Raw genomic sequence first — 138,415 nt, 5'->3', positions numbered from 1 at the left:
GAGGAAGTGAAATGACGGCGTTGACGGAAACCAAAACACAACCCGTGCCATTAGGTAGGATATGTTTCTTTGGAGGTGAGTCTGTTGGAAAATTACTGCCCGCGTGCAGTGACTGTGGGCCTGAGGCGGTGCGGGTGCAGTATAAAAGCGGGGCCTTCTCCTCACTCTCTCACCCGCTCCTCTCGCCTCCATCTCCTTGGGAACAAGGTGAGTCTGAAGCCCTTTCTTGTCTTACACCTCCTTCTCCTTCTTCTCGTCCTCCTGCACCTCCTCCGTGACTTCTCAGTGCATACCTGCCTCTCTGTCCCATCCTGGGCCTTGAGGCTGCTTGCCATGGGAGAGGGAAGGGAGCCGAAGGTGTGGCATGGAGAGAGGTTGGGGCTTGGCTGAGGCGTCTGTCTCCTGAGCTATGGGCTAGGTGGGGACCTCCCTGGCCTTGGTCGCTCTTCGTGGTGCTCATTTGGGCTGGGGGAAAGGGTCTCCTTCGTTGCAGGGTAACAGGCTGCTCTTCAACCACCCCTCGTGCTTTGTTGTCCCCTGCCCTCTCCCACAGGTGCACCTCCAGCCACAAGACATGTCCTGCTACAACCCGTGCCTGCCATGCCCTCCATGCGGGCCCTGCGGCCCGACCCCGCTGGCCAACAGCTGCAATGAGCCCTGTGTCCGGCAGTGCCAGGACTCCACCGTCGTCATCGAGCCCCCTCCCGTGGTGGTGACCCTGCCCGGCCCCATCCTCAGCTCCTTCCCGCAGAGCACCGCCGTCGGATCCTCCACCTCCGCTGCCGTTGGCAGCATCCTCAGCTCTGCGGGAGTGCCCATCAACTCCGGGGGCTCCGGCCTCTCCGGCTTTGGCCTCTCCGGCATTGGCAGCTGCTACCGCGGCAGACCATGCCTCCCCTGCTAAAGCTGCTGGCGATGGCCCTGGGGAAGGCCCCCAGGGACCCACAAGATGGTACCGGACTGGGGACGGAGCATCGCCTTGTTGCTTTCCGAGGGGCTCAGCAAGCCCAGCACCCCCTGCAATAGGGTGGGGCCAGCCTGCGCCCTAGGAAAGCACGGCCCATGCCTGCCTTTTCCCTCCTCCTCCCTCTCCTTTCCCTCCATTTTTCCTTGTTCTCTTGTGCTGCCCCGGGCTGCGAGCCCCACAAAGCCAGCACAGGGAGGACCTGCTGGCCCTGCTCCCTCTCTGGGGCAGGCAGATGGACACCAGGCGTGATCTCTGCCACAGCCGTGGGGCTCCTTTCTGCCCCTGGTGCTCCCTGTACTGGGACCTCCACTCAGAGCGACCTTGTTGTACTCTTTTGACTCATTAAAGTTCTGCTGCATCCCAGCCCATGCGTCTGTGTCATCCTTTCCCCTGCAGATGCTCTCCCAAGATGCCCAGGGAGATGGATGTTGCTCAGGGCTGGGTCTGGGAGGGGGAGTTTGGGGATTGTTTTGCAGTGACTCTTAACACAGCCTTGCATTGAGTACACTCTTCTCTGCCTAGCTGGCTCGGGGTGGAATTCCCCAATCTAGTTCAATGACTGCTATTCCTTTTGTTGTTGCGGTGGGTTTTCTTTGGCTGGCCACCAGGTGCCCACCGAGCTGCTCTCTCTCTCTCTCTCCTTCTCACAGGACACCGGGAGAAAATATGACAGAGAAACTCATGGACTGAGACAAGGCCACGGTGATCACTTCTCAATTTTGGTCACAGCCAAAACACACTCAGCTTGGGGGAATTAATTTCATTTACGACTAATTAGTTGTAAGGAGAGGGAGAAATAAGAACAAACCGAAGAAACACCTTCCCACCACCCCTCCCTTCTTCCTAGACTCAATTTCACTCCTGACTCTCCTACCCCCTCTCTGCAAGCAGTGCAGCAGGGATGGCGAATGGGCTTGCTCTCAGGCCATAATACTTTGTTTCTGCCGCTCTTTCCTCCTCACACTCTTCCCCTACTCCAGCGCTGAGTCCCTCCCACGGTATACGGTCCTTCACAAACGGCCTCAGCACAAATCTTTCCCACAGACTGCAGTTCTTCAAGGGCTGCTTCAGCACGGGTCCCCCATGGGCCACAGGTCCTGCCAGAAAACCTGCTCCTGCATAGGCTTTCCAAGGGCTGGGGCTTCTTTCAGGGCATACCCACCTGCTCCAGCGTGGGTCCTCCACAGGCTGGAGCGTGGCTATCTGCTCCACCATGGCTCTCCACGGTCTGCAGGGGGACAACCTGCCTCATCATGGTCTTCGCCACGGGCTGCAGGGGAACCTGGTCTCCAGCACCTGGAGCGCCTACTTCCCCTCCTTCTCCGACCTGCACTTCTGCAGAGTTGTTTTGCTCACATTTTCGCATTCCTCTCTCACAGCTGCTGCACGGCTTTTTTACCGTTCCTTCCGTACGCTTTCACAGAGATGCTACCGATTTCACTGACTGACTCAGCCTTGGCCAGCGGCACATCCGTCTTGGAGCCGGCTCAAACTACCGATGTCTAACACAGGGGCAGCTTCGGTGTCTTCTCACAGAAGCCACCTCCGCAGCACCACCCCGCTACCAAAACCTTGCTACATAAACCCAATACGGTCATGCACCCCTCTTCTCTTTGCACAACAAGCTCAGCACTGTGAAGCAAGCCGTCAGGAGGGAAGGGATGAATGTGCGACTGACAAGGCAGGTGCAGTGGCTTCCCAGAGAGCCCAGGAGAACCTGTCCTAACCACAGCATTGAGCTTTAGTGTTGTGGGGTGAGGAGAAGACCAGGTGGGAAATAAAAGCATGAAAACGGAAAGGGAAAACACCGCCACAGCATTTTTGGGAAAGCATTGTCCCAACAGCTGGGGTCCACAGGTCTTGTGGTCTTCTAGCTGGTGCAGAGGTGCTTTTTGCTATCTTTTGTTTCTTCCCACAGAGCATTCAGGAGAGCTCCTGCACACTGCCTGTCTCCTCGGCGGGGAAGCTGAGCCCCTCCTTCTCATTGCTGTCCCTATCCCCAGTGGGCAGAGGCACAAAAAGGTGGTCCTGGGACCGTAGGATCATGCATGGCATAACCAAGTTGCAAAGGACCTCCAGAAGTCATTGGGCCCAACCCCTTGCTCCAAGCTCAGTCAGCCATGAGCGTCCAAGGAGGGTGACTGGACAACACCCCCAGGCAACCTCTTTCACTGCTTGACTCTCCTCGCCATCCTGGCCACCCTCTGCCGAACGTGTTCCACTTGGTCGAGGTCTTTCTTGCGTTACAGCCCAAAACTCGCCACAGTGTTCTAGATGCCATCAGGTGAGTGCTGAGCAGAGCAGAAGCGTCGCTCCCATCAATCTCCTGGCTACACGCCTGCTCATATAGCCCAGGTTGTCGATGCCGGTCCTCGGTGTCCGGGAACAGTGCTGGGAGTCGCACCTGTTTTGATGGGGCTACCACAAAAGCACCTTTCCCTGGCCCTGCTTTTGGGCTGCTGCTTGTCAGGGGCTGAAGGGTGTGTGGGGAGACAGGGTTGGTTGCTACCAAGCCAGCTGCCAATCAGCACCAGCAGACCGATGCCCAGCCAGTCTCTGAACAAGGGCTACTTTGGAAAGACTGCCCACAGTTTTATTGCTGACCATGATGTTATATGGCATGGAGTAGCCTTTTGGTCAAATCGGGTCCCCTCCCTGGCTCTTACCCACACCTAGTTTGCTCTTCAAGGGGGCAGAGTGAGGAAGAGAGATGGCCTTGGTGCTGTGCAAGGACTGCCCAGCAATAGCTAAAGCTTTGCTGTGTAACCTACACATTTCAAACACAGCACCATACGGGCTGCTATGAAGAAAACGGCCTCCATCCCGGCCAGATCCAGTACAGCCTGGTGCCCCCATTCCCTCTCCTGCTGTCCTCTGGGGCCATTTTCTGCTTGAGCCTCCTGCCCCAGAACTGTGGCAGCCAGGGCAAGAGGAATTGCCGACTGCCCTCTCCTCAGCTTACGGGGCCTCCCGCAGCCCAGACTCCTCAGCCGAGTTCAGATGTGGCCGTTCGCTTCTTCCACGGGACACGCACCACAGCCAAGAGAGCACGTCTGGGCAGAGGCACAACAAAGCCGGGACTGATGGTCAGGGGCTCTGGAAGAGTCAAAAATGCCTTCCTCGCATGCAGGTGACAGTGACCAACGGGAGCAAGCTGCACTATGTCCTACCCTACCCTCCTTTGGGGAATTGTGAAGAGTCACCACGTCTACCATGCACCCCCTAACATCCCCACAGCAACTCCGTTCCTCCAGAGCGTGTATGTCAGGAATGTCCACAAAGAGAAGGGCTACGCAGAGGCAACAAACATTCTCTTAACAATCTCTGCACCAACATAGTCAGCCACCTCCTCATAGAACCACCACTGAGCAACATCCGTCTCCCCGGGCATCCTGGGAGAGCATCTGCAGGGGAAAGGACAACACAAAGGCACAGGCTGGGATGCAGCAGCACTTTAATGAGTCAAAGGAGGGAAATGAGGTCACTGTGAGTGGAGGCTCCAGCACAGGGAGAACCAGGGACAGATAAAAGCCTGTGCCCCGTGGCTGTGGCAGAGATCACGCCTGGTGTCCATCTGCCTGCCCCAGAGAGGGAGCAGGGCCAGCAGGTCCTCCCTGTGCTGGCTTTGTGGGGCTCACAGCCCGGGGCAGCACAAGAGAACAAGGGCACTGCAGGGAAAGGAGAGGGAGGAAGAGGGGAAAGGCAGGCATGGGCCATGCTCTCTGAGAGCCCAGGCCGGTCCCGTCTTTATGCAAGGGGTGCTGGGCGTGCTGAGCCCCTCGGAAAAGCAGCAAGCCGATGCTCCGTCCCCAGTCCGGTACCATCTTGTGGGTCCCTGGGGGCCTTCCCCAGGGCTATCGCCAGCAGCTTTAGCAGGGGAGGCATGGTCTGCCGCGGTAGCAGCTGCCAATGCCGGAGAGGCCAAAGCCGGAGAGGCCGGAGCCCCCGGAGTTGATGGGCACTCCCGCAGAGCTGAGGATGCTGCCAACGGCAGCGGAGGTGGAGGATCCGACGGCGGTGCTCTGCGGGAAGGAGCTGAGGATGGGGCCGGGCAGGGTCACCACCACGGGGGAGGGCTGGATGACGACGGTGGAGTCCTGGCACTGCCGGACACAGGGCTCATTGCAGCTGTTGGCCAGCGGGGTCGGGCCGCAGGGCCGGCAGGGCAGGCACGGGTTGTAGCAGGACATGTCTTGTGGCTGGAGGTGCGCCTGGGGGAGAGGGCAGGAGAAGCAAAGCATGAGCGGTGTGTGAGGAGCAGCCTGTCACTCCAGCACGAGGGAGAAAAAGCATGAGCTGGAGCCGAGAGCTGGAGGTGTTGTCGGGAGGCCCAGGGCTTGTCCTTTCCTTCAGCCCAAGAGAGCCCTGCCAATAGCAACCGAGCCCAGGAAGATCCCTTCCTAGCCCATAGCTCAGGACACACCTCAGCCAAGCCCCAGCTTCTCTCCATGCCACACCTTCCACCCCTTTCCTTCTCCCATGACAAGCAGCACCATGACCCAGCCTCAGACAAAACGACAGTTTTGTGTTGAGAAATCCTAGAGGAGGATGAGGCAAAGGAGGACGAGCAGGAAGAGCAGAAAGGGCTTCGGACTCACCTTGTTCCCAAGGAGATGGAGGCAAGAGGAGCGGATGAGAGAGTGAGGAGAAGGGCCCGCTTTTATACTGCTCCTGCACCGCCCCAGGCCCACAGTCACTGCACGCGGGCAGCAATTTTCCAGCACACTCACCTCCAAAGCAAACTATCCTACCTAATGGCACAGGTGGGGATTTGGGTTTCGTCAATGCTGCCATTACGTTTCCTCATTTTTTGACATGCCCTTTAGGCCTCAGACGCTCCTTTCAAGTATCGAGATGAAAGGCTCCAATGTATCCCAGGTAGGAACACATCGGTACAGGCAGATGTGCTCCGAGTGCTGGAGGGCTCTGTGCAGGCAGCGGTATGTTTCTGGGGAACTCTGTGAGGTTGTTTTCCACCCCCATTACAGGAAGGTGCACATAGCGTCCCACCAACATTGCCCTCATGAATGCCATGATTGCTCAACAAGCCCCATGGAGTTGGGTCCCTCCTCACTACCAGGGGAGTGTGTTGGGGCTCGGGACAGCACCTTGTTCCTCCCATTCTCCTCACACCACCACGCACGTTGCCCGCACGCTTTGGACCCTGACCAGCAGGAGACACTTTTGCAAAACACGCTGACCATCCTGTGAGCTCCTGAAGCTGTGGGAGTGCCAGCAAGAAGGTCATCCCAAGGGCAATGGCCGCTGGGGCTGCCTGGAGCTGTGTACAAGGGTACGGCCCAGTACTCAGACCAGTTTTCCAGGGTTATGGATGGAGCTGCCCTGGCCAGAGGGGAACTCAGCCATGCATGGGACATGGTCCTGCAGAGCGCACGCACTCCTGGCTTGGCCTCACGCCAAAAGGCTGACACACGGCCAATCCAAAATTAGACTGTGACTCGCCACGGCTAGGGAGAGTCTGTCCCAGGAAGCTTGCCTACTGAAGGCATTCCCTTGCCCTCCTGCGACGCGTCCCAGCTGCCTCCGTGTCTGCAGGGCAGGGAAGTGCATCACCTCCCTGATGTAGTCTGAGAGCTGTTCTTGTACCCAGGGCCCTTCTGAGCACAGCCCCTCCCTGAGCATCCGCAGGCACGTGGCACTGCACGGTCCTGACAGCCCTCGCTGGCTGGGGAGTCTGGGCAAGTTTCCTTGCCTCCGCAATGGTGCTGGGTCGTGCTCCTGGCCGAGGAGGCCTTTGGGGCATGGGAAAGAAGGCATGCTGAAGCGCTAATGCCAGGAGAAGATGCAGCGCCTGAGACCCAGAGATGAGGCCCACGCAGTGGGGAGGAGTTTTCTGCAACTCCCTTGGGTGCTTGGCATCTGGTCACATGTACTCAGGTCAGTCCAATCTGTTTCAATGTTCCTAGGGCTGATCCTCCTCTACTGTGGGAAAGTCTTCTCTCGACAGTAAATCCTACCAGGAAAGACCACGGCCAAGAACCCTCGGAGTACCTCCACCTTTCCTGTAACCCCTGCCCTCTTCTGTTCAGCGCTGCAGCTGTCTTTGACCAAGCCTCGTAGCTGACCGACCTGGAAGAAGACCTTCTTGTTGCCCTCCACATGCTTTGCATGATTCAACGCCAGGTGGCCTTTGGCTTTCCTAACCCCAACCCTGCATACCCAGACAGCCTGGCAGATGTTCTCCCCAGACCAAAGGACAGCGAGAGGAAGACAGCTGAAACCATTGGCACAACCTGGCTGCCTGGAGCTGCCACAGCTAGGGACCATCGGAGCGAGCTCAGAGAGAGGGAGGAGAGAGAAGCACGTGGCACGTCCTTAAAGAGAGGGGCCTTTGGGTGCTCCGCTGCCGTGGGCAGCGCCGGGCAGAGCTGGGCCTCTTCCTGCAAAGGGAGTTGCAAACAATCGCACTTCACTGCCCCAGGTCAACTGCCCCTGCCTGCACAAGACCCCTCCACCACTTGGGGCTTGGCTTCTGCCCATGCTGACACAATTCTGACTGGGATATCCTTGGGATCTCTTACTGGCACGCAAAAGGAGCCGGCATCGCACACCAGGCATGTTCAGAAATGAGGAAGTGAAATGACGGCGTTGACGGAAACCAAAACACAACCCGTGCCATTAGGTAGGATATGTTTCTTTGGAGGTGAGTCTGTTGGAAAATTACTGCCCGCGTGCAGTGACTGTGGGCCTGAGGCGGTGCGGGTGCAGTATAAAAGCGGGGCCTTCTCCTCACTCTCTCACCCGCTCCTCTCGCCTCCATCTCCTTGGGAACAAGGTGAGTCTGAAGCCCTTTCTTGTCTTACACCTCCTTCTCCTTCTTCTCGTCCTCCTGCACCTCCTCCGTGACTTCTCAGTGCATACCTGCCTCTCTGTCCCATCCTGGGCCTTGAGGCTGCTTGCCATGGGAGAGGGAAGGGAGCCGAAGGTGTGGCATGGAGAGAGGTTGGGGCTTGGCTGAGGCGTCTGTCTCCTGAGCTATGGGCTAGGTGGGGACCTCCCTGGCCTTGGTCGCTCTTCGTGGTGCTCATTTGGGCTGGGGGAAAGGGTCTCCTTCGTTGCGGGGTAACAGGCTGCTCTTCAACCACCCCTCGTGCTTTGTTGTCCCCTGCCCTCTCCCACAGGTGCACCTCCAGCCACAAGACATGTCCTGCTACAACCCGTGCCTGCCATGCCCTCCATGCGGGCCCTGCGGCCCGACCCCGCTGGCCAACAGCTGCAATGAGCCCTGTGTCCGGCAGTGCCAGGACTCCACCGTCGTCATCCAGCCCTCCCCCGTGGTGGTGACCCTGCCCGGCCCCATCCTCAGCTCCTTCCCGCAGAGCACCGCCGTCGGATCCTCCACCTCCGCTGCCGTTGGCAGCATCCTCAGCTCTGCGGGAGTGCCCATCAACTCCGGGGGCTCCGGCCTCTCCGGCTTTGGCCTCTCCGGCATTGGCAGCTGCTACCGCGGCAGACCATGCCTCCCCTGCTAAAGCTGCTGGCGATGGCCCTGGGGAAGGCCCCCAGGGACCCACAAGATGGTGCCGGACTGGGGACGGAGCATCGCCTTGTTGCTTTCCGAGGGGCTCAGCAAGCCCAGCACCCCCTGCAATAGGGTGGGGCCAGCCTGCGCCCTAGGAAAGCACGGCCCATGCCTGCCTTTCCCCTCTTCCTCCCTCTCCTTTCCCTCCATTTTTCCTTGTTCTCTTGTGCTGCCCCGGGCTGCGAGACCCACAAAGCCAGCACAGGGAGGACCTGCTGGCCCTGCTCCCTCTCTGGGGCAGGCAGATGGACACCAGGCGTCATCTCTGCCACAGCCGTGGGGCTCCTTTCTGCCCCTGGTGCTCCCTGTACTGGGACCTCCACTCAGAGCGACCTTGTTGTACTCTTTTGACTCATTAAAGTTCTGCTGCATCCCAGCCCATGCGTCTGTGTCATCCTTTCCCCTGCAGATGCTCTCCCAAGATGCCCAGGGAGATGGATGTTGCTCAGGGCTGGGTCTGGGAGGGGGAGTTTGGGGATTGTTTTGCAGTGACTCTTAACACAGCCTTGCATTGAGTACACTCTTCTCTGCCTAGCTGGCTCGGGGTGGAATTCCCCAATCTAGTTCAATGACTGCTATTCCTTTTGTTGTTGCGGTGGGTTTTCTTTGGCTGGCCACCAGGTGCCCACCGAGCTGCTCTCTCTCTCTCTCTCCTTCTCACAGGGCACCGGGAGAAAATATGACAGAGAAACTCATGGACTGAGACAAGGCCACGGTGATCACTTCTCAATTTTGGTCACAGCCAAAACACACTCAGCTTGGGGGAATTAATTTCATTTACGACTAATTAGTTGTAAGGAGAGGGAGAAATAAGAACAAACCGAAGAAACACCTTCCCACCACCCCTCCCTTCTTCCTAGACTCAATTTCACTCCTGACTCTCCTACCCCCTCTCTGCAAGCAGTGCAGCAGGGATGGCGAATGGGCTTGCTCTCAGGCCATAATACTTTGTTTCTGCCGCTCTTTCCTCCTCACACTCTTCCCCTACTCCAGCGCTGAGTCCCTCCCACGGTATACGGTCCTTTCACAAACGGCCTCAGCACGAATCTTTCCCACAGACTGCAGTTCTTCAAGGGCTGCTTCAGCACGGGTCCCCCATGGGCCACAGGTCCTGCCAGAAAACCTGCTCCTGCATAGGCTTTCCAAGGGCTGGGGCTTCTTTCAGGGCATACCCACCTGCTCCAGCGTGGGTCCTCCACAGGCTGGAGCGTGGCTATCTGCTCCACCATGGTTCTCCACGGTCTGCAGGGGGACAACCTGCCTCATCATGGTCTTCGCCACGGGCTGCAGGGGAACCTGGTCTCCAGCACCTGGAGCGCCTACTTCCCCTCCTTCTCCGACCTGCACTTCTGCAGAGTTGTTTTGCTCACATTTTCGCACTCCTCTCTCACAGCTGCTGCACGGCTTTTTTACCGTTCCTTCCGTACGCTTTCACAGAGATGCTACCGATTTCACTGACTGACTCAGCCTTGGCCAGCGGCACATCCGTCTTGGAGCCGGCTCAAACTACCGATGTCTAACACAGGGGCAGCTTCGGTGTCTTCTCACAGAAGCCACCTCCGCAGCACCACCCCGCTACCAAAACCTTGCTACATAAACCCAATACGGTCATGCACCCCTCTTCTCTTTGCACAACAAGCTCAGCACTGTGAAGCAAGCCGTCAGGAGGGAAGGGATGAATGTGCGACTGACAAGGCAGGTGCAGTGGCTTCCCAGAGAGCCCAGGAGAACCTGTCCTAACCACAGCATTGAGCTTTAGTGTTGTGGGGTGAGGAGAAGACCAGGTGGGAAATAAAAGCATGAAAACGGAAAGGGAAAACACCGCCACAGCATTTTTGGGAAAGCATTGTCCCAACAGCTGGGGTCCACAGGTCTTGTGGTCTTCTAGCTGGTGCAGAGGTGCTTTTTGCTATCTTTTGTTTCTTCCCACAGAGCATTCAGGAGAGCTCCTGCACACTGCCTGTCTCCTCGGCGGGGAAGCTGAGCCCCTCCTTCTCATTGCTGTCCCTATCCCCAGTGGGCAGAGGCACAAAAAGGTCGTCCTGGGACCGTAGGATCATGCATGGCATAACCAAGTTGCAAAGGACCTCCAGAAGTCATTGGGCCCAACCCCTTGCTCCAAGCTCAGTCAGCCATGAGCGTCCAAGGAGGGTGACTGGACAACACCCCCAGGCAACCTCTTTCACTGCTTGACTCTCCTCGCCATCCTGGCCACCCTCTGCCGAACGTGTTCCACTTGGTCGAGGTCTTTCTTGCGTTACAGCCCAAAACTCGCCACAGTGTTCTAGATGCCATCAGGTGAGTGCTGAGCAGAGCAGAAGCGTCGCTCCCATCAATCTCCTGGCTACACGCCTGCTCATATAGCCCAGGTTGTCGATGCCGGTCCTCGGTGTCCGGGAACAGTGCTGGGAGTCGCACCTGTTTTGATGGGGCTACCACAAAAGCACCTTTCCCTGGCCCTGCTTTTGGGCTGCTGCTTGTCAGGGGCTGAAGGGTGTGTGGGGAGACAGGGTTGGTTGCTACCAAGCCAGCTGCCAATCAGCACCAGCAGACCGATGCCCAGCCAGTCTCTGAACAAGGGCTACTTTGGAAAGACTGCCCACAGTTTTATTGCTGACCATGATGTTATATGGCATGGAGTAGCCTTTTGGTCAAATCGGGTCCCCTCCCTGGCTCTTACCCACACCTAGTTTGCTCTTCAAGGGGGCAGAGTGAGGAAGAGAGATGGCCTTGGTGCTGTGCAAGGACTGCCCAGCAATAGCTAAAGCTTTGCTGTGTAACCTACACATTTCAAACACAGCACCATACGGGCTGCTATGAAGAAAACGGCCTCCATCCCGGCCAGATCCAGTACAGCCTGGTGCCCCCATTCCCTCTCCTGCTGTCCTCTGGGGCCATTTTCTGCTTGAGCCTCCTGCCCCAGAACTGTGGCAGCCAGGGCAAGAGGAATTGCCGACTGCCCTCTCCTCAGCTTACGGGGCCTCCCGCAGCCCAGACTCCTCAGCCGAGTTCAGATGTGGCCGTTCGCTTCTTCCACGGGACACGCACCACAGCCAAGAGAGCACGTCTGGGCAGAGGCACAACAAAGCCGGGACTGATGGTCAGGGGCTCTGGAAGAGTCAAAAATGCCTTCCTCGCATGCAGGTGACAGTGACCAACGGGAGCAAGCTGCACTATGTCCTACCCTACCCTCCTTTGGGGAATTGTGAAGAGTCACCACGTCTACCATGCACCCCCTAACATCCCCACAGCAACTCCGTTCCTCCAGAGCGTGTATGTCAGGAATGTCCACAAAGAGAAGGGCTACGCAGAGGCAACAAACATTCTCTTAACAATCTCTGCACCAACATAGTCAGCCACCTCCTCATAGAACCACCACTGAGCAACATCCGTCTCCCCGGGCATCCTGGGAGAGCATCTGCAGGGGAAAGGACGACACAAAGGCACAGGCTGGGATGCAGCAGCACTTTAATGAGTCAAAGGAGGGAAATGAGGTCACTGTGAGTGGAGGCTCCAGCACAGGGAGAACCAGGGACAGATAAAAGCCTGCGCCCCGTGGCGGTGGCAGAGATCACGCCTGGTGTCCATCTGCCTGCCCCAGAGAGGGAGCAGGGCCAGCAGGTCCTCCCTGTGCTGGCTTTGTGGGTCTCGCAGCCCGGGGCAGCACAAGAGAACAAGGGCACTGCAGGGAAAGGAGAGGGAGGAAGAGGGGAAAGGCAGGCATGGGCCGTGCTTTCCTAGGGCGCAGGCTGGCCCCACCCTATTGCAAGGGGTGCTGGGCGTGCTGGACCCTCTGAAAAGCAACAAGGCGATGCTCCGTCCCCAGTCCGGTACCATCTTGTGGGTCCCTGGGGGCCTTCCCCAGGGCCATCGCCAGCAGCTTTAGCAGGGGAGGCATGGTCTGCCGCGGTAGCAGCTGCCAATGCCGGAGAGGCCAAAGCCGGAGAGGCCGGAGCCCCCGGAGTTGATGGGCACTCCCGCAGAGCTGAGGATGCTGCCAACGGCAGCGGAGGTGGAGGATCCGACGGCGGTGCTCTGCGGGAAGGAGCTGAGGATGGGGCCGGGCAGGGTCACCACCACGGGAGGGGGCTCGATGACGACGGTGGAGTCCTGGCACTGCCGGACACAGGGCTCATTGCAGCTGTTGGCCAGCGGGGTCGGGCCGCAGGGCCCGCATGGAGGGCATGGCAGGCACGGGTTGTAGCAGGACATGTCTTGTGGCTGGAGGTGCACCTGTGGGAGAGGGCAGGGGACAACAAAGCACGAGGGGTGGTTGAAGAGCAGCCTGTTACCCCGCAACGAAGGAGACCCTTTCCCCCAGCCCAAATGAGCACCACGAAGAGCGACCAAGGCCAGGGAGGTCCCCACCTAGCCCATAGCTCAGGAGACAGACGCCTCAGCCAAGCCCCAACCTCTCTCCATGCCACACCTTCTGCTCCCTTCCCTCTCCCATGGCAAGCAGCCTCAAGGCCCAGGATGGGACAGAGAGGCAGGTATGCACTGAGAAGTCACGGAGGAGGTGCAGGAGGACGAGAAGAAGGAGAAGGAGGTGTAAGACAAGAAAGGGCTTCAGACTCACCTTGTTCCCAAGGAGATGGAGGCGAGAGGAGCGGGTGAGAGAGTGAGGAGAAGGCCCCGCTTTTATACTGCACCCGCACTGCCTCAGGCCCACAGTCACTGCACGCGGGCAGTAATTTTCCAACAGACTCACCTCCAAAGCAAACTATCCTACCTAATGGCACAGGTGGGGTTTTGGTTTCCGTCAACGCCGTCATTTCACTTCCTCATTTCTGACATGGCCATTAGACCACAGAGGCTCTTTTGAAGTATTGGGATGAGAGGCCCAAAGATTTCCTTAGCAGGATCTTGTCAGTACAGGCAGAAGATATGCCCGCAAGTGCTGGAGGGGTCTGTGCAGCCAGAGGTCATGGGTCTGGGGAAATATGGTGAGGTTGTTTTCAAGCTCCTGTGTCGGAAGGTACACATGTCTTCCCACCAAAGCAGTCCTCTCCTGGGTGACCAAAGGCTTCTCCGAATGAGGACATGCCGCATCCTTCTCCCTCTCTGCCTGCCTCCCTGCTCGCTCCAGCAGTCACTGACCACTGCCTCTATAGGCAGGTGGGCTGCGCTACTGGTTTCAAATGCCTCCGCCCAAGGAAAGCTTCTCCTTCTGGGAAGACATTGGCTGGTTTCTTCTGCAAGTCATCCCCTTTTCTGGCAGTCTTGGGGGTCCCCAACCGGTGCAATCGGCAGGCTTGCGGAAGGAGAACATTGCCCTCCCAAAGCCCCTGACTACTCAACAACACTGTGGAGCCAGGTTCCTCCCCTCTCACTCCCATAGCGCTGTGTTGGGGCTCGGGAATGCGCCTTGTTCCTCCCACTGTCCTCACCCCACCATGCACTTTGGCTGCACGCTTTGGACCCTGACCTGCATGACACACAAAGGCCTGGCCACTTTTCCAATACACGGTGACCATCCTGCAACCACCCCCGAGCTGTGGGAGAGCTGGCAAGAAGGTCATCCCAAGGGCAATGGCCGCTGGGGCTGCCTGGAGCTGTGTGCCTGGGCACAGTTTTTCCGGGGCAGGGATGCAGCTGTCCTCACCGAAGGGGAACTCAGCCATGCATGGGACGTGGGCCTGCAGACCGCACGCACTCCTGGCTTGGCCTCACGCCAAAAGGCTGACACACGGCCAATCCAAAATTAGACTGTGACTCGCCACGGCTAGGGAGAGTCTGTCCCAGGAAGCTTGCCTACTGAAGGCATTCCCTTGCCCTCCTGCGACGCGTCCCAGCTGCCTCCGTGTCTGCAGGGCAGGGAAGTGCATCACCTCCCTGATGTAGTCTGAGAGCTGTTCTTGTACCCAGGGCCCTTCTGAGCACAGCCCCTCCCTGAGCATCCGCAGGCACATGGCACTGCACGGTCCTGACAGCCCTCGCTGGCTGGGGAGTCTGGGCAAGTTTCCTTGCCTCCGCAATGGTGCTGGGTCGTGCTCCTGGCCGAGGAGGCCTTTGGGGCATGGGAAAGAAGGCATGCTGAAGCGCTAATGCCAGGAGAAGATGCAGCGCCTGAGACCCAGAGATGAGGCCCACACAGTGGGGAGGAGTTTTCTGCAACTCCCTTGGGTGCTTGGCATCTGGTCACATGTACTCAGGTCAGTCCAATCTGTTTCAATGTTCCTAGGGCTGATCCTCCTCTACTGTGGGAAAGTCTTCTCTCGACAGTAAATCCTACCAGGAAAGACCACGGCCAAGAACCCTCGGAGTACCTCCACCTTTCCTGTAACCCCTGCCCTCTTCCGTTCAGCGCTGCAGCTGTCTTTGACCAAGCCTCGTAGCTGACCGACCTGGAAGAAGACCTTCTTGTTGCCCTCCGCATGCTTTGCGTGATTCAACGCCAGGTGGCCTTTGGCTTTCCTAACCCCAACCCTGCATACCCAGACAGCCTGGCAGATGTTCTCCCCAGACCAAAGGACAGCGAGAGGAAGACAGCTGAAACCATTGGCACAACCTGGCTGCCTGGAGCTGCCACAGCTAGGGACCATCGGAGCGAGCTCAGAGAGAGGGAGGAGAGAGAAGCACGTGGCACGTCCTTAAAGAGAGGGGCCTTTGGGTGCTCCGCTGCCGTGGGCAGCGCCGGGCAGAGCTGGGCCTCTTCCTGCAAAGGGAGTTGCAAACAATCGCACTTCACTGCCCCAGGTCAACTTCCCCTGCCTGCACAAGACCCCTCCACCACTTGGGGCTAGTCTTCTGCCCATGCTGACACAATTCTGACTGGGATATCCTTGGGATCTCTTACTGGCACGCAAAAGGAGCCGGCATCGCACACCAGGCATGTTCAGAAATGAGGAAGTGAAATGACGGCGTTGACGGAAACCAAAACACAACCCGTGCCATTAGGTAGGATATGTTTCTTTGGAGGTGAGTCTGTTGGAAAATTACTGCCCGCGTGCAGTGACTGTGGGCCTGAGGCGGTGCGGGTGCAGTATAAAAGCGGGGCCTTCTCCTCACTCTCTCACCCGCTCCTCTCGCCTCCATCTCCTTGGGAACAAGGTGAGTCTGAAGCCCTTTCTTGTCTTACACCTCCTTCTCCTTCTTCTCGTCCTCCTGCACCTCCTCCGTGACTTCTCAGTGCATACCTGCCTCTCTGTCCCATCCTGGGCCTTGAGGCTGCTTGCCATGGGAGAGGGAAGGGAGCCGAAGGTGTGGCATGGAGAGAGGTTGGGGCTTGGCTGAGGCGTCTGTCTCCTGAGCTATGGGCTAGGTGGGGACCTCCCTGGCCTTGGTCGCTCTTCGTGGTGCTCATTTGGGCTGGGGGAAAGGGTCTCCTTCGTTGCGGGGTAACAGGCTGCTCTTCAACCACCCCTCGTGCTTTGTTGTCCCCTGCCCTCTCCCACAGGTGCACCTCCAGCCACAAGACATGTCCTGCTACAACCCGTGCCTGCCATGCCCTCCATGCGGGCCCTGCGGCCCGACCCCGCTGGCCAACAGCTGCAATGAGCCCTGTGTCCGGCAGTGCCAGGACTCCACCGTCGTCATCGAGCCCCCTCCCGTGGTGGTGACCCTGCCCGGCCCCATCCTCAGCTCCTTCCCGCAGAGCACCGCCGTCGGATCCTCCACCTCCGCTGCCGTTGGCAGCATCCTCAGCTCTGCGGGAGTGCCCATCAACTCCGGGGGCTCCGGCCTCTCCGGCTTTGGCCTCTCCGGCATTGGCAGCTGCTACCGCGGCAGACCATGCCTCCCCTGCTAAAGCTGCTGGCGATGGCCCTGGGGAAGGCCCCCAGGGACCCACAAGATGGTGCCGGACTGGGGACGGAGCATCGCCTTGTTGCTTTCCGAGGGGCTCAGCAAGCCCAGCACCCCCTGCAATAGGGTGGGGCCAGCCTGCGCCCTAGGAAAGCACGGCCCATGCCTGCCTTTCCCCTCTTCCTCCCTCTCCTTTCCCTCCATTTTTCCTTGTTCTCTTGTGCTGCCCCGGGCTGCGAGCCCCACAAAGCCAGCACAGGGAGGACCTGCTGGCCCTGCTCCCTCTCTGGGGCAGGCAGATGGACACCAGGCGTGATCTCTGCCACAGCCGTGGGGCTCCTTTCTGCCCCTGGTGCTCCCTGTACTGGGACCTCCACTCAGAGCGACCTTGTTGTACTCTTTTGACTCATTAAAGTTCTGCTGCATCCCAGCCCATGCGTCTGTGTCATCCTTTCCCCTGCAGATGCTCTCCCAAGATGCCCAGGGAGATGGATGTTGCTCAGGGCTGGGTCTGGGAGGGGGAGTTTGGGGATTGTTTTGCAGTGACTCTTAACACAGCCTTGCATTGAGTACACTCTTCTCTGCCTAGCTGGCTCGGGGTGGAATTCCCCAATCTAGTTCAATGACTGCTATTCCTTTTGTTGTTGCGGTGGGTTTTCTTTGGCTGGCCACCAGGTGCCCACCGAGCTGCTCTCTCTCTCTCTCTCCTTCTCACAGGGCACCGGGAGAAAATATGACAGAGAAACTCATGGACTGAGACAAGGCCACGGTGATCACTTCTCAATTTTGGTCACAGCCAAAACACACTCAGCTTGGGGGAATTAATTTCATTTACGACTAATTAGTTGTAAGGAGAGGGAGAAATAAGAACAAACCGAAGAAACACCTTCCCACCACCCCTCCCTTCTTCCTAGACTCAATTTCACTCCTGACTCTCCTACCCCCTCTCTGCAAGCAGTGCAGCAGGGATGGCGAATGGGCTTGCTCTCAGGCCATAATACTTTGTTTCTGCCGCTCTTTCCTCCTCACACTCTTCCCCTACTCCAGCGCTGAGTCCCTCCCACGGTATACGGTCCTTTCACAAACGGCCTCAGCACGAATCTTTCCCACAGACTGCAGTTCTTCAAGGGCTGCTTCAGCACGGGTCCCCCATGGGCCACAGGTCCTGCCAGAAAACCTGCTCCTGCATAGGCTTTCCAAGGGCTGGGGCTTCTTTCAGGGCATACCCACCTGCTCCAGCGTGGGTCCTCCACAGGCTGGAGCGTGGCTATCTGCTCCACCATGGTTCTCCACGGTCTGCAGGGGGACAACCTGCCTCATCATGGTCTTCGCCACGGGCTGCAGGGGAACCTGGTCTCCAGCACCTGGAGCGCCTACTTCCCCTCCTTCTCCGACCTGCACTTCTGCAGAGTTGTTTTGCTCACATTTTCGCACTCCTCTCTCACAGCTGCTGCACGGCTTTTTTACCGTTCCTTCCGTACGCTTTCACAGAGATGCTACCGATTTCACTGACTGACTCAGCCTTGGCCAGCGGCACATCCGTCTTGGAGCCGGCTCAAACTACCGATGTCTAACACAGGGGCAGCTTCGGTGTCTTCTCACAGAAGCCACCTCCGCAGCACCACCCCGCTACCAAAACCTTGCTACATAAACCCAATACGGTCATGCACCCCTCTTCTCTTTGCACAACAAGCTCAGCACTGTGAAGCAAGCCGTCAGGAGGGAAGGGATGAATGTGCGACTGACAAGGCAGGTGCAGTGGCTTCCCAGAGAGCCCAGGAGAACCTGTCCTAACCACAGCATTGAGCTTTAGTGTTGTGGGGTGAGGAGAAGACCAGGTGGGAAATAAAAGCATGAAAACGGAAAGGGAAAACACCGCCACAGCATTTTTGGGAAAGCATTGTCCCAACAGCTGGGGTCCACAGGTCTTGTGGTCTTCTAGCTGGTGCAGAGGTGCTTTTTGCTATCTTTTGTTTCTTCCCACAGAGCATTCAGGAGAGCTCCTGCACACTGCCTGTCTCCTCGGCGGGGAAGCTGAGCCCCTCCTTCTCATTGCTGTCCCTATCCCCAGTGGGCAGAGGCACAAAAAGGTCGTCCTGGGACCGTAGGATCATGCATGGCATAACCAAGTTGCAAAGGACCTCCAGAAGTCATTGGGCCCAACCCCTTGCTCCAAGCTCAGTCAGCCATGAGCGTCCAAGGAGGGTGACTGGACAACACCCCCAGGCAACCTCTTTCACTGCTTGACTCTCCTCGCCATCCTGGCCACCCTCTGCCGAACGTGTTCCACTTGGTCGAGGTCTTTCTTGCGTTACAGCCCAAAACTCGCCACAGTGTTCTAGATGCCATCAGGTGAGTGCTGAGCAGAGCAGAAGCGTCGCTCCCATCAATCTCCTGGCTACACGCCTGCTCATATAGCCCAGGTTGTCGATGCCGGTCCTCGGTGTCCGGGAACAGTGCTGGGAGTCGCACCTGTTTTGATGGGGCTACCACAAAAGCACCTTTCCCTGGCCCTGCTTTTGGGCTGCTGCTTGTCAGGGGCTGAAGGGTGTGTGGGGAGACAGGGTTGGTTGCTACCAAGCCAGCTGCCAATCAGCACCAGCAGACCGATGCCCAGCCAGTCTCTGAACAAGGGCTACTTTGGAAAGACTGCCCACAGTTTTATTGCTGACCATGATGTTATATGGCATGGAGTAGCCTTTTGGTCAAATCGGGTCCCCTCCCTGGCTCTTACCCACACCTAGTTTGCTCTTCAAGGGGGCAGAGTGAGGAAGAGAGATGGCCTTGGTGCTGTGCAAGGACTGCCCAGCAATAGCTAAAGCTTTGCTGTGTAACCTACACATTTCAAACACAGCACCATATGGGCTGCTATGAAGAAAACGGCCTCCATCCCGGCCAGATCCAGTACAGCCTGGTGCCCCCATTCCCTCTCCTGCTGTCCTCTGGGGCCATTTTCTGCTTGAGCCTCCTGCCCCAGAACTGTGGCAGCCAGGGCAAGAGGAATTGCCGACTGCCCTCTCCTCAGCTTACGGGGCCTCCCGCAGCCCAGACTCCTCAGCCGAGTTCAGATGTGGCCGTTCGCTTCTTCCACGGGACACGCACCACAGCCAAGAGAGCACGTCTGGGCAGAGGCACAACAAAGCCGGGACTGATGGTCAGGGGCTCTGGAAGAGTCAAAAATGCCTTCCTCGCATGCAGGTGACAGTGACCAACGGGAGCAAGCTGCACTATGTCCTACCCTACCCTCCTTTGGGGAATTGTGAAGAGTCACCACGTCTACCATGCACCCCCTAACATCCCCACAGCAACTCCGTTCCTCCAGAGCGTGTATGTCAGGAATGTCCACAAAGAGAAGGGCTACGCAGAGGCAACAAACATTCTCTTAACAATCTCTGCACCAACATAGTCAGCCACCTCCTCATAGAACCACCACTGAGCAACATCCGTCTCCCCGGGCATCCTGGGAGAGCATCTGCAGGGGAAAGGACGACACAAAGGCACAGGCTGGGATGCAGCAGCACTTTAATGAGTCAAAGGAGGGAAATGAGGTCACTGTGAGTGGAGGCTCCAGCACAGGGAGAACCAGGGACAGATAAAAGCCTGCGCCCCGTGGCGGTGGCAGAGATCACGCCTGGTGTCCATCTGCCTGCCCCAGAGAGGGAGCAGGGCCAGCAGGTCCTCCCTGTGCTGGCTTTGTGGGTCTCGCAGCCCGGGGCAGCACAAGAGAACAAGGGCACTGCAGGGAAAGGAGAGGGAGGAAGAGGGGAAAGGCAGGCATGGGCCGTGCTTTCCTAGGGCGCAGGCTGGCCCCACCCTATTGCAAGGGGTGCTGGGCGTGCTGGACCCTCTGAAAAGCAACAAGGCGATGCTCCGTCCCCAGTCCGGTACCATCTTGTGGGTCCCTGGGGGCCTTCCCCAGGGCCATCGCCAGCAGCTTTAGCAGGGGAGGCATGGTCTGCCGCGGTAGCAGCTGCCAATGCCGGAGAGGCCAAAGCCGGAGAGGCCGGAGCCCCCGGAGTTGATGGGCACTCCCGCAGAGCTGAGGATGCTGCCAACGGCAGCGGAGGTGGAGGATCCGACGGCGGTGCTCTGCGGGAAGGAGCTGAGGATGGGGCCGGGCAGGGTCACCACCACGGGAGGGGGCTCGATGACGACGGTGGAGTCCTGGCACTGCCGGACACAGGGCTCATTGCAGCTGTTGGCCAGCGGGGTCGGGCCGCAGGGCCCGCATGGAGGGCATGGCAGGCACGGGTTGTAGCAGGACATGTCTTGTGGCTGGAGGTGCACCTGTGGGAGAGGGCAGGGGACAACAAAGCACGAGGGGTGGTTGAAGAGCAGCCTGTTACCCCGCAACGAAGGAAACCCTTTCCCCCAGCCCAAATGAGCACCACAAAGAGCGACCAAGGCCAGGGAGGTCCCCACCTAGCCCATAGCTCAGGAGACAGACGCCTCAGCCAAGCCCCAACCTCTCTCCATGCCACACCTTCAGCTCCCTTCCCTCTCCCATGGCAAGCAGCCTCAAGGCCCAGGATGGGACAGAGAGGCAGGTATGCACTGAGAAGTCACGGAGGAGGTGCAGGAGGACGAGAAGAAGGAGATGGAGGTGTAAGACAAGAAAGGGCTTCAGACTCACCTTGTTCCCAAGGAGATGGAGGCGAGAGGAGCGGGTGAGAGAGTGAGGAGAAGGCCCCGCTTTTATACTGCACCCGCACTGCCTCAGGCCCACAGTCACTGCACGCGGGCAGTAATTTTCCAACAGACTCACCTCCAAAGCAAACTATCCTACCTAATGGCACAGGTGGGGTTTTGGTTTCCGTCAACGCCGTCATTTCACTTCCTCATTTCTGACATGGCCATTAGACCACAGAGGCTCTTTTGAAGTATTGGGATGAGAGGCCCAAAGATTTCCTTAGCAGGATCTTGTCAGTACAGGCAGAAGATATGCCCGCAAGTGCTGGAGGGGTCTGTGCAGCCAGAGGTCATGGGTCTGGGGAAATATGGTGAGGTTGTTTTCAAGCTCCTGTGTCGGAAGGTACACATGTCTTCCCACCAAAGCAGTCCTCTCCTGGGTGACCAAAGGCTTCTCCGAATGAGGACATGCCGCATCCTTCTCCCTCTCTGCCTGCCTCCCTGCTCGCTCCAGCAGTCACTGACCACTGCCTCTATAGGCAGGTGGGCTGCGCTACTGGTTTCAAATGCCTCCGCCCAAGGAAAGCTTCTCCTTCTGGGAAGACATTGGCTGGTTTCTTCTGCAAGTCATCCCCTTTTCTGGCAGTCTTGGGGGTCCCCAACCGGTGCAATCGGCAGGCTTGCGGAAGGAGAACATTGCCCTCCCAAAGCCCCTGACTACTCAACAACACTGTGGAGCCAGGTTCCTCCCCTCTCACTCCCATAGCGCTGTGTTGGGGCTCGGGAATGCGCCTTGTTCCTCCCACTGTCCTCACCCCACCATGCACTTTGGCTGCACGCTTTGGACCCTGACCTGCATGACACACAAAGGCCTGGCCACTTTTCCAATACACGGTGACCATCCTGCAACCACCCCCGAGCTGTGGGAGAGCTGGCAAGAAGGTCATCCCAAGGGCAATGGCCGCTGGGGCTGCCTGGAGCTGTGTGCCTGGGCACAGTTTTTCCGGGGCAGGGATGCAGCTGTCCTCACCGAAGGGGAACTCAGCCATGCATGGGACGTGGGCCTGCAGACCGCACGCACTCCTGGCTTGGCCTCACGCCAAAAGGCTGACACACGGCCAATCCAAAATTAGACTGTGACTCGCCACGGCTAGGGAGAGTCTGTCCCAGGAAGCTTGCCTACTGAAGGCATTCCCTTGCCCTCCTGCGACGCGTCCCAGCTGCCTCCGTGTCTGCAGGGCAGGGAAGTGCATCACCTCCCTGATGTAGTCTGAGAGCTGTTCTTGTACCCAGGGCCCTTCTGAGCACAGCCCCTCCCTGAGCATCCGCAGGCACGTGGCACTGCACGGTCCTGACAGCCCTCGCTGGCTGGGGAGTCTGGGCAAGTTTCCTTGCCTCCGCAATGGTGCTGGGTCGTGCTCCTGGCCGAGGAGGCCTTTGGGGCATGGGAAAGAAGGCATGCTGAAGCGCTAATGCCAGGAGAAGATGCAGCGCCTGAGACCCAGAGATGAGGCCCACACAGTGGGGAGGAGTTTTCTGCAACTCCCTTGGGTGCTTGGCATCTGGTCACATGTACTCAGGTCAGTCCAATCTGTTTCAATGTTCCTAGGGCTGATCCTCCTCTACTGTGGGAAAGTCTTCTCTCGACAGTAAATCCTACCAGGAAAGACCACGGCCAAGAACCCTCGGAGTACCTCCACCTTTCCTGTAACCCCTGCCCTCTTCCGTTCAGCGCTGCAGCTGTCTTTGACCAAGCCTCGTAGCTGACCGACCTGGAAGAAGACCTTCTTGTTGCCCTCCACATGCTTTGCATGATTCAACGCCAGGTGGCCTTTGGCTTTCCTAACCCCAACCCTGCATACCCAGACAGCCTGGCAGATGTTCTCCCCAGACCAAAGGACAGCGAGAGGAAGACAGCTGAAACCATTGGCACAACCTGGCTGCCTGGAGCTGCCACAGCTAGGGACCATCGGAGCGAGCTCAGAGAGAGGGAGGAGAGAGAAGCACGTGGCACGTCCTTAAAGAGAGGGGCCTTTGGGTGCTCCGCTGCCGTGGGCAGCGCCGGGCAGAGCTGGGCCTCTTCCTGCAAAGGGAGTTGCAAACAATCGCACTTCACTGCCCCAGGTCAACTTCCCCTGCCTGCACAAGACCCCTCCACCACTTGGGGCTTGGCTTCTGCCCATGCTGACACAATTCTGACTGGGATATCCTTGGGATCTCTTACTGGCACGCAAAAGGAGCCGGCATCGCACACCAGGCATGTTCAGAAATGAGGAAGTGAAATGACGGCGTTGACGGAAACCAAAACACAACCCGTGCCATTAGGTAGGATATGTTTCTTTGGAGGTGAGTCTGTTGGAAAATTACTGCCCGCGTGCAGTGACTGTGGGCCTGAGGCGGTGCGGGTGCAGTATAAAAGCGGGGCCTTCTCCTCACTCTCTCACCCGCTCCTCTCGCCTCCATCTCCTTGGGAACAAGGTGAGTCTGAAGCCCTTTCTTGTCTTACACCTCCTTCTCCTTCTTCTCGTCCTCCTGCACCTCCTCCGTGACTTCTCAGTGCATACCTGCCTCTCTGTCCCATCCTGGGCCTTGAGGCTGCTTGCCATGGGAGAGGGAAGGGAGCCGAAGGTGTGGCATGGAGAGAGGTTGGGGCTTGGCTGAGGCGTCTGTCTCCTGAGCTATGGGCTAGGTGGGGACCTCCCTGGCCTTGGTCGCTCTTCGTGGTGCTCATTTGGGCTGGGGGAAAGGGTCTCCTTCGTTGCGGGGTAACAGGCTGCTCTTCAACCACCCCTCGTGCTTTGTTGTCCCCTGCCCTCTCCCACAGGTGCACCTCCAGCCACAAGACATGTCCTGCTACAACCCGTGCCTGCCATGCCCTCCATGCGGGCCCTGCGGCCCGACCCCGCTGGCCAACAGCTGCAATGAGCCCTGTGTCCGGCAGTGCCAGGACTCCACCGTCGTCATCCAGCCCTCCCCCGTGGTGGTGACCCTGCCCGGCCCCATCCTCAGCTCCTTCCCGCAGAGCACCGCCGTCGGATCCTCCACCTCCGCTGCCGTTGGCAGCATCCTCAGCTCTGCGGGAGTGCCCATCAACTCCGGGGGCTCCGGCCTCTCCGGCTTTGGCCTCTCCGGCATTGGCAGCTGCTACCGCGGCAGACCATGCCTCCCCTGCTAAAGCTGCTGGCGATGGCCCTGGGGAAGGCCCCCAGGGACCCACAAGATGGTGCCGGACTGGGGACGGAGCATCGCCTTGTTGCTTTCCGAGGGGCTCAGCAAGCCCAGCACCCCCTGCAATAGGGTGGGGCCAGCCTGCGCCCTAGGAAAGCACGGCCCATGCCTGCCTTTCCCCTCTTCCTCCCTCTCCTTTCCCTCCATTTTTCCTTGTTCTCTTGTGCTGCCCCGGGCTGCGAGCCCCACAAAGCCAGCACAGGGAGGACCTGCTGGCCCTGCTCCCTCTCTGGGGCAGGCAGATGGACACCAGGCGTGATCTCTGCCACAGCCGTGGGGCTCCTTTCTGCCCCTGGTGCTCCCTGTACTGGGACCTCCACTCAGAGCGACCTTGTTGTACTCTTTTGACTCATTAAAGTTCTGCTGCATCCCAGCCCATGCGTCTGTGTCATCCTTTCCCCTGCAGATGCTCTCCCAAGATGCCCAGGGAGATGGATGTTGCTCAGGGCTGGGTCTGGGAGGGGGAGTTTGGGGATTGTTTTGCAGTGACTCTTAACACAGCCTTGCATTGAGTACACTCTTCTCTGCCTAGCTGGCTCGGGGTGGAATTCCCCAATCTAGTTCAATGACTGCTATTCCTTTTGTTGTTGCGGTGGGTTTTCTTTGGCTGGCCACCAGGTGCCCACCGAGCTGCTCTCTCTCTCTCTCTCCTTCTCACAGGGCACCGGGAGAAAATATGACAGAGAAACTCATGGACTGAGACAAGGCCACGGTGATCACTTCTCAATTTTGGTCACAGCCAAAACACACTCAGCTTGGGGGAATTAATTTCATTTACGACTAATTAGTTGTAAGGAGAGGGAGAAATAAGAACAAACCGAAGAAACACCTTCCCACCACCCCTCCCTTCTTCCTAGACTCAATTTCACTCCTGACTCTCCTACCCCCTCTCTGCAAGCAGTGCAGCAGGGATGGCGAATGGGCTTGCTCTCAGGCCATAATACTTTGTTTCTGCCGCTCTTTCCTCCTCACACTCTTCCCCTACTCCAGCGCTGAGTCCCTCCCACGGTATACGGTCCTTTCACAAACGGCCTCAGCACGAATCTTTCCCACAGACTGCAGTTCTTCAAGGGCTGCTTCAGCACGGGTCCCCCATGGGCCACAGGTCCTGCCAGAAAACCTGCTCCTGCATAGGCTTTCCAAGGGCTGGGGCTTCTTTCAGGGCATACCCACCTGCTCCAGCGTGGGTCCTCCACAGGCTGGAGCGTGGCTATCTGCTCCACCATGGTTCTCCACGGTCTGCAGGGGGACAACCTGCCTCATCATGGTCTTCGCCACGGGCTGCAGGGGAACCTGGTCTCCAGCACCTGGAGCGCCTACTTCCCCTCCTTCTCCGACCTGCACTTCTGCAGAGTTGTTTTGCTCACATTTTCGCACTCCTCTCTCACAGCTGCTGCACGGCTTTTTTACCGTTCCTTCCGTACGCTTTCACAGAGATGCTACCGATTTCACTGACTGACTCAGCCTTGGCCAGCGGCACATCCGTCTTGGAGCCGGCTCAAACTACCGATGTCTAACACAGGGGCAGCTTCGGTGTCTTCTCACAGAAGCCACCTCCGCAGCACCACCCCGCTACCAAAACCTTGCTACATAAACCCAATACGGTCATGCACCCCTCTTCTCTTTGCACAACAAGCTCAGCACTGTGAAGCAAGCCGTCAGGAGGGAAGGGATGAATGTGCGACTGACAAGGCAGGTGCAGTGGCTTCCCAGAGAGCCCAGGAGAACCTGTCCTAACCACAGCATTGAGCTTTAGTGTTGTGGGGTGAGGAGAAGACCAGGTGGGAAATAAAAGCATGAAAACGGAAAGGGAAAACACCGCCACAGCATTTTTGGGAAAGCATTGTCCCAACAGCTGGGGTCCACAGGTCTTGTGGTCTTCTAGCTGGTGCAGAGGTGCTTTTTGCTATCTTTTGTTTCTTCCCACAGAGCATTCAGGAGAGCTCCTGCACACTGCCTGTCTCCTCGGCGGGGAAGCTGAGCCCCTCCTTCTCATTGCTGTCCCTATCCCCAGTGGGCAGAGGCACAAAAAGGTCGTCCTGGGACCGTAGGATCATGCATGGCATAACCAAGTTGCAAAGGACCTCCAGAAGTCATTGGGCCCAACCCCTTGCTCCAAGCTCAGTCAGCCATGAGCGTCCAAGGAGGGTGACTGGACAACACCCCCAGGCAACCTCTTTCACTGCTTGACTCTCCTCGCCATCCTGGCCACCCTCTGCCGAACGTGTTCCACTTGGTCGAGGTCTTTCTTGCGTTACAGCCCAAAACTCGCCACAGTGTTCTAGATGCCATCAGGTGAGTGCTGAGCAGAGCAGAAGCGTCGCTCCCATCAATCTCCTGGCTACACGCCTGCTCATATAGCCCAGGTTGTCGATGCCGGTCCTCGGTGTCCGGGAACAGTGCTGGGAGTCGCACCTGTTTTGATGGGGCTACCACAAAAGCACCTTTCCCTGGCCCTGCTTTTGGGCTGCTGCTTGTCAGGGGCTGAAGGGTGTGTGGGGAGACAGGGTTGGTTGCTACCAAGCCAGCTGCCAATCAGCACCAGCAGACCGATGCCCAGCCAGTCTCTGAACAAGGGCTACTTTGGAAAGACTGCCCACAGTTTTATTGCTGACCATGATGTTATATGGCATGGAGTAGCCTTTTGGTCAAATCGGGTCCCCTCCCTGGCTCTTACCCACACCTAGTTTGCTCTTCAAGGGGGCAGAGTGAGGAAGAGAGATGGCCTTGGTGCTGTGCAAGGACTGCCCAGCAATAGCTAAAGCTTTGCTGTGTAACCTACACATTTCAAACACAGCACCATACGGGCTGCTATGAAGAAAACGGCCTCCATCCCGGCCAGATCCAGTACAGCCTGGTGCCCCCATTCCCTCTCCTGCTGTCCTCTGGGGCCATTTTCTGCTTGAGCCTCCTGCCCCAGAACTGTGGCAGCCAGGGCAAGAGGAATTGCCGACTGCCCTCTCCTCAGCTTACGGGGCCTCCCGCAGCCCAGACTCCTCAGCCGAGTTCAGATGTGGCCGTTCGCTTCTTCCACGGGACACGCACCACAGCCAAGAGAGCACGTCTGGGCAGAGGCACAACAAAGCCGGGACTGATGGTCAGGGGCTCTGGAAGAGTCAAAAATGCCTTCCTCGCATGCAGGTGACAGTGACCAACGGGAGCAAGCTGCACTATGTCCTACCCTACCCTCCTTTGGGGAATTGTGAAGAGTCACCACGTCTACCATGCACCCCCTAACATCCCCACAGCAACTCCGTTCCTCCAGAGCGTGTATGTCAGGAATGTCCACAAAGAGAAGGGCTACGCAGAGGCAACAAACATTCTCTTAACAATCTCTGCACCAACATAGTCAGCCACCTCCTCATAGAACCACCACTGAGCAACATCCGTCTCCCCGGGCATCCTGGGAGAGCATCTGCAGGGGAAAGGACGACACAAAGGCACAGGCTGGGATGCAGCAGCACTTTAATGAGTCAAAGGAGGGAAATGAGGTCACTGTGAGTGGAGGCTCCAGCACAGGGAGAACCAGGGACAGATAAAAGCCTGTGCCCCGTGGCTGTGGCAGAGATCACGCCTGGTGTCCATCTGCCTGCCCCAGAGAGGGAGCAGGGCCAGCAGGTCCTCCCTGTGCTGGCTTTGTGGGGCTCACAGCCCGGGGCAGCACAAGAGAACAAGGGCACTGCAGGGAAAGGAGAGGGAGGAAGAGGGGAAAGGCAGGCATGGGCCGTGCTCTCTGAGAGCCCAGGCCGGTCCCGTCTTTATGCAAGGGGTGCTGGGCGTGCTGAGCCCCTCGGAAAAGCAGCAAGGCGATGCTCCGTCCCCAGTCCGGTACCATCTTGTGGGTCCCTGGGGGCCTTCCCCAGGGCTATCGCCAGCAGCTTTAGCAGGGGAGGCATGGTCTGCCGCGGTAGCAGCTGCCAATGCCGGAGAGGCCAAAGCCGGAGAGGCCGGAGCCCCCGGAGTTGATGGGCACTCCCGCAGAGCTGAGGATGCTGCCAACGGCAGCGGAGGTGGAGGATCCGACGGCGGTGCTCTGCGGGAAGGAGCTGAGGATGGGGCCGGGCAGGGTCACCACCACGGGGGAGGGCTGGATGACGACGGTGGAGTCCTGGCACTGCCGGACACAGGGCTCATTGCAGCTGTTGGCCAGCGGGGTCGGGCCGCAGGGCCCGCAGGGCAGGCACGGGTTGTAGCAGGACATGTCTTGTGGCTGGAGGTGCGCCTGGGGGAGAGGGCAGGAGAAGCAAAGCATGAGCGGTGCGTGAGGAGCAGCCTGTCACTCCAACACGAGGGAGAAAAAGCATGAGCTGGAGCCGAGAGCTGGAGGTGTTGTCGGGAGGCCCAGGGCTTGTCCTTTCCTTCAGCCCAAGAGAGCCCTGCCAATAGCAACCGAGCCCAGGAAGATCCCTTCCTAGCCCATAGCTCAGGACACACCTCAGCCAAGCCCCAGCTTCTCTCCATGCCACACCTTCCACCCCTTTCCTTCTCCCATGACAAGCAGCACCATGACCCAGCCTCAGACAAAACGACAGTTTTGTGTTGAGAAATCCTAGAGGAGGATGAGGCGAAGGAGGACGAGCAGGAAGAGCAGAAAGGGCTTCGGACTCACCTTGTTCCCAAGGAGATGGAGGCAAGAGGAGTGGATGAGAGAGTGAGGAGAAGGGCCCGCTTTTATACTGCTCCTGCACCGCCCCAGGCCCACAGTCACTGCACGCGGGCAGCAATTTTCCAGCACACTCACCTCCAAAGCAAACTATCCTACCTAATGGCACAGGTGGGGATTTGGGTTTCGTCAAAGCTGCCGTTACGTTTCCTCATTTTTTGACATGCCCTTTAGGCCTCAGACGCTCCTTTCAAGTATCGAGATGAAAGGCTCCAATGTATCCCAGGTAGGAACACATCGGTACAGGCAGATGTGCTCCGAGTGCTGGAGGGCTCTGTGCAGGCAGCGGTATGTTTCTGGGGAACTCTGTGAGGTTGTTTTCCACCCCCATTACAGGAAGGTGCACATAGCGTCCCACCAACATTGCCCTCACGAATGCCATGATTGCTCAACAAGCCCCGTGGAGTTGGGTCCCTCCTCACTACCAGGGGAGTGTGTTGGGGCTCGGGACAGCACCTTGTTCCTCCCATTCTCCTCACACCACCACGCACGTTGCCCACACGCTTTGGACCCTGACCAGCAGGAGACACTTTTGCAAAACACGCTGACCATCCTGTGAGCTCCTGAAGCTGTGGGAGTGCCAGCAAGAAGGTCATCCCAAGGGCAATGGCCGCTGGGGCTGCCTGGAGCTGTGTACAAGGGTACGGCCCAGTACTCAGACCAGTTTTCCAGGGTTATGGATGGAGCTGCCCTGGCCAGAGGGGAACTCAGCCATGCATGGGACATGGGCCTGCAGACCGCACGCCCTCCTGGCTTGGCCTCACGCCAAAAGGCTGACACACGGCCAATCCAAAATTAGACTGTGACTCGCCACGGCTAGGGAGAGTCTGTCCCAGGAAGCTTGCCTACTGAAGGCATTCCCTTGCCCTCCTGCGACGCGTCCCAGCTGCCTCCGTGTCTGCAGGGCAGGGAAGTGCATCACCTCCCTGATGTAGTCTGAGAGCTGTTCTTGTACCCAGGGCCCTTCTGAGCACAGCCCCTCCCTGAGCATCCGCAGGCACGTGGCACTGCACGGTCCTGACAGCCCTCGCTGGCTGGGGAGTCTGGGCAAGTTTCCTTGCCTCCGCAATGGTGCTGGGTCGTGCTCCTGGCCGAGGAGGCCTTTGGGGCATGGGAAAGAAGGCATGCTGAAGCGCTAATGCCAGGAGAAGATGCAGCGCCTGAGACCCAGAGATGAGGCCCACACAGTGGGGAGGAGTTTTCTGCAACTCCCTTGGGTGCTTGGCATCTGGTCACATGTACTCAGGTCAGTCCAATCTGTTTCAATGTTCCTAGGGCTGATCCTCCTCTACTGTGGGAAAGTCTTCTCTCGACAGTAAATCCTACCAGGAAAGACCACGGCCAAGAACCCTCGGAGTACCTCCACCTTTCCTGTAACCCCTGCCCTCTTCCGTTCAGCGCTGCAGCTGTCTTTGACCAAGCCTCGTAGCTGACCGACCTGGAAGAAGACCTTCTTGTTGCCCTCCACATGCTTTGCGTGATTCAACGCCAGGTGGCCTTTGGCTTTCCTAACCCCAACCCTGCATACCCAGACAGCCTGGCAGATGTTCTCCCCAGACCAAAGGACAGCGAGAGGAAGACAGCTGAAACCATTGGCACAACCTGGCTGCCTGGAGCTGCCACAGCTAGGGACCATCGGAGCGAGCTCAGAGAGAGGGAGGAGAGAGAAGCACGTGGCACGTCCTTAAAGAGAGGGGCCTTTGGGTGCTCCGCTGCCGTGGGCAGCGCCGGGCAGAGCTGGGCCTCTTCCTGCAAAGGGAGTTGCAAACAATCGCACTTCACTGCCCCAGGTCAACTTCCCCTGCCTGCACAAGACCCCTCCACCACTTGGGGCTTGGCTTCTGCCCATGCTGACACAATTCTGACTGGGATATCCTTGGGATCTCTTACTGGCACGCAAAAGGAGCCGGCATCGCACACCAGGCATGTTCAGAAATGAGGAAGTGAAATGACGGCGTTGACGGAAACCAAAACACAACCCGTGCCATTAGGTAGGATGTGTTTCTTTGGAGGTGAGTCTGTTGGAAAATTACTGCCCGCGTGCAGTGACTGTGGGCCTGAGGCAGTGCGGGTGCAGTATAAAAGCGGGGCCTTCTCCTCACTCTCTCACCCGCTCCTCTCGCCTCCATCTCCTTGGGAACAAGGTGAGTCTGAAGCCCTTTCTTGTCTTACACCTCCTTCTCCTTCTTCTCGTCCTCCTGCACCTCCTCCGTGACTTCTCAGTGCATACCTGCCTCTCTGTCCCATCCTGGGCCTTGAGGTTGCTTGCCATGGGAGAGGGAAGGGAGCAGAAGGTGTGGCACGGAGAGAGGTTGGGGCTTGGCTGAGGCGTCTGTCTCCTGAGCTATGGGCTAGGTGGGGACCTCCCTGGCCTTGGTCGCTCTTCGTGGTGCTCATTTGGGCTGGGGGAAAGGGTCTCCTTCGTTGCGGGGTAACAGGCTGCTCTTCAACCACCCCCCGTGCTTTGTTGTCCCCTGCCCTCTCCCACAGGTGCACCTCCAGCCACAAGACATGTCCTGCTACAACCCGTGCCTGCCATGCCCTCCATGCGGGCCCTGTGGTCCGACCCCACTGGCCAACAGCTGCAATGAGCCCTGTGTCCGGCAGTGCCAGGACTCCACCGTCGTCATCGAGCCCCCTCCCGTGGTGGTGACCCTGCCCGGCCCCATCCTCAGCTCCTTCCCGCAGAGCACCGCCGTCGGATCCTCCACCTCCGCTGCCGTTGGCAGCATCCTCAGCTCTGCGGGAGTGCCCATCAACTCCGGGGGCTCCGGCCTCTCCGGCTTTGGCCTCTCCGGCATTGGCAGCTGCTACCGCGGCAGACCATGCCTCCCCTGCTAAAGCTGCTGGCGATGGCCCTGGGGAAGGCCCCCAGGGACCCACAAGATGGTGCCGGACTGGGGACGGAGCATCGCCTTGTTGCTTTCCGAGGGGCTCAGCATGCCCAGCACCCCCTGCAATAGGGTGGGGCCAGCCTGCGCCCTAGGAAAGCACGGCCCATGCCTGCCTTTCCCCTCTTCCTCCCTCTCCTTTCCCTCCATTTTTCCTTGTTCTCTTGTGCTGCCCCGGGCTGCGAGCCCCACAAAGCCAGCACAGGGAGGACCTGCTGGCCCTGCTCCCTCTCTGGGGCAGGCAGATGGACACCAGGCGTGATCTCTGCCACAGCCGTGGGGCTCCTTTCTGCCCCTGGTGCTCCCTGTACTGGGACCTCCACTCAGAGCGACCTTGTTGTACTCTTTTGACTCATTAAAGTTCTGCTGCATCCCAGCCCATGCGTCTGTGTCATCCTTTCCCCTGCAGATGCTCTCCCAAGATGCCCAGGGAGATGGATGTTGCTCAGGGCTGGGTCTGGGAGGGGGAGTTTGGGGATTGTTTTGCAGTGACTCTTAACACAGCCTTGCATTGAGTACACTCTTCTCTGCCTAGCTGGCTCGGGGTGGAATTCCCCAATCTAGTTCAATGACTGCTATTCCTTTTGTTGTTGCGGTGGGTTTTCTTTGGCTGGCCACCAGGTGCCCACCGAGCTGCTCTCTCTCTCTCTCTCCTTCTCACAGGGCACCGGGAGAAAATATGACAGAGAAACTCATGGACTGAGACAAGGCCACGGTGATCACTTCTCAATTTTGGTCACAGCCAAAACACACTCAGCTTGGGGGAATTAATTTCATTTACGACTAATTAGTTGTAAGGAGAGGGAGAAATAAGAACAAACCGAAGAAACACCTTCCCACCACCCCTCCCTTCTTCCTAGACTCAATTTCACTCCTGACTCTCCTACCCCCTCTCTGCAAGCAGTGCAGCAGGGATGGCGAATGGGCTTGCTCTCAGGCCATAATACTTTGTTTCTGCCGCTCTTTCCTCCTCACACTCTTCCCCTACTCCAGCGCTGAGTCCCTCCCACGGTATACGGTCCTTCACAAACGGCCTCAGCACAAATCTTTCCCACAGACTGCAGTTCTTCAAGGGCTGCTTCAGCACGGGTCCCCCATGGGCCACAGGTCCTGCCAGAAAACCTGCTCCTGCATAGGCTTTCCAAGGGCTGGGGCTTCTTTCAGGGCATACCCACCTGCTCCAGCGTGGGTCCTCCACAGGCTGGAGCGTGGCTATCTGCTCCACCATGGTTCTCCACGGTCTGCAGGGGGACAACCTGCCTCATCATGGTCTTCGCCACGGGCTGCAGGGGAACCTGGTCTCCAGCACCTGGAGCGCCTACTTCCCCTCCTTCTCCGACCTGCACTTCTGCAGAGTTGTTTTGCTCACATTTTCGCATTCCTCTCTCACAGCTGCTGCACGGCTTTTTTACCGTTCCTTCCGTACGCTTTCACAGAGATGCTACCGATTTCACTGACTGACTCAGCCTTGGCCAGCGGCACATCCGTCTTGGAGCCGGCTCAAACTACCGATGTCTAACACAGGGGCAGCTTCGGTGTCTTCTCACAGAAGCCACCTCCGCAGCACCACCCCGCTACCAAAACCTTGCTACATAAACCCAATACGGTCATGCACCCCTCTTCTCTTTGCACAACAAGCTCAGCACTGTGAAGCAAGCCGTCAGGAGGGAAGGGATGAATGTGCGACTGACAAGGCAGGTGCAGTGGCTTCCCAGAGAGCCCAGGAGAACCTGTCCTAACCACAGCATTGAGCTTTAGTGTTGTGGGGTGAGGAGAAGACCAGGTGGGAAATAAAAGCATGAAAACGGAAAGGGAAAACACCGCCACAGCATTTTTGGGAAAGCATTGTCCCAACAGCTGGGGTCCACAGGTCTTGTGGTCTTCTAGCTGGTGCAGAGGTGCTTTTTGCTATCTTTTGTTTCTTCCCACAGAGCATTCAGGAGAGCTCCTGCACACTGCCTGTCTCCTCGGCGGGGAAGCTGAGCCCCTCCTTCTCATTGCTGTCCCTATCCCCAGTGGGCAGAGGCACAAAAAGGTCGTCCTGGGACCGTAGGATCATGCATGGCATAACCAAGTTGCAAAGGACCTCCAGAAGTCATTGGGCCCAACCCCTTGCTCCAAGCTCAGTCAGCCATGAGCGTCCAAGGAGGGTGACTGGACAACACCCCCAGGCAACCTCTTTCACTGCTTGACTCTCCTCGCCATCCTGGCCACCCTCTGCCGAACGTGTTCCACTTGGTCGAGGTCTTTCTTGCGTTACAGCCCAAAACTCGCCACAGTGTTCTAGATGCCATCAGGTGAGTGCTGAGCAGAGCAGAAGCGTCGCTCCCATCAATCTCCTGGCTACACGCCTGCTCATATAGCCCAGGTTGTCGATGCCGGTCCTCGGTGTCCGGGAACAGTGCTGGGAGTCGCACCTGTTTTGATGGGGCTACCACAAAAGCACCTTTCCCTGGCCCTGCTTTTGGGCTGCTGCTTGTCAGGGGCTGAAGGGTGTGTGGGGAGACAGGGTTGGTTGCTACCAAGCCAGCTGCCAATCAGCACCAGCAGACCGATGCCCAGCCAGTCTCTGAACAAGGGCTACTTTGGAAAGACTGCCCACAGTTTTATTGCTGACCATGATGTTATATGGCATGGAGTAGCCTTTTGGTCAAATCGGGTCCCCTCCCTGGCTCTTACCCACACCTAGTTTGCTCTTCAAGGGGGCAGAGTGAGGAAGAGAGATGGCCTTGGTGCTGTGCAAGGACTGCCCAGCAACAGCTAAAGCTTTGCTGTGTAACCTACACATTTCAAACACAGCACCATACGGGCTGCTATGAAGAAAACGGCCTCCATCCCGGCCAGATCCAGTACAGCCTGGTGCCCCCATTCCCTCTCCTGCTGTCCTCTGGGGCCATTTTCTGCTTGAGCCTCCTGCCCCAGAACTGTGGCAGCCAGGGCAAGAGGAATTGCCGACTGCCCTCTCCTCAGCTTACGGGGCCTCCCGCAGCCCAGACTCCTCAGCCGAGTTCAGATGTGGCCGTTCGCTTCTTCCACGGGACACGCACCACAGCCAAGAGAGCACGTCTGGGCAGAGGCACAACAAAGCCGGGACTGATGGTCAGGGGCTCTGGAAGAGTCAAAAATGCCTTCCTCGCATGCAGGTGACAGTGACCAACGGGAGCAAGCTGCACTATGTCCTACCCTACCCTCCTTTGGGGAATTGTGAAGAGTCACCACGTCTACCATGCACCCCCTAACATCCCCACAGCAACTCCGTTCCTCCAGAGCGTGTATGTCAGGAATGTCCACAAAGAGAAGGGCTACGCAGAGGCAACAAACATTCTCTTAACAATCTCTGCACCAACATAGTCAGCCACCTCCTCATAGAACCACCACTGAGCAACATCCGTCTCCCCGGGCATCCTGGGAGAGCATCTGCAGGGGAAAGGACGACACAAAGGCACAGGCTGGGATGCAGCAGCACTTTAATGAGTCAAAGGAGGGAAATGAGGTCACTGTGAGTGGAGGCTCCAGCACAGGGAGAACCAGGGACAGATAAAAGCCTGTGCCCCGTGGCTGTGGCAGAGATCACGCCTGGTGTCCATCTGCCTGCCCCAGAGAGGGAGCAGGGCCAGCAGGTCCTCCCTGTGCTGGCTTTGTGGGGCTCACAGCCCGGGGCAGCACAAGAGAACAAGGGCACTGCAGGGAAAGGAGAGGGAGGAAGAGGGGAAAGGCAGGCATGGGCCGTGCTCTCTGAGAGCCCAGGCCGGTCCCGTCTTTATGCAAGGGGTGCTGGGCGTGCTGAGCCCCTCGGAAAAGCAGCAAGCCGATGCTCCGTCCCCAGTCCGGTACCATCTTGTGGGTCCCTGGGGGCCTTCCCCAGGGCTATCGCCAGCAGCTTTAGCAGGGGAGGCATGGTCTGCCGCGGTAGCAGCTGCCAATGCCGGAGAGGCCAAAGCCGGAGAGGCCGGAGCCCCCGGAGTTGATGGGCACTCCCGCAGAGCTGAGGATGCTGCCAACGGCAGCGGAGGTGGAGGATCCGACGGCGGTGCTCTGCGGGAAGGAGCTGAGGATGGGGCCGGGCAGGGTCACCACCACGGGGGAGGGCTCGATGACGACGGTGGAGTCCTGGCACTGCCGGACACAGGGCTCATTGCAGCTGTTGGCCAGCGGGGTCGGGCCGCAGGGCCGGCAGGGCAGGCACGGGTTGTAGCAGGACATGTCTTGTGGCTGGAGGTGCGCCTGGGGGAGAGGGCAGGAGAAGCAAAGCATGAGCGGTGCGTGAGGAGCAGCCTGTCACTCCAACACGAGGGAGAGAAAGCATGAGCTGGAGCCGAGAGCTGGAGGTGTTGTCGGGAGGCCCAGGGCTTGTCCTTTCCTTCAGCCCAAGAGAGCCCTGCCAATAGCAACCGAGCCCAGGAAGATCCCTTCCTAGCCCATAGCTCAGGACACACCTCAGCCAAGCCCCAGCTTCTCTCCATGCCACACCTTCCACCCCTTTCCTTCTCCCATGACAAGCAGCACCATGACCCAGCCTCAGACAAAACGACAGTTTTGTGTTGAGAAATCCTAGAGGAGGATGAGGCGAAGGAGGACGAGCAGGAAGAGCAGAAAGGGCTTCGGACTCACCTTGTTCCCAAGGAGATGGAGGCAAGAGGAGCGGATGAGAGAGTGAGGAGAAGGGCCCGCTTTTATACTGCTCCTGCACCGCCCCAGGCCCACAGTCACTGCACGCGGGCAGCAATTTTCCAGCACACTCACCTCCAAAGCAATGGCACAGGTGAGGATTTGGGTTTCGTCAAAGCTGCCGTTACGTTTCCTCATTTTTTGACATGCCCTTTAGGCCTCAGACGCTCCTTTCAAGTATCGAGATGAAAGGCTCCAATGTATCCCAGGTAGGAACACATCGGTACAGGCAGATGTGCTCCGAGTGCTGGAGGGCTCTGTGCAGGCAGCGGTATGTTTCTGGGGAACTCTGTGAGGTTGTTTTCCACCCCCATTACAGGAAGGTGCACATAGCGTCCCACCAACATTGCCCTCACGAATGCCATGATTGCTCAACAAGCCCCGTGGAGTTGGGTCCCTCCTCACTACCAGGGGAGTGTGTTGGGGCTCGGGACAGCACCTTGTTCCTCCCATTCTCCTCACACCACCACGCACGTTGCCCACACGCTTTGGACCCTGACCAGCAGGAGACACTTTTGCAAAACACGCTGACCATCCTGTGAGCTCCTGAAGCTGTGGGAGTGCCAGCAAGAAGGTCATCCCAAGGGCAATGGCCGCTGGGGCTGCCTGGAGCTGTGTACAAGGGTACGGCCCAGTACTCAGACCAGTTTTCCAGGGTTATGGATGGAGCTGCCCTGGCCAGAGGGGAACTCAGCCATGCATGGGACATGGGCCTGCAGACCGCACGCCCTCCTGGCTTGGCCTCACGCCAAAAGGCTGACACACGGCCAATCCAAAATTAGACTGTGACTCGCCACGGCTAGGGAGAGTCTGTCCCAGGAAGCTTGCCTACTGAAGGCATTCCCTTGCCCTCCTGCGACGCGTCCCAGCTGCCTCCGTGTCTGCAGGGCAGGGAAGTGCATCACCTCCCTGATGTAGTCTGAGAGCTGTTCTTGTACCCAGGGCCCTTCTGAGCACAGCCCCTCCCTGAGCATCCGCAGGCACGTGGCACTGCACGGTCCTGACAGCCCTCGCTGGCTGGGGAGTCTGGGCAAGTTTCCTTGCCTCCGCAATGGTGCTGGGTCGTGCTCCTGGCCGAGGAGGCCTTTGGGGCATGGGAAAGAAGGCATGCTGAAGCGCTAATGCCAGGAGAAGATGCAGCGCCTGAGACCCAGAGATGAGGCCCACACAGTGGGGAGGAGTTTTCTGCAACTCCCTTGGGTGCTTGGCATCTGGTCACATGTACTCAGGTCAGTCCAATCTGTTTCAATGTTCCTAGGGCTGATCCTCCTCTACTGTGGGAAAGTCTTCTCTCGACAGTAAATCCTACCAGGAAAGACCACGGCCAAGAACCCTCGGAGTACCTCCACCTTTCCTGTAACCCCTGCCCTCTTCCGTTCAGCGCTGCAGCTGTCTTTGACCAAGCCTCGTAGCTGACCGACCTGGAAGAAGACCTTCTTGTTGCCCTCCGCATGCTTTGCGTGATTCAACGCCAGGTGGCCTTTGGCTTTCCTAACCCCAACCCTGCATACCCAGACAGCCTGGCAGATGTTCTCCCCAGACCAAAGGACAGCGAGAGGAAGACAGCTGAAACCATTGGCACAACCTGGCTGCCTGGAGCTGCCACAGCTAGGGACCATCGGAGCGAGCTCAGAGAGAGGGAGGAGAGAGAAGCACGTGGCACGTCCTTAAAGAGAGGGGCCTTTGGGTGCTCCGCTGCCGTGGGCAGCGCCGGGCAGAGCTGGGCCTCTTCCTGCAAAGGGAGTTGCAAACAATCGCACTTCACTGCCCCAGGTCAACTTCCCCTGCCTGCACAAGACCCCTCCACCACTTGGGGCTTGGCTTCTGCCCATGCTGACACAATTCTGACTGGGATATCCTTGGGATCTCTTACTGGCACGCAAAAGGAGCCGGCATCGCACACCAGGCATGTTCAGAAATGAGGAAGTGAAATGACGGCGTTGACGGAAACCAAAACACAACCCGTGCCATTAGGTAGGATGTGTTTCTTTGGAGGTGAGTCTGTTGGAAAATTACTGCCCGCGTGCAGTGACTGTGGGCCTGAGGCGGTGCGGGTGCAGTATAAAAGCGGGGCCTTCTCCTCACTCTCTCACCCGCTCCTCTCGCCTCCATCTCCTTGGGAACAAGGTGAGTCTGAAGCCCTTTCTTGTCTTACACCTCCTTCTCCTTCTTCTCGTCCTCCTGCACCTCCTCCGTGACTTCTCAGTGCATACCTGCCTCTCTGTCCCATCCTGGGCCTTGAGGCTGCTTGCCATGGGAGAGGGAAGGGAGCAGAAGGTGTGGCACGGAGAGAGGTTGGGGCTTGGCTGAGGCGTCTGTCTCCTGAGCTATGGGCTAGGTGGGGACCTCCCTGGCCTTGGTCGCTCTTCGTGGTGCTCATTTGGGCTGGGGGAAAGGGTCTCCTTCGTTGCGGGGGTAACAGGCTGCTCTTCAACCACCCCTCGTGCTTTGTTGTCCCCTGCCCTCTCCCACAGGTGCACCTCCAGCCACAAGACATGTCCTGCTACAACCCGTGCCTGCCATGCCCTCCATGCGGGCCCTGCGGCCCGACCCCGCTGGCCAACAGCTGCAATGAGCCCTGTGTCCGGCAGTGCCAGGACTCCACCGTCGTCATCGAGCCCTCCCCCGTGGTGGTGACCCTGCCCGGCCCCATCCTCAGCTCCTTCCCGCAGAGCACCGCCGTCGGATCCTCCACCTCCGCTGCCGTTGGCAGCATCCTCAGCTCTGCGGGAGTGCCCATCAACTCCGGGGGCTCCGGCCTCTCCGGCTTTGGCCTCTCCGGCATTGGCAGCTGCTACCGCGGCAGACCATGCCTCCCCTGCTAAAGCTGCTGGCGATGGCCCTGGGGAAGGCCCCCAGGGACCCACAAGATGGTACCGGACTGGGGACGGAGCATCGCCTTGTTGCTTTCCGAGGGGCTCAGCAAGCCCAGCACCCCCTGCAATAGGGTGGGGCCAGCCTGCGCCCTAGGAAAGCACGGCCCATGCCTGCCTTTCCCCTCCTCCTCCCTCTCCTTTCCCTCCATTTTTCCTTGTTCTCTTGTGCTGCCCCGGGCTGCGAGCCCCACAAAGCCAGCACAGGGAGGACCTGCTGGCCCTGCTCCCTCTCTGGGGCAGGCAGATGGACACCAGGCGTGATCTCTGCCACAGCCGTGGGGCTCCTTTCTGCCCCTGGTGCTCCCTGTACTGGGACCTCCACTCAGAGCGACCTTGTTGTACTCTTTTGACTCATTAAAGTTCTGCTGCATCCCAGCCCATGCGTCTGTGTCATCCTTTCCCCTGCAGATGCTCTCCCAAGATGCCCAGGGAGATGGATGTTGCTCAGGGCTGGGTCTGGGAGGGGGAGTTTGGGGATTGTTTTGCAGTGACTCTTAACACAGCCTTGCATTGAGTACACTCTTCTCTGCCTAGCTGGCTCGGGGTGGAATTCCCCAATCTAGTTCAATGACTGCTATTCCTTTTGTTGTTGCGGTGGGTTTTCTTTGGCTGGCCACCAGGTGCCCACCGAGCTGCTCTCTCTCTCTCTCTCCTTCTCACAGGACACCGGGAGAAAATATGACAGAGAAACTCATGGACTGAGACAAGGCCACGGTGATCACTTCTCAATTTTGGTCACAGCCAAAACACACTCAGCTTGGGGGAATTAATTTCATTTACGACTAATTAGTTGTAAGGAGAGGGAGAAATAAGAACAAACCGAAGAAACACCTTCCCACCACCCCTCCCTTCTTCCTAGACTCAATTTCACTCCTGACTCTCCTACCCCCTCTCTGCAAGCAGTGCAGCAGGGATGGCGAATGGGCTTGCTCTCAGGCCATAATACTTTGTTTCTGCCGCTCTTTCCTCCTCACACTCTTCCCCTACTCCAGCGCTGAGTCCCTCCCACGGTATACGGTCCTTCACAAACGGCCTCAGCACAAATCTTTCCCACAGACTGCAGTTCTTCAAGGGCTGCTTCAGCACGGGTCCCCCATGGGCCACAGGTCCTGCCAGAAAACCTGCTCCTGCATAGGCTTTCCAAGGGCTGGGGCTTCTTTCAGGGCATACCCACCTGCTCCAGCGTGGGTCCTCCACAGGCTGGAGCGTGGCTATCTGCTCCACCATGGCTCTCCACGGTCTGCAGGGGGACAACCTGCCTCATCATGGTCTTCGCCACGGGCTGCAGGGGAACCTGGTCTCCAGCACCTGGAGCGCCTACTTCCCCTCCTTCTCCGACCTGCACTTCTGCAGAGTTGTTTTGCTCACATTTTCGCACTCCTCTCTCACAGCTGCTGCACGGCTTTTTTACCGTTCCTTCCGTACGCTTTCACAGAGATGCTACCGATTTCACTGACTGACTCAGCCTTGGCCAGCGGCACATCCGTCTTGGAGCCGGCTCAAACTACCGATGTCTAACACAGGGGCAGCTTCGGTGTCTTCTCACAGAAGCCACCTCCGCAGCACCACCCCGCTACCAAAACCTTGCTACATAAACCCAATACGGTCATGCACCCCTCTTCTCTTTGCACAACAAGCTCAGCACTGTGAAGCAAGCCGTCAGGAGGGAAGGGATGAATGTGCGACTGACAAGGCAGGTGCAGTGGCTTCCCAGAGAGCCCAGGAGAACCTGTCCTAACCACAGCATTGAGCTTTAGTGTTGTGGGGTGAGGAGAAGACCAGGTGGGAAATAAAAGCATGAAAACGGAAAGGGAAAACACCGCCACAGCATTTTTGGGAAAGCATTGTCCCAACAGCTGGGGTCCACAGGTCTTGTGGTCTTCTAGCTGGTGCAGAGGTGCTTTTTGCTATCTTTTGTTTCTTCCCACAGAGCATTCAGGAGAGCTCCTGCACACTGCCTGTCTCCTCGGCGGGGAAGCTGAGCCCCTCCTTCTCATTGCTGTCCCTATCCCCAGTGGGCAGAGGCACAAAAAGGTGGTCCTGGGACCGTAGGATCATGCATGGCATAACCAAGTTGCAAAGGACCTCCAGAAGTCATTGGGCCCAACCCCTTGCTCCAAGCTCAGTCAGCCATGAGCGTCCAAGGAGGGTGACTGGACAACACCCCCAGGCAACCTCTTTCACTGCTTGACTCTCCTCGCCATCCTGGCCACCCTCTGCCGAACGTGTTCCACTTGGTCGAGGTCTTTCTTGCGTTACAGCCCAAAACTCGCCACAGTGTTCTAGATGCCATCAGGTGAGTGCTGAGCAGAGCAGAAGCGTCGCTCCCATCAATCTCCTGGCTACACGCCTGCTCATATAGCCCAGGTTGTCGATGCCGGTCCTCGGTGTCCGGGAACAGTGCTGGGAGTCGCACCTGTTTTGATGGGGCTACCACAAAAGCACCTTTCCCTGGCCCTGCTTTTGGGCTGCTGCTTGTCAGGGGCTGAAGGGTGTGTGGGGAGACAGGGTTGGTTGCTACCAAGCCAGCTGCCAATCAGCACCAGCAGACCGATGCCCAGCCAGTCTCTGAACAAGGGCTACTTTGGAAAGACTGCCCACAGTTTTATTGCTGACCATGATGTTATATGGCATGGAGTAGCCTTTTGGTCAAATCGGGTCCCCTCCCTGGCTCTTACCCACACCTAGTTTGCTCTTCAAGGGGGCAGAGTGAGGAAGAGAGATGGCCTTGGTGCTGTGCAAGGACTGCCCAGCAACAGCTAAAGCTTTGCTGTGTAACCTACACATTTCAAACACAGCACCATACGGGCTGCTATGAAGAAAACGGCCTCCATCCCGGCCAGATCCAGTACAGCCTGGTGCCCCCATTCCCTCTCCTGCTGTCCTCTGGGGCCATTTTCTGCTTGAGCCTCCTGCCCCAGAACTGTGGCAGCCAGGGCAAGAGGAATTGCCGACTGCCCTCTCCTCAGCTTACGGGGCCTCCCGCAGCCCAGACTCCTCAGCCGAGTTCAGATGTGGCCGTTCGCTTCTTCCACGGGACACGCACCACAGCCAAGAGAGCACGTCTGGGCAGAGGCACAACAAAGCCGGGACTGATGGTCAGGGGCTCTGGAAGAGTCAAAAATGCCTTCCTCGCATGCAGGTGACAGTGACCAACGGGAGCAAGCTGCACTATGTCCTACCCTACCCTCCTTTGGGGAATTGTGAAGAGTCACCACGTCTACCATGCACCCCCTAACATCCCCACAGCAACTCCGTTCCTCCAGAGCGTGTATGTCAGGAATGTCCACAAAGAGAAGGGCTACGCAGAGGCAACAAACATTCTCTTAACAATCTCTGCACCAACATAGTCAGCCACCTCCTCATAGAACCACCACTGAGCAACATCCGTCTCCCCGGGCATCCTGGGAGAGCATCTGCAGGGGAAAGGACGACACAAAGGCACAGGCTGGGATGCAGCAGCACTTTAATGAGTCAAAGGAGGGAAATGAGGTCACTGTGAGTGGAGGCTCCAGCACAGGGAGAACCAGGGACAGATAAAAGCCTGTGCCCCGTGGCTGTGGCAGAGATCACGCCTGGTGTCCATCTGCCTGCCCCAGAGAGGGAGCAGGGCCAGCAGGTCCTCCCTGTGCTGGCTTTGTGGGGCTCACAGCCCGGGGCAGCACAAGAGAACAAGGGCACTGCAGGGAAAGGAGAGGGAGGAAGAGGGGAAAGGCAGGCATGGGCCGTGCTCTCTGAGAGCCCAGGCCGGTCCCGTCTTTATGCAAGGGGTGCTGGGCGTGCTGAGCCCCTCGGAAAAGCAGCAAGCCGATGCTCCGTCCCCAGTCCGGTACCATCTTGTGGGTCCCTGGGGGCCTTCCCCAGGGCTATCGCCAGCAGCTTTAGCAGGGGAGGCATGGTCTGCCGCGGTAGCAGCTGCCAATGCCGGAGAGGCCAAAGCCGGAGAGGCCGGAGCCCCCGGAGTTGATGGGCACTCCCGCAGAGCTGAGGATGCTGCCAACGGCAGCGGAGGTGGAGGATCCGACGGCGGTGCTCTGCGGGAAGGAGCTGAGGATGGGGCCAGGCAGGGTCACCACCACGGGGGAGGGCTCGATGACGACGGTGGAGTCCTGGCACTGCCGGACACAGGGCTCATTGCAGCTGTTGGCCAGCGGGGTCGGGCCGCAGGGCCGGCAGGGCAGGCACGGGTTGTAGCAGGACATGTCTTGTGGCTGGAGGTGCGCCTGGGGGAGAGGGCAGGAGAAGCAAAGCATGAGCGGTGCGTGAGGAGCAGCCTGTCACTCCAACACGAGGGAGAAAAAGCATGAGCTGGAGCCGAGAGCTGGAGGTGTTGTCGGGAGGCCCAGGGCTTGTCCTTTCCTTCAGCCCAAGAGAGCCCTGCCAATAGCAACCGAGCCCAGGAAGATCCCTTCCTAGCCCATAGCTCAGGACACACCTCAGCCAAGCCCCAGCTTCTCTCCATGCCACACCTTCCACCCCTTTCCTTCTCCCATGACAAGCAGCACCATGACCCAGCCTCAGACAAAACGACAGTTTTGTGTTGAGAAATCCTAGAGGAGGATGAGGCGAAGGAGGACAAGCAGGAAGAGCAGAAAGGGCTTCGGACTCACCTTGTTCCCAAGGAGATGGAGGCAAGAGGAGCGGATGAGAGAGTGAGGAGAAGGGCCCGCTTTTATACTGCTCCTGCACCGCCCCAGGCCCACAGTCACTGCACGCGGGCAGCAATTTTCCAGCACACTCACCTCCAAAGCAATGGCACAGGTGGGGATTTGGGTTTCGTCAAAGCTGCCGTTACGTTTCCTCATTTTTTGACATGCCCTTTAGGCCTCAGACGCTCCTTTCAAGTATCGAGATGAAAGGCTCCAATGTATCCCAGGTAGGAACACATCGGTACAGGCAGATGTGCTCCGAGTGCTGGAGGGCTCTGTGCAGGCAGCGGTATGTTTCTGGGGAACTCTGTGAGGTTGTTTTCCACCCCCATTACAGGAAGGTGCACATAGCGTCCCACCAACATTGCCCTCACGAATGCCATGATTGCTCAACAAGCCCCGTGGAGTTGGGTCCCTCCTCACTACCAGGGGAGTGTGTTGGGGCTCGGGACAGCACCTTGTTCCTCCCATTCTCCTCACACCACCACGCACGTTGCCCACACGCTTTGGACCCTGACCAGCAGGAGACACTTTTGCAAAACACGCTGACCATCCTGTGAGCTCCTGAAGCTGTGGGAGTGCCAGCAAGAAGGTCATCCCAAGGGCAATGGCCGCTGGGGCTGCCTGGAGCTGTGTACAAGGGTACGGCCCAGTACTCAGACCAGTTTTCCAGGGTTATGGATGGAGCTGCCCTGGCCAGAGGGGAACTCAGCCATGCATGGGACATGGGCCTGCAGACCGCACGCCCTCCTGGCTTGGCCTCACGCCAAAAGGCTGACACACGGCCAATCCAAAATTAGACTGTGACTCGCCACGGCTAGGGAGAGTCTGTCCCAGGAAGCTTGCCTACTGAAGGCATTCCCTTGCCCTCCTGCGACGCGTCCCAGCTGCCTCCGTGTCTGCAGGGCAGGGAAGTGCATCACCTCCCTGATGTAGTCTGAGAGCTGTTCTTGTACCCAGGGCCCTTCTGAGCACAGCCCCTCCCTGAGCATCCGCAGGCACGTGGCACTGCACGGTCCTGACAGCCCTCGCTGGCTGGGGAGTCTGGGCAAGTTTCCTTGCCTCCGCAATGGTGCTGGGTTGTGCTCCTGGCCGAGGAGGCCTTTGGGGCATGGGAAAGAAGGCATGCTGAAGCGCTAATGCCAGGAGAAGATGCAGCGCCTGAGACCCAGAGATGAGGCCCACACAGTGGGGAGGAGTTTTCTGCAACTCCCTTGGGTGCTTGGCATCTGGTCACATGTACTCAGGTCAGTCCAATCTGTTTCAATGTTCCTAGGGCTGATCCTCCTCTACTGTGGGAAAGTCTTCTCTCGACAGTAAATCCTACCAGGAAAGACCACGGCCAAGAACCCTCGGAGTACCTCCACCTTTCCTGTAACCCCTGCCCTCTTCCGTTCAGCGCTGCAGCTGTCTTTGACCAAGCCTCGTAGCTGACCGACCTGGAAGAAGACCTTCTTGTTGCCCTCCGCATGCTTTGCGTGATTCAACGCCAGGTGGCCTTTGGCTTTCCTAACCCCAACCCTGCATACCCAGACAGCCTGGCAGATGTTCTCCCCAGACCAAAGGACAGCGAGAGGAAGACAGCTGAAACCATTGGCACAACCTGGCTGCCTGGAGCTGCCACAGCTAGGGACCATCGGAGCGAGCTCAGAGAGAGGGAGGAGAGAGAAGCACGTGGCACGTCCTTAAAGAGAGGGGCCTTTGGGTGCTCCGCTGCCGTGGGCAGCGCCGGGCAGAGCTGGGCCTCTTCCTGCAAAGGGAGTTGCAAACAATCGCACTTCACTGCCCCAGGTCAACTTCCCCTGCCTGCACAAGACCCCTCCACCACTTGGGGCTTGGCTTCTGCCCATGCTGACACAATTCTGACTGGGATATCCTTGGGATCTCTTACTGGCACGCAAAAGGAGCCGGCATCGCACACCAGGCATGTTCAGAAATGAGGAAGTGAAATGACGGCGTTGACGGAAACCAAAACACAACCCGTGCCATTAGGTAGGATATGTTTCTTTGGAGGTGAGTCTGTTGGAAAATTACTGCCCGCGTGCAGTGACTGTGGGCCTGAGGCGGTGCGGGTGCAGTATAAAAGCGGGGCCTTCTCCTCACTCTCTCACCCGCTCCTCTCGCCTCCATCTCCTTGGGAACAAGGTGAGTCTGAAGCCCTTTCTTGTCTTACACCTCCTTCTCCTTCTTCTCGTCCTCCTGCACCTCCTCCGTGACTTCTCAGTGCATACCTGCCTCTCTGTCCCATCCTGGGCCTTGAGGCTGCTTGCCATGGGAGAGGGAAGGGAGCCGAAGGTGTGGCATGGAGAGAGGTTGGGGCTTGGCTGAGGCGTCTGTCTCCTGAGCTATGGGCTAGGTGGGGACCTCCCTGGCCTTGGTCGCTCTTCGTGGTGCTCATTTGGGCTGGGGGAAAGGGTCTCCTTCGTTGCGGGGTAACAGGCTGCTCTTCAACCACCCCTCGTGCTTTGTTGTCCCCTGCCCTCTCCCACAGGTGCACCTCCAGCCACAAGACATGTCCTGCTACAACCCGTGCCTGCCATGCCCTCCATGCGGGCCCTGCGGCCCGACCCCGCTGGCCAACAGCTGCAATGAGCCCTGTGTCCGGCAGTGCCAGGACTCCACCGTCGTCATCGAGCCCCCTCCCGTGGTGGTGACCCTGCCCGGCCCCATCCTCAGCTCCTTCCCGCAGAGCACCGCCGTCGGATCCTCCACCTCCGCTGCCGTTGGCAGCATCCTCAGCTCTGCGGGAGTGCCCATCAACTCCGGGGGCTCCGGCCTCTCCGGCTTTGGCCTCTCCGGCATTGGCAGCTGCTACCGCGGCAGACCATGCCTCCCCTGCTAAAGCTGCTGGCGATGGCCCTGGGGAAGGCCCCCAGGGACCCACAAGATGGTACCGGACTGGGGACGGAGCATCGCCTTGTTGCTTTCCGAGGGGCTCAGCAAGCCCAGCACCCCCTGCAATAGGGTGGGGCCAGCCTGCGCCCTAGGAAAGCACGGCCCATGCCTGCCTTTCCCCTCTTCCTCCCTCTCCTTTCCCTCCATTTTTCCTTGTTCTCTTGTGCTGCCCCGGGCTGCGAGCCCCACAAAGCCAGCACAGGGAGGACCTGCTGGCCCTGCTCCCTCTCTGGGGCAGGCAGATGGACACCAGGCGTGATCTCTGCCACAGCCGTGGGGCTCCTTTCTGCCCCTGGTGCTCCCTGTACTGGGACCTCCACTCAGAGCGACCTTGTTGTACTCTTTTGACTCATTAAAGTTCTGCTGCATCCCAGCCCATGCGTCTGTGTCATCCTTTCCCCTGCAGATGCTCTCCCAAGATGCCCAGGGAGATGGATGTTGCTCAGGGCTGGGTCTGGGAGGGGGAGTTTGGGGATTGTTTTGCAGTGACTCTTAACACAGCCTTGCATTGAGTACACTCTTCTCTGCCTAGCTGGCTCGGGGTGGAATTCCCCAATCTAGTTCAATGACTGCTATTCCTTTTGTTGTTGCGGTGGGTTTTCTTTGGCTGGCCACCAGGTGCCCACCGAGCTGCTCTCTCTCTCTCTCTCCTTCTCACAGGACACCGGGAGAAAATATGACAGAGAAACTCATGGACTGAGACAAGGCCACGGTGATCACTTCTCAATTTTGGTCACAGCCAAAACACACTCAGCTTGGGGGAATTAATTTCATTTACGACTAATTAGTTGTAAGGAGAGGGAGAAATAAGAACAAACCGAAGAAACACCTTCCCACCACCCCTCCCTTCTTCCTAGACTCAATTTCACTCCTGACTCTCCTACCCCCTCTCTGCAAGCAGTGCAGCAGGGATGGCGAATGGGCTTGCTCTCAGGCCATAATACTTTGTTTCTGCCGCTCTTTCCTCCTCACACTCTTCCCCTACTCCAGCGCTGAGTCCCTCCCACGGTATACGGTCCTTTCACAAACGGCCTCAGCACGAATCTTTCCCACAGACTGCAGTTCTTCAAGGGCTGCTTCAGCACGGGTCCCCCATGGGCCACAGGTCCTGCCAGAAAACCTGCTCCTGCATAGGCTTTCCAAGGGCTGGGGCTTCTTTCAGGGCATACCCACCTGCTCCAGCGTGGGTCCTCCACAGGCTGGAGCGTGGCTATCTGCTCCACCATGGTTCTCCACGGTCTGCAGGGGGACAACCTGCCTCATCATGGTCTTCGCCACGGGCTGCAGGGGAACCTGGTCTCCAGCACCTGGAGCGCCTACTTCCCCTCCTTCTCCGACCTGCACTTCTGCAGAGTTGTTTTGCTCACATTTTCGCATTCCTCTCTCACAGCTGCTGCACGGCTTTTTTACCGTTCCTTCCGTACGCTTTCACAGAGATGCTACCGATTTCACTGACTGACTCAGCCTTGGCCAGCGGCACATCCGTCTTGGAGCCGGCTCAAACTACCGATGTCTAACACAGGGGCAGCTTCGGTGTCTTCTCACAGAAGCCACCTCCGCAGCACCACCCCGCTACCAAAACCTTGCTACATAAACCCAATACGGTCATGCACCCCTCTTCTCTTTGCACAACAAGCTCAGCACTGTGAAGCAAGCCGTCAGGAGGGAAGGGATGAATGTGCGACTGACAAGGCAGGTGCAGTGGCTTCCCAGAGAGCCCAGGAGAACCTGTCCTAACCACAGCATTGAGCTTTAGTGTTGTGGGGTGAGGAGAAGACCAGGTGGGAAATAAAAGCATGAAAACGGAAAGGGAAAACACCGCCACAGCATTTTTGGGAAAGCATTGTCCCAACAGCTGGGGTCCACAGGTCTTGTGGTCTTCTAGCTGGTGCAGAGGTGCTTTTTGCTATCTTTTGTTTCTTCCCACAGAGCATTCAGGAGAGCTCCTGCACACTGCCTGTCTCCTCGGCGGGGAAGCTGAGCCCCTCCTTCTCATTGCTGTCCCTATCCCCAGTGGGCAGAGGCACAAAAAGGTCGTCCTGGGACCGTAGGATCATGCATGGCATAACCAAGTTGCAAAGGACCTCCAGAAGTCATTGGGCCCAACCCCTTGCTCCAAGCTCAGTCAGCCATGAGCGTCCAAGGAGGGTGACTGGACAACACCCCCAGGCAACCTCTTTCACTGCTTGACTCTCCTCGCCATCCTGGCCACCCTCTGCCGAACGTGTTCCACTTGGTCGAGGTCTTTCTTGCGTTACAGCCCAAAACTCGCCACAGTGTTCTGGATGCCATCAGGTGAGTGCTGAGCAGAGCAGAAGCGTCGCTCCCATCAATCTCCTGGCTACACGCCTGCTCATATAGCCCAGGTTGTCGATGCCGGTCCTCGGTGTCCGGGAACAGTGCTGGGAGTCGCACCTGTTTTGATGGGGCTACCACAAAAGCACCTTTCCCTGGCCCTGCTTTTGGGCTGCTGCTTGTCAGGGGCTGAAGGGTGTGTGGGGAGACAGGGTTGGTTGCTACCAAGCCAGCTGCCAATCAGCACCAGCAGACCGATGCCCAGCCAGTCTCTGAACAAGGGCTACTTTGGAAAGACTGCCCACAGTTTTATTGCTGACCATGATGTTATATGGCATGGAGTAGCCTTTTGGTCAAATCGGGTCCCCTCCCTGGCTCTTACCCACACCTAGTTTGCTCTTCAAGGGGGCAGAGTGAGGAAGAGAGATGGCCTTGGTGCTGTGCAAGGACTGCCCAGCAACAGCTAAAGCTTTGCTGTGTAACCTACACATTTCAAACACAGCACCATACGGGCTGCTATGAAGAAAACGGCCTCCATCCCGGCCAGATCCAGTACAGCCTGGTGCCCCCATTCCCTCTCCTGCTGTCCTCTGGGGCCATTTTCTGCTTGAGCCTCCTGCCCCAGAACTGTGGCAGCCAGGGCAAGAGGAATTGCCGACTGCCCTCTCCTCAGCTTACGGGGCCTCCCGCAGCCCAGACTCCTCAGCCGAGTTCAGATGTGGCCGTTCGCTTCTTCCACGGGACACGCACCACAGCCAAGAGAGCACGTCTGGGCAGAGGCACAACAAAGCCGGGACTGATGGTCAGGGGCTCTGGAAGAGTCAAAAATGCCTTCCTCGCATGCAGGTGACAGTGACCAACGGGAGCAAGCTGCACTATGTCCTACCCTACCCTCCTTTGGGGAATTGTGAAGAGTCACCACGTCTACCATGCACCCCCTAACATCCCCACAGCAACTCCGTTCCTCCAGAGCGTGTATGTCAGGAATGTCCACAAAGAGAAGGGCTACGCAGAGGCAACAAACATTCTCTTAACAATCTCTGCACCAACATAGTCAGCCACCTCCTCATAGAACCACCACTGAGCAACATCCGTCTCCCCGGGCATCCTGGGAGAGCATCTGCAGGGGAAAGGACGACACAAAGGCACAGGCTGGGATGCAGCAGCACTTTAATGAGTCAAAGGAGGGAAATGAGGTCACTGTGAGTGGAGGCTCCAGCACAGGGAGAACCAGGGACAGATAAAAGCCTGTGCCCCGTGGCTGTGGCAGAGATCACGCCTGGTGTCCATCTGCCTGCCCCAGAGAGGGAGCAGGGCCAGCAGGTCCTCCCTGTGCTGGCTTTGTGGGGCTCACAGCCCGGGGCAGCACAAGAGAACAAGGGCACTGCAGGGAAAGGAGAGGGAGGAAGAGGGGAAAGGCAGGCATGGGCCGTGCTCTCTGAGAGCCCAGGCCGGTCCCGTCTTTATGCAAGGGGTGCTGGGCGTGCTGAGCCCCTCGGAAAAGCAGCAAGCCGATGCTCCGTCCCCAGTCCGGTACCATCTTGTGGGTCCCTGGGGGCCTTCCCCAGGGCTATCGCCAGCAGCTTTAGCAGGGGAGGCATGGTCTGCCGCGGTAGCAGCTGCCAATGCCGGAGAGGCCAAAGCCGGAGAGGCCGGAGCCCCCGGAGTTGATGGGCACTCCCGCAGAGCTGAGGATGCTGCCAACGGCAGCGGAGGTGGAGGATCCGACGGCGGTGCTCTGCGGGAAGGAGCTGAGGATGGGGCCAGGCAGGGTCACCACCACGGGGGAGGGCTCGATGACGACGGTGGAGTCCTGGCACTGCCGGACACAGGGCTCATTGCAGCTGTTGGCCAGCGGGGTCGGGCCGCAGGGCCGGCAGGGCAGGCACGGGTTGTAGCAGGACATGTCTTGTGGCTGGAGGTGCGCCTGGGGGAGAGGGCAGGAGAAGCAAAGCATGAGCGGTGCGTGAGGAGCAGCCTGTCACTCCAACACGAGGGAGAAAAAGCATGAGCTGGAGCCGAGAGCTGGAGGTGTTGTCGGGAGGCCCAGGGCTTGTCCTTTCCTTCAGCCCAAGAGAGCCCTGCCAATAGCAACCGAGCCCAGGAAGATCCCTTCCTAGCCCATAGCTCAGGACACACCTCAGCCAAGCCCCAGCTTCTCTCCATGCCACACCTTCCACCCCTTTCCTTCTCCCATGACAAGCAGCACCATGACCCAGCCTCAGACAAAACGACAGTTTTGTGTTGAGAAATCCTAGAGGAGGATGAGGCGAAGGAGGACGAGCAGGAAGAGCAGAAAGGGCTTCGGACTCACCTTGTTCCCAAGGAGATGGAGGCAAGAGGAGCGGATGAGAGAGTGAGGAGAAGGGCCCGCTTTTATACTGCTCCTGCACCGCCCCAGGCCCACAGTCACTGCACGCGGGCAGCAATTTTCCAGCACACTCACCTCCAAAGCAATGGCACAGGTGGGGATTTGGGTTTCGTCAAAGCTGCCGTTACGTTTCCTCATTTTTTGACATGCCCTTTAGGCCTCAGACGCTCCTTTCAAGTATCGAGATGAAAGGCTCCAATGTATCCCAGGTAGGAACACATCGGTACAGGCAGATGTGCTCCGAGTGCTGGAGGGCTCTGTGCAGGCAGCGGTATGTTTCTGGGGAACTCTGTGAGGTTGTTTTCCACCCCCATTACAGGAAGGTGCACATAGCGTCCCACCAACATTGCCCTCACGAATGCCATGATTGCTCAACAAGCCCCGTGGAGTTGGGTCCCTCCTCACTACCAGGGGAGTGTGTTGGGGCTCGGGACAGCACCTTGTTCCTCCCATTCTCCTCACACCACCACGCACGTTGCCCACACGCTTTGGACCCTGACCAGCAGGAGACACTTTTGCAAAACACGCTGACCATCCTGTGAGCTCCTGAAGCTGTGGGAGTGCCAGCAAGAAGGTCATCCCAAGGGCAATGGCCGCTGGGGCTGCCTGGAGCTGTGTACAAGGGTACGGCCCAGTACTCAGACCAGTTTTCCAGGGTTATGGATGGAGCTGCCCTGGCCAGAGGGGAACTCAGCCATGCATGGGACATGGGCCTGCAGACCGCACGCCCTCCTGGCTTGGCCTCACGCCAAAAGGCTGACACACGGCCAATCCAAAATTAGACTGTGACTCGCCACGGCTAGGGAGAGTCTGTCCCAGGAAGCTTGCCTACTGAAGGCATTCCCTTGCCCTCCTGCGACGCGTCCCAGCTGCCTCCGTGTCTGCAGGGCAGGGAAGTGCATCACCTCCCTGATGTAGTCTGAGAGCTGTTCTTGTACCCAGGGCCCTTCTGAGCACAGCCCCTCCCTGAGCATCCGCAGGCACGTGGCACTGCACGGTCCTGACAGCCCTCGCTGGCTGGGGAGTCTGGGCAAGTTTCCTTGCCTCCGCAATGGTGCTGGGTTGTGCTCCTGGCCGAGGAGGCCTTTGGGGCATGGGAAAGAAGGCATGCTGAAGCGCTAATGCCAGGAGAAGATGCAGCGCCTGAGACCCAGAGATGAGGCCCACACAGTGGGGAGGAGTTTTCTGCAACTCCCTTGGGTGCTTGGCATCTGGTCACATGTACTCAGGTCAGTCCAATCTGTTTCAATGTTCCTAGGGCTGATCCTCCTCTACTGTGGGAAAGTCTTCTCTCGACAGTAAATCCTACCAGGAAAGACCACGGCCAAGAACCCTCGGAGTACCTCCACCTTTCCTGTAACCCCTGCCCTCTTCCGTTCAGCGCTGCAGCTGTCTTTGACCAAGCCTCGTAGCTGACCGACCTGGAAGAAGACCTTCTTGTTGCCCTCCGCATGCTTTGCGTGATTCAACGCCAGGTGGCCTTTGGCTTTCCTAACCCCAACCCTGCATACCCAGACAGCCTGGCAGATGTTCTCCCCAGACCAAAGGACAGCGAGAGGAAGACAGCTGAAACCATTGGCACAACCTGGCTGCCTGGAGCTGCCACAGCTAGGGACCATCGGAGCGAGCTCAGAGAGAGGGAGGAGAGAGAAGCACGTGGCACGTCCTTAAAGAGAGGGGCCTTTGGGTGCTCCGCTGCCGTGGGCAGCGCCGGGCAGAGCTGGGCCTCTTCCTGCAAAGGGAGTTGCAAACAATCGCACTTCACTGCCCCAGGTCAACTTCCCCTGCCTGCACAAGACCCCTCCACCACTTGGGGCTTGGCTTCTGCCCATGCTGACACAATTCTGACTGGGATATCCTTGGGATCTCTTACTGGCACGCAAAAGGAGCCGGCATCGCACACCAGGCATGTTCAGAAATGAGGAAGTGAAATGACGGCGTTGACGGAAACCAAAACACAACCCGTGCCATTAGGTAGGATATGTTTCTTTGGAGGTGAGTCTGTTGGAAAATTACTGCCCGCGTGCAGTGACTGTGGGCCTGAGGCGGTGCGGGTGCAGTATAAAAGCGGGGCCTTCTCCTCACTCTCTCACCCGCTCCTCTCGCCTCCATCTCCTTGGGAACAAGGTGAGTCTGAAGCCCTTTCTTGTCTTACACCTCCTTCTCCTTCTTCTCGTCCTCCTGCACCTCCTCCGTGACTTCTCAGTGCATACCTGCCTCTCTGTCCCATCCTGGGCCTTGAGGCTGCTTGCCATGGGAGAGGGAAGGGAGCAGAAGGTGTGGCATGGAGAGAGGTTGGGGCTTGGCTGAGGCGTCTGTCTCCTGAGCTATGGGCTAGGTGGGGACCTCCCTGGCCTTGGTCGCTCTTCGTGGTGCTCATTTGGGCTGGGGGAAAGGGTCTCCTTCGTTGCGGGGTAACAGGCTGCTCTTCAACCACCCCTCGTGCTTTGTTGTCCCCTGCCCTCTCCCACAGGTGCACCTCCAGCCACAAGACATGTCCTGCTACAACCCGTGCCTGCCATGCCCTCCATGCGGGCCCTGCGGCCCGACCCCGCTGGCCAACAGCTGCAATGAGCCCTGTGTCCGGCAGTGCCAGGACTCCACCGTCGTCATCGAGCCCCCTCCCGTGGTGGTGACCCTGCCCGGCCCCATCCTCAGCTCCTTCCCGCAGAGCACCGCCGTCGGATCCTCCACCTCCGCTGCCGTTGGCAGCATCCTCAGCTCTGCGGGAGTGCCCATCAACTCCGGGGGCTCCGGCCTCTCCGGCTTTGGCCTCTCCGGCATTGGCAGCTGCTACCCGCGGCAGACCATGCCTCCCCTGCTAAAGCTGCTGGCGATGGCCCTGGGGAAGGCCCCCAGGGACCCACAAGATGGTACCGGACTGGGGACGGAGCATCGCCTTGTTGCTTTCCGAGGGGCTCAGCAAGCCCAGCACCCCCTGCAATAGGGTGGGGCCAGCCTGCGCCCTAGGAAAGCACGGCCCATGCCTGCCTTTCCCCTCTTCCTCCCTCTCCTTTCCCTCCATTTTTCCTTGTTCTCTTGTGCTGCCCCGGGCTGCGAGCCCCACAAAGCCAGCACAGGGAGGACCTGCTGGCCCTGCTCCCTCTCTGGGGCAGGCAGATGGACACCAGGCGTGATCTCTGCCACAGCCGTGGGGCTCCTTTCTGCCCCTGGTGCTCCCTGTACTGGGACCTCCACTCAGAGCGACCTTGTTGTACTCTTTTGACTCATTAAAGTTCTGCTGCATCCCAGCCCATGCGTCTGTGTCATCCTTTCCCCTGCAGATGCTCTCCCAAGATGCCCAGGGAGATGGATGTTGCTCAGGGCTGGGTCTGGGAGGGGGAGTTTGGGGATTGTTTTGCAGTGACTCTTAACACAGCCTTGCATTGAGTACACTCTTCTCTGCCTAGCTGGCTCGGGGTGGAATTCCCCAATCTAGTTCAATGACTGCTATTCCTTTTGTTGTTGCGGTGGGTTTTCTTTGGCTGGCCACCAGGTGCCCACCGAGCTGCTCTCTCTCTCTCTCTCCTTCTCACAGGACACCGGGAGAAAATATGACAGAGAAACTCATGGACTGAGACAAGGCCACGGTGATCACTTCTCAATTTTGGTCACAGCCAAAACACACTCAGCTTGGGGGAATTAATTTCATTTACGACTAATTAGTTGTAAGGAGAGGGAGAAATAAGAACAAACCGAAGAAACACCTTCCCACCACCCCTCCCTTCTTCCTAGACTCAATTTCACTCCTGACTCTCCTACCCCCTCTCTGCAAGCAGTGCAGCAGGGATGGCGAATGGGCTTGCTCTCAGGCCATAATACTTTGTTTCTGCCGCTCTTTCCTCCTCACACTCTTCCCCTACTCCAGCGCTGAGTCCCTCCCACGGTATACGGTCCTTTCACAAACGGCCTCAGCACGAATCTTTCCCACAGACTGCAGTTCTTCAAGGGCTGCTTCAGCACGGGTCCCCCATGGGCCACAGGTCCTGCCAGAAAACCTGCTCCTGCATAGGCTTTCCAAGGGCTGGGGCTTCTTTCAGGGCATACCCACCTGCTCCAGCGTGGGTCCTCCACAGGCTGGAGCGTGGCTATCTGCTCCACCATGGTTCTCCACGGTCTGCAGGGGGACAACCTGCCTCATCATGGTCTTCGCCACGGGCTGCAGGGGAACCTGGTCTCCAGCACCTGGAGCGCCTACTTCCCCTCCTTCTCCGACCTGCACTTCTGCAGAGTTGTTTTGCTCACATTTTCGCACTCCTCTCTCACAGCTGCTGCACGGCTTTTTTACCGTTCCTTCCGTACGCTTTCACAGAGATGCTACCGATTTCACTGACTGACTCAGCCTTGGCCAGCGGCACATCCGTCTTGGAGCCGGCTCAAACTACCGATGTCTAACACAGGGGCAGCTTCGGTGTCTTCTCACAGAAGCCACCTCCGCAGCACCACCCCGCTACCAAAACCTTGCTACATAAACCCAATACGGTCATGCACCCCTCTTCTCTTTGCACAACAAGCTCAGCACTGTGAAGCAAGCCGTCAGGAGGGAAGGGATGAATGTGCGACTGACAAGGCAGGTGCAGTGGCTTCCCAGAGAGCCCAGGAGAACCTGTCCTAACCACAGCATTGAGCTTTAGTGTTGTGGGGTGAGGAGAAGACCAGGTGGGAAATAAAAGCATGAAAACGGAAAGGGAAAACACCGCCACAGCATTTTTGGGAAAGCATTGTCCCAACAGCTGGGGTCCACAGGTCTTGTGGTCTTCTAGCTGGTGCAGAGGTGCTTTTTGCTATCTTTTGTTTCTTCCCACAGAGCATTCAGGAGAGCTCCTGCACACTGCCTGTCTCCTCGGCGGGGAAGCTGAGCCCCTCCTTCTCATTGCTGTCCCTATCCCCAGTGGGCAGAGGCACAAAAAGGTGGTCCTGGGACCGTAGGATCATGCATGGCATAACCAAGTTGCAAAGGACCTCCAGAAGTCATTGGGCCCAACCCCTTGCTCCAAGCTCAGTCAGCCATGAGCGTCCAAGGAGGGTGACTGGACAACACCCCCAGGCAACCTCTTTCACTGCTTGACTCTCCTCGCCATCCTGGCCACCCTCTGCCGAACGTGTTCCACTTGGTCGAGGTCTTTCTTGCGTTACAGCCCAAAACTCGCCACAGTGTTCTGGATGCCATCAGGTGAGTGCTGAGCAGAGCAGAAGCGTCGCTCCCATCAATCTCCTGGCTACACGCCTGCTCATATAGCCCAGGTTGTCGATGCCGGTCCTCGGTGTCCGGGAACAGTGCTGGGAGTCGCACCTGTTTTGATGGGGCTACCACAAAAGCACCTTTCCCTGGCCCTGCTTTTGGGCTGCTGCTTGTCAGGGGCTGAAGGGTGTGTGGGGAGACAGGGTTGGTTGCTACCAAGCCAGCTGCCAATCAGCACCAGCAGACCGATGCCCAGCCAGTCTCTGAACAAGGGCTACTTTGGAAAGACTGCCCACAGTTTTATTGCTGACCATGATGTTATATGGCATGGAGTAGCCTTTTGGTCAAATCGGGTCCCCTCCCTGGCTCTTACCCACACCTAGTTTGCTCTTCAAGGGGGCAGAGTGAGGAAGAGAGATGGCCTTGGTGCTGTGCAAGGACTGCCCAGCAACAGCTAAAGCTTTGCTGTGTAACCTACACATTTCAAACACAGCACCATACGGGCTGCTATGAAGAAAACGGCCTCCATCCCGGCCAGATCCAGTACAGCCTGGTGCCCCCATTCCCTCTCCTGCTGTCCTCTGGGGCCATTTTCTGCTTGAGCCTCCTGCCCCAGAACTGTGGCAGCCAGGGCAAGAGGAATTGCCGACTGCCCTCTCCTCAGCTTACGGGGCCTCCCGCAGCCCAGACTCCTCAGCCAAGTTCAGATGTGGCCGTTCGCTTCTTCCACGGGACACGCACCACAGCCAAGAGAGCACGTCTGGGCAGAGGCACAACAAAGCCGGGACTGATGGTCAGGGGCTCTGGAAGAGTCAAAAATGCCTTCCTCGCATGCAGGTGACAGTGACCAACGGGAGCAAGCTGCACTATGTCCTACCCTACCCTCCTTTGGGGAATTGTGAAGAGTCACCACGTCTACCATGCACCCCCTAACATCCCCACAGCAACTCCGTTCCTCCAGAGCGTGTATGTCAGGAATGTCCACAAAGAGAAGGGCTACGCAGAGGCAACAAACATTCTCTTAACAATCTCTGCACCAACATAGTCAGCCACCTCCTCATAGAACCACCACTGAGCAACATCCGTCTCCCCGGGCATCCTGGGAGAGCATCTGCAGGGGAAAGGACGACACAAAGGCACAGGCTGGGATGCAGCAGCACTTTAATGAGTCAAAGGAGGGAAATGAGGTCACTGTGAGTGGAGGCTCCAGCACAGGGAGAACCAGGGACAGATAAAAGCCTGTGCCCCGTGGCTGTGGCAGAGATCACGCCTGGTGTCCATCTGCCTGCCCCAGAGAGGGAGCAGGGCCAGCAGGTCCTCCCTGTGCTGGCTTTGTGGGGCTCACAGCCCGGGGCAGCACAAGAGAACAAGGGCACTGCAGGGAAAGGAGAGGGAGGAAGAGGGGAAAGGCAGGCATGGGCCATGCTCTCTGAGAGCCCAGGCCGGTCCCGTCTTTATGCAAGGGGTGCTGGGCGTGCTGAGCCCCTCGGAAAAGCAGCAAGCCGATGCTCCGTCCCCAGTCCGGTACCATCTTGTGGGTCCCTGGGGGCCTTCCCCAGGGCTATCGCCAGCAGCTTTAGCAGGGGAGGCATGGTCTGCCGCGGTAGCAGCTGCCAATGCCGGAGAGGCCAAAGCCGGAGAGGCCGGAGCCCCCGGAGTTGATGGGCACTCCCGCAGAGCTGAGGATGCTGCCAACGGCAGCGGAGGTGGAGGATCCGACGGCGGTGCTCTGCGGGAAGGAGCTGAGGATGGGGCCGGGCAGGGTCACCACCACGGGGGAGGGCTGGATGACGACGGTGGAGTCCTGGCACTGCCGGACACAGGGCTCATTGCAGCTGTTGGCCAGCGGGGTCGGGCCGCAGGGCCGGCAGGGCAGGCACGGGTTGTAGCAGGACATGTCTTGTGGCTGGAGGTGCGCCTGGGGGAGAGGGCAGGAGAAGCAAAGCATGAGCGGTGCGTGAGGAGCAGCCTGTCACTCCAACACGAGGGAGAAAAAGCATGAGCTGGAGCCGAGAGCTGGAGGTGTTGTCGGGAGGCCCAGGGCTTGTCCTTTCCTTCAGCCCAAGAGAGCCCTGCCAATAGCAACCGAGCCCAGGAAGATCCCTTCCTAGCCCATAGCTCAGGACACACCTCAGCCAAGCCCCAGCTTCTCTCCATGCCACACCTTCCACCCCTTTCCTTCTCCCATGACAAGCAGCACCATGACCCAGCCTCAGACAAAACGACAGTTTTGTGTTGAGAAATCCTAGAGGAGGATGAGGCGAAGGAGGACGAGCAGGAAGAGCAGAAAGGGCTTCGGACTCACCTTGTTCCCAAGGAGATGGAGGCAAGAGGAGTGGATGAGAGAGTGAGGAGAAGGGCCCGCTTTTATACTGCTCCTGCACCGCCCCAGGCCCACAGTCACTGCACGCGGGCAGCAATTTTCCAGCACACTCACCTCCAAAGCAATGGCACAGGTGGGGATTTGGGTTTCGTCAAAGCTGCCGTTACGTTTCCTCATTTTTTGACATGCCCTTTAGGCCTCAGACGCTCCTTTCAAGTATCGAGATGAAAGGCTCCAATGTATCCCAGGTAGGAACACATCGGTACAGGCAGATGTGCTCCGAGTGCTGGAGGGCTCTGTGCAGGCAGCGGTATGTTTCTGGGGAACTCTGTGAGGTTGTTTTCCACCCCCATTACAGGAAGGTGCACATAGCGTCCCACCAACATTGCCCTCACGAATGCCATGATTGCTCAACAAGCCCCGTGGAGTTGGGTCCCTCCTCACTACCAGGGGAGTGTGTTGGGGCTCGGGACAGCACCTTGTTCCTCCCATTCTCCTCACACCACCACGCACGTTGCCCACACGCTTTGGACCCTGACCAGCAGGAGACACTTTTGCAAAACACGCTGACCATCCTGTGAGCTCCTGAAGCTGTGGGAGTGCCAGCAAGAAGGTCATCCCAAGGGCAATGGCCGCTGGGGCTGCCTGGAGCTGTGTACAAGGGTACGGCCCAGTACTCAGACCAGTTTTCCAGGGTTATGGATGGAGCTGCCCTGGCCAGAGGGGAACTCAGCCATGCATGGGACATGGGCCTGCAGACCGCACGCCCTCCTGGCTTGGCCTCACGCCAAAAGGCTGACACACGGCCAATCCAAAATTAGACTGTGACTCGCCACGGCTAGGGAGAGTCTGTCCCAGGAAGCTTGCCTACTGAAGGCATTCCCTTGCCCTCCTGCGACGCGTCCCAGCTGCCTCCGTGTCTGCAGGGCAGGGAAGTGCATCACCTCCCTGATGTAGTCTGAGAGCTGTTCTTGTACCCAGGGCCCTTCTGAGCACAGCCCCTCCCTGAGCATCCGCAGGCACGTGGCACTGCACGGTCCTGACAGCCCTCGCTGGCTGGGGAGTCTGGGCAAGTTTCCTTGCCTCCGCAATGGTGCTGGGTTGTGCTCCTGGCCGAGGAGGCCTTTGGGGCATGGGAAAGAAGGCATGCTGAAGCGCTAATGCCAGGAGAAGATGCAGCGCCTGAGACCCAGAGATGAGGCCCACACAGTGGGGAGGAGTTTTCTGCAACTCCCTTGGGTGCTTGGCATCTGGTCACATGTACTCAGGTCAGTCCAATCTGTTTCAATGTTCCTAGGGCTGATCCTCCTCTACTGTGGGAAAGTCTTCTCTCGACAGTAAATCCTACCAGGAAAGACCACGGCCAAGAACCCTCGGAGTACCTCCACCTTTCCTGTAACCCCTGCCCTCTTCCGTTCAGCGCTGCAGCTGTCTTTGACCAAGCCTCGTAGCTGACCGACCTGGAAGAAGACCTTCTTGTTGCCCTCCGCATGCTTTGCGTGATTCAACGCCAGGTGGCCTTTGGCTTTCCTAACCCCAACCCTGCATACCCAGACAGCCTGGCAGATGTTCTCCCCAGACCAAAGGACAGCGAGAGGAAGACAGCTGAAACCATTGGCACAACCTGGCTGCCTGGAGCTGCCACAGCTAGGGACCATCGGAGCGAGCTCAGAGAGAGGGAGGAGAGAGAAGCACGTGGCACGTCCTTAAAGAGAGGGGCCTTTGGGTGCTCCGCTGCCGTGGGCAGCGCCGGGCAGAGCTGGGCCTCTTCCTGCAAAGGGAGTTGCAAACAATCGCACTTCACTGCCCCAGGTCAACTTCCCCTGCCTGCACAAGACCCCTCCACCACTTGGGGCTTGGCTTCTGCCCATGCTGACACAATTCTGACTGGGATATCCTTGGGATCTCTTACTGGCACGCAAAAGGAGCCGGCATCGCACACCAGGCATGTTCAGAAATGAGGAAGTGAAATGACGGCGTTGACGGAAACCAAAACACAACCCGTGCCATTAGGTAGGATATGTTTCTTTGGAGGTGAGTCTGTTGGAAAATTACTGCCCGCGTGCAGTGACTGTGGGCCTGAGGCGGTGCGGGTGCAGTATAAAAGCGGGGCCTTCTCCTCACTCTCTCACCCGCTCCTCTCGCCTCCATCTCCTTGGGAACAAGGTGAGTCTGAAGCCCTTTCTTGTCTTACACCTCCTTCTCCTTCTTCTCGTCCTCCTGCACCTCCTCCGTGACTTCTCAGTGCATACCTGCCTCTCTGTCCCATCCTGGGCCTTGAGGCTGCTTGCCATGGGAGAGGGAAGGGAGCAGAAGGTGTGGCATGGAGAGAGGTTGGGGCTTGGCTGAGGCGTCTGTCTCCTGAGCTATGGGCTAGGTGGGGACCTCCCTGGCCTTGGTCGCTCTTCGTGGTGCTCATTTGGGCTGGGGGAAAGGGTCTCCTTCGTTGCGGGGTAACAGGCTGCTCTTCAACCACCCCTCGTGCTTTGTTGTCCCCTGCCCTCTCCCACAGGTGCACCTCCAGCCACAAGACATGTCCTGCTACAACCCGTGCCTGCCATGCCCTCCATGCGGGCCCTGCGGCCCGACCCCGCTGGCCAACAGCTGCAATGAGCCCTGTGTCCGGCAGTGCCAGGACTCCACCGTCGTCATCGAGCCCCCTCCCGTGGTGGTGACCCTGCCCGGCCCCATCCTCAGCTCCTTCCCGCAGAGCACCGCCGTCGGATCCTCCACCTCCGCTGCCGTTGGCAGCATCCTCAGCTCTGCGGGAGTGCCCATCAACTCCGGGGGCTCCGGCCTCTCCGGCTTTGGCCTCTCCGGCATTGGCAGCTGCTACCACGGCAGACCATGCCTCCCCTGCTAAAGCTGCTGGCGATGGCCCTGGGGAAGGCCCCCAGGGACCCACAAGATGGTACCGGACTGGGGACGGAGCATCGCCTTGTTGCTTTCCGAGGGGCTCAGCAAGCCCAGCACCCCCTGCAATAGGGTGGGGCCAGCCTGCGCCCTAGGAAAGCACGGCCCATGCCTGCCTTTCCCCTCTTCCTCCCTCTCCTTTCCCTCCATTTTTCCTTGTTCTCTTGTGCTGCCCCGGGCTGCGAGCCCCACAAAGCCAGCACAGGGAGGACCTGCTGGCCCTGCTCCCTCTCTGGGGCAGGCAGATGGACACCAGGCGTGATCTCTGCCACAGCCGTGGGGCTCCTTTCTGCCCCTGGTGCTCCCTGTACTGGGACCTCCACTCAGAGCGACCTTGTTGTACTCTTTTGACTCATTAAAGTTCTGCTGCATCCCAGCCCATGCGTCTGTGTCATCCTTTCCCCTGCAGATGCTCTCCCAAGATGCCCAGGGAGATGGATGTTGCTCAGGGCTGGGTCTGGGAGGGGGAGTTTGGGGATTGTTTTGCAGTGACTCTTAACACAGCCTTGCATTGAGTACACTCTTCTCTGCCTAGCTGGCTCGGGGTGGAATTCCCCAATCTAGTTCAATGACTGCTATTCCTTTTGTTGTTGCGGTGGGTTTTCTTTGGCTGGCCACCAGGTGCCCACCGAGCTGCTCTCTCTCTCTCTCTCCTTCTCACAGGACACCGGGAGAAAATATGACAGAGAAACTCATGGACTGAGACAAGGCCACGGTGATCACTTCTCAATTTTGGTCACAGCCAAAACACACTCAGCTTGGGGGAATTAATTTCATTTACGACTAATTAGTTGTAAGGAGAGGGAGAAATAAGAACAAACCGAAGAAACACCTTCCCACCACCCCTCCCTTCTTCCTAGACTCAATTTCACTCCTGACTCTCCTACCCCCTCTCTGCAAGCAGTGCAGCAGGGATGGCGAATGGGCTGGCTCTCAGGCCATAATACTTTGTTTCTGCCGCTCTTTCCTCCTCACACTCTTCCCCTACTCCAGCGCTGAGTCCCTCCCACGGTATACGGTCCTTTCACAAACGGCCTCAGCACGAATCTTTCCCACAGACTGCAGTTCTTCAAGGGCTGCTTCAGCACGGGTCCCCCATGGGCCACAGGTCCTGCCAGAAAACCTGCTCCTGCATAGGCTTTCCAAGGGCTGGGGCTTCTTTCAGGGCATACCCACCTGCTCCAGCGTGGGTCCTCCACAGGCTGGAGCGTGGCTATCTGCTCCACCATGGTTCTCCACGGTCTGCAGGGGGACAACCTGCCTCATCATGGTCTTCGCCACGGGCTGCAGGGGAACCTGGTCTCCAGCACCTGGAGCGCCTACTTCCCCTCCTTCTCCGACCTGCACTTCTGCAGAGTTGTTTTGCTCACATTTTCGCATTCCTCTCTCACAGCTGCTGCACGGCTTTTTTACCGTTCCTTCCGTACGCTTTCACAGAGATGCTACCGATTTCACTGACTGACTCAGCCTTGGCCAGCGGCACATCCGTCTTGGAGCCGGCTCAAACTACCGATGTCTAACACAGGGGCAGCTTCGGTGTCTTCTCACAGAAGCCACCTCCGCAGCACCACCCCGCTACCAAAACCTTGCTACATAAACCCAATACGGTCATGCACCCCTCTTCTCTTTGCACAACAAGCTCAGCACTGTGAAGCAAGCCGTCAGGAGGGAAGGGATGAATGTGCGACTGACAAGGCAGGTGCAGTGGCTTCCCAGAGAGCCCAGGAGAACCTGTCCTAACCACAGCATTGAGCTTTAGTGTTGTGGGGTGAGGAGAAGACCAGGTGGGAAATAAAAGCATGAAAACGGAAAGGGAAAACACCGCCACAGCATTTTTGGGAAAGCATTGTCCCAACAGCTGGGGTCCACAGGTCTTGTGGTCTTCTAGCTGGTGCAGAGGTGCTTTTTGCTATCTTTTGTTTCTTCCCACAGAGCATTCAGGAGAGCTCCTGCACACTGCCTGTCTCCTCGGCGGGGAAGCTGAGCCCCTCCTTCTCATTGCTGTCCCTATCCCCAGTGGGCAGAGGCACAAAAAGGTCGTCCTGGGACCGTAGGATCATGCATGGCATAACCAAGTTGCAAAGGACCTCCAGAAGTCATTGGGCCCAACCCCTTGCTCCAAGCTCAGTCAGCCATGAGCGTCCAAGGAGGGTGACTGGACAACACCCCCAGGCAACCTCTTTCACTGCTTGACTCTCCTCGCCATCCTGGCCACCCTCTGCCGAACGTGTTCCACTTGGTCGAGGTCTTTCTTGCGTTACAGCCCAAAACTCGCCACAGTGTTCTAGATGCCATCAGGTGAGTGCTGAGCAGAGCAGAAGCGTCGCTCCCATCAATCTCCTGGCTACACGCCTGCTCATATAGCCCAGGTTGTCGATGCCGGTCCTCGGTGTCCGGGAACAGTGCTGGGAGTCGCACCTGTTTTGATGGGGCTACCACAAAAGCACCTTTCCCTGGCCCTGCTTTTGGGCTGCTGCTTGTCAGGGGCTGAAGGGTGTGTGGGGAGACAGGGTTGGTTGCTACCAAGCCAGCTGCCAATCAGCACCAGCAGACCGATGCCCAGCCAGTCTCTGAACAAGGGCTACTTTGGAAAGACTGCCCACAGTTTTATTGCTGACCATGATGTTATATGGCATGGAGTAGCCTTTTGGTCAAATCGGGTCCCCTCCCTGGCTCTTACCCACACCTAGTTTGCTCTTCAAGGGGGCAGAGTGAGGAAGAGAGATGGCCTTGGTGCTGTGCAAGGACTGCCCAGCAATAGCTAAAGCTTTGCTGTGTAACCTACACATTTCAAACACAGCACCATACGGGCTGCTATGAAGAAAACGGCCTCCATCCCGGCCAGATCCAGTACAGCCTGGTGCCCCCATTCCCTCTCCTGCTGTCCTCTGGGGCCATTTTCTGCTTGAGCCTCCTGCCCCAGAACTGTGGCAGCCAGGGCAAGAGGAATTGCCGACTGCCCTCTCCTCAGCTTACGGGGCCTCCCGCAGCCCAGACTCCTCAGCCGAGTTCAGATGTGGCCGTTCGCTTCTTCCACGGGACACGCACCACAGCCAAGAGAGCACGTCTGGGCAGAGGCACAACAAAGCCGGGACTGATGGTCAGGGGCTCTGGAAGAGTCAAAAATGCCTTCCTCGCATGCAGGTGACAGTGACCAACGGGAGCAAGCTGCACTATGTCCTACCCTACCCTCCTTTGGGGAATTGTGAAGAGTCACCACGTCTACCATGCACCCCCTAACATCCCCACAGCAACTCCGTTCCTCCAGAGCGTGTATGTCAGGAATGTCCACAAAGAGAAGGGCTACGCAGAGGCAACAAACATTCTCTTAACAATCTCTGCACCAACATAGTCAGCCACCTCCTCATAGAACCACCACTGAGCAACATCCGTCTCCCCGGGCATCCTGGGAGAGCATCTGCAGGGGAAAGGACGACACAAAGGCACAGGCTGGGATGCAGCAGCACTTTAATGAGTCAAAGGAGGGAAATGAGGTCACTGTGAGTGGAGGCTCCAGCACAGGGAGAACCAGGGACAGATAAAAGCCTGTGCCCCGTGGCTGTGGCAGAGATCACGCCTGGTGTCCATCTGCCTGCCCCAGAGAGGGAGCAGGGCCAGCAGGTCCTCCCTGTGCTGGCTTTGTGGGGCTCACAGCCCGGGGCAGCACAAGAGAACAAGGGCACTGCAGGGAAAGGAGAGGGAGGAAGAGGGGAAAGGCAGGCATGGGCCGTGCTCTCTGAGAGCCCAGGCCGGTCCCGTCTTTATGCAAGGGGTGCTGGGCGTGCTGAGCCCCTCGGAAAAGCAGCAAGCCGATGCTCCGTCCCCAGTCCGGTACCATCTTGTGGGTCCCTGGGGGCCTTCCCCAGGGCTATCGCCAGCAGCTTTAGCAGGGAAGGCATGGTCTGCCGCGGTAGCAGCTGCCAATGCCGGAGAGGCCAAAGCCGGAGAGGCCGGAGCCCCCGGAGTTGATGGGCACTCCCGCAGAGCTGAGGATGCTGCCAACGGCAGCGGAGGTGGAGGATCCGACGGCGGTGCTCTGCGGGAAGGAGCTGAGGATGGGGCCGGGCAGGGTCACCACCACGGGGGAGGGCTGGATGACGACGGTGGAGTCCTGGCACTGCCGGACACAGGGCTCATTGCAGCTGTTGGCCAGCGGGGTCGGGCCGCAGGGCCCGCAGGGCAGGCACGGGTTGTAGCAGGACATGTCTTGTGGCTGGAGGTGCGCCTGGGGGAGAGGGCAGGAGAAGCAAAGCATGAGCGGTGCGTGAGGAGCAGCCTGTCACTCCAACACGAGGGAGAAAAAGCATGAGCTGGAGCCGAGAGCTGGAGGTGTTGTCGGGAGGCCCAGGGCTTGTCCTTTCCTTCAGCCCAAGAGAGCCCTGCCAATAGCAACCGAGCCCAGGAAGATCCCTTCCTAGCCCATAGCTCAGGACACACCTCAGCCAAGCCCCAGCTTCTCTCCATGCCACACCTTCCACCCCTTTCCTTCTCCCATGACAAGCAGCACCATGACCCAGCCTCAGACAAAACGACAGTTTTGTGTTGAGAAATCCTAGAGGAGGATGAGGCGAAGGAGGACGAGCAGGAAGAGCAGAAAGGGCTTCGGACTCACCTTGTTCCCAAGGAGATGGAGGCAAGAGGAGCGGATGAGAGAGTGAGGAGAAGGGCCCGCTTTTATACTGCTCCTGCACCGCCCCAGGCCCACAGTCACTGCACGCGGGCAGCAATTTTCCAGCACACTCACCTCCAAAGCAAACTATCCTACCTAATGGCACAGGTGGGGATTTGGGTTTCGTCAAAGCTGCCGTTACGTTTCCTCATTTTTTGACATGCCCTTTAGGCCTCAGACGCTCCTTTCAAGTATCGAGATGAAAGGCTCCAATGTATCCCAGGTAGGAACACATCGGTACAGGCAGATGTGCTCCGAGTGCTGGAGGGCTCTGTGCAGGCAGCGGTATGTTTCTGGGGAACTCTGTGAGGTTGTTTTCCACCCCCATTACAGGAAGGTGCACATAGCGTCCCACCAACATTGCCCTCACGAATGCCATGATTGCTCAACAAGCCCCGTGGAGTTGGGTCCCTCCTCACTACCAGGGGAGTGTGTTGGGGCTCGGGACAGCACCTTGTTCCTCCCATTCTCCTCACACCACCACGCACGTTGCCCACACGCTTTGGACCCTGACCAGCAGGAGACACTTTTGCAAAACACGCTGACCATCCTGTGAGCTCCTGAAGCTGTGGGAGTGCCAGCAAGAAGGTCATCCCAAGGGCAATGGCCGCTGGGGCTGCCTGGAGCTGTGTACAAGGGTACGGCCCAGTACTCAGACCAGTTTTCCAGGGTTATGGATGGAGCTGCCCTGGCCAGAGGGGAACTCAGCCATGCATGGGACATGGGCCTGCAGACCGCACGCCCTCCTGGCTTGGCCTCACGCCAAAAGGCTGACACACGGCCAATCCAAAATTAGACTGTGACTCGCCACGGCTAGGGAGAGTCTGTCCCAGGAAGCTTGCCTACTGAAGGCATTCCCTTGCCCTCCTGCGACGCGTCCCAGCTGCCTCCGTGTCTGCAGGGCAGGGAAGTGCATCACCTCCCTGATGTAGTCTGAGAGCTGTTCTTGTACCCAGGGCCCTTCTGAGCACAGCCCCTCCCTGAGCATCCGCAGGCACGTGGCACTGCACGGTCCTGACAGCCCTCGCTGGCTGGGGAGTCTGGGCAAGTTTCCTTGCCTCCGCAATGGTGCTGGGTTGTGCTCCTGGCCGAGGAGGCCTTTGGGGCATGGGAAAGAAGGCATGCTGAAGCGCTAATGCCAGGAGAAGATGCAGCGCCTGAGACCCAGAGATGAGGCCCACACAGTGGGGAGGAGTTTTCTGCAACTCCCTTGGGTGCTTGGCATCTGGTCACATGTACTCAGGTCAGTCCAATCTGTTTCAATGTTCCTAGGGCTGATCCTCCTCTACTGTGGGAAAGTCTTCTCTCGACAGTAAATCCTACCAGGAAAGACCACGGCCAAGAACCCTCGGAGTACCTCCACCTTTCCTGTAACCCCTGCCCTCTTCCGTTCAGCGCTGCAGCTGTCTTTGACCAAGCCTCGTAGCTGACCGACCTGGAAGAAGACCTTCTTGTTGCCCTCCGCATGCTTTGCGTGATTCAACGCCAGGTGGCCTTTGGCTTTCCTAACCCCAACCCTGCATACCCAGACAGCCTGGCAGATGTTCTCCCCAGACCAAAGGACAGCGAGAGGAAGACAGCTGAAACCATTGGCACAACCTGGCTGCCTGGAGCTGCCACAGCTAGGGACCATCGGAGCGAGCTCAGAGAGAGGGAGGAGAGAGAAGCACGTGGCACGTCCTTAAAGAGAGGGGCCTTTGGGTGCTCCGCTGCCGTGGGCAGCGCCGGGCAGAGCTGGGCCTCTTCCTGCAAAGGGAGTTGCAAACAATCGCACTTCACTGCCCCAGGTCAACTTCCCCTGCCTGCACAAGACCCCTCCACCACTTGGGGCTTGGCTTCTGCCCATGCTGACACAATTCTGACTGGGATATCCTTGGGATCTCTTACTGGCACGCAAAAGGAGCCGGCATCGCACACCAGGCATGTTCAGAAATGAGGAAGTGAAATGACGGCGTTGACGGAAACCAAAACACAACCCGTGCCATTAGGTAGGATATGTTTCTTTGGAGGTGAGTCTGTTGGAAAATTACTGCCCGCGTGCAGTGACTGTGGGCCTGAGGCGGTGCGGGTGCAGTATAAAAGCGGGGCCTTCTCCTCACTCTCTCACCCGCTCCTCTCGCCTCCATCTCCTTGGGAACAAGGTGAGTCTGAAGCCCTTTCTTGTCTTACACCTCCTTCTCCTTCTTCTCGTCCTCCTGCACCTCCTCCGTGACTTCTCAGTGCATACCTGCCTCTCTGTCCCATCCTGGGCCTTGAGGCTGCTTGCCATGGGAGAGGGAAGGGAGCAGAAGGTGTGGCATGGAGAGAGGTTGGGGCTTGGCTGAGGCGTCTGTCTCCTGAGCTATGGGCTAGGTGGGGACCTCCCTGGCCTTGGTCGCTCTTCGTGGTGCTCATTTGGGCTGGGGGAAAGGGTCTCCTTCGTTGCGGGGGTAACAGGCTGCTCTTCAACCACCCCTCGTGCTTTGTTGTCCCCTGCCCTCTCCCACAGGTGCACCTCCAGCCACAAGACATGTCCTGCTACAACCCGTGCCTGCCATGCCCTCCATGCGGGCCCTGCGGCCCGACCCCGCTGGCCAACAGCTGCAATGAGCCCTGTGTCCGGCAGTGCCAGGACTCCACCGTCGTCATCGAGCCCCCTCCCGTGGTGGTGACCCTGCCCGGCCCCATCCTCAGCTCCTTCCCGCAGAGCACCGCCGTCGGATCCTCCACCTCCGCTGCCGTTGGCAGCATCCTCAGCTCTGCGGGAGTGCCCATCAACTCCGGGGGCTCCGGCCTCTCCGGCTTTGGCCTCTCCGGCATTGGCAGCTGCTACCGCGGCAGACCATGCCTCCCCTGCTAAAGCTGCTGGCGATGGCCCTGGGGAAGGCCCCCAGGGACCCACAAGATGGTACCGGACTGGGGACGGAGCATCGCCTTGTTGCTTTCCGAGGGGCTCAGCAAGCCCAGCACCCCCTGCAATAGGGTGGGGCCAGCCTGCGCCCTAGGAAAGCACGGCCCATGCCTGCCTTTCCCCTCTTCCTCCCTCTCCTTTCCCTCCATTTTTCCTTGTTCTCTTGTGCTGCCCCGGGCTGTGAGCCCCACAAAGCCAGCACAGGGAGGACCTGCTGGCCCTGCTCCCTCTCTGGGGCAGGCAGATGGACACCAGGCGTGATCTCTGCCACAGCCGTGGGGCTCCTTTCTGCCCCTGGTGCTCCCTGTACTGGGACCTCCACTCAGAGCGACCTTGTTGTACTCTTTTGACTCATTAAAGTTCTGCTGCATCCCAGCCCATGCGTCTGTGTCATCCTTTCCCCTGCAGATGCTCTCCCAAGATGCCCAGGGAGATGGATGTTGCTCAGGGCTGGGTCTGGGAGGGGGAGTTTGGGGATTGTTTTGCAGTGACTCTTAACACAGCCTTGCATTGAGTACACTCTTCTCTGCCTAGCTGGCTCGGGGTGGAATTCCCCAATCTAGTTCAATGACTGCTATTCCTTTTGTTGTTGCGGTGGGTTTTCTTTGGCTGGCCACCAGGTGCCCACCGAGCTGCTCTCTCTCTCTCTCTCCTTCTCACAGGACACCGGGAGAAAATATGACAGAGAAACTCATGGACTGAGACAAGGCCACGGTGATCACTTCTCAATTTTGGTCACAGCCAAAACACACTCAGCTTGGGGGAATTAATTTCATTTACGACTAATTAGTTGTAAGGAGAGGGAGAAATAAGAACAAACCGAAGAAACACCTTCCCACCACCCCTCCCTTCTTCCTAGACTCAATTTCACTCCTGACTCTCCTACCCCCTCTCTGCAAGCAGTGCAGCAGGGATGGCGAATGGGCTTGCTCTCAGGCCATAATACTTTGTTTCTGCCGCTCTTTCCTCCTCACACTCTTCCCCTACTCCAGCGCTGAGTCCCTCCCACGGTATACGGTCCTTTCACAAACGGCCTCAGCACGAATCTTTCCCACAGACTGCAGTTCTTCAAGGGCTGCTTCAGCACGGGTCCCCCATGGGCCACAGGTCCTGCCAGAAAACCTGCTCCTGCATAGGCTTTCCAAGGGCTGGGGCTTCTTTCAGGGCATACCCACCTGCTCCAGCGTGGGTCCTCCACAGGCTGGAGCGTGGCTATCTGCTCCACCATGGTTCTCCACGGTCTGCAGGGGGACAACCTGCCTCATCATGGTCTTCGCCACGGGCTGCAGGGGAACCTGGTCTCCAGCACCTGGAGCGCCTACTTCCCCTCCTTCTCCGACCTGCACTTCTGCAGAGTTGTTTTGCTCACATTTTCGCACTCCTCTCTCACAGCTGCTGCACGGCTTTTTTACCGTTCCTTCCGTACGCTTTCACAGAGATGCTACCGATTTCACTGACTGACTCAGCCTTGGCCAGCGGCACATCCGTCTTGGAGCCGGCTCAAACTACCGATGTCTAACACAGGGGCAGCTTCGGTGTCTTCTCACAGAAGCCACCTCCGCAGCACCACCCCGCTACCAAAACCTTGCTACATAAACCCAATACGGTCATGCACCCCTCTTCTCTTTGCACAACAAGCTCAGCACTGTGAAGCAAGCCGTCAGGAGGGAAGGGATGAATGTGCGACTGACAAGGCAGGTGCAGTGGCTTCCCAGAGAGCCCAGGAGAACCTGTCCTAACCACAGCATTGAGCTTTAGTGTTGTGGGGTGAGGAGAAGACCAGGTGGGAAATAAAAGCATGAAAACGGAAAGGGAAAACACCGCCACAGCATTTTTGGGAAAGCATTGTCCCAACAGCTGGGGTCCACAGGTCTTGTGGTCTTCTAGCTGGTGCAGAGGTGCTTTTTGCTATCTTTTGTTTCTTCCCACAGAGCATTCAGGAGAGCTCCTGCACACTGCCTGTCTCCTCGGCGGGGAAGCTGAGCCCCTCCTTCTCATTGCTGTCCCTATCCCCAGTGGGCAGAGGCACAAAAAGGTCGTCCTGGGACCGTAGGATCATGCATGGCATAACCAAGTTGCAAAGGACCTCCAGAAGTCATTGGGCCCAACCCCTTGCTCCAAGCTCAGTCAGCCATGAGCGTCCAAGGAGGGTGACTGGACAACACCCCCAGGCAACCTCTTTCACTGCTTGACTCTCCTCGCCATCCTGGCCACCCTCTGCCGAACGTGTTCCACTTGGTCGAGGTCTTTCTTGCGTTACAGCCCAAAACTCGCCACAGTGTTCTAGATGCCATCAGGTGAGTGCTGAGCAGAGCAGAAGCGTCGCTCCCATCAATCTCCTGGCTACACGCCTGCTCATATAGCCCAGGTTGTCGATGCCGGTCCTCGGTGTCCGGGAACAGTGCTGGGAGTCGCACCTGTTTTGATGGGGCTACCACAAAAGCACCTTTCCCTGGCCCTGCTTTTGGGCTGCTGCTTGTCAGGGGCTGAAGGGTGTGTGGGGAGACAGGGTTGGTTGCTACCAAGCCAGCTGCCAATCAGCACCAGCAGACCGATGCCCAGCCAGTCTCTGAACAAGGGCTACTTTGGAAAGACTGCCCACAGTTTTATTGCTGACCATGATGTTATATGGCATGGAGTAGCCTTTTGGTCAAATCGGGTCCCCTCCCTGGCTCTTACCCACACCTAGTTTGCTCTTCAAGGGGGCAGAGTGAGGAAGAGAGATGGCCTTGGTGCTGTGCAAGGACTGCCCAGCAACAGCTAAAGCTTTGCTGTGTAACCTACACATTTCAAACACAGCACCATACGGGCTGCTATGAAGAAAACGGCCTCCATCCCGGCCAGATCCAGTACAGCCTGGTGCCCCCATTCCCTCTCCTGCTGTCCTCTGGGGCCATTTTCTGCTTGAGCCTCCTGCCCCAGAACTGTGGCAGCCAGGGCAAGAGGAATTGCCGACTGCCCTCTCCTCAGCTTACGGGGCCTCCCGCAGCCCAGACTCCTCAGCCAAGTTCAGATGTGGCCGTTCGCTTCTTCCACGGGACACGCACCACAGCCAAGAGAGCACGTCTGGGCAGAGGCACAACAAAGCCGGGACTGATGGTCAGGGGCTCTGGAAGAGTCAAAAATGCCTTCCTCGCATGCAGGTGACAGTGACCAACGGGAGCAAGCTGCACTATGTCCTACCCTACCCTCCTTTGGGGAATTGTGAAGAGTCACCACGTCTACCATGCACCCCCTAACATCCCCACAGCAACTCCGTTCCTCCAGAGCGTGTATGTCAGGAATGTCCACAAAGAGAAGGGCTACGCAGAGGCAACAAACATTCTCTTAACAATCTCTGCACCAACATAGTCAGCCACCTCCTCATAGAACCACCACTGAGCAACATCCGTCTCCCCGGGCATCCTGGGAGAGCATCTGCAGGGGAAAGGACGACACAAAGGCACAGGCTGGGATGCAGCAGCACTTTAATGAGTCAAAGGAGGGAAATGAGGTCACTGTGAGTGGAGGCTCCAGCACAGGGAGAACCAGGGACAGATAAAAGCCTGTGCCCCGTGGCTGTGGCAGAGATCACGCCTGGTGTCCATCTGCCTGCCCCAGAGAGGGAGCAGGGCCAGCAGGTCCTCCCTGTGCTGGCTTTGTGGGGCTCACAGCCCGGGGCAGCACAAGAGAACAAGGGCACTGCAGGGAAAGGAGAGGGAGGAAGAGGGGAAAGGCAGGCATGGGCCGTGCTCTCTGAGAGCCCAGGCCGGTCCCGTCTTTATGCAAGGGGTGCTGGGCGTGCTGAGCCCCTCGGAAAAGCAGCAAGCCGATGCTCCGTCCCCAGTCCGGTACCATCTTGTGGGTCCCTGGGGGCCTTCCCCAGGGCTATCGCCAGCAGCTTTAGCAGGGGAGGCATGGTCTGCCGCGGTAGCAGCTGCCAATGCCGGAGAGGCCAAAGCCGGAGAGGCCGGAGCCCCCGGAGTTGATGGGCACTCCCGCAGAGCTGAGGATGCTGCCAACGGCAGCGGAGGTGGAGGATCCGACGGCGGTGCTCTGCGGGAAGGAGCTGAGGATGGGGCCGGGCAGGGTCACCACCACGGGGGAGGGCTCGATGACGACGGTGGAGTCCTGGCACTGCCGGACACAGGGCTCATTGCAGCTGTTGGCCAGCGGGGTCGGGCCGCAGGGCCGGCAGGGCAGGCACGGGTTGTAGCAGGACATGTCTTGTGGCTGGAGGTGCGCCTGGGGGAGAGGGCAGGAGAAGCAAAGCATGAGCGGTGCGTGAGGAGCAGCCTGTCACTCCAACACGAGGGAGAAAAAGCATGAGCTGGAGCCGAGAGCTGGAGGTGTTGTCGGGAGGCCCAGGGCTTGTCCTTTCCTTCAGCCCAAGAGAGCCCTGCCAATAGCAACCGAGCCCAGGAAGATCCCTTCCTAGCCCATAGCTCAGGACACACCTCAGCCAAGCCCCAGCTTCTCTCCATGCCACACCTTCCACCCCTTTCCTTCTCCCATGACAAGCAGCACCATGACCCAGCCTCAGACAAAACGACAGTTTTGTGTTGAGAAATCCTAGAGGAGGATGAGGCGAAGGAGGACGAGCAGGAAGAGCAGAAAGGGCTTCGGACTCACCTTGTTCCCAAGGAGATGGAGGCAAGAGGAGTGGATGAGAGAGTGAGGAGAAGGGCCCGCTTTTATACTGCTCCTGCACCGCCCCAGGCCCACAGTCACTGCACGCGGGCAGCAATTTTCCAGCACACTCACCTCCAAAGCAAACTATCCTACCTAATGGCACAGGTGGGGATTTGGGTTTCGTCAAAGCTGCCGTTACGTTTCCTCATTTTTTGACATGCCCTTTAGGCCTCAGACGCTCCTTTCAAGTATCGAGATGAAAGGCTCCAATGTATCCCAGGTAGGAACACATCGGTACAGGCAGATGTGCTCCGAGTGCCGGAGGGCTCTGTGCAGGCAGCGGTATGTTTCTGGGGAACTCTGTGAGGTTGTTTTCCACCCCCATTACAGGAAGGTGCACATAGCGTCCCACCAACATTGCCCTCACGAATGCCATGATTGCTCAACAAGCCCCGTGGAGTTGGGTCCCTCCTCACTACCAGGGGAGTGTGTTGGGGCTCGGGACAGCACCTTGTTCCTCCCATTCTCCTCACACCACCACGCACGTTGCCCACACGCTTTGGACCCTGACCAGCAGGAGACACTTTTGCAAAACACGCTGACCATCCTGTGAGCTCCTGAAGCTGTGGGAGTGCCAGCAAGAAGGTCATCCCAAGGGCAATGGCCGCTGGGGCTGCCTGGAGCTGTGTACAAGGGTACGGCCCAGTACTCAGACCAGTTTTCCAGGGTTATGGATGGAGCTGCCCTGGCCAGAGGGGAACTCAGCCATGCATGGGACATGGGCCTGCAGACCGCACGCCCTCCTGGCTTGGCCTCACGCCAAAAGGCTGACACACGGCCAATCCAAAATTAGACTGTGACTCGCCACGGCTAGGGAGAGTCTGTCCCAGGAAGCTTGCCTACTGAAGGCATTCCCTTGCCCTCCTGCGACGCGTCCCAGCTGCCTCCGTGTCTGCAGGGCAGGGAAGTGCATCACCTCCCTGATGTAGTCTGAGAGCTGTTCTTGTACCCAGGGCCCTTCTGAGCACAGCCCCTCCCTGAGCATCCGCAGGCACGTGGCACTGCACGGTCCTGACAGCCCTCGCTGGCTGGGGAGTCTGGGCAAGTTTCCTTGCCTCCGCAATGGTGCTGGGTTGTGCTCCTGGCCGAGGAGGCCTTTGGGGCATGGGAAAGAAGGCATGCTGAAGCGCTAATGCCAGGAGAAGATGCAGCGCCTGAGACCCAGAGATGAGGCCCACACAGTGGGGAGGAGTTTTCTGCAACTCCCTTGGGTGCTTGGCATCTGGTCACATGTACTCAGGTCAGTCCAATCTGTTTCAATGTTCCTAGGGCTGATCCTCCTCTACTGTGGGAAAGTCTTCTCTCGACAGTAAATCCTACCAGGAAAGACCACGGCCAAGAACCCTCGGAGTACCTCCACCTTTCCTGTAACCCCTGCCCTCTTCCGTTCAGCGCTGCAGCTGTCTTTGACCAAGCCTCGTAGCTGACCGACCTGGAAGAAGACCTTCTTGTTGCCCTCCGCATGCTTTGCGTGATTCAACGCCAGGTGGCCTTTGGCTTTCCTAACCCCAACCCTGCATACCCAGACAGCCTGGCAGATGTTCTCCCCAGACCAAAGGACAGCGAGAGGAAGACAGCTGAAACCATTGGCACAACCTGGCTGCCTGGAGCTGCCACAGCTAGGGACCATCGGAGCGAGCTCAGAGAGAGGGAGGAGAGAGAAGCACGTGGCACGTCCTTAAAGAGAGGGGCCTTTGGGTGCTCCGCTGCCGTGGGCAGCGCCGGGCAGAGCTGGGCCTCTTCCTGCAAAGGGAGTTGCAAACAATCGCACTTCACTGCCCCAGGTCAACTTCCCCTGCCTGCACAAGACCCCTCCACCACTTGGGGCTTGGCTTCTGCCCATGCTGACACAATTCTGACTGGGATATCCTTGGGATCTCTTACTGGCACGCAAAAGGAGCCGGCATCGCACACCAGGCATGTTCAGAAATGAGGAAGTGAAATGACGGCGTTGACGGAAACCAAAACACAACCCGTGCCATTAGGTAGGATATGTTTCTTTGGAGGTGAGTCTGTTGGAAAATTACTGCCCGCGTGCAGTGACTGTGGGCCTGAGGCGGTGCGGGTGCAGTATAAAAGCGGGGCCTTCTCCTCACTCTCTCACCCGCTCCTCTCGCCTCCATCTCCTTGGGAACAAGGTGAGTCTGAAGCCCTTTCTTGTCTTACACCTCCTTCTCCTTCTTCTCGTCCTCCTGCACCTCCTCCGTGACTTCTCAGTGCATACCTGCCTCTCTGTCCCATCCTGGGCCTTGAGGCTGCTTGCCATGGGAGAGGGAAGGGAGCAGAAGGTGTGGCATGGAGAGAGGTTGGGGCTTGGCTGAGGCGTCTGTCTCCTGAGCTATGGGCTAGGTGGGGACCTCCCTGGCCTTGGTCGCTCTTCGTGGTGCTCATTTGGGCTGGGGGAAAGGGTCTCCTTCGTTGCGGGGTAACAGGCTGCTCTTCAACCACCCCTCGTGCTTTGTTGTCCCCTGCCCTCTCCCACAGGTGCACCTCCAGCCACAAGACATGTCCTGCTACAACCCGTGCCTGCCATGCCCTCCATGCGGGCCCTGCGGCCCGACCCCGCTGGCCAACAGCTGCAATGAGCCCTGTGTCCGGCAGTGCCAGGACTCCACCGTCGTCATCGAGCCCCCTCCCGTGGTGGTGACCCTGCCCGGCCCCATCCTCAGCTCCTTCCCGCAGAGCACCGCCGTCGGATCCTCCACCTCCGCTGCCGTTGGCAGCATCCTCAGCTCTGCGGGAGTGCCCATCAACTCCGGGGGCTCCGGCCTCTCCGGCTTTGGCCTCTCCGGCATTGGCAGCTGCTACCGCGGCAGACCATGCCTCCCCTGCTAAAGCTGCTGGCGATGGCCCTGGGGAAGGCCCCCAGGGACCCACAAGATGGTACCGGACTGGGGACGGAGCATCGCCTTGTTGCTTTCCGAGGGGCTCAGCAAGCCCAGCACCCCCTGCAATAGGGTGGGGCCAGCCTGCGCCCTAGGAAAGCACGGCCCATGCCTGCCTTTCCCCTCTTCCTCCCTCTCCTTTCCCTCCATTTTTCCTTGTTCTCTTGTGCTGCCCCGGGCTGCGAGCCCCACAAAGCCAGCACAGGGAGGACCTGCTGGCCCTGCTCCCTCTCTGGGGCAGGCAGATGGACACCAGGCGTGATCTCTGCCACAGCCGTGGGGCTCCTTTCTGCCCCTGGTGCTCCCTGTACTGGGACCTCCACTCAGAGCGACCTTGTTGTACTCTTTTGACTCATTAAAGTTCTGCTGCATCCCAGCCCATGCGTCTGTGTCATCCTTTCCCCTGCAGATGCTCTCCCAAGATGCCCAGGGAGATGGATGTTGCTCAGGGCTGGGTCTGGGAGGGGGAGTTTGGGGATTGTTTTGCAGTGACTCTTAACACAGCCTTGCATTGAGTACACTCTTCTCTGCCTAGCTGGCTCGGGGTGGAATTCCCCAATCTAGTTCAATGACTGCTATTCCTTTTGTTGTTGCGGTGGGTTTTCTTTGGCTGGCCACCAGGTGCCCACCGAGCTGCTCTCTCTCTCTCTCTCCTTCTCACAGGACACCGGGAGAAAATATGACAGAGAAACTCATGGACTGAGACAAGGCCACGGTGATCACTTCTCAATTTTGGTCACAGCCAAAACACACTCAGCTTGGGGGAATTAATTTCATTTACGACTAATTAGTTGTAAGGAGAGGGAGAAATAAGAACAAACCGAAGAAACACCTTCCCACCACCCCTCCCTTCTTCCTAGACTCAATTTCACTCCTGACTCTCCTACCCCCTCTCTGCAAGCAGTGCAGCAGGGATGGCGAATGGGCTTGCTCTCAGGCCATAATACTTTGTTTCTGCCGCTCTTTCCTCCTCACACTCTTCCCCTACTCCAGCGCTGAGTCCCTCCCACGGTATACGGTCCTTTCACAAACGGCCTCAGCACGAATCTTTCCCACAGACTGCAGTTCTTCAAGGGCTGCTTCAGCACGGGTCCCCCATGGGCCACAGGTCCTGCCAGAAAACCTGCTCCTGCATAGGCTTTCCAAGGGCTGGGGCTTCTTTCAGGGCATACCCACCTGCTCCAGCGTGGGTCCTCCACAGGCTGGAGCGTGGCTATCTGCTCCACCATGGTTCTCCACGGTCTGCAGGGGGACAACCTGCCTCATCATGGTCTTCGCCACGGGCTGCAGGGGAACCTGGTCTCCAGCACCTGGAGCGCCTACTTCCCCTCCTTCTCCGACCTGCACTTCTGCAGAGTTGTTTTGCTCACATTTTCGCACTCCTCTCTCACAGCTGCTGCACGGCTTTTTTACCGTTCCTTCCGTACGCTTTCACAGAGATGCTACCGATTTCACTGACTGACTCAGCCTTGGCCAGCGGCACATCCGTCTTGGAGCCGGCTCAAACTACCGATGTCTAACACAGGGGCAGCTTCGGTGTCTTCTCACAGAAGCCACCTCCGCAGCACCACCCCGCTACCAAAACCTTGCTACATAAACCCAATACGGTCATGCACCCCTCTTCTCTTTGCACAACAAGCTCAGCACTGTGAAGCAAGCCGTCAGGAGGGAAGGGATGAATGTGCGACTGACAAGGCAGGTGCAGTGGCTTCCCAGAGAGCCCAGGAGAACCTGTCCTAACCACAGCATTGAGCTTTAGTGTTGTGGGGTGAGGAGAAGACCAGGTGGGAAATAAAAGCATGAAAACGGAAAGGGAAAACACCGCCACAGCATTTTTGGGAAAGCATTGTCCCAACAGCTGGGGTCCACAGGTCTTGTGGTCTTCTAGCTGGTGCAGAGGTGCTTTTTGCTATCTTTTGTTTCTTCCCACAGAGCATTCAGGAGAGCTCCTGCACACTGCCTGTCTCCTCGGCGGGGAAGCTGAGCCCCTCCTTCTCATTGCTGTCCCTATCCCCAGTGGGCAGAGGCACAAAAAGGTCGTCCTGGGACCGTAGGATCATGCATGGCATAACCAAGTTGCAAAGGACCTCCAGAAGTCATTGGGCCCAACCCCTTGCTCCAAGCTCAGTCAGCCATGAGCGTCCAAGGAGGGTGACTGGACAACACCCCCAGGCAACCTCTTTCACTGCTTGACTCTCCTCGCCATCCTGGCCACCCTCTGCCGAACGTGTTCCACTTGGTCGAGGTCTTTCTTGCGTTACAGCCCAAAACTCGCCACAGTGTTCTGGATGCCATCAGGTGAGTGCTGAGCAGAGCAGAAGCGTCGCTCCCATCAATCTCCTGGCTACACGCCTGCTCATATAGCCCAGGTTGTCGATGCCGGTCCTCGGTGTCCGGGAACAGTGCTGGGAGTCGCACCTGTTTTGATGGGGCTACCACAAAAGCACCTTTCCCTGGCCCTGCTTTTGGGCTGCTGCTTGTCAGGGGCTGAAGGGTGTGTGGGGAGACAGGGTTGGTTGCTACCAAGCCAGCTGCCAATCAGCACCAGCAGACCGATGCCCAGCCAGTCTCTGAACAAGGGCTACTTTGGAAAGACTGCCCACAGTTTTATTGCTGACCATGATGTTATATGGCATGGAGTAGCCTTTTGGTCAAATCGGGTCCCCTCCCTGGCTCTTACCCACACCTAGTTTGCTCTTCAAGGGGGCAGAGTGAGGAAGAGAGATGGCCTTGGTGCTGTGCAAGGACTGCCCAGCAACAGCTAAAGCTTTGCTGTGTAACCTACACATTTCAAACACAGCACCATACGGGCTGCTATGAAGAAAACGGCCTCCATCCCGGCCAGATCCAGTACAGCCTGGTGCCCCCATTCCCTCTCCTGCTGTCCTCTGGGGCCATTTTCTGCTTGAGCCTCCTGCCCCAGAACTGTGGCAGCCAGGGCAAGAGGAATTGCCGACTGCCCTCTCCTCAGCTTACGGGGCCTCCCGCAGCCCAGACTCCTCAGCCGAGTTCAGATGTGGCCGTTCGCTTCTTCCACGGGACACGCACCACAGCCAAGAGAGCACGTCTGGGCAGAGGCACAACAAAGCCGGGACTGATGGTCAGGGGCTCTGGAAGAGTCAAAAATGCCTTCCTCGCATGCAGGTGACAGTGACCAACGGGAGCAAGCTGCACTATGTCCTACCCTACCCTCCTTTGGGGAATTGTGAAGAGTCACCACGTCTACCATGCACCCCCTAACATCCCCACAGCAACTCCGTTCCTCCAGAGCGTGTATGTCAGGAATGTCCACAAAGAGAAGGGCTACGCAGAGGCAACAAACATTCTCTTAACAATCTCTGCACCAACATAGTCAGCCACCTCCTCATAGAACCACCACTGAGCAACATCCGTCTCCCCGGGCATCCTGGGAGAGCATCTGCAGGGGAAAGGACGACACAAAGGCACAGGCTGGGATGCAGCAGCACTTTAATGAGTCAAAGGAGGGAAATGAGGTCACTGTGAGTGGAGGCTCCAGCACAGGGAGAACCAGGGACAGATAAAAGCCTGTGCCCCGTGGCTGTGGCAGAGATCACGCCTGGTGTCCATCTGCCTGCCCCAGAGAGGGAGCAGGGCCAGCAGGTCCTCCCTGTGCTGGCTTTGTGGGGCTCACAGCCCGGGGCAGCACAAGAGAACAAGGGCACTGCAGGGAAAGGAGAGGGAGGAAGAGGGGAAAGGCAGGCATGGGCCGTGCTCTCTGAGAGCCCAGGCCGGTCCCGTCTTTATGCAAGGGGTGCTGGGCGTGCTGAGCCCCTCGGAAAAGCAGCAAGCCGATGCTCCGTCCCCAGTCCGGTACCATCTTGTGGGTCCCTGGGGGCCTTCCCCAGGGCTATCGCCAGCAGCTTTAGCAGGGGAGGCATGGTCTGCCGCGGTAGCAGCTGCCAATGCCGGAGAGGCCAAAGCCGGAGAGGCCGGAGCCCCCGGAGTTGATGGGCACTCCCGCAGAGCTGAGGATGCTGCCAACGGCAGCGGAGGTGGAGGATCCGACGGCGGTGCTCTGCGGGAAGGAGCTGAGGATGGGGCCGGGCAGGGTCACCACCACGGGGGAGGGCTGGATGACGACGGTGGAGTCCTGGCACTGCCGGACACAGGGCTCATTGCAGCTGTTGGCCAGCGGGGTCGGGCCGCAGGGCCGGCAGGGCAGGCACGGGTTGTAGCAGGACATGTCTTGTGGCTGGAGGTGCGCCTGGGGGAGAGGGCAGGAGAAGCAAAGCATGAGCGGTGCGTGAGGAGCAGCCTGTCACTCCAACACGAGGGAGAAAAAGCATGAGCTGGAGCCGAGAGCTGGAGGTGTTGTCGGGAGGCCCAGGGCTTGTCCTTTCCTTCAGCCCAAGAGAGCCCTGCCAATAGCAACCGAGCCCAGGAAGATCCCTTCCTAGCCCATAGCTCAGGACACACCTCAGCCAAGCCCCAGCTTCTCTCCATGCCACACCTTCCACCCCTTTCCTTCTCCCATGACAAGCAGCACCATGACCCAGCCTCAGACAAAACGACAGTTTTGTGTTGAGAAATCCTAGAGGAGGATGAGGCGAAGGAGGACGAGCAGGAAGAGCAGAAAGGGCTTCGGACTCACCTTGTTCCCAAGGAGATGGAGGCAAGAGGAGTGGATGAGAGAGTGAGGAGAAGGGCCCGCTTTTATACTGCTCCTGCACCGCCCCAGGCCCACAGTCACTGCACGCGGGCAGCAATTTTCCAGCACACTCACCTCCAAAGCAAACTATCCTACCTAATGGCACAGGTGGGGATTTGGGTTTCGTCAAAGCTGCCGTTACGTTTCCTCATTTTTTGACATGCCCTTTAGGCCTCAGACGCTCCTTTCAAGTATCGAGATGAAAGGCTCCAATGTATCCCAGGTAGGAACACATCGGTACAGGCAGATGTGCTCCGAGTGCCGGAGGGCTCTGTGCAGGCAGCGGTATGTTTCTGGGGAACTCTGTGAGGTTGTTTTCCACCCCCATTACAGGAAGGTGCACATAGCGTCCCACCAACATTGCCCTCACGAATGCCATGATTGCTCAACAAGCCCCGTGGAGTTGGGTCCCTCCTCACTACCAGGGGAGTGTGTTGGGGCTCGGGACAGCACCTTGTTCCTCCCATTCTCCTCACACCACCACGCACGTTGCCCACACGCTTTGGACCCTGACCAGCAGGAGACACTTTTGCAAAACACGCTGACCATCCTGTGAGCTCCTGAAGCTGTGGGAGTGCCAGCAAGAAGGTCATCCCAAGGGCAATGGCCGCTGGGGCTGCCTGGAGCTGTGTACAAGGGTACGGCCCAGTACTCAGACCAGTTTTCCAGGGTTATGGATGGAGCTGCCCTGGCCAGAGGGGAACTCAGCCATGCATGGGACATGGGCCTGCAGACCGCACGCCCTCCTGGCTTGGCCTCACGCCAAAAGGCTGACACACGGCCAATCCAAAATTAGACTGTGACTCGCCACGGCTAGGGAGAGTCTGTCCCAGGAAGCTTGCCTACTGAAGGCATTCCCTTGCCCTCCTGCGACGCGTCCCAGCTGCCTCCGTGTCTGCAGGGCAGGGAAGTGCATCACCTCCCTGATGTAGTCTGAGAGCTGTTCTTGTACCCAGGGCCCTTCTGAGCACAGCCCCTCCCTGAGCATCCGCAGGCACGTGGCACTGCACGGTCCTGACAGCCCTCGCTGGCTGGGGAGTCTGGGCAAGTTTCCTTGCCTCCGCAATGGTGCTGGGTTGTGCTCCTGGCCGAGGAGGCCTTTGGGGCATGGGAAAGAAGGCATGCTGAAGCGCTAATGCCAGGAGAAGATGCAGCGCCTGAGACCCAGAGATGAGGCCCACACAGTGGGGAGGAGTTTTCTGCAACTCCCTTGGGTGCTTGGCATCTGGTCACATGTACTCAGGTCAGTCCAATCTGTTTCAATGTTCCTAGGGCTGATCCTCCTCTACTGTGGGAAAGTCTTCTCTCGACAGTAAATCCTACCAGGAAAGACCACGGCCAAGAACCCTCGGAGTACCTCCACCTTTCCTGTAACCCCTGCCCTCTTCCGTTCAGCGCTGCAGCTGTCTTTGACCAAGCCTCGTAGCTGACCGACCTGGAAGAAGACCTTCTTGTTGCCCTCCGCATGCTTTGCGTGATTCAACGCCAGGTGGCCTTTGGCTTTCCTAACCCCAACCCTGCATACCCAGACAGCCTGGCAGATGTTCTCCCCAGACCAAAGGACAGCGAGAGGAAGACAGCTGAAACCATTGGCACAACCTGGCTGCCTGGAGCTGCCACAGCTAGGGACCATCGGAGCGAGCTCAGAGAGAGGGAGGAGAGAGAAGCACGTGGCACGTCCTTAAAGAGAGGGGCCTTTGGGTGCTCCGCTGCCGTGGGCAGCGCCGGGCAGAGCTGGGCCTCTTCCTGCAAAGGGAGTTGCAAACAATCGCACTTCACTGCCCCAGGTCAACTTCCCCTGCCTGCACAAGACCCCTCCACCACTTGGGGCTTGGCTTCTGCCCATGCTGACACAATTCTGACTGGGATATCCTTGGGATCTCTTACTGGCACGCAAAAGGAGCCGGCATCGCACACCAGGCATGTTCAGAAATGAGGAAGTGAAATGACGGCGTTGACGGAAACCAAAACACAACCCGTGCCATTAGGTAGGATATGTTTCTTTGGAGGTGAGTCTGTTGGAAAATTACTGCCCGCGTGCAGTGACTGTGGGCCTGAGGCGGTGCGGGTGCAGTATAAAAGCGGGGCCTTCTCCTCACTCTCTCACCCGCTCCTCTCGCCTCCATCTCCTTGGGAACAAGGTGAGTCTGAAGCCCTTTCTTGTCTTACACCTCCTTCTCCTTCTTCTCGTCCTCCTGCACCTCCTCCGTGACTTCTCAGTGCATACCTGCCTCTCTGTCCCATCCTGGGCCTTGAGGCTGCTTGCCATGGGAGAGGGAAGGGAGCAGAAGGTGTGGCATGGAGAGAGGTTGGGGCTTGGCTGAGGCGTCTGTCTCCTGAGCTATGGGCTAGGTGGGGACCTCCCTGGCCTTGGTCGCTCTTCGTGGTGCTCATTTGGGCTGGGGGAAAGGGTCTCCTTCGTTGCGGGGTAACAGGCTGCTCTTCAACCACCCCTCGTGCTTTGTTGTCCCCTGCCCTCTCCCACAGGTGCACCTCCAGCCACAAGACATGTCCTGCTACAACCCGTGCCTGCCATGCCCTCCATGCGGGCCCTGCGGCCCGACCCCGCTGGCCAACAGCTGCAATGAGCCCTGTGTCCGGCAGTGCCAGGACTCCACCGTCGTCATCGAGCCCCCTCCCGTGGTGGTGACCCTGCCCGGCCCCATCCTCAGCTCCTTCCCGCAGAGCACCGCCGTCGGATCCTCCACCTCCGCTGCCGTTGGCAGCATCCTCAGCTCTGCGGGAGTGCCCATCAACTCCGGGGGCTCCGGCCTCTCCGGCTTTGGCCTCTCCGGCATTGGCAGCTGCTACCGCGGCAGACCATGCCTCCCCTGCTAAAGCTGCTGCCTGCACTGAGGCCTCACCTCGTTTCCCTCTTTTGACTCATTAAAGTTCTGCTGCATCCCAGCTTCTGCTTCTGTCTCATCCTTTCCCCTGACCTGGCTCACCCAAGATGCTCAGGGAAACAGATGTTGCTTGGGTCTGTTTCTGGGAAGGGGTTGCTGGGGATGGTTTTGCACTGATTGTCACCACAGTCTTGCGCTGAGTATGCTAATTCGTGCATGGAGTGATCCTCTAGTTTGTAAATTTGCCTGCCCTTTTGGGTCGGGATAGAATTACCCAACATAGTTCAGTGACTACCATCCACTTTGATGTGCACTCCTTTTCTTTTTCCTCAGGAAGCTCAACACTGTGATGCATGTCGTCAGGAGGGAATGTGGTATTGACAAGACATCGGCACTAGCTTCCCAGGAGAGGCCAGGAAACCCATCCTAACCATAGCATTCTCAAAGGGAGGAACACAGTGCAGTGGGCTGCCTTGTCATAGAACCATATTATCTTACAGCCACAGAATGGATTGGATTGGAAGAGACCTTTAAAGGTCCTCTAGTCCGACTCTCCTGCCACGGGCAGGGGTATCTGTTGCTACACCACGTTTCTTAAAGTTCCGTCAAACCCGACCTTGAACGTTTCCAAGATGGGGCATCCTATCGCTCTCTGGGCAACCTTTTCCAGTGTCTCACCACATTCATCGCAATACATTTCTTCCTTATGTCCAACCTGCATCTACCCTATTTGAGTTTAATACTGTTGCTCCTTGTCCTATCACTACAGGCCTTGATAACAAGTCTCTCTCCGACTTCCTTATAAGTCCCCTTTATATATTGGAAGGCTGCAATAAGGTCTCCCCAGAGCCTTCTCTTCTCTGGGCTGAAAAACCCCAACTCCCTCAGCCCTTCTTCATAGGAGGGGTGATGCATCCCTCGGATCATTTTTGTAGGCCTTCTCTGGAACTGACCTAAGAGGGCCATTTCTCCTTTGTACTGGGGACCCCAGACACGATGCAGTGCTCCAGGTGGGCTCTAACAAGAGCAAACTAGGGGCGGAGAATCACCTCCCTCAGCCTGCTGGCCACGCTTCTTGTGATGCAGCCCAGGGTACAATTGGCTTTCTCGCCTGCAAGCGCACATTGCTGGCTCATGTCCAATTTTTCAACCACCAGTATCTCCAAGTCCTTCTCTGCAGGGCTGCTCTCAACCATTTATCCTCCAGTTCGCATTGATATTGAGGATTGCCCCAACGCAGGTGCAGGACCTTGCCCTTGGCCTTGTTGAAGTTCCTGATGTTCACCTAGGACCAGTCCCGAAGCCTGTCCAGATCCCTCTGGACAGCATCCCTCGCCTCAAGCGTATCAGTTACACCCCGCAGCCTGGCATCATGCACAGGCTTGCTGAGGGCGCACTCAATCCCACTGTCTCTGTCACTGACCTGGTGACCCGCCTAGTGGATGAGGGAAAGGCTGTGTATGTCATCTACCTAGAATTCTGTAAAGCCTTTGACACCGTCTCCCATAGCATTCTCCTTAGGAAGCTGGCGGCTTATGGCTTGGACGGGCGTACTCTTCACTGAGTAAAAAACTGGCTGGGTGGCCGAGCCCAGAGAGTTGTGGTGAATGGAGTTAAATCCAGTTGGTGACCGGTCACAAGTGGTGTTCCCCGGGGCTCTGTTTTGGGGCCAGCCTTGTTTAATATCTTTATCAAAGATCAGGATGAGGGGATTGAGTGCACCCTCAGTAAGTTTGCAGATGACACCAAACTGGGTGGGAGTGTCGATCTGCTTGGGGGTAGAAAGGCCCTGCAGAGGGATCTGGACAGGCTGGATGGATGGGCCAAGGCCAACTGTATGAGGTTCAAGAAGCCCAAGTGCCGGCTTCTGCACTTTGGTCAGAACAACCCCATGCAACACTACAGGCTTGGGGAAGAGTGGCTGGAAAGCGGCCTGGCTCAAAAGGACCTGGGGGTGCTGGTTGACAGCCGGCTGAACATGAGCCAGCAGTGTGCCCAAGTGGCCAAGAAGGCCAACAGCATCCTGGCTTGTATCAGGAACAGTGTGGCCAGCAGGACTAGGGAAGTGATTGTCCACCTGTACTTGGCACTGGTGAGGCCGCACCTTGGATACTGTGTCCAGTTTTGGGCCCCTCACTACAAGAAGGACATTGAGTTGCTGGAGCGTGTCCAGAGAAGGGCAGCGAAGCTGGTGAGGGGTCTGGAGCACAGGGCTGATGAGGAGCGGCTGAGGGAACTGGGGTTGTTTAGTCTGGAGAAAAGGAGGCTGAGGGGAGACCTTATTGCTCTCTACAACTACCTGAAAGGAGGGTGCAGTGAGGTGGGTGTTGGTCTCTTCTCCCAAGTAGCTAGTGATAGGACAAGAGGAAATGGCCTCAAGCTGTGTCAGGGGAGGTTTAGGTTGGATATTAGGAAAATTTCTTCACGGAAAGGGTGGTCAATAATTGGAACAGGCTGCCCAGAGAGGTGGTGGAGTCACCATCCCTGAAAGCATTCAAAAAATGGGTAGACATGGCACTTACACTGAGGTGTACAATGAGGGTGGTGAAGCACTGGAAACTGGAACGGGTTACTCAGGGAGGTAGTGGAGGCCCCATCCTTAGAAACATTCAAGGTCAGGTTGGATGGGGCTCTGAGCAACCTCATCTAGTTGAAGATGTCCCTGCTCACTGCAGGGGGGTTGGGCTAGATGATCCCTAAAGGTCCCTTCCAACCCAAAGTATTCTATGATTCTATGGGAACAGATGAGGTCCGTGCAGCCATGCTGTCCACGCAGCTTTATCTCTTGGCCCGTTTTTACCAGGAAACTTTGCAAGGGAGCAACATGCTGGAGTCTACACTGACCTCCAAAGAGCAGAAAACTCTTTTCAGATGTTTATTGTCTCTTCTTGCCCTGGGAATAGGGGGGACTGAAGGGAGAAGCTAAGACCATGCTGCAGTGGAAAACATACCTCTTTTCCAGTCGTTCAGGTTTCTTTCCGTCATCCCTCAAAGACACTACATAACCTCAGGACAGGGATCCCCCCATAGAGTAGAGCATGTCTGTGCCCCTGGGGAGCTCATGAACCCCATAACCAGACATCTTCCACATGCATCCATGCTCTCCAGGCCGCTGTGTCCCACTCTACAGGCCTGAGAGACCTGCTCTTAAGCCCAGTCCACATGAGCCAGTGCTGAGGCAGATGCTGTGCTCTAACTGCTGGGATGCAACCCCCTCCTGCAGCTGAAGGGACCTGCATGGTGGTTTGCAGAATCCACCATTGCAGAATCCATGCATCGTCAGTCTTCTGCTTTGAAAAAGTATCTCTCCATTCATTTCTACGTCCACTGAACATTTATATTTTGGTTGCAAAATGAGGCAATCATGAGGCAAAAGCAAGTGTTTTCGAACCCAGCAATGTGAGGAGAGGAAGCAGCAGGGCTATCTGATTTAATTTGACAGCAAAGCCTCAGGTTCCTTTCCTGTGCCCAAGAGGTGTCAAACGTGGCCTTCGTTCAAAGCTGGCACTTTTCTCAGAGCCTCTGAGGTAGGAGACCTGTGGGGGCAGAAATCAACCTGGTTCCCCCGCTCCCAACAGCTGGAACCAGCCCAGGCCAGGCCGCCCATCAGGACTGCACGGTGCATGGCTCCACCACGCCCTCCCAGTAGCAGCCTCCTGCAAGACTTCCCGGGCAGGGACACACTCTCCCTGCCTTGCGAAGGGGTTTCGAGTTTTCGCCTTGGGCGCCGGTGGCGAGGAGGGCGCTGGCGGCGGGCCCGCGTTGCTCCGAGCGCGGTTTGCTCTGGAGGGGCCGGGGAAGATGGCGGCCGCCAGAGGCCCGGGGCGCGGCGTTGCCCCGGCAACCGCCCCACGGGGGCGAGGCTGCGCGCGGGGAGGGGCGGTTGCTAGGAAACAGCCGCGCAGGCGCCGAGCGGCACGCGGCCACCACCCCCGGGGGAGCGGCGGCCCCGGCCCGGCCCGGCCCTGCCCGGCGAGGCGAGGCGAGCTGCCCCCGCCCCGGCCAGCTGCCCCCGCCCCGCAGGCCCGGCGCCCCGCGGGGCCCTTCGCCATGGAGTTGGAGGATGACTTCGGTGAGGCTCGGGGTGGAGTCTCGCGGGGGGAAGGCGGCTGCCGCCTTCTGCTGCAGGCAGGCCCGGGCCCGGCCCGGCGACAGCAGGCCTGGGTCTGTCTCTGTGCTCTGTCTCTGAGCCAAGGGGGCTCCGGTGGGTCGCTCACTATTCTAACTGGGCCAGTGTTTTGTGTGGTGACCACGGCAGGCGTGCTTCTGGTGTGGATGGGGTCTGGCCTTTAGGAAGCATCTGAATAAAGTGGCTTATTTGGGTTAAAGTGTTGCTCCCGCCTGTAGCTGTTGTCTCGGCTGACTCCAGCCATACATTGTTAGGATTGTTGTGGATTTGTGTTTGCGTGCAGTACAGCTAAGGAACAGCGATCTGGTTTGCACACGGCATTGCTGTGGTGCCCCGGTGGCTTTGCTCATTGCAGCTCTGTGTTAACTACATCTGTTTACCTCATCAAGCCAGCTCCTGTGATTTTTGTGTTTGCTGTTTTATGTACTGTGGCGAGGGCTTTCCTCTTCCTCTGGTACTCACCTCTGTCTCCTTCCTTTTACTGGTAATGCACTTGGTCTGATCTTGTGTTGAGCCAGTTCACAGAGAAAAACCACTTCTGATTGCTCTTCCAGGGGCAGCTGAACCAGTACAAAGGTTGTCAGTCCTTCTTAATGATGAAGTCTTTAGTTTTCAGCTGTTCTAATAACCTAAACTGGTTAATGGAGATGAGGAGTGCTCACAGGTGGCAGAGCTGACAGCAGCAGCACTGCACAGCTGAGATGGAAAGGATTACATCCATCCGTCCTTTCTTCCTAGTGGCTCGCAGCACAAAGTCTGCTCAGTCTGACTTGTGGAACGATGTCTTAAGTAGCTGTCAGTCTGTGGGCTGATACAGCTCCCTGACCTGGCTGTTGAGACAACTGAGCACTAATGCATGTGTAAGAGAAGGGGATGTGATGGCAGGGGAAAGGCTAAACAGCAGCAGCCCATCTTAGTTCTGTTTAAGCGGCTGTGTAATCAAATCCTAAATGTGCTAAAAGGCTGTGCAGAAAGAGTGGCAGAGCACACGCTGGCTCCCTTGTGTGCACCCCACAGGCAGCAGAGAGGACCTGTGCCTCTTTCTGTCTGCCTCTCTTCCTCGCTGAGAATATGGAAATGTGTTGGGGTTTTGTTTTTTAATAGATGTATTAATATTTATATTTTATCTATAGATAGATTAAAAAATTATGTCATGTATACATGCACCTATGCTGCTTTACTGTTCAGTGCCTAGATTCTTAGGTGTTTTAGCTGGTTTAGTAACTCCTCAGCTCCTAAATAATTGCATGACTTATGAAAAATTTCACTTAGAAGTCACATGCACCATGTGAGGCATGCTGCTTCCTCAGAAATTAAACTAAATTATCTGGTATTCTTCCTGAAGCAAAACTAGCTGTTGATCAAAAAAGATTTGGTTCAGACTGACAATGCTCCTGAAGGCACTGGTGGGTGTGTCATCATCCCACTGATTCTCCTCTAAGATAGCTGGAAAAGTACTGCTGTCCTCGTTCACTTTGAGTAAGTGTGGTTACCTACCGAATATGGTAACTTAAAGACTTATTATGTTCAGTGCTACTCACTATTCTCTGTCTGTTTTGACTAACATCCCAATCACTGTAAACTTCAAAATGAATTTGTTATGCAAAACAGCTGCCTGCCTTAATGAATGGTTTCAAACTAAGAACAAGTGGTTTAACTCCCTAAGACCACAGCCCTGATGTGGTGGTATGTTTTTTTTCCTGCTTTGCTGTGTTAGTGATGCTAGATCTTGTCTTTCTAACTAGTTTTTTTTCCCCTCTCTGTTCTTCCGTTCTACTAGACATTTTGGATCCAGACAGATTAATACAATGTCCGTATAATAAGCATCATCGAATCAGAGCCTGTCGGTTTCCCTATCACCTGGTAAAGTGTAGGAAGGTAAGCTGGACTGCCAAACAAGGCACTGAATGCAAGTAGTTCTGTGCATTTAAATATGATGCGGATGTTCTCATTCTTGTTGCTTTTGCTGACTGGCTGGTGTAAGTTCCTGACAAATAGCCTTGTTCAACCTTTATTTCCTATAACTTTATTATTTGCTTAGTAATAGCTTCAAGCATATATTCATTTACCCAAGACCAGTGTGGCTTTTTTGAAAGGAGATAGAGATTCTTCACGGTCAGGTCAGGGAGGAAATTCTGGTCTCTTCCACCCGCTCACATGGAGGTCAGATACATTTTTCCACTTTAAGTTGAAGAGAGAACTCAGTCTGAGTTACATGCACCCCTTCTGGCTAGCCAGAGTAGAAGTGTTGTGATGTTGTAATTCATTCTTTAAGTGCTGGAAATGCAGCTGCATAGCAAGGTTGGGTTTTTTTGTTTTGCTAATAACTATTTAATGTGCATCTGGCAGAAACTGCACGCCCTGGGCTCAGCACATATGGGAGAGGGTCTTTTCCCCTCTCCATCTTTTCTCCAGAATTTGAATACAAATAATTCAATAGGAAGCATTCCTTCCCCTCTTCTCCTCTGTTGTCGTCATGGTTTGTTTTCTTTAAACTTGTCAAGTGCTAGCATCTGATTGAGCTTTGGGTTTTTGCTGAGACCTTTTGAAACCCGGTTGTTCCTCTTTAAGTTTGCCAGTGTGTTTTTAGGATAGTATAACAGTGCTGTGCCTTCCACTTAAGGTGCAGTGGTGGGGTGTGTGTCCTGGTATCAGTACTTATAAACAATGCATTTTGGTGGAACTAGAGCCTTAAATAATATTAAGTAACTAGTGGAAGTGGTGGGCAGAGTGAAGTGGCAAGCACCTCCATCTTTCCAACGTTCAAGAGGGCTGAAATTTTCCTTGTTGACCCGCTGCAAGTTTTGGCAAGAATGTGCATGTGAGCTAGGTGAACAATGTTGGCTAGTAAACCATGTTGGTTTTCTCCTTGTGTTGCAAAATTGATGACCAGTTTTGGCAAGCTTACCTAGTTAGGAGGACAAGGCGAGACAGTGATCGCCAGTCAGACGCAGTTGGTGTCTGTAAGTAATTAGCAGAAGAAGGGCTTGGGGATTATAATCTGATCCATCTGAAGATGCCAGTGTGATTATTTGCAGTGGCAAGCATCTGGGTGGAGATTGTCCTTCTTGCTTGACAGTTTGTTGAATTTCCTTTGCATACCCTATGCATTAAATCCAGTTAAACGTTTCCACCTGCCTCAGCTTCCAATTGCTTTGTGCAGAATGCAGCCCTGCCACACAAATGGGGACAGTGCAAGCAGAGCAAGTTGAATCCTCTCAGCTTGAACTGCATTAGCATTAAGCTTCTGCTGTGCGGCCAGAATAGCTTGCTCAACGTAGTTGAAGCAAATGATGGACACATGAGGACACAGCAACCCTGGGTGTATAGACCGGGTATTGACAACTGCTTTGGATGTGCCTGCAGCCTGTGCTGCAGTCATGTATCAGCAGTAGTGGAGGAGACACTGCCTTGAGCAGCATCTGTACAAGGCACTTCTGCCTCTGCCTCAGGTGCAAGTCTGATCCATGACCTGCATCAGCCAGAACCAGGCAGGCACTGGGACAGTGGCAAAGTTGTGCATTCCCAATAAAGGCTGTGTCATCTGCAGGGGGTGGACTAATTTACAGTAGTGACAGCTGAGCACTGCCAGTAGAACATGTCATAGAATCACAGAATGCTTTGGGTTGGAAGGGACCTTTAGAGGTCATCTAGCCCAACCCCCCTGCAGTGAGCAGGGACATCTTCAACTAGATGAGGTTGCTCAGAGCCCCATCCAACCTGACCTTGAATGTTTCTAGGGATGGGGCCTCCACTACCTCCCTGAGTAACCCGTTCCAGTTTCCAGTGCTTCACCACCCTCATTGTAAAAAATGTCTTCCTTATATCCAGTCTAAATCTATCCTTCTTTAGTTTAAAACCATTCCTCCTTGTGCTGTCACAACAGGCCTTGCTAAAAAGATTCTCCCCATCTTTCCTGTAGGCCCCCTTTAAGTACGGAAAGGCCACAATAAGGTCTCCTCACAGCCTTCTCTTCTCCAGGCTGAACAACCCCAACTCCCTCAGCCTGGCCTCGTAGGAGAGGGGCTCCAGCCCTCAGATCATTTTTGTGGCCTCCTCTGGACCTGTTCCAACAGGTCCATGTCCTTCTTGTGCTGAGGGCCCCAGAGCTGGACGCAGGGCTCCAGGTGAGGTCTCACCAGAGCAGAGCAGAGGGGCAGAATCCCCTCCCTTGATGTGCTGGCCACACTTCATGTGAGGCAGCCCAGGATACGGTTGGCTTTCTGGGCTGTGAGTGCACATTGTTGGCTCATGTCCAGCTTTTCATCTGCCAATACCCCCAAGTCCTTCTCGGCAGGGCTGCTCTCAATCCCTTCATCCCCCAGCCTGTATTGATATTGGGGGTTGCCCCATCCCAGGTGCAGGACCTTGCACTTGGCCTTGTTGAACCTCATGAGGTTTCCACAGGCCCACCTCTCCAGCTTGTCCAGGTCCCTTTGGATGACATCTTGTCCTCCTGGTGTGTTAACCACACCACTCAGCTTGGTGTCATCTGCAAACTTGCTGAGGGTGCACTCGATCCCACTGTCTATGTCATTGATGAAGATGTTAAACAGCACTGGTCCCAGTACAGACCCCTGTAGGACACCACTTGTCACTGGTCTCCATTTGGACATCGAGCCATTGACCACGACCCTCTGGATGCGACCATCCAGCCAATTCCTTATCCATCGAACAGTCCACCCATCAAATCTATATCTCCCCAATTTAGAGAGAAGGATGTTGTCGGGGACTGTGTCAAACGCTTTACAGCAGTCCAGATAGACGACATCCATTGCTTTTCCCTTGTCCACTGATGCAGTCACTCCTCCACAGAAAGCCACTGGGTTGGTCAGGCAGGACTTGCCCTTGGTGAAGCCGTGCTGGCTGTCTCGAATCACCTCCCTGTCTTCCATGTGCTTGAGCCTATGCATCTAGGAGGATCTGTTCCATGATCTTCCCAGGCACAGACGTGAGGCTGACAGGTCGATAGTTCCCAGGGTCCTCCTTTCTTCCCTTTTTAAAAATGGGCACAACGTTTCCCTTCTTCCAGTCAGCAGGGACTTCACCTGACTGCCATGACTTTGTAAATATCCAGGAGAGTGGCTTGGCAACTAGATCAGCCAATTCCCTCAGGACTCTGGGATACATCTCATCAGGTCCCATAGACCTGTGTACATTCAGGTTCCTCAGGTGATCTCAAACCTGATCTTCCCTTACAGTGGGATTCGGGAGGGGTGAGGAGAGAGGTTGCCGGTGAAGACCGAGGCAGAGAAGTTGTTGAGTACCTCAGCCTTCTCCTCACCTGTTGATACTAGGTCGCCATTCTTTTTCATGGCGGGGTTATGCTTTCTTTAACCTTCCTTTTCTGGTTGACTCACCTGTAGGAGCCCTTCTTGTTATTCTTTACATCCCTTGCCAAATTCAGCTCCAGCTGTGCCTTGGCCTTCCTGACCCCCTCCCTACACAACTGGGCAACTTCCCTGTACTCTTCCTAGGATATCTGTCCCTGCTTCCACTGCCTGTGCAGTTCCCTCTTACTCTTGAGTTTGACCAGCAGGTCTCGACTCAGCCATGCTGCTCTCTTCCCTTCCTTGCCTGATTTCTTACACTTGGGGACTGAGAGCTCTTGCGCTCTATGGAAGGTGTCCTTAAAGATCTGCCAGCTCTGTTCCGTTCCCATGTCCCTGAGGAGCGTTTCCCAGGGGGTCCTTCTGACTAACTCCTTGAAGAGCTGGAAGTTGTGTCTGTGGTAAAGTTTTAGTTGAATGTTAATCCTGTAGCACCGAAGTCTACAGGTGGAATGCTACCAACTCCCTAGCTGTTTTGAAAGGCTTAAGGAATTTCTCTGCCTTTGTGCCTGCTTATTTATAAAAATCTGAATGGTTTAGATTTGCCTAACATCTCTCCCCTATTGTTTTTAAAATAGTTTCACCTGTGCTGTAAACCATGCAGCCATATTGCTAGTGTTGCAGCAAATTGTCGGGAGTTTAGCTGAGGGTATGTTTCATTTCAGTCAGCTCAAGGGTGGCTCGGTTTCTCAGTGACTTGTGTTTTAAAGAACAGTCATGTTAGTTTCCCCTTGCATTTTTAGTAAGTGTCTGAACAATATATTGCCATTCCTTGTTTGGTCTCTTTTTAAAGCAACAAATATCCTTGGGGTTTTTTCTGTGGATTAGCAAGAGATAAGTGAACTTGAGAGATATGGCACATGATTTTGGTTTTCCCTTTTCTAGAGCTACCCTGAAGTTGCGAAGGAATTGGCCACGTGCCCCTTCAACGCTCGCCATCTAGTTCCTCAAGCTGACCTCAGCGATCACATAACAAAGTGCAATGACAAAGGGTTCATTGAGCAAGATATAGGTAAGAGAACCACCTGGGTTCCAAGATGTTTGTTCACCCTGGGGACTGAAGTCTCCTGTTTGTAAGGAGAGCTTATAGAATAACCAAAAAGTGGGAGTCAAATTTTTGTCTGTAGTTTTGTGTGACACAGCAGCTTTGGGGAAACTTGAGTCTTACTTGCTTTGATGTATTGGGTAGGTTCATGAGAATATTGCAGACACTCCCAGTAGGCCTTGCACATATTTTGTTACCAGGCTTGTTGAATAAAAAGGTTGTACCCTAGACTGTGCACAGCGAAGTACCTACAGCAGGAGTTGGGATGCTTTAATGACCAGGACAGGCACTTCTTTTTATAGAGCTGATCTCCCTTTGAGGCTTGACCACTGATGCCATGTGAAAAGTTGATTTCTACCAAACAGGTGTCTAAGCTATGGAAGCCTCTGCAGCTGTTCTCCTCCAGGGCAACCTGAACAGTTCACTCCCACCAAGAGATGGGGCAGCTCCTCTTCCAGGCTGCTCTGCTTCTGCGCTTGCTTCTTCTGCCATACAATTAAGATTTCAGTCTCCTGCCCAGTGAGACAAGGTGGGAAGGGGGCTGTCCAAAACCCTCAAAATATTTAGGAAGGCATCCTGTGCTGTGCAATGTCTTTTACATCCCCTGCAGTGGCTCTTTAACTATTGCCACACTACAGAGCAGATAGATAGTTTTCTATCTTCTGTAGAGTTGCACTGAGGCTAGCAGTGATGCCTGCATTCATGTAAGCAGGTTTGCTCTTCACTCGAGCATTCCTGCTGCAAAGTTCCAGGGAGCTGAGTCTTTCCCCGTTCATTGAAAAAAGCGAATTTGAAATTGCTCAATTTCAGATCAGTACCTGGCTCCTGGGTGTACCTAACCTGTTTGTGTTGTGGAGGGTTTCCTCTAAAGCCAAGAGATGTTTTACAGATTGATCCAAATCACTTAATGCCTCTGAAGCAGGATTGGCTGCTAGTCACTGACTTTTCTCTTCCTGAAGTGAATCAGTCCTCTGGCTTCCAGAGAGAGCAGATGAATGCTGTGAGCACATGGCAGGCACCGCCATGTGAAGAAGACTGGGAAACAGGTGAGGAACTTCCCCACCTGCCACACTGCTGCCTTCTCCCCGGTCCTGTCCTTCAGCTCCACTTGCAACAGTGTGAGTCCAGAGGTGCTGTTCATTTAGGTCTCACTTGTAGGACACCTTGCTTATCCTCATTCCTAGAAACATGCATCTCTCCACCCAGCAGGCTTTTCTTGGTATAGCGAACTATTCAACATGCCTGCTGTAATTAGCATGGAGATGTATTTCCAAGCATGTGCTCCTTCCCATATAAGCTTTTGTACTTTGTGATGACAATGGAAACATGATAACTTTTATGTTCCTCAGTTAAAATGACGGTGAAGCAGACACATTCATCATTAGATCAACTTTTACTCCCTCTTGAACATGTAGAAATATGACAGATATTCCTGATCTGATGGTGGTTGCTGGAGTTTCATAGTTGTGAGACGCAACATCTGTTTCCTCTTGCAGAGTATTTGGAGCAGTCAGATTCTCCTTTTGTTTGGGGCATGACCAATTCTGGCATAAACAGGTTAGCGAATGCGAGTTTGATTCCTTACAACAATGTTTTGTATAGAGGAATATGGCAGCCTACTTTCAACCCAGCCTTGATGGCTGGACATGGGCTGACTTTGCTGCTGTACAAACCCTGGGAGGAGGGATACTGATTGACAGTGAACACTCTTAGGGTGCTGGTTCCGTGTTACTTGCTTTCTCCTATGGCTGGCCCGTACAAGAGGAGGAAGCCCTTAGGAACACAGATACTCCCTGCTCTTGTGTGCATGTGGCAGGCTGCTCTTCCTGCCCGTGGCTTATGTTCAGTTCCTGCTGGATGTCTGGCCAATGTGCAGGGCAGAAAGGTGCTGAGCCTTTATGGTGACTTTGGAAATGTGGCCAGGTCCTTCCATCTGGAGCTTTTTCAAACAGTTGCTGAGCTTCTTTTGAGCTAACAGTTAGCTAGCAGTCCCTTGTGACCTCCTGACACCTTAAAATTGGCAGATGTGCTGGCATTAGGGCCCTGTGTTAGCAGAAATCCCCCCCACTGGCCCTTTGCAAAGCAAAATCGAGGTTTGGGGGAGTGAGGAGCTTAATGGCCAGCCGTGAACTGGGTGGAGCTGTCTTGACTGGTGGTCATTGATCCGACAGTAGATCGTGATTGCAGGCTGTATACAAGATGTGGTGGCACCACCAGCATTGCCAAAGCATGTTTTAAGGTTTGTCTAAGCCCATACGCAGCAACAGTCCTGCACCTGACAGCTCTGCAGTGCTGTATGAGCTCAACCATGATACACCTCCCCTCCCATAAGGGGTGACAACAGTGCTATCTTGTTTCACTTGTTACGCTTTTTGGAAAACTTTCTAGTGTTCAGAGCATATATAGCTCTTCTAAGTACCACCATCTCCAAATGGCAAAGTACCATCCCGTTTCGTCCCTGCTCTCCTCCATGCTATAGTAAAACGCATAAATTTGAGCAAGTGCACTTGTCAGGAGAAGTAACTGAAGTCTTTCAGTTCCAGAGCCACCTCTGAACAAAAGAATTGCTTGCCTTCGAGAGTACGTGCCCCTGAGTCCTTCCCATACGCCGTGTCATGGAAAGGCTGTAAGTACCATGCATGTGGTTTTGGCACTGTGACTTCTGTAGATGGTGACAGTTGCTGAAATCTGGCTGCAGCAGTGCTTTGTGGCCACCACTGCATGGACAGGAGGGGTAGTATGTAACACCTGCCTCCTTGAGAGCAGCTTTTGAGGGAATCTGGTGCTTGGATCATCCTCTGTATTCTTTATTTCATATTCTTCACAGGCCCACAGTGCTCCCATTTAAGCAGCCCTGCTCCCCAGCCACTTTGGCTCTGTCTCTGAAGTCCTTCTGCACTAGCCCCTTTCACCCCCACCCTCCCCTGCCCCATCTTAAACCAAACAATTTCCTTGCTTTGTGCAACTCCGCTCGCTGTCAGCAGGGGTAAAACTAGGGCTGCTTAAGCCAGCCCTACTGGGGGAAGAAACTATCAGACTACATCTGGAGGTGGGAGGGAGGGAGCTTCCCGTGTTGAAGTGTCCGACACAGAAATCACAAACCGTTATTTGTCATTAGCAGCAAAGCAAAATCTTAAAGGTGCTTTGAGGAAGGACTCTGTTGTTTCCCACTTGGAGCAACTAAACCTGGTATTCTTGGGGCTTTGCAGGCATGGCTTCTGCACAAGCCAGTGACTGTGCAATTGCCATAGTGTCAGCCTGAATCTGCCGAACCAAATTAAAATGTCACTTGCACATAAGCCTTGCTGCCAAGGTGGCAAGTGCTGCTTCAGCAAAGGCCACTCTCACTTGGGGGAGTGGAGGAAATTCTTGTATTTTTCTCCGTACAAAGTTTTCTCATACAAAAAATGTGTCTTGCCCTTTTCAGAGCTTGGAGTATTAGTGTCTCTTCCCCCTGGAATTTCCTTCCTCGCAGCACTAAATAGCTCCCTTTCTAGGACCACAGAGATGGATACCTGCGGATGGCAGGTATTTTCTGGACCTCATGGCAGGACTCTAGACTTGGCTGTTGCTGCATGATGTGTTTTTGCAACATTTGAGTTTGTAAAACCATCCTTGGTTGCCGAATCTTTTTCCCAAGCATTAGTTTCATAAGTTACCCTGATCTTCATTTGGTGATCTTTGTTACTGAGTAACTGGACTGATAAATTTATATACCACCCACTGAGAAACCTTCCCTCCTCAGACAGCAGTGAGTAGTTAACAGGAAAAATGCAGGAATTAGCAAGTCTCTGTTGGTTCAGTTGTCAAATGGCAGCGCTGATGAGCTGTGAAGTTGTTCTATTTGCTCCAGTGATTTGGAAACAGCAGGAGAGCTCTTCTGAAGTGGTAATGGGTTTTAAGGGGCAGGGGTGGGGAAGGGAGGTGATTTTAAGTAGAGGAACTAGGGTCTGATTAGGTTCCTAATCAGAGAAGTGATAGTGGGAAACAGAACAGCACAGGGGGTGCACGTACCGCTAAAATCTTGTCCCTTAGCTTGATGCTCTGAAATAAGTGTGCGCATCTGCAAGAGGCCCCTTCAGACTTGTGTACTTACGATGTTTTGTCCTAACTGTAAATGAAGGGATCCAATTCTGCTGGGGGTGCAGGGGAGAGGAAATGCCCTGCAAAAATGGCGCATTTCTGTGAATTCAGGCCTTTGTGTAGCAGGAGTTATTACAGTCCCATTTTAGTGGAAGTCAGGAACCACACAACAGAGTAATTTCCAGGAATTTCTACCCTGCCTCATGAGCATGTGTCTTGCATCTCCAAAGCAACACTACACATTACTGTTCTCAGGGTTATATGGTGTCTAGAGTGATTTCTGTGGAACTTTTACTGGACATTAGTGAGAATATTTGGTTGTTTTCTGGGGAGGTGCAGAAAACCTTCTCTGCGGTAAGCTGTGGCATAACATCTGTAGCTAGTGAAGTCATATTTGAGGGCCTGTTACAGCCTGGAGAGCATGAAGTAAGTTCTGAGAGTTTTTCCAGCCTGTAAAGAGCCTAAGACTTCCTACTGCATAATGTTTAATTAAAATCATCCGCATCAGCCACACCTAGATGTTATGTGCATGCACTTTTGCTTTTTATCTTGTCAGCATCTGAGTTTGTCCACATAGGGTACGTAAAGTGGACAGTTATGGTTTTAAACTACATTGTCATTTACAGAGACTTCTGTCTTCTTCCTAGAAAGCATCCTGATCGCACCTTTGCAGCTTCAAGCCTTAAGCCTTAACTTTGTCACATGGGTGCCTGGTGCTTCAAGCCATACAATAATGGGGAATCCTCTGAATTCCTTACAATATGCATAATATTGTAAACAGGTGAAGTTGAAAGAGTACACTTAAGTACTTGTCTAGTTTCCATTAGGGTTTTGTAGTAGTCTAACACTTAAAACATGTTTGAGAGCTCTAATGTAACTGTTCTTTGTTGGGGGGGGGGGGGCAGGGAGGCAGGAATGGTTTAAATCACTAAAAATACATGTTTGGGACTGTGTAAATGTTTGGATCAAGCAGTGTATTTCTAAAAATGGATGCAAAGTACAAAATGGGATCTAAATACACAAACACAAAGAATTAAGAAACCAGACATGGTATTTTTTTCTAGAAAGAAATTAATGCCTTTCACATTTTGACAAGAATGCTCCTCAAAATACTGAATTTTCTCCATTTGTATTACTACCAATGTAAAATAATATATGTTAACTAAAATGTGCAAAATTAGGATTATTTTAAAGCTTGGTTCTGTCAAGGTTCTTGTTGGCAATTTAGAATAAAAAGGTTATGCATACTCTTGGACCCATTTTATATTCCTAAAAGACATCTGCAGTGATTTGTTATAGTCTTGTTCTGTTGAATAAGTAAATGCTTATACACAGTAAGCCCTCTACTCAAATAAAGGTTGATTATTCTGTTTGTCACTTTGAATGAAAGTGGTGACAAATGTCAGCTGTTTGATTGTTTCTGGTTTGACTGCAGTAGCTTATTTGCAGGATTAGTGGGCCAGAGCATTATAACTTTACGGATAGATGCCATAATTAGGCCCCATTACCCTAAGTTCATTTAATTGCCAGTTGGTGAAAGACTGGCAGTACTTACTGCACTACCTACCTGCTTTTTCTTGGGTCTCACCACTTGTCTGCACTGCAGAGGAGGTGAGCTTTGGGTGCACCTACTCCCAGGAGGCACATTATCCCAGGCCCCAGCTCTTTGTCCTGGGAGAGCACTGTTCCCCAATAGCCCTGCCTTCCTGGAGAGGACCAGAGGGGCATGGAAGGTCATGGTTGTGACTTCAAAACATCCCCTGGCCACAGTAATCAGGGGATAGGGACCACACAAAGTGGGTTTGTCTTGTAGGGTAGGTGCAGCCAGCACATGATAGAGCTCTGAGATCTGAAATCCTGTGTCCTCCTGGGTGGCTTCCTTAAGCACGGCCTGCACGTGCCGCTGCCTGGAGAGAGCGGAAAACCCATGATTTTACTGTTCCCTGCAGTGGTTTGGGAATGCAAGATTAACAGGCTGTAACGATGTAAAACACAAAGATGACCATCCTCCAGCATTAAGACTATTTAAAATCCTAGTATCATCTGTCATTGGGCTGTTAGGATGAAGCTCCCTCTGATTGTTTTGTATTTACCACAAGACAAGGAGTATTTTTAAAAGTACACCAAGTGGTACCTACTCTGCAAGGTGACAGAGCGAGGACTTGCATGTGACTATCACCACAGTCACAGCCACGTATTCTTGTGTTAAATCCTCAGTCTCTCTTACGATGGGCATGCTGTGCAGTGCTGGAGCCTTCACCCCTTTCCCTAGAGGCTGGATGTGTCCCTTGCCAGGAGAAGCTGATGGGATGTGGGGAAATTTTGGATTGTTTCGTCTGGAGAAGAGGAGGCTGAGGGGGAGACCTTATCGCTCTCTACGACTACCTGAAAAGAGGTTGTAGGGAGGTCAGTGTTGGTCTCTTCTCCCAAGTAACTAGCAATTGGATGAGAGGAAATGGGCTCAAGTTGCGTCAGGGGAAGTTTAGATTGGATATTAGGAAAAATATCTTTACTGAAAGCGTGGTCAAGCATTGGAACAGGCTGCCCAGGGAGGTGGTGGCAGACGTGGCACTTGGGGACATGGTTTAGTGGGCATGGTGGTGTAGGGATGATGGTTGGACTGATGATCTTAGAGATCCTTTCCAACCTTAATGATTCCTAGTTTTACTTTCATTAAAAATAATCCAGCCACCAAGCCAGGAAACATGAAATTAATTATTACTGTCCCCTTAATTGGTTTAGTGGTGGACTTGGTAGTGTTAGGTTAATGGTTGGATGGGACGATCTTAAAGGTCTTTTCCAACCTAAATGATTCTATGATTCTATGAAATATCAGCCCCTTTTGGACCTGCTGGGGGTGGTTCTGAGTACATGCCTGGGTGACTCTCCCCCAGCCTGAGTTTCTTGGTGGCTCAGTGGTGCCTGTGCTCACTCTGTGAGCACTCCTGTGGGTGCACCCTGCCTGCTGGGCCATTTCTGCCTTGTCTGAGCTACCAGCTCTGTGGCAGTAAGGACTGGTCTGACTAGAAATGCCTGTGGAAGTTTGGGTTAGAAATGGTTGTGTCTGCAGTTGTCACTGGTGACTCGGGAGGGAGGAGAGGAGGCAGCATTTGCCTTTAGGCACAGATTCCTGTGTGTTGGGGAGCCTGGACACAATGGAGTTCCTTGTTGTTCCTCCTAGTGCCCGCAGCCCTGCGTGGTGTCTGATGGGTCTCTCCTGACCCCCGATTTGCACCCGGCCGCAGAAGTGCAGCAGCTCTGCTCAGCGGTGAGGTGCACCTGGGCTGTTGGTGCAGCTCCAGGACCCACAGAAGTCTAGTGCTCTGCTGTGTCCCTGCGGCTCACCATATGGTTCTGCACAGACTTTTTCCCACTGAAGGGGTGAGCCTGCGCTGCAGGACACCCCCATGCTATTGCTGTGCCCCACTGGGGTGGAGCACGGCCAGGGGCACAGGCCTGTGTGGATTGGTGGTGAACCAGATGCTTCTCCCTTGTGGGCTCTGTGTTCCCTGTGGGCTGCGATTCGGTCAGCGCAGCCTGCTCCCTGCAGTTCCCCCTGTGGGGGCCCTTGCTTGCTGGATCCTTGCCGAGTCAGACATTGCTCCATACCTTGGCACTCTGGGCTAGGGTGCCCAGCTCCTCTCTGCTTGGCCACCGGCTGCAGCTGGAGCAGGGACACCATGAGCAGGGCCTTCTGCCACTTCCCACGCTGTCCCTGCCGTTCTCATCTGCAGGATACAACACATGCTTTCCCTCAGCAGAGCTGCAGTCCACTGGCACAGGAAAGAAGCGTCCTTTCTCCAGCCTTCCCTCTCCTCCCACCAGTTCCAGAGCACTGAGGAAGGGACAAGTCCCTTTCCTCCCTGACTCAGTGGCCAGAGCCAGGCCTGCACGCAGATTCGTTTATTTTTCACTTCACTGTTTTGGGGAGGAAGGGGGTGCTCTGCCTTCAGTCACACATCTTTTCAGGCTCAAGGTCTGGATGGATGACTTTGGTTCTTACAAACTGCCCTTCTGGCACTCAGCGGTTTGCACTGCCAAGGACTCTGGGCCCTTTACTGCTGGCTCCAGAGGTCCCTACAAGTCCACTCAATCCCTGAGCACAGCCAGCGGCACCACTTTCTCCTGGTCCCCTCCACTTTCCCTGTGATCTAGAGATGACCACAGGGTGCCTGTAATCCCACAGAGATGCACGCGCAGCTGCAGCGTGTCCATATGCATGGTTCACGTCCAGTGGCGTAGCCCTAGAGAAACACCCTCCCCTGCCTCAGCAGTTCAGACTGTGCTCTTTCCTTGGTGCTGCATTCAGCTAACTGGGTTTTGGGGTAGTTGCATTTGTTCCCAGTCGATATCCGGGAGACCAGCGCTGTCCAGTGTCCTCCCCGTCAAAGGGGGCAGGGATCCTTGTTACTCCAAATAAGCAGCTTTGAATCCGATCAGTTAAATCCCACTTAGTCACTCTTGTAACTTAATCATTGCACATAGATACAGAGTCCTGAACTGTATTGGCTGCTACCCACTGCAAAAAGGGAAGAGGGCGAAAGGGAATAAGGAAGATTTTCCATCATGGTGATGTTTTGCAGACAAACATGAAGTGCTGGAGGTGCGAGAGAGACAAGGGAACAGATCTACCTGGCAGGGCAAGGAAACACCAGCTGCAAAAATGTCCCTTCACACTTGTCCTGGAAGGTGGACAAGCTCCTGGTATTGTTTTGCCTTTGGAGTTCAGGGTCCAGCTGCTTGGTCTGTGCTGTGGTCAGGAAGGCTGGAGAAGAGCTGGGTGGTGGTGGGGACCAGGCTGTCCAGGGACTCTCTCCCGAGACTACAGCCCTCGTGTTCTAGGTATATCCCTCACGTTGCAGCAGCAGTTCAGCCGGGGTTACACTGATAAGTTGCACGTGGTGTTTCCTTTAACTCCCCAGGGAACCACCTCCTGCTTCTGAGCTTCAGGTTCCAGCAGGCAAGACCGCCTGGGGTTGCTGAAGGCGGCACAAAGTCTCCTTTTTCTGGCAGATCAGGCTCTGGCCCTGGATCTCAATTTTACAACCAGACCACATTTAAGAAGTCCGTTCCCCTTTCCTGGCTTTTAGTCCAGGTTATAACTCATAAAACCAAAAGCATAGTTTCAGCTTGGAGATCATTTACAAGCGCTTGCTCAGCAATAGGCTGGAAATCAAAGCAATGTCTGCCTGGGCTGCCCACACAGCTGCAGAGCTGAGCGTATTTCTCTCGAGCCATTAGCCAAACCGGGCAGACAAGGTGTCTCCTTGTGCAGGTCTGACATGACATTCCAGAGCTGGGAGATTGAAATAGCCTGTTCACCTCCTATCCAGGGGCCGGGAAGGACCTTCCTACGCAGAGCTCCCAGCCCTGCCGATGCCTGGGTGCCTCGTGGCAGCCGTTAGTCTTCCTTGGAGCGCACAGGTCAGTGTGGGAAGGACCACAGCCGTCACGTCCCATCCTTGCTGCTGCGATATCCCTGTCCTGGGAACGGTGCTGTGAGCCACTGGGATTGCAGGCATCATCTGCTCCATGGGCAGCGGTGCCTATTGCTCCCAGCAAGCCCCTGCCGCCTGGGCTCCAGAGGTAGACGGGCACTTGCACGCTCATCGCAGAGCCCTGTCACCAAACCAGGCGGGAACCCAGGCTCTGCAGACAACGTCCCTGAGGATTTCCATAGGGCTCTTTCCACCTGCCACTGGCCAGCCTGGCCGTGCCATCCTCCCTGCCCGTAAGGAGGGCATGTGCCGCGCCAGCATCCAAGTTACTCTGCAGATACCATGATGGCCAGGGGCAGCAGCGCTCCTTTACTATGTCCAGCACAACTGATGTCTCTAACAATATACCTGCCTTACATTTTGCGAGTCTGATATCATCTGAGGCCCAGCGGGTTGTCATTTCTACTGCACATTTCCAGAACATTGCTATCACTGTTGTTCTCTGGTACCCGATCACGGTTTTATTCCTCCCCGCCCTCTTTGCTCTTAGCTTTTCACCTCCCTAAATCAAGGCACAAAGATACCCAAGAGTGGTACAAGAACAAGAGCCAGATGATTGCCTGGGGAGGAAGAGGGCAGCGTGCTGCCAAGAACCCCCCCAGGAGCGCAGCAGCTGGTGCTGGCTGGGAGGAGGGAGCGGGGCTGCGGGCAGGGGCGGGCAGGAGCACCCTCTGCAGAGCACCTGCCGAAATGCTGTGTGTGCACAGCGTTACTCTGAAAACAGGGTGCCATCACCTTTGGCTTCTGGTGCAGCACACAAAGGGAAATTTTTCATCTGCAGTTGAGGCATTCAGTATTGTTACTATTCTCATGGCTAGTGTTGCCATTGTTTTTGTGTTACTCTAAAGGCGGTGTTGATTTTTTAGTATCTGTTGTAATCATGCATTATAGGGTTAACATTTGGAAACAGTATATGTAATATAGGTGTACATATTAAGCTTCGGTTACTAGACAAGTACAAACACCCTCTAGTATTTATCTGTACTATCTTCCTTCTAACTCAATTCTATCCCACCCAATCATAATGTCGTCTTAGTCGTTATCTCCCCCTCCAATCTGCATATACGTTAGCCACATTTCAGCCTGCTTTCACTTGCTAAAATACTGGCTGCACTTAGTCTCGCTGTTTCAAAACTTTTCTCTCTCTGTTTATACCCTCCTAGATCTCTTCTACACATACAGTCACACCTTAAAGCACGCAGCTGAGTCAGCAGTGCTATTTCTGGGCTTGAGCTGCTGCTTCTTACCATACTGAAGTCCTCCGGGGGACCACCCTGGAAGACAAACCCTGACGACCTGTCTCAGCAGACTGCCAAAGGCTGCTCTGAGCTCTGTGTCATCTAGTTTATACCTACATACATCACTGGATGAATTTTTTTTTTTTTTTTTGCATTCTTTGCTGGATATTTTCTGATTTAGTAAGTGGTTTGTAGCTGTGCGGAACTTGACAAAACATAATTGCAAGAGAAAGATAATCTAACCCCTAACCTAATTTCCTAACTGATTTGATCTCACACTTTAAAGACAAAATCTCTTTAACAACAACAGCCACATTTTGCCCTCCAAGTTCTTCCTTTACTATCCTTAATTAGAACCTAGAGGGAAGGTTGAGCAGGACTCCAGCCCCCACCTCCTGCATCGTTAGCGGGAGAGAGGAAGGTCTGGCCCCTCTCCAGCGCCAAAGAGGGAGCGGGCAGAGCATGCCGAGGTCCTGGATGTCTTCCCCACAGCGTAGCTCCCACCTGCATCCTGCTCCCCCACCCTCCTCTTCCACCACCTTTTCTACCACCCTTCTGAGCCACCACCCCTTCCCGGGCCGTACAAGCCTGCCATGTCACCCCCAGTCTCGCCAGTGGGAGCCATCGCTGGAGCGCCTGGTCTGGAGCCAGCACGCACTGTCCCACGCCTTCCCACCCCACAGTGCAGCGGGACCCGCTTCCCACTGCACGATGCAGACTGGGCTACTCCACAGCATCCCTAGGACCCTCTCCCTGCTGCTGCCTTCTCTGCAGAACCCTCCTCCTCTCTCCAGCCATTCTCAGTGAACTGGGAAGAAAATCCACCCCATTTTCCATCTCCCTTCTCTTTGCACACTTTCTTTCTCCCTCCGTACGCAGGACTTCTCTGTTTTATGCCTCCCTGTGCGTCTCCACCTGGCTCCGCACTGCCCCACTTCACGGACGCCCGAAGATCCAGTCCTGTGCCCTCGGGGGGCACCTGCCACCGCACACCTTCCCGCATGGGCGAACAGCGGGAGAGACTGCAGGAGGGAGAGCTGTCACCCAGATGCCTCCTGTAGTGTCCCCTTCCCTTTGGCTGGTGGCTTTGGTTCCTTTTGCTACCCGTGCGTTTATACAAACCCTTCTCAGCGCTCACTAGTTTCAATGCCAGCTGAGCTTTGGCTTTGACCCTGGAGTAACATCTGTCCATTGCTCCGGGGTAGCTGACCCGTTTCCACCTCCAGTGAACGTCCTGAGCTCAGGCAGGGGTTCCCTGTTTGGCCAAGCCAGCCTTCTGCCTTACCTGCCTCAATATTTAGAATATTGGAATTTGTCCAGCTTGTTTAAGTGTTTGGGCACCTTACATGTTAGTCAAGGTAAAACTTTGGTTGAAAAAAAAAAATCTTTATTCACATAACACATCACGTGAATCACATCATGTTCCCCCCTTGCCCCTTGATGTATAAAATACTGGTAAAAAGTTTTTTTCCAGAGGCAAATTAATTTCCACAGCGTCCTCTGGTGAGAGAGCAGTTCATCCGACAGCTGGAACACTTGCTGGGCCACAGAAATTCAGAAACAAAACAGCTCTGTTGAAGGAAATGTAGTCTTTAGTAAGAAAGGGAACTTTACAGAGAGCTGTAGCAGCAACGTGTGTAAAGCCACCAGGGTTTCAGCTTTGTCTCATTTCATGTTAGCAGGGAGCTTAATCACACCTGTGCTCCTACTGTGGCACGCTGTAATGACAGAGGCTTTGAGGGTTTTACATGAACCGAGATAGCACAGATGCTCTTGTAAATCATTCTGGACTTGACATGCAGTGCAAATTTGTTTGAAGTTGCACGTCATCGAATCCAGTTACCTAAGTGGTTCCTTCAAGCTCCACATCTCACCTTTAGACACGGTGAACAGCAAGGACACTTTGCTTACAAAAGGGAAATTAGCCTACACAAGAACAAGGAGACTCTAAAAGGGCAAAATAAATGAACAGAGAAACATCTATTAAAATGCCAAGCTAGTCTCAAAAACAGAAAAAAAATACAGTTCCAATTTTATGGCACCTACCACAAGCCAAAAACGGAACCAAATTGGCTGGAGTCCCACCTTGGTGTAAGACAAATCCTGCTACACTGGGTCACAACTATATAAACTTTAAACACCGTCAAATGACATCCTTTTAACACTAAACCATAAAGTTGTAAAATCAAGGTGGAATTGGACCATTTTATCAGAACAGAAAAAGATTCGCCAGGGATCCTTTACAAGGTGCCCAACTCATCTCACAGATGATCTCACAAGTGCACAGTACGCTAAATCTATCAGATTTCATATTTAAAATAAATTTAAGGTAAATTTAAAGATTTAGATTAAGGATACAGTAAGACAGATGATCTGTCACTGCAGACTTCCTCTTTTCCTTTTAATTCCCTAGTCCCACAGGCTCAAATGAAAATAGATTCTGAACTTGGTCTGCTGATGTGTTTCCTTGGGAAAGCCCAGCAGACTGAGGAACACAAAGAGCACAAAACACCCGAGAAGCATCAAACACACCGAGAAGCACAAAACGGGACAGCCAGAAGGCGTGCAGCGCACAGGACGTTCAACAAGCATTGAGGCTCTCCTGCTTTCTTCTGCTGAACCGTCCGATAGGATCACTGAGGCACTGGCGGCACCCTGGCCTCCGCTCTCGTGTCGGCGGTGCAGCCGGCTGGCACGGCGACCGCTGACTCCCCCCTCGCCCTGGGTTCCACGTGTGAAGCTGACCGGCCTGTGGCAGCTGACCAAACTGGGTACTCTCATCTGGGCTTTACAGCTATGCCACAGCACACAGGGCAGGCAATACTTCAGTTATGCAACCGTAAACAAGCACGGCTAAAGCCTGTTTCACTTGCCCATATTAACTGAAATTCATTTTTTACAGTTATTAATTGCTCCAAGTTTGCAACAGGCTACATAAAAGCAAAGCTTATTGCAGCAAAGATAGGATGCAGAACTTGTAATCTGTTACCAACTAAAAGACCCACCACCATTCCAGACAGAAAAAAAATGAAGGAATTTCCAGCATTATGCCACATCATCTGAATACGACACTTCTGTGCCACCGTCAAGACATCTGGAAGTGCTCCAGACTTGTACACAAACTGGGATGGGAACGTATCTGAAGGCTGACTGAAACAGATGATGCCCAAAATCTCAGGATGGCCATTCTAACAGAGCCCCCAGAGTCTGCAGGGAAAGGAATAACATATTTAAACAATGAGGCATTTCATAACTGTGAATGTTTAAATGTGGATATAGAGATCTACAACCAAGGAGACGTGTCTAGGTTGGCTGTCACCTCGGTGAGATGATACATATGGGAATGTCTTTCACAGTAATTTTGAAGGTACAAAGGATAATGCAAAGAACACCCTTCCCAAGGATGAGGGATGTTTACCATCCCAAGGCACGTAACTTCAGGAAACTCTTCTGATGACAACTGATTTTAAGTGAAAGGTCTGCTGCCCTGATCCCACCGTTACTCTGAATGTAAAGAACAGCAGAGAGCGCCCATTCCAGTTCTATGAACATAAAAATCACAAATCTGAATTTGAGCACAGCAAGGACATGCGTGCTTAATTGATTCAAAAAAATACCAGCTACAGAGCACAAAACCCCAACCAACCACCTCAGAAAATGAATACAACTCACCAAAACGTGATGTGCACTAGCACTAAAAATGTCAGTCTTACAGTTTTCAGAGGCTGGATTTGGTGCTAGGCACAGTGAGATGACACAGGCCCGATGTGCACCTGACTGAAAGCAGGCAGGAGTACAGCATTCAGCTTCCACTGGGAAGCAGCGGGGCATAAAAAGGTACCAAAACATTTCTCAGGTGAGAAGCATTTCAGGTTAAAATGGTTAATACTGTATGTGTAAAGAAAAAAGTTAGCTGAGGTTATAACCGTGCTTCAGGACCCTTCCTCACAAATCCTCTCCCTCCAAGCAAAATGGTGAGCTTGCAGATGGGAACCCTGCACTTCCCGCCTCTTTTTGCACACTTACTCCGCAGGAGCTTGCCCACAAACAATGCAAAATTCTCCTCAGTGGCATTCTTTCATCGCAAAATGCAGCGATCGGGGTCACTTCTAGCTCACTACATCTTATGCTCTGCCTTTGCATCCTCTTATCCCTATGTACCCAAAAGGACACTCCTACCTGGCAATACAGCTGGGCAAAATTTTCACTTCTGCTTCCTATTTAACCAGATTCTTAAGCTTGCAGACAATAAGGTGAGAGCAGTAAAGACTAGGGATATTTTTATAGGGCCATTCTCAACTACAGCGTCCCCAGAGAAATTTGTTTCCCTGCGTGCTTTCCACATGACATGTGTCTGAGTGTGATTTGTAAACTCCGAAGTTCACAGGAGGGGCTCATCCAAAGCAGCACTCAGAGGAAAGTACAGTCTGGAGGACAGTCCATCTTGCTCCAGAAGACGATCTCCTCTGGCAGTAGTTCAGTAGCTCATGTCAGATACTGCACGACGAGAAACATAATTACACAAGTCAAAATCATTCCCCCAATCATGAAGTATTTATCTTGAAAGGCTCGCTTCTCAATCAGCCGCATTACTGTATTGGATAAGCCCAACATGTTGGCAACATCCAGGATCTTCTTGTGAGTACCCTAAGAATAAAAAGACACCAAAGAAACAATTAACCTCATGGTCCAACACTTCTTATTTCACAGTCCAGGAATTTCATCATGGGTGGCAAGTGATGAATTCTGATCGATGGAACTTGCTATCAGCCAACAGTTCCTACAATGTAAGAGGAGATGGCCACAGGACCCTGGAAATAGCTGGATGATGAGACTAATTCACACACATCAACAGGAATGCAGTTAAAGATACAAAACAATGTGTCTGGACAGAGACATCATAGAGAGTGGCCCAGAGAAAATGTACTCCCTTTGGACGCATTAAGAGCTTTTCTGGTCCTTTTTCAGACACACCTTTTAATGAGAGCTTGAAGCTTCGTGATCAGACAACCTTTCTTGCAGAACTTCCCTCCTGCTGAAGTGCAGTTCATACCAGCAAGAGACTGAAAAGGAGGTCCAGAAGCTTGTAAGGCTAATGGTTGAGTGCAATGAAAAGGCACACGGAAGTGTAATTAATGCAATTTCAAGAACTCCTTCTGGAGAAAAGCACTGAATCACAGAATGGGTTTGGGTTGGAAGGGGCCTTTAAAGGCCATCCAGTCCAACCCCCCTGCAACGGGCAGGGACATCTGCAACCAGATCAGGCTGCCCAGAGCCCCGTCCAACCTGACCTTGAATGTTTCCAGGGATGGGGACCACGTCTCTGGCCAACCTGTGCCAGTGTTTCACCGCCCTCATCATAAAAAATTTCTTCCTTATATCCAGTCTGAATCTACCCTCTTAGTTTAAAACCATTGTCCCTCGTCCTGTCACTACAGGCCCTACTAAAAAGTCTGTCCCCCGCTGAGCAAAGACTGCTAGCAGGTGTACTGCAAGCAGGCCCACACCTCAGTTCTATTTCACTGCTGAAGCAGCTGGTATTATTAAGAACGTGGATCCCACCAGTTACCACAGCAGCAGTAAGTACATAACAGAAACACAGTGAGCTGCAGAACTGGAGGTACCAGGAAATGAGCCGGGGGGTTCACTACTGCAGTGCAGCAGGATTACTCCTACTTTATCTTAGGGTAACAGTCAAAGGAAACCGTAAGAAATACAGGCACGTAGATGTACTCTGGGCACAGTTCAGAGCTGGATGTCATCCCCTCTGGGAAGGGAGAGAACTCATGGCCGCAGAGTCACAATGGTGCAGGCAGGTGAGAAGCACCTTTCTAGATAAGCTAGGCAAATGGGTAGCAAACCGACGGGCAGGCAGGTGCTGCACCGAGCACCGGAGCTCAGCTCGCAGCATGCAGTCAGAGAAACACCGGCCAGCACCAACCTCCATCGCACCTACGTATGCACAAGGATGGGTACTGCTAGCGAGTAGCCTTGTCACATCATGGTGATGCTAATGGACCTACTCTCTCAAACTGACTCCTGGGTCCAAGTCCTTAACAGACACCCTACCTCAGAAAGCTGTTAAGGCTCAAGTTACTTCTTCTCCGAGCAAGGTCAATAGCACAGATTCCCATCACAATGGTCTACTACGATTTAAAATAAACACTCTCGTTTCTGTTCTCACAGTACACTCCATCTTTGGTCTCAAAAGAATAAAAAAGGTGAAATTTGGGAATTGTTTTGAGTATCAACCTGACTTAAGATCAGGAAAGCTCTGTGAGGACACAAGTTGTATCAACTATGTTAGGCATACATGTACAAACAGTTTCTCAGTCCATATTACAGAGCTGCAATACCAAATTAGATAATCAGTTTCTTCTGTAGAAGGCTGTGCAGGTATTCAGGCCCTTTGCTGAAATCAGGTTATGTCTCTGCTAGTAAAACATAAGCACATTTGTCATCTTCATTTCACACACCTCACATTAAACCCCTGGTTACTAACGCTTTCAAGTTCAGCACTTTTCCTGTCTCTGAGGCAATCTTTTCACACTACTTCGGAACAAAAGAAAACCTTGCTTGGACACGAGAAACCAAAAATGAGGCTTTAAAATTAAAGCAAACAATAGGACAGTGAAGACTCTTCAATTCTTGCAGTCCATGGAACAGTGGAATAATACAACTGGAACAGTTAAAGCCTTGTGGCAGTTTGGGAATACTTGGTTCATACCCATCTATTTATATCCAATATCCAAGAAGTTACATAGATTAACATCCTTCCAAATTAACCCATTTATCTTGATAAGCTGTCTCTATGCTAGCTGCTTCTGCCAGATTTGTAAACATGCAACAAAGTCTTTGATAGTGTAAGAAAAATTAAGCTAAGGGGAAAAGGAATATGAACAGGTGTTTCCTCATCTGTGAGTGAGAAGAAATATCCCCCTGAAAGCATACGAACATGACACTCCCAAAATTACAGACTACCTGTAGCAGTGGGCAGACATACTAACAACTTTACTATTACAGTTCTGACCTGAAGTATCCTTGACTTGCCGCAAGTTGGCAGCTGAGGCAAGGCATGCTTATGTTTGCAGATGGCCCATCATGATCTAAAAGGAATCCAGGCACGTTACTGCACTGTAACTAGCAATAAGAAACAAGACAGAGCTATTGACAAGAAATAGTATTTCCTCTCAATCTCTTTGAGGCAGCAGGTCCTGCAAATGTTCCTTTATCATATTTGCCAACCATGGTTAAGTTCTCCTGACTTGTGATATGTTCACTTCCTTCTCAGGAACCCTCCAGAAACCAAGTGCTTCAGTCACTCATCAGAGATTACCTTGAGGCAGTGACTTAACCATCTTGTAGAATCAACAACTCAATTCCCTCTGTGCAGCACAGGTACACTCATGCACTTTAATGACTGGATGCCCCAAGCCAATGTGATCAGGCACCAAAGCTACTCAGTGCTAAAACGCAGAGGACAACCGTCCTCTGCCATTATACCCTGCGGTGCTCCTGTCCAGTGCTTTGGGAATACCAGCTAGCCTGGACCTCTGTGATCGGTATAGGAAGTACCTGGCTTGTCAACTGCAGCAGACATTAGGATTAAAATAAGCACCTAGCAACTCTGCCCTGTGAAGACACCCAGCTCTGGTAACTCCTAGGAAATGGGTACCACAGGTACCAAAAGTTGCTCCAGCAACATGCCTATACACTTACTTTAAGTGTGAGACCCATACGTGTGTACAGTTCATCACTCTGTGTAAGCTGGCTAGACTGCCTTTACAGCCAGTGAAGCCCTGGTCTATACAATCCACAGACCCAGGGTGCGACCAGGTGTAGGCATTTATGTTAGCAATTAAAAATGCCTAAATCCTCTGGCAGATACATCCCAAACCAAAGCAGTATCACAAAACAGACAACAATAGTTACCCTCATCAGAAGATTAATACAGCAAAGGGAGGAATTTCCCCACATTTTTCAGAAATCCAGCTTTCCTCCAACACACACTTATTAAAAAGCTTTTTGTATCTTTGAGCTATTTGCTCAAAATTTAACACCACTTGGAATGGTCTTTAAAATAAAAGAGAAACATTTGTTCTTAAGAGACATGAAGAAATACAGCTCTCATTAACAGTATTCAGGGAAAGATAATGTTGTTGAGGTGCATTAGACCTGGGAGAGTATTATCTTTATTACTAATCTTAAACACAAGTACTGTACGCCAGCTTTGCAATTGCTCTGAGCGATGTTCACCTGAATCAACATCTATCTGCAAGTTAGCCATTACTTCCCATTCTTCACTTGAACAAAAAAAAAAAAAAAAAACGAACCAACCAACCAAATTAAAAAAACCATAATGAAACAAAACATAACATTCGGCACTCCAGATACTAACTACTGTGCAGGTGAAGGCTGCTAGGCCATCCAGCCACAAAAAGAGCTTAAAGATGTTCCTAATAAGATGATAAAATGTAAAGATTTCAGGTTTAGTTAAAATGGAGTTTGGGCCTTTCCCAGCCTTCTCAGCTTGAAGCAGTATACTGGAACAAACTCACGTATTTATTTTACTTAGCCTAGTCATCACAAACACAGAAAAAACGTGGGGTCTTTTTGGTAAAAAATGATGCCCCCACCTTTAATGTCACTCTCTGGTCCCTCAGCCCCTGAAGGATGTTGGTCCCACTGCCAATAAGATCATCCATGCCACGATGGGCATTCTGGAGAGATTCATTAAACTGTAATGTTTCGTCGATCGGTATGGTGGTGTCAGAGTCCTGTAGGGGAAATGCAGGGTCTTGGTTACCTTGCCTGCTCACTCATACTGCCCATACATAGTTAGATCCAGAAAAAGAACATGCAGAAACAAATGTGGCAAAAACTTGACAGGCCTTGAAGGATTATGTTTTAAACATTTTTTTCATAGGGATATTAAATACAACATTAATATTTGACCAAAAAAGGTAATTTAGAGAAGCCTACAGGAAGCAAGCCAAAAGGCAAAGTTGATCAGCTGTTCAACTGCAATAAGATCTCAAAGGATAAAAAGTCAGATTAAAAATGGAGAGGTTTCTATAATCTCAGTTTATGATAGATGTAGGAAAGGGTATTACAAGAGAGTACATCAAAACTAACAGAAGGTGTTTAACAAGGAGTCATTTGATTATTGCAAGTAAAAGACTTTTGAAAGATTTAGTATCACATTTTGAAGTGACAGAAGTCCTGCAAAACACAACATCTGGGAGATGACATTATATAAATTCCTATTTACAACATGGTGCAAATTTCTAATAGCAAGGGCAAACAGACATGAACCTAGCTCACTGAAGGTCTGACTCACTCAGCACCCAAGACCTTATCTAAAAAAAAAAAAATTAACATTTTTCCAGAAAAGATGCATTAGCTCAACTAGAAACTATGAATCTTGAAACGGAAATAACTGGACAAAATTCTGTAACCTGGGTTGCACAAGAGGTCAGAGAATGTGATCACTTCTGTCTTTCAAAGGCTTCCAGTTTAATCTTCTCTGGACGCCACTCCACCGAGAGAGTCAAGATAATAGCTCATCACCCTCACACTGTTTTATGATCAGGAACTGTGATATTGGTAAGAGGTAAGTGTGGAAACACTGGCTTACCTGCTTCCATGTACTCAGAATGGCAAGAACTACTAAAATACAGAATTCATATTTAGGGCAGAAGATGGTTAATACCATACTTTTCACTGTCAGCTGTAGGTTACATGCATGTAACAAGACCAAACTTGCCCTAAGTACACTCTGGTGACTACTGTAAAAAAAAATGTTACTATGGGAATGACATGTACGATCCAGTGTTAGGTGTTGTACTGCCCAGGTCGGTGTTCTGCTTAGTGTAAAAGAATGCACAAAAAGGACAGAGCTGTTAGCAGTTGCAGGGTCAAAGTTACTGGATGAAGAAGCCGCGACAGCATACACGTCTCTGATCAAATGTTAAGGATGCTCTAAGGTTGAAACAAGTGTCTTGTCTTACATGAGTCTGCAGAGCAGAAGCACGTGGATCTGCATCTGAATGGCTATTATTTCAGATATTTATTAAAACTTCAAATCAGCAGGGATTCCATTTCCTATAGAAGGAGCTTGCAGGGTCTTTTAATACACCACAAGGCAGCAAGAAAAATACCAAACTAGATTTTTGACCCTCCTCATAGGAAGACTAGATGGCATCAGTTTTCATTTGCTGTTAGTGGTTTTCTCCAGAATGGTACAAGGGAAGGCTTTAAAGATAAAGACCGCATTTGTCTTTGAATTAAGCAAAATGTTTCAGAACCGCTACAGCTTTCAAAAGCTGTTATGTATGTAGCAGTGATTTATTCAGGATGCTTACATTCTCAGCTGACATTTCTATTTAATAGAATAGGGTAATATATAAATAGAAACTGTGTAAACAGGCCAATAACTGACAAATAAATCATCATTTTCCTATTAAAGGGATATTGGACTTTAAAAGTCACATTTTTGTAATGAGTTAAAAGAAATACAAAATAATAATGGGTTTGGGTTTTTTTTTCTCCATCTTGAGGCACTTTTCAGCATCTAAAGGAGAAAAAAATAACTCATCATTTATTTTGCATTTGTAAGCTCTTCAAAACTTTTCCACTTATGCATGTGTTTTATTTCTGGACAAGTTTTCCTACAGGAAAAGTAATCCATATTTGCAGAGGAACACCACAGTGTTTTGAAAACAAATCAGGTTTCAAGTGTCAGAGTTCCTTTCAAGTCTAGTTTATGATTTTGAAATAACCAACAAAATGCTAGATGTCACCTTTATGTCAGGCTTTGAGAAGTGCATCAAACATCCCAAATATCAAGAAAACAGGACCACTCACACTCATTCTTCCTTGCCCTAACAGTGAATGGCCATGCAGAAAATGAATGATAGGCTATATGCCTTTAACAAAACAAACAAAAAACACACACACACACAAAAAACCAACAACAACAAAAAAAGACTAGCTTTTGAGTTACAGAAAAGTGAAATCCAAAAGCAAACCTGTGCTATTCAGAGCAAAATTCCTCTAGGAATTTGCACTGGGGGACGTCCCCATGGAGGAACTAAAAATTAACAAGACCAGGTGGAAACACATCCTCGTCATTAAAAACTTTTGAATCATTTACAGGTAAAAAGCAAGGTTTTTTTCCCCCACTGTGTGATATATATTTGGACAAATTAAAGCTTGCTGACATCTACTGACAGCAGGGTGTATAAAAGCCAGACATTTTACAAATCTCAGGATTTGGCAAAGACATTTGACACAAATTCAAGGAAAATGTGTACCTTGGTACCTACCTCATTCACCCTTTTGAAACTGCCATATAAAGTTAGGTAAAACCGCACCGGATAAAATAGGAGGAGCAGTTTCTGGAGTCTTTTACTACTGCCTCTTAATAGACCAGCTTTTCCTCATGCGAGAGTTGTACTTTTTCAACACATATTGTTATTCTTTTCCACCTTTGTTCTGTTTACATCTCACAGCAGCAATCTAATAGTCATGCCTACATCTTGCCTGAAACTTCTCTGAAAGACTACGACTTCTACAACACAGAGATCTAAAATAAAGAATATTTACATTAGTTGTGAATGTACGTGCAAGCAACTCTTCTCGCTGTCGCTCCTGCTGCTCCCGGATGTAACGGCGATGTTGAAAGTTCCTCAGAGCTGTCTGCAGGTGCTGAACATCATACTTCAGCTGGTCAACTCGGCTAAAAAGGATCAACAACAGGACAACATTCCCAGGGATAAAAATACAATTCTCTTTTGGTGTTTTTTATATGAACAATTGAGCATTATAAATTAACAGTGCCGAATAATAAAGAATGATGGGTTCTACTTATCTAGAAGATAGAGCACATTCAATGACCCTCATGCACATAAAAGATTAAGCTTTCAAATTTCATTAATTAGCACCATGTTCTTAAGTTTGAGGTTTTATTAAAAGGAGTTTAAAAGTCACTGGGCAATAGAGGAGACATCTCCATTGGGCTAAAACAAATAATGTCCAGAACTCCACTGCCTCTGATTAAGTGTTTGATGACTATAAAGAAAGCCTAGATGACTATTTCAGATACTGACCTCTATAATACAGGTGACATGAAATCCACCCCTAGTATCTGCAAAGGCATTTTGGGACTAAACATTAATAGCAGAGTCGCAGAATAAATTAGAACAGAAAGTCCTGAGGTCTCTGGTCCAACCTCCTGCTCAAACCACTGCTAACTTTAGAAACCTCCTTATTTTAGTCACCAAGAGCTAGGAAAATGATCCAGAGAAAACACCAACTGAAATAATTTTACTCCTTACCTCCACAAATGCCATTAAAAGCAAATGCCATATAGAGTAGAAATTTTTTTAAGCATCGAAGTGCCATGTTCTGCTCATCTCAGAACAGAGCCATGAATCCAGTTCCATCACCAGTCTGTGGTTAAATGCAGGAAAGTGATTTTGCCTCTGTGCCTCAATTTTGCTACTGTAGAGCACAGACAGAAGTTATGCAAACTGTAAAGGTTTATTCAAATCAAAAGGCAAAGGGCTTCAACAAATTTAATGAAAATAATTACAAAGACTACACTACACTATCATAGCAAACAAGGTGAACTTACAGTTTAGCATTCTGTCGCTTATTGGGAGGTTCTTTGCTGGACAGGATTTCCAGACGCTCCAAGTTGCTGAATATATTGTCTATTCTTGCCTGAATCTCATTTTCTACTACTGCAAGGGAATAAAAATGTGATTTAATTTGAATTAAAGAACTGCAATCTGAGTGAAGGTAAAAGCTCAAAAGCATTCAAAACAGTACTTAAAACCTGACAGATGCAAATCCTTACTAGACTTAAAAAAAACCAAAAAATCAGATAACTGAGAACTATACATACCACGAAAAGCCACTTCTTAAACTCAATAATTTGAGACTCTTCTCCTTCCCTCCTCCTCTGAGAAGGGAGCTAGGAAAGCCCCTGCTCTTTCAAGGTATCTGAGCCCCTTTCCCTATCAGCTCCACGTATTAGGATTTAAAGCTCCAACATTTCCCCCCACAGGCCCTTCCTGTTCCGTCGGCAGCATTTGCTCACACAAACTAATGGCCAAGACGATTCTCACAACAATGGCAATTTAAACCTCTGAAAACTGTTAAGACAGAGTAAATATACATCATCCATACCTATAGCAGGGGAGATTGACAGAGCATGGGAAGGATTCAGAGTTGACAGGAAACAGCAGACTGGCCAAAGAGCTCAGAAAGACATGGCCAAAACGGGGCTGAAGCCCTTGCAAGTGGGAAAACAAGGCCACAAAAGAATTGCCTCTGTAATCATCTACGTTGCAATTGCTTCTGCTAATCTGCGCAGAACTAGCAGAGGGGCAATAGTACACAACGCAAACTCATGTACTTTAGCGAGGTGGGAAATTGATACAACTGAGGAAAGAGTCGTGTGCTTTCAGTTCCTGTAGTCATTGCACAGAAAACTTGGCACAAGCCACAGTCCCCTTCCTGACTGGACAACCACATTTTCTAACCATGTCACAATCCAGCATTTCACAACTTAAAAGAACTGCACAGAAGGGCGAAAGACAGGAGCGCTATTAATCATCCGACATTCTTGTGTTTGAAGAAGGTGAGCTGTAAGGCTGCAGGGACGTGCCCTCCAGAGCATGCATGCCCACGGACTGATTATGAGAGGGCAGAGGCACCGTCGTGTCTGTGCAGCCACGAGGACGCTCCTGAAGCCTCAGACTGCCATGGCCAGACCCGATACGAATAATCACCAAATCCTACAGCACCATTTGTTCTTATTTTGCGTTTAGACCAAAGAGGTATACAGAAAAGCGCTATTAACCAACTGCTAACTACTCCACAGTATCTCAGGACTTTCCAGAAAATCACATTCAGCAGAACCCGGAAAAGCAAACAGCACATACAATCCTTCTTCTTTGCCCTTTGATCTCACACAATCATAGAATAGAATCGTTTAGGTTGGAAAAGACCTTCAACATCATCCAGTCCAACCATTAACCTACACTACCAAGTCCACACTAAACCAATCAAAGGTAGACTAGACTAAACCATGTCCCGAAGTGCCACATCCACCCGTTTTTTGAACACTAATCAGAGAGTAACTAACTCACATATATAGACACAAATCAATCAAATTGTCCTAATTCATCTCTCCATCATTTAGTACAGCTAAACTTAACAGAAAAGCAACCAGGAAAGCAGACAGACAATTACATCAGCTTTTGCTAGTCCAAACAATAGTATTACTATCTTGGTCACCTTACACTTTTCTGAGCAAGAAGGGATTATTTGCCCAAAGTTGGAAAAGGAAAGCTGCAACAGAAAGTTTGATTTCCTGGCTCTTATTCCTGCTCTTCAGCCAAAAAATAATCCTTTTCCCCATAAATTCTGAAATACTCACTAATATCTAGAGCACATATCTGTATCTTTACATATCTATATATAAACAGTATGCTCATTTATTGACCGTGTCAGATGGTACATAACCCTATCTCTTGAAATGGGCTCAAGTAGCAGAGGCAAGACAGCAAGTTATGCTAATTTTCAAGGGGCTCCAAATTTACATTCAGTGAACAGCAGTCCAGGAAGCCTGGCATTGTACTAGGAGTAGTACAACCACCACAAAAAACCAGAACCGGCAGACAAGTTGTTATTTTTTGATAGGAAAAGTTATCACAGCCTCTTCTACAGCAAAGTTGTGCTTCACAAATATATTTAGGGTAAGAGAAGTCAGTCAGCACGTGCATAAACGTATCCAGTCAATGCAGTGTGCTTTCACTTCAGAAGTTTCTGATGAGGCCCATTAGCAATTACTCATACAGGAATTAAGGCTTCAAACACAGGTCCAAAATACATTTGCCAATTCTGCACTGGGGTAAAAAGTCCTGCCGCAGTACGTCACAGTATTTTATTACAGTCATTTTATTAGGACTGGGTTATAGTCCAAATATACTGAAGCAATTTCAGACCTTGCTGTTCTACATATTTCTCATAAGCAGATGGAATTACAGGTTCTAACTCTGATGCAAGCAGAAACTATCAGGATCATCCGGCTTAAATTCCTGCACACCAAATCATGGCATTTTCCCCAGAAACTGGACTAAGCATCTCTTGGAGAATACTGCCAATTAGTGGATGCTTAAAGAACAGCAAAGTAACAGGACAGGTATATCGTGACATTTCTCAGCTTTTGAGCTTCTAACAAGCTAGCCCGGTGATGTCCTGAATTTGCAGTTCTGTCCACATCAATGTGTTCATTATACCTTCACAAATGCATCAATGTGGGGTTTTTTTAACCTGTTTATGTTGAAGGCCTCCACAGCGTACCCTGACAATGAGTTCCAGAATCTAACAGCACCAAAAAATATGTCATTCCCCTATCAAGACATTGTAGAATCATAGAATCGTTTAGGTTGGAAAAGCCCTTTAAGATCATCCAGTCCAACCATTAACCTAACATTACCAAGTCCACCACTAAACCAATTAAGGGGAGAGTAGTAATTTCATGTTTCCTGGCTTGGTGGCTGGATTATTTTTTAATGAAAGTAAAAACTAGGAATCATTAAGGTTGGAAAGGATCTCTAAGATCATCAGTCCAACCATCAACCCACCACCACCATGCCCACTAAACCATGTCCCAAAGTGCCACATCCACCCGTTTTTTGAACACTTCCAGGGATGGTGACTCCACCACCTCTCTGGGCAGCCTGTTCCAATGCTTGACAACCCTTTCCGTGAAGAAATTCTTCCTAATATCCAATCTAAACCTCCCCTGATGCAGCTTGAGGCCATTTCCTCTCGTCCTATCATTAACTACTTGGGAGAAGAGACCAACAGAAGCATCCACAGTAAGCACTACTTGTCAATTAAAGAATTACAATAGGAAGACGAAGTAGATTCTTGTTCTGCCTTTTCCACTCTGTCCTTCAGACAAAACATCACCTTACTGAAGTCAAACAGTAAAATAATTTTCATGCATTCCAAATTGGTGATGTGTCTCACCAGCTGATCACAATGACTGAGGAGCCAAATTTGTTCCAATGATGACTATAAATACAATGATAAAGCATACAAGGTTAAAAATGCAAGCTAAATCAAATCACTACTGGAGTAGACCTTTTCTCACTAATTAATTACTTACAGTGTACTGACTCTTTGTCTGAAGTCTCCAGGCGCCCCATGTAAGATTGGACCTCATGGACTTGCCTATCAAAAGACAAAGAGTAAATTAACAGAAGTCAGTTAACAGCTATAAAATCAAGTAATTTTTTAATACCTCAATTTTCAGCTTCTTTTACTTAAAAGTACTTCTCAGAATAGAACAGGAATCAGCTACATGGTATTCAGTGCAGACCACCCATCACTGAACACAAAAACCCAACCCAGTTCTTCAGTATGAAGAAAGCTGTGCTTTCACTTAATATGCATCTACAAAATAATCTTCAGTTTAAAAACAAAAATCGAGGTGAAAGGGCTTTTTTTTCTTCAAAGATTTCCAATCAAGTTCTAGCTCCCTTTTTGTATTTATAACCTGAACTGGGGCTCTCCCCCGTGCCACACACCTGGCATGCTGAAAGCCATTAAGATCTACCTACTCCAAGACAACCATGGAGACGAGATTTCAGATTCACACTAGGAACTCAGAAGTGGCAAGCACAGCAGAGGGAAGGCCTGACTGGGAGAAGAGTTGGTACAAGTGACACCCTAATAATAGATTTACAGTGAAATCCTACCTACATATGCCACTAAAGAGTGCTGATGAGACACCATACCTTTATGTCACTGCATAAATCGGTAATACACGTCTTCAACACTAAACACAGGTTTTTTCCCTCCCTTCTCAAAAGAAAACGGAAGGACTGGCAAAGGTTCAGAGAAGGACAGTAAAGATCATGAAAAGTACAGAGCAGCTTTTATACAAGAAACAGTTGATCAGTCTGGACTGGAAATGGTAACAGGGAGATATCCTAGAGCATAAATGGCACACGAGAAGGTGAATAAGGAATGATTTTCGTAGAATCATAGAATTGCTGAGGTTGGAAAAGACCTTTAAGATCATTATGTCCAACCATTAGCCTAACACTACCAAGTCCACCACTGAAACAATTAAAGGTTATAATATTTATAAGTATTAATAATTAATTTCATGTTTCCTCGCTTGGTGGCTGGATTATTTTTTAATGAAGGTAAAACTAAAATACACTCATTAAGGTTGGAAAGGACCTCCAAGATCATCAGTCCAACCATCAACGCAACACCACTCAAAGCTGGAGTATTTGGATTAACTGCCTCCTTTGGCTCTTTCCCACAAGCTACTCCATATCACAGACAGCTGCAAGATTTTGTGCCTTATTTTGTAATTTTCATACCACTTCTATCTCACCAGATTAGCGTTATCTGTGAAGCAGATATATCATCAAGGAGCCACACATTTCCCAAGGCAGTTTAAATGCTGTCTGCTAGCCATCATGAAGCCCCGCTGCCACAAAAATCCTACTAAATTAATATGCCTTAAATGTATGTACGTCTGGTAACACAGAAGCCCTTGTTCTCGGTGAACACTTGCAGATCCTGTGCTGTAAAATCCCGAGGCCAGCAGGCTTTGCTTGCCTTCGGACTGACGTGGCTAACAAGAGGCTGGGACTCCGGACAGACACAGGGCCAGCCGGGAGGGACACGCTTATTGCTCCCTTCCGCCGCTGAAACACAGTCCTCACGGCCAGGCTCCGGGGCGGAGGACGAGAATTTGTATGAGGGAAAAGCTTTTAAACGGCGCCGAGAGCGCGCTGGGCCGCAGGCAGGTGCCCGGCCCCAGGCTCTGCCCCCGCACCCCCTCGGGCAGGCCGCTGCGGCCGGGCCCCACCCCCTGCTTCCCGCGGGCGCTCGGGGGCCAGGCCGGTTCCAGCCCCCCGCGCCCCGCCGCCCCACGCACTTGTTGGTCTGGTGGTAGAGCCCCTCCATGGCGGCGGCGCGGCGCGGCGCGGCCCGCCTCCGCTCCCCGCCGCCCACGTCGCCGCCGGCTCCTTCCGGTCTCCGCCGGCTCCTTCCGGTCTCCGCCGGCTCCTTCCGGTCTCCGCCGGCTTCCGCTTCCGCCGGCCGCGGACACGCCCCCTTCGGGCTCCTGCGCCGTCGCCAGGGGGCGCTGCCGGCCGCCGTCCCGCCGCCGCGGGGCCGGGGCGGGGGGCGGCGGGGCCGGGAGCCGCGGCGGGGGCCCGGCCCTTCCTCCTCAGCCTGGCCCCGGCCGCGCTTCCTCGGTGCCCGGGCGAAGCGGGCGCTTGTCCCCTGCTCGCGTTTCCCGCGCCGGTCCTCGTGTGCCACCGCGGCCCCTCCGGGCTCCAGGCCGCCAGCAGAGAGCGATCGCCCAGGCCGGGCGCCGGCGGTCACCCCCAGCGCTCTGGGGCTCTGCCGGAGGAGGTGTGCGTGCCCCATCCTGGGAAGTGCCGCAGCTGAGCTTGGACGGGGCTCTGAGCAACCCGGCCTGGTGAGAGCCGTCCCTGCGTGCCGGGGCTGGGCTGGCTGATGGTTCAGGCCCCTTCCAACCCAAACCAGTCCATGGGTCGGGCAGGGATGCGCGCTGTGAAGTCGTTCTTTCAGATCCTCATGATGGTCAGTGAAGATGTCAGCTAAGACAGCTGCCTTTGGTCATATGGACTGCACCCGCTTCATAGAATGAGAGAACGTTTTGGGTTGGAAGGAACGTTGAACATCATCTCCTGCCACGGGCAGGGACACCTTCCACGAGACCAGGTTGCTCAAAGCCCCGTCCAGCCTGGCCTTGAACACTTCCGGGGATGGTGCATCCACAACTTCCCTGGGCAGCCTCTTCCAGTGTCCCACCACCCTCACGGTAAAGATCTTTTTCCTAATATCTGATATAAATCTACCCTCTTCCATTTTAAAACCATTACCCCTCATCCTATCACTACATTCCCTGACAGAGTCCCTCCCCATCTTTTCTGTAGGCCCCCTTTAAGTACTGGAAGGCGGCTATAAGGTCTGCCTGGAGCCTTCTCTGGGCTAAACAATCCCAACTCCTCAGCCTGGCCTTACACAGGAGGTGCTCCGGCCTCCTGAGCATCTTCGTGGCCTCCTCTGGACCTGCCTGAGCAGGTTCATGTCTGTCTTATGCTGGTGGCCCCAGAGCTGAACACAGTAGTCCCGGTGGGTCTCTAGAAGTCAGGTCACCTCTAGAAGTCTAGGCGACTGGCACGCATGGAGATGCAGATACTGAGTCAGATGAATCCTGCATCTAGCCGTCCCTTCTACAAACAGCTGTTCCAGCTCCTTGAGCATCGTTAGCATCTTCTCTGAACCTTGCCTAGCTGTCCCATTCAGTCTTTCATTTTCATAAAAGTACTTACTGTAATGCCAGAAGTTTGTTCACGGGTGGTCATGGTCAGCTCAGGGCATCCATTATGCAAATAGGTTTGTTTTCTTCATAATCTTGGTTTTTCCTCTTACATTCAGCTACACTAAATTCCCTACATCAGGTTATCAGCCAGTCGTCATGTAACAGCAGGTTCCTCTGTGGTTTTTCACAGGGCTGGCAGTTAGGCCTTGCTCCGGGGTTGTGTGAAAGACTGCTTTCAGTTAGCTCATCTGTACATAGTTTCTTAATTGTGTTGACCAGATAATCAGCTGCAGATGAAGCCACAACCCTTTCTTGTATGTGCTGGACTATAAAACCTGACATGCTTTATGGTCATAGCCTGCTGAGCCACCTGAACTCCTGCAACGTTTTAATTTTATGGGAGAATCAGGGAGAAGGTGGATTATGAAAAAAGGATAGATATATAGGCCAGTTGGTCAGGGCACCAGGACGTTAGAAATACCAATACAAAAATTGATTGATTAAAAAGCTAAAATTAGGACTATAACTCCTTCTGGTCAGTGTACTTTAATGGAAAATAGTTCTTGTCAAGAAACATGACTTCATGCTAACAAGACGATGATCTTGACTGGGAAAAATGGGGAAAGACACATGTTCTGTAAAGCATTCAGCTTAATACCATAAGATCAGTCATTTAAAAATTAGTAGGACCAGGCAAGCAGGGTACTCGGCTCTTTCCTTCTCCACTATTTCTTCCCTCTCTTAAATGTTGTCGTTTTACACTTGTTCCCCAGGCTTTGAATTCTCCCTGGTGTTGGGCTGATACTAACTACCATTTTCTGGGTTCATGCTACCTGTCCCACTTGTGGTATGGGGAGAAACCTGCTGTATCACAAAGAATAATGTAGTAAACTGGGTCCATCCAGATAAAGTGCTCTAATACAGTTAAATACAATTAAATACAATCTTTTAAATCATAAGCAGTCTTCAGCAACCTGGGCCCTATTCTGCACTTTTCTTCAATTAGGCAAAGCCTAAATAACTTTACAGAAAAAATTGTAGATACTGAAGGATGCCAAATGTTGGAGGAAAGACCAGAAATTATTTTAAGAGGTGGGGAAGCTTAAGGCGGACAACTTCTTATGTGACACTGGGCAAAATATGAAACCTCGAGACTGGAACAGCCTCCAAAGTGTTGTTTTTTTCTGTTGTTGCTCATTTAGAGTTGAGGGTGTGCACCTGAAGAATACAGTCTAGTCACATGAGAACAAGTCACCGAGCATCATAAAGCTATAAATGAGTGAAATAACTACACGTCTTTAATTAATGAGAGATTCTTGTTCCTGTGGGTCCATCCCTTGCATCTCAGATGATGCATGAAACTTTCTTTGTCCGCCCTGCCGTGCCATGCAGCAAGCCAGGTCTGGCAAAAGATTATCCCCTGGATGTCTAATAGTAACTCAAGCCACAGAAATCACATCAGTCTAAGAATAAACAACAAATCAATAAAAAACATTAACTGCAGTAGTAACAAATACATTCAGTCCTTGTTCTTTGCTCTCCCTTATCTGAGTCATTATACCCTGTTTTCAAACACTTTGTGGAAATAGAGAGGTTGAATGAAAATAGATGTTGGGATTTCCCTCCTGGCCAGGGCTTTAAGAAGTATCAGGAGAGTTTTGATGAAGTGGCAAGCACTGAAATACAAGAAAGAATTTCTCTTCTTTTGTGAAGAAATTGATTTTTGCCAGAAACAACACGCTGCAACTGAACGTCTGTTCTTGTTAGACTTCAAGTCCTTCCAGGAGGAGTCCTTCAGCAAATTGGCTCACTTAGACACAACAGCCAGGAGCATGGAGAGTAAAAAAAGTGTTTTGTTCAAGGAAAGCCTCTGTATTGTAAACAGGATAAAAGGGGATGGAGAGAGTCACTTATCACTGTCTAATGTGTCCCCAGGTCATTCCTGTGTAGCACCTATTGGGGAAAAAGGATTTCATATTCACTGCTCTCTTAGAAACCCCAAGCCAACTGTGGGGATTTTCTCTATCAAACAATCTACAGACATCATGTGCATTCGACAGCGCCGTTCAAATCCCCATGGGTGCATTCCCCGTTACTCTCCTCTGGCTTGTAGTTTAAAGCCTTGCAGCACCAAAGGGAAAGCTGGATCCTTCTGGGGTCTCCTTTGTTCTGCCTGCACCAGCCCGTTTTCCCCTCACAGCTACAGGACTTTGTTCTCTCTCCAAAAAAGACGACCCTGATTCTTTATTTAAAACCAGACCCTAATAATGTGTCTCTTCCTGCTTCTCTAAGCATGATCTCAACAAGGCATAGAAACTCCCTTTCCCCCTGCTCTCTCCCTCCCTCCCTCCCTCCCTCTCTCTTTCGGGCACACAAAGTATTCCCCAGCTCTTTGCATGCTTTCTTGGTACTAATAACTGTGGCTTTAAAAACAAGGGAGTGCCGAACCTGAGGGCATGCCGCAGAGGCAAGACATTTAGATGAATGCTTGATGGAGACTCCTCACTTAGTCCAGCTGCAGGCCATGGGGCTGCATGTCCCAGCTCTGACAGACTCCCTTACACAAGCCAGACCTCACAGCACGCCTCTCAGCATTTTGAGGCTATGGAAGTGGTGAAAAAGAGAAGGGGAGACACGACAAGAATGTCAGAGACTCATCTATCAAATTTCTTGGACTGTTGGGTGATGTGCTGGACCCAGGTCTCCCTGGGCAGTAAGCTTTTTAAAGACACGTTGCACCCTCCTTCTCATCTTCCCAAATTAAGAACGTTTCTGCACTGCTATTGCAGTCAGTTTTGAGACTGATCTGTGGACAGAAGAGTCACAAATCCTTGGGCCATCGTTCCCCTCTTCATAAACAGACCAGGTAAAGGGATACGGCAAGGGTGGGGAAGGTCAGGCCAATGGAAAAAGAAGTCGTGCAACATCTCTACCATTTCACTAGTTCCCTCCTTTCTGCAGTGATGCCAGGGAAATATGATAGAAATAGAAGGAAAAAAAATTACCCGAGGGTGAGAAACACTGCAGCATCCCCCAGCCTTAGCGATCTTTGAGGCACAAATGGCTGGAGGTTCGGAGAGTATCTTGGGCAAGTGTATTTGCCTCATGCTTTTATTCTTCCCTGGGTGACAGCCATAGATCACTGCTAGAGGCAAAATACTGACCGCGATGGATCTTTTGTACATGCACTACACTGGGTATGTTTGGTACCTCTATGCCTCCATTGCAGTACAATGTGTTATATTACCATAATAATGATTAAACATGGCTCAGTTATCCATGCAGGACTGAGATCCTTGTGCCTTTTCCCTGCTGATTGTGTCTCAGTTTGACCTTATCAATGAAATTCAGAAAACAGGAACAGAAGAGCCTCCTCCAACAAAGCCAAAGAGGCAGAAGGGGCAAGAAATAATATTGCCTTCTGAACAGGTGAAATTACAATTATCCTGCCAAGAAATGTAGCACCTTGCATCCACTTGCCCAGCATCAGGAACTTGTTAGGAGCCTCAATTGCCTTCCACTGAGATGGCATTCCCCCCTAAATCCCAAATCCCATAGCAATCTCTGGGTCCAGGCCTTAAAAGCTCTGGCTTTGAAAACTATAAATAACCTAAATTTATTTACAGCAGCCCTGTTTGATACGTAAATGTATTAGGACAGATTCTGTTTCAGCACTAATATAGCCCTGAACTGTATGCATAATTTAACACTTACATAGGAAAATCTTAAAATATGTGAGCAAAACCATGTGCTGTTATCCTGATTTTTTCCAGGGGTCAGCTCGCTGACAGTCAGTCTCTCTGAAATGTGTCAGGTTAAGAATTCCATCAGAACTAGACAAAATCATCAGCTACTTTGGGAAATTTTAGGTGCAGATCTTTTATGTGCTACTCTTTTCCACTGAGTAAACACCCATTTTCTAGTTCTATTCTTGACAAACACATCCAGGTAACTGTACTGCTTTGCTCATTTGTTTAATAGGTTTATTCTGAACTGCTTTCCAAGTCAAATCTGGATGTCAATCTGCCTCATGCTCACATTTTGTCAGTATGGGGGATCTCAACATTTTAAAAAATGTAAAAATGGTTTTCATCCACGTTTCATCAACTGAGTAATCCAGGCATAAATAGATGGACGTGCCAGGCTACCTCTCCCTGCTTCTCACACGCTGGGCTGGATGCTCCAGGGGCTGTGATATGTTTGTTGTTAAAACAGCCTGACACAAAGAGGCCCCGGGAGCTGCATGCATCCACAGGATAGACGTCGTCTTCTGTCAATCCAGCTGGAGTCCCCCATGAGGGAAAACTGGATTGTCTGTACGGGTGAAGGGAGGGTGGGGGGAGTCCTCTGAAGAATGTCATAGAGGAATTTTCCTAAAACCTCCAGTAATCTGAACAAAACCTTGCCAAGTTTTTTGCCATTAATGGAGGCCAGGAGAAAGTGTGAGGACTGAATGCAGACGTAAAAGACGCAATTCACCATTCGGTCCGGCCTGGTAGCTCCCGTGCCGAAGGGTCCATAGCAGTCAGCTTGACTGGGTGTTGCTCAGATAGAACGCAATTACAACAATGTGGCACTTTTCAGGCCTTTTTCCAATGCCCAAGTAAGACTGATGCTCTACTCAGAGGGGTCCCAGGAGTTTCTTATAGTCCAGTAAAAGAGGGACTATAGTGGCATTCAGGAATGTACACCATAGACTTCAGACAGGAATCTCTTCGGGGGCGGTTTCTTTTTACCAAGTCTGCACTCATCATCCAACACACTCTACTATATAGAAAATCCGGTCCTAACGCTGACTTTTCTGGTGCTTTTGCAAACTTTCTCCTTGGGAATTTAATTTTGCTATCTTACAGAATGGTTTGGTACCTGTAAGTAACATAAATCATATTTCTTCGGGGCTGGAAAATACCTGAAAAGGGATGGAGAAGCAGATTGTATCCCTTTAGCTTTTTTACTTTTTAAGAGTGAGGCACTCGTCACAGGCTGAGAAGCACTGTTTGCGTCAGTTCGGTTCAGCTTCCTCGACCGCAGGAGTGCACCAGGCACTGATGCAGGCAGCTGGAGCTGCAGATGTCCCCTTGGAACTGAGGTCACTCCACTGGTGCGGTGGCATTTGCCCGCTTGCCAGGATGTCTGCGGGGAGAGGGAAGGTGCCACAGCAGGAGCTGTCAGACCGTCTGTCGCATCACTGTGTTGGAGATCTTATCTCCAGTGATAAGCTTGGCCCTGCTGTACTGCTCTGTTCGCTATCCTGAGCTACCTGTCAATTTGCTACCTCTATTTCAAATTCAAAGAAGGGCTTGTTTTTCCTAAAGCTTATCTGCTTTTTCTGACCAGACTAGATGGTCTAATTGCAAAAATATCTACCTCCAGCAGCCAACCTTGCATCTCTTTTGTTACAAATTCAGTCGTCTTCCAGGTTCAGTTGCATTTGCCCACTCCAGTCATTGATTGCGCTGGCAGCAGGGTTTTATTTGCCCCAGTGCAAGGCAGGTTTATTTAACAACAAATGAGATCTGCAAAATTACATCCACCAGTCTTCCCTGTTTTAATGAAATGTATTTACTTTATTGGTCCTTCAAGTTTTCCAACACTGTTCCGGTGACCCAAGCATCACGGTGCAATTAGTTGCAGCATGGTGCAGCAGCTGGGGCTGTGATGGGTGGCACAAGAGCTCCAGCTTTCATTGCACTCTTCAGGTGATTTTAGATTGCCCACATTGGGAGGAATCCATAATCACTTTAGTCCCTGGTAAATCAATGTCTTGTGAGACTAGCAAGGGGTGCTCACCTCCCTGGTCATGCTGCCCACGGCAGCTCTGCCGACAGTGAGCAATATGCCCAGCAAGCTAAACTGAGCACAAAGTGCAAGTGAAAGGTGTGGGAGTCTATGGAGGAAGTGGGAGGGCTGAATATGAAAGGTGACCAACACATCATGAAGAGATTAGGGTTTTTAACATGTTTTTTGTCATTTTTTCTTCCTGGTTTGGGAAAAATACCTGAAATTCAAGATAATTTTCTGTTGGCCATATCCATCACTGAATTGGTGGTAGCTTACTATCTTTATGGATCTGAATTTCCCAAGATACAGTTTTAGCTCCTGCTGGATGATTTGATGAATTATAAAAATTATGTAATATTATAAAATTATATACTATAATAATATAATTATAGACTATTATAAAACTGTGTTGGTAACAGGCATTCACAGCTTATCTCTACCTGTCCAGTCACAGATCTTTCTGCATCACTTCCCTGCAGCCTCCAAACCAGGTAAGTTCTTTGTTCACAGCAAATGATGCAAAATCAGCCTGCCTCCACTGATGGCAGAACACTTCAGTGCATTTCCACCTGCCAAGACTCTTCTCCCCAGTGTCCATGTTACAGGCTGGTTGGGAGAACCACTTTTGCTTCCCCAAGCCCAATTCTCTTTCCTACTACAGCTGTTGTAACACACCTGCTTTTCGAGCATTTCAGATGCCACAAGCTTCACTTCCATGATTATGAGTCAAAACTAGAAATATGACATGTATTTTTAGGGAATCTTTATAGTAGAAAGAAAAATATCATTTTTATTGCAAATGCTGAGGTTAATTCCTCTTGGCCTGTGTCAGGTAAGGTGATCTCTCAAACCTGTGTGTTAAAATAACATTATTTCAGTTGTAAGGCTGAACACAAGGATGCTCACAAAGTCTCCACTTTTTCTCTGAATCACTAACCATCTGTCTGAAATAAATGAGACAGAGGAAAAGCAGAATGAAAAGTGGCACCATCATGTAATTACCAGCCACATCACTCCCAGCAAGGGGAGCTGTGTTTGCCAAGACCACATTAATGACTGTGCTGGCCCTGAGTGCTTGACATCAACCTTGTACAGATTTGCAATGTAACCCTCTTTCCTTCCTCCTAACCAGGATTGCTTTATTTCTATCTACAGCAGCATCAGGTCCATTCCTGCGTTCTGGCAGCTGTAATGTGGGAGCCCTGCGTTTCATGTGCTCGAGCCAACACTGCTCTTGCCCACGCTGCAGGGCTGAGCACAAGGGCTGGAGTATTTGTCAGGCAGATGCAAGCTCTTCCTGCCTGTACTCGGCCACGAGCAGAAAGGACGTGGCTGTGGGTGGTTCAGCGTGGGGTCCAACACCGCCCACTGACAAGGCTCACCGAGTTTCAGCAGGAGACCACCATGGCAATACAGCTGACTTGGCATCAGGAGGTCACATCTGCCTGCAGAAACACTAGCTATTTCTTCCCTCAAAAAGGTCATGGGGGTAGCCAGCGACAGCATGCCTTCCCCTCTCCAGCACCCTCTTGGGAAGTGGGGATGCGCTTCTCCACACACTGCCCCAGAGTGGGAGGTTGCTTGCTGGAGTTGAGGGCTGGAGCTACGACCTGGTCAGTGACATCCTTACCTGGGTGACACAGACGCCTTCTCCCGCCACTCCGCAAGGTTTCAGCCCTGTGGGTGCTACTGCGTATGAGAGTTGGAGGGAGAAACAGAGCAAGCAGAAGGGCAAGAGAAATACAGGAAGCCAGGACCATTAGCTCTGTGAGCAACTAGAGACCAGTGATGGACTTGGAGACTGGGGGGTTCAGCACAGCTCTCCAGCTCTTCTTCAGCTGCTGACAGCTCCTGGATCTTCCCAGTGAAAGTCAGGGTGGGATCAGTTTTGAGGCACTGGTTAAGGCCTGTCTATACTAGGTGGGAAGAACTCAGCAAAAGGAGGGAGATGGTGACTGCACAAGCTGACCAGAGCACAGAAACACATTCCTGCAGTGTGGGAGCCTGTTTCCAGCTGTCGTCTTGCTGCCAGTGTCCATGCATGGTCCTGTACAGCAACACTTCACCTCCTTTCATCATTATACTACCGACAGATATCAAAGTGCTATCAGTTTCTTTGTTGGAGAATTTGAGGCAGAATGAGGAGACCCAGGTTGTCTAACAGTAGGCCTGAGAAAAGACTAGAGCACAACCCTTTTGTCCCTGCTGTCTGACCACTGGTCCCCACTGGTATCTCCTCCTTTCATTACTAAGGAGCTGAGTACACCTGCAGCCCTGAACTGGGATGTTCTGCCCTGTTGCAGACTGGGGAGAAGCAGCACTGCAGCTCCTCCCAGAGAGCTCAAGGAGCGGCAGTGCCTCAGGGCACTCCGTAAATTAATAAAAAAACCAGAGTCAGAACTGATTAGGGAGCTCAGGTTTTGGCTCGGACTCTCTAGAGCCTCCAAGGCATTGCAAAGGCTCAGAACCTCATTACTTCTATAAAGTGAATTCAGTAATTAGCGCAGGTCAAAAGTTTAAGGCTTGGAGATTGCTGCTGGGGAAATGGTTCCTCCTGGACGTTAGAAACCAAATTGCAGAAAGCAGCAGTAGTTGGCATCAAGGTAAAACACTTAATCAAGGATCCTGTAGATAGGACTCTCTTGCTGTATAGTCTTATTGGACAGTGAGTGTTGCAGTGATGTCTGTCAGAAGGAAATACATCGCACTGGAGAAGTTAACAGGACATTGCCACAAATACTTGTGAACCTAGGAACTGCCTAACTGGATGGGTCCTGGTCTACCTAAACCAAAATCCTGCCATGGCCAGAAGAAGGTTTTTCAAACAAGGCTGCAAGTAGCTGTTACAGGCTGTATCCTACCCCTGTTGCCTCCAAACAGTCTAGCTGCAGAGCAGCTGAGACCTGAAGCAGTAATTCATTCCAGTGGGATAGTGTTGTCATCAGTTTAAATAGCTGTTCTCTACTCAAATGTTTCTATGCTCCTGGTTTCAAAGATATCCCAAAGCAGCAATTCTACATCCTTTATTTGTCCTACATGCAAAAGCCTTTCAGTGGCTGAAATTTCTTTATTTTCCAATTTCACATAATATCCCCCAATGATATGTTATGAGACAGGAAAGCCCAGTACCATTTGCTGTTTAATCATTTTGGTTATGTTTTTAACACTTTACATGACTCCCAGACAATTGATTTGCCTTATAATGATCAGACCTCTGGGTCTCATCCTACTCTTAGAGGCCTCTGCAATTCTGCTACCTCCCATGGGATGCAAAGTACGCATTGCCAGCAGTCAGAGCTGCACTGCGGAGCTCTGACATGGCACTGGAGGATTTTCCATCCTGGCCTTTACCTGGGATTATCCGCCCTCACATCCTGCCCGTTTTAAGACCACAAAGCAGAGACTGTGCCACACTGCCCAGCACAACACCCTGCCTGCTTTCCCCTTGCCTGACTGTGCCAGAGAGAAAGTGGGACGGGGAGGAGGGGAGGGAGGGGCTGAAGGATTAAACAAGACAGAGCAGAAAGCCTTGAATTTTTCCCCTACTACTCAGCCATTTAATGACTAGTTTGATGAAAAGCATGAAATTAAATAGACAAAGAAAATTCTCTGATGTCTAAGAAGTCAGCAGATAATTAGGCTTTGATGGGGACATTCTGAGATGCTTTCTACATATTTTGTGAGTCTGATTTAATGCTGCGGCTGTCGTGGTTGTCCCTGCAGTTGAACTCTGCTGATCTCTCCTGGCCAGACCTTGGATAGATGTTAGTGCTGGCTGCTGCCTCCTTTATTCAGGGAAGTGCTAGTCCTCTGGAAGAACCTTCCTCCATAGGGAAAAGCTTTCTGTTCCTCTCATTTTCCATTTCCCATGTTCTTCCTCTTTTAAACTCTTTATAGCTCACTTCATCCAGAGCAATATTAACATAAAGCTGTACAAAGAATTTGGTATGCATGTTTGTCTTCTCCCTTTGTGAGGGTAAAACCAGCAGCAGCAGCGTGTGGAACAGTCCTTCAGCAGCTTTGAAACTCAAACGCATTGTTTCTGTACCTATTTATAGATGTAAGTGCTTTATTTCGTCCGAAAAATTTGAAAGCCAGAAAAGAATGAATCAGCTTAAAGACTCAGACCCAAAACTGCCAGCTTCAAAGGGCTGAGAACTATCTAGATAAGAAAATCATTGCACACCAGATAGTGTGTGAATTCACAGTATCCTGGTCCCTCCCAAGGTAGCCGTAATTTGAGCACTCTAAGTGCCAGGAAAAAAATCCCTTTTCTCACATGTAAGCACTCCTAAAGATACGTTACGCCTTATTTTCAGGCAAATGCCGGTTCATTAAGCCAACACTTCAAGCCAAAATCATCAAATGCAAGTGAGCTCCAAAATAGAGGCCATGAAATCACAGGCGATACAAGGCTGCCTGCAAAGTAAGGTGCTTCAGCTGTTTGCCAGAAGCATCTCTAAAACCTTGAGGTAGGAAAGAGGTGATTAAATGAGGGAGAACTAGAAAATAGGGGAGAAATGGAAGGAAGGGAAAGACATAAGAAATCCCATTTGCAAAGCAAAAGTGGACAGCATGCCTTTTGACACAGGATTTAAAAAGCAATACAAAGCTGAGTGTGTGAGAGAGGAGAGGTGAACCTGAGGCTGCTGACTTTTTCACAGTAAACTTTGGACTTGGAGAAAAGTAGGAGGATTGCCTGGCTCTGGCACACAGCGTCAATAGCCAAGTGTCATCTGAGAGCATAGAAAGCACAAGCTTTCAGAAAGTCACTGCCCCTAAAACATCTTGCCAGGTTTTGAAAAGAAGAGGTTATCATCATTCCATTTAAAATGTTCCCAAAATGACAAATGTGATTGACTCCATTGAAAAATCAGACTGCCAGCTCACCCTGACACTCCACAATTTTTGCTTTGATCACAATATATGATGGGAAAAATTCCAAATCTTTGAAAACTTGCCCTGGGAAGGAAAGAAAACCATTTCCTACTAAGCTCTGATCTCAAATACATTTTGCTGTTTATATTTGGAGGGAGAAGACCAGCAAACTTGACAGTGCCCATAAGGAATGTCCAGCTGCCAGCAAGCTGTTCACAGCTTTCAGGCTCCTGGAGGAGTGATGGGAGGCGGGGAGGGAGAGTCCACTTCAGGAATGCTGCTCGGGCGTTTAGGAAGGCTGAGCTGTGTTTGACAGTGTAATAGACCCCCAGAGAAGCACCGAGTCTTATGCATAGCCTGCAGCTATTCAAGAACTCAAAGCTCAAACATACACACGGAAAGGTTAGCTTTTAATGGATGGTAAATGTTTGGAGAGACCTTTGACCAGCTTTAATACTGCAGCTGACCATTCAGAAAGTCTGTAATGAATGACCATGCATTAGGCTCGGCTGCTCACTTTAGCGGACAATAACTGTCAAATCTTGCTGCTTAACCCCCAGCGAGCTCTCCTGCCTGTCAGGTGGTAACTGAGCAGGTATCAAGGGGGTTAGACCTGGCTTTGGATTGCAGTTGTTCTGTACAACCATCAAAGTGGTCCAGAGCACCATGCTGAGCTGGAGAAGATGCAAGAATACCTTTGGATGCCACCAAAAAATGCTTTTTTCCTGATTTTTCAAAGCAGCCAGACCTGTTTCAGCCCTGGTCATTGTCAGTAGCTTCATCTGCTCCTGGCAAGGATAAGAAAGCATTCAAGTGTCTGGGGCTTGGATCCTGTCTTGGTCTTTCTGAGGAAGCCATGAAAGGAGACATTTTGCTTTCCATGTTCTTAGCATATACCACTGGGCTCAAATTCCCCCAAGAATCTCGCACATGAGGTCATTCAGCATAGACATGTGTGCCAATTCCCTGAAAATGTTCACTGTAGAAATTTGCACAAGCAGTTTTTGTCAGGCTGGAAACTCCTGGAACCCCCAAGGAAAATATTGCTTACAGTAGCCATATTTCAGTGCCCTCTTCACTAGTCCTCCATGTCAGACATTTAAATTTTTACCTCTTTAAAGATTTAAACTCTTTCAAGAGACTTTCAGCTTGCCAAAAATCATTCTGATAACCTGGGACAAAGCCATTGATAAAAATGAGTCCTCATTCTTACTGCCGCGCACTGTCCACAGAGCAATGATGTCTCTGTTCATAATGGCTATGGCTGGTCTGCTTTGAGGACTGATGGGACAGCAGTCTCCATGGCTTTCTGTCCTGTATCTTCTACTAGGAATTTCAGGAAAAACTACTTTACCAAAAGGGAGTTGTGAATGGCTCATTAGGGATAAATGAGGAGGAAAGAATGCACCATATTCCGTGATGAAGTATTGTGGAGAAAACTTGATTAAAATGAATAGGAAACAGCAGAGAACAGGCTCCAGGCCTTGAGCCAGTTCATCAGGAGCCCCCCTGAAGCAAATACCAGCTTTGCCCTGTCTCTGTGATTACAGGATCAGCATGTGGTTTCATGATCCTATTGCCAGTCCATTGTCTTAAGAAGCTTGGATGCTCTGTAAGTCTTCTGAAGTGCTGCCAAACTGCATAACAAATCAAGAATATTTCAGCCTGGTAAATATCTCAGAGCTCTTCAGAGTGCCTCGTGTTGAGATAAAGTAACATGAGTGTGTCACCAAGCCTTACAAATGGGGTGTCATGCCACTAGCAACTCTTGTTAAGCCCACCTAGATCAATGGATCCACCGTGCTTCTTTCGACATCAGTCATCCTGCCTACCAGTAACCTCAGTCCCTTGGACCTCCTTAAGCATCACCTCAGATGCTCTGTATGACTGTGCAGTGTGCATCGTCATCGGAAGGGAGGATGGAAGGCCTTCAGTGTCAGATTTGAGGTTGATTGTCCCATTTTCTTAACCCAGTAGTGTTTGCCTGCACATGCCAATGGGAGCAAAGAGAGCATTCAGCAGAAGAGGCCGGATTAGGGTCAGGGAGGTCACCTGAAACTACCAGTAACTACACAAGCTGTTGTTGGGTGTCTCTACTTTGAGAACCAGGAAGGCAAATCATTGTGATTGATTTACAGATGATCCCTGATGAATGCTTGCTATAACTTGACATTTTGCACAGAGTGGACAGAAACAATAAATTTGCGATTTTGCTACATTTCTTACTGGCAGGTGGTATTTTCCCTTGCAGGCCCCTAGATCAACCCTGCAGGTTCTACCAACCAAATCCTTGCGACTTTTAAAATCCAGACCACAGAAATAATCTCAATTCCCATGAAAATTGAAGTACCTTCTGGCATTGAAGTGCTAGAACCAAAGCTAGAGAGGCACAGAAGTTGACTGGAGAGGAGAAAAGAGTGCCTGAAGGGTCACTGTAATGAATGTACGGAGCTTCATGTTGCCTGACTTTGCTTCATGAGTCAAACCCAGGTCAGACTTCAGGAGGAAGATGAGATGCTGGGAAGACAGTAGGTGGTGTGTCCTATGGAAGAGATCTCATACGTT

At 53.6% G+C, this 138,415-nt stretch overlaps 12 protein-coding genes across 16 annotated transcripts; 4 read left to right on the top strand and 8 right to left on the bottom strand.

Annotated features, from left to right (window-relative positions):
* Positions 1 to 4,836: 4,836 nt before the first annotated feature.
* LOC142595315 (feather keratin 1-like) lies at positions 4,837 to 5,157 on the bottom strand. The gene has a single exon (XM_075723059.1). It carries the CDS (start codon positions 5,155 to 5,157, stop codon positions 4,837 to 4,839), a length of 321 nt encoding a protein of 106 aa, XP_075579174.1.
* An 18,573-nt stretch (positions 5,158 to 23,730) lies between these two features.
* LOC142595171 (feather keratin 1-like) lies at positions 23,731 to 24,060 on the top strand. Its single transcript, XM_075722741.1, has one exon. It carries the CDS (start codon positions 23,731 to 23,733, stop codon positions 24,058 to 24,060), a length of 330 nt encoding a protein of 109 aa, XP_075578856.1.
* A 7,227-nt stretch (positions 24,061 to 31,287) lies between these two features.
* On the top strand, positions 31,288 to 31,617 carry LOC142595172 (feather beta keratin-like). Its single transcript, XM_075722742.1, has one exon. It carries the CDS (start codon positions 31,288 to 31,290, stop codon positions 31,615 to 31,617), a length of 330 nt encoding a protein of 109 aa, XP_075578857.1.
* A 3,932-nt stretch (positions 31,618 to 35,549) lies between these two features.
* Positions 35,550 to 35,870, bottom strand: LOC142595173 (feather beta keratin-like). The gene has a single exon (XM_075722743.1). The coding sequence runs from the start codon at positions 35,868 to 35,870 to the stop codon at positions 35,550 to 35,552; it is 321 nt and encodes a 106-aa protein (XP_075578858.1).
* Positions 35,871 to 36,520: 650 nt separating this feature from the next.
* LOC142595292 (uncharacterized) lies at positions 36,521 to 39,160 on the top strand. Its single transcript, XM_075723038.1, has 4 exons — positions 36,521 to 36,544; positions 37,748 to 38,022; positions 38,396 to 38,462; positions 38,810 to 39,160. Exons 1-4 carry the CDS (start codon positions 36,521 to 36,523, stop codon positions 39,158 to 39,160), a joined length of 717 nt encoding a protein of 238 aa, XP_075579153.1.
* Positions 39,161 to 43,092: 3,932 nt separating this feature from the next.
* LOC142595264 (feather beta keratin-like) lies at positions 43,093 to 43,413 on the bottom strand. Its single transcript, XM_075722998.1, has one exon. It carries the CDS (start codon positions 43,411 to 43,413, stop codon positions 43,093 to 43,095), a length of 321 nt encoding a protein of 106 aa, XP_075579113.1.
* A 7,222-nt stretch (positions 43,414 to 50,635) lies between these two features.
* Positions 50,636 to 50,956, bottom strand: LOC142595265 (feather beta keratin-like). The gene has a single exon (XM_075723000.1). The coding sequence runs from the start codon at positions 50,954 to 50,956 to the stop codon at positions 50,636 to 50,638; it is 321 nt and encodes a 106-aa protein (XP_075579115.1).
* A 7,223-nt stretch (positions 50,957 to 58,179) lies between these two features.
* LOC142595309 (feather keratin 1-like) lies at positions 58,180 to 58,500 on the bottom strand. Its single transcript, XM_075723049.1, has one exon. The coding sequence runs from the start codon at positions 58,498 to 58,500 to the stop codon at positions 58,180 to 58,182; it is 321 nt and encodes a 106-aa protein (XP_075579164.1).
* A 14,780-nt stretch (positions 58,501 to 73,280) lies between these two features.
* Positions 73,281 to 73,601, bottom strand: LOC142595266 (feather beta keratin-like). Its single transcript, XM_075723001.1, has one exon. It carries the CDS (start codon positions 73,599 to 73,601, stop codon positions 73,281 to 73,283), a length of 321 nt encoding a protein of 106 aa, XP_075579116.1.
* A 7,236-nt stretch (positions 73,602 to 80,837) lies between these two features.
* On the bottom strand, positions 80,838 to 81,158 carry LOC142595310 (feather keratin 1-like). The gene has a single exon (XM_075723050.1). It carries the CDS (start codon positions 81,156 to 81,158, stop codon positions 80,838 to 80,840), a length of 321 nt encoding a protein of 106 aa, XP_075579165.1.
* A 7,361-nt stretch (positions 81,159 to 88,519) lies between these two features.
* Positions 88,520 to 97,718, top strand: LOC104030431 (gametocyte-specific factor 1). Its single transcript, XM_075722995.1, has 7 exons — positions 88,520 to 88,541; positions 90,379 to 90,476; positions 94,814 to 94,940; positions 95,933 to 96,019; positions 96,470 to 96,530; positions 97,511 to 97,599; positions 97,675 to 97,718. The coding sequence occupies exons 1-7, from the start codon at positions 88,520 to 88,522 to the stop codon at positions 97,716 to 97,718; spliced, it is 528 nt and encodes a 175-aa protein (XP_075579110.1).
* Positions 97,719 to 107,177: 9,459 nt separating this feature from the next.
* GOSR2 (golgi SNAP receptor complex member 2) lies at positions 107,178 to 123,820 on the bottom strand. 5 transcript variants are annotated; one of them, XM_075722746.1, is made up of 6 exons: positions 123,773 to 123,820; positions 121,982 to 122,046; positions 118,430 to 118,538; positions 117,400 to 117,532; positions 114,429 to 114,569; positions 107,178 to 110,439 (listed from the first exon to the last, which is right to left on the bottom strand). In XM_075722746.1, the coding sequence occupies exons 1-6, from the start codon at positions 123,799 to 123,801 to the stop codon at positions 110,278 to 110,280; spliced, it is 639 nt and encodes a 212-aa protein (XP_075578861.1). In that variant the 5' UTR covers positions 123,802 to 123,820; the 3' UTR covers positions 107,178 to 110,277. The 5 variants fall into 5 exon arrangements, with proteins under 5 accessions (XP_075578861.1, XP_075578862.1, XP_075578865.1 ...); XM_075722747.1 differs by having other exon boundaries at positions 118,430 to 118,535; XM_075722750.1 differs by lacking the exon at positions 123,773 to 123,820 and adding an exon at positions 123,224 to 123,272.
* Between the last annotated feature and the right edge of the window lie 14,595 nt (positions 123,821 to 138,415).

Source organism: Pelecanus crispus, chromosome 18 (assembly GCF_030463565.1).
Source record: "Pelecanus crispus isolate bPelCri1 chromosome 18, bPelCri1.pri, whole genome shotgun sequence".
NCBI lineage: Eukaryota > Metazoa > Chordata > Aves > Pelecaniformes > Pelecanidae > Pelecanus > Pelecanus crispus.
The sequence above is the reverse complement of the archived record's forward strand: the minus strand, read 5'-3'. Positions and strand labels throughout refer to the sequence as shown.

Coding starts and splice junctions, on each gene's coding strand:
- LOC142595315 (XM_075723059.1), bottom strand. CDS start 5,157: ATGTCCTGCTACAACCCGTGCCTGCCCTGCCGGCCCTGCGGCCCGACC.
- LOC142595171 (XM_075722741.1), top strand. CDS start 23,731: ATGTCCTGCTACAACCCGTGCCTGCCATGCCCTCCATGCGGGCCCTGC.
- LOC142595172 (XM_075722742.1), top strand. CDS start 31,288: ATGTCCTGCTACAACCCGTGCCTGCCATGCCCTCCATGCGGGCCCTGT.
- LOC142595173 (XM_075722743.1), bottom strand. CDS start 35,870: ATGTCCTGCTACAACCCGTGCCTGCCCTGCCGGCCCTGCGGCCCGACC.
- LOC142595292 (XM_075723038.1), top strand. CDS start 36,521: ATGAAAGGCTCCAATGTATCCCAG. Junction 36,545..37,747: donor AAGGCTCCAATGTATCCCAG/GTAGGAACACAT, acceptor CAAGCCTCGTAG/CTGACCGACCTGGAAGAAGA. Junction 38,023..38,395: donor TTAAAGAGAGGGGCCTTTGG/GTGCTCCGCTGC, acceptor GTGCGGGTGCAG/TATAAAAGCGGGGCCTTCTC.
- LOC142595264 (XM_075722998.1), bottom strand. CDS start 43,413: ATGTCCTGCTACAACCCGTGCCTGCCCTGCCGGCCCTGCGGCCCGACC.
- LOC142595265 (XM_075723000.1), bottom strand. CDS start 50,956: ATGTCCTGCTACAACCCGTGCCTGCCCTGCCGGCCCTGCGGCCCGACC.
- LOC142595309 (XM_075723049.1), bottom strand. CDS start 58,500: ATGTCCTGCTACAACCCGTGCCTGCCCTGCCGGCCCTGCGGCCCGACC.
- LOC142595266 (XM_075723001.1), bottom strand. CDS start 73,601: ATGTCCTGCTACAACCCGTGCCTGCCCTGCCGGCCCTGCGGCCCGACC.
- LOC142595310 (XM_075723050.1), bottom strand. CDS start 81,158: ATGTCCTGCTACAACCCGTGCCTGCCCTGCCGGCCCTGCGGCCCGACC.
- LOC104030431 (XM_075722995.1), top strand. CDS start 88,520: ATGGAGTTGGAGGATGACTTCG. Junction 88,542..90,378: donor GGAGTTGGAGGATGACTTCG/GTGAGGCTCGGG, acceptor CCGTTCTACTAG/ACATTTTGGATCCAGACAGA. Junction 96,020..96,469: donor TGAAGAAGACTGGGAAACAG/GTGAGGAACTTC, acceptor TTCCTCTTGCAG/AGTATTTGGAGCAGTCAGAT.
- GOSR2 (XM_075722746.1), bottom strand. CDS start 123,801: ATGGAGGGGCTCTACCACCAGACCAACAA. Junction 117,533..118,429: donor AAGCGACAGAATGCTAAACT/GTAAGTTCACCT, acceptor GATCCTTTTTAG/CCGAGTTGACCAGCTGAAGT. Junction 110,440..114,428: donor ACCAGAGAGTGACATTAAAG/GTGGGGGCATCA, acceptor TTTTATTCTTAG/GGTACTCACAAGAAGATCCT.